A 144,179-nucleotide genomic window follows, 5' to 3' on the forward strand; every position below is an offset into this window, starting at 1 on the left:
TCCCAACTCTACCTTACAAAGCCAGCTGGACCGGAGAATGTACACTGGTACAGATAGGAGCTGGAAACACACGGAATCCAGGACAAATGAATCCCTCAGGACCAGTGGTGAGAGTGGCGATATCGGGAGGGTGGAGGGAAGTTGAGGGAGAAAGGGGCAACAGATTACAAGGATCTATGTATAACCTCCTCCCAGGGGAACGGACAGCAGAGAAGTGGGTGAATGGAGACATTGGATGGTGTAAAATATGACAAAATAATAATAACTTATAAATTATCAAGGGCTCATGGGGGAGGGGGAAGCGGGGAGGAAGGGGAAAATGAGGAGCTGATACCAAGAGCTCAAGTAGAAAGCAAATGTTTTGAGAATGATCATGGCAACATATGTACAAATGTGCTTGATACAATGGATGGATGTATGGATTGTGATAAGAGATGTACGAGCTCCCAATAAAATGATTTAAAAAAAAGATTGTTCGATACATGAAATCCAAGGTAGATATGGCCTTCAGAGACAGTGGTGGGAGTGGTGATTCCTTGAGGGTGTGGGAAGGGAGGTGGGGCTGGGGAGAGCTGATAGAAATAGTGGCTGTGGCCCCACTCAGCGGGAGTGAATAGCAGAGTTGTGGGTGGACGGGTACGTGAGATGTTGTAAGATATGGAAAATAATAATAAGAATATAATACTGGGGGTTCCTATGGTGGGGAGAGAGGGAGGAGATACGAGTGCTGGTGTCAGGGGTTCAGGAGGAGGGGAGATGTTTTGAGGCTGTCGGTGGCGGTAACTGTACTGTTGTGCTTGATCTAATTGAATTGTGGATTGTTGTAATGCCTGTGGAAGCTCCCAATAAAATGATTTTTAAAAGAGAGACCATTAACATAAAAGAACAAAATCAAGATAGAGATTTTCCATGCCCAAAAAAGAAAGAACTTTGATGGTTATGGTGTTGGCAGGGAGCAAAATGGACGGAAAGAGAAGCAATAGACTAGATCAAGGGTAGCAAACTTTTGAGATGAAAGAGCCGACCCTGGACATCATAGTTTAAAATAATTTTTAAATTATTTGAAAATGTAAAAATTATTCAAGAGCCCTAAATATATATTTTTATAAATAGATCAAATCACCATTATCTGAATAATATCCTTTGAAAATTTTCAATTGTACTTCAGAGTCACATGTGCATACCGAAGGGGCTCCCAAGCTACAGTTTACTGACCCCTGAGCTAGAGGGTAGTCAGGTGCTAACTTGGGTGAATGTGTGTCAGTAACTTCTATTGGGTCTAAACGTCAGTACTCATTAAGTAATAATAGGATGGGATCATCTCAAGTGACTCCACTTGTCAACAGGCACCCAGAGCGATGGCCCTCTTGGGGTCACAACGGGGAATCCATGACCTGGCGCCCCCTGACTTGGTGATAGTGGTGGCTGGTTTGGTTCATTTTCATAAAGTCAATTTTGTTTCTGCAGAATCAGCTGTTACCTTAAGGAGAACATGTCTACTCAGCATCTATCACCATGGAGACAGTCAACAGCAGGGAATCCATGATCACAGTCCCTCTCCTTGGAGGCCCAAAGTGCACTCTGGGAGTCCTTTGTCCTCAGAGTTAGCAAGGCGTCTTCTACCACTCAGGAGAGCAGCTGAAAGAAGAAGGAGCCACACGTCACAACCCTAGAAACCTGAAAGGGACCCAAGTCAAAGGCACCTGTCATGTTTGCCACAGCAGTGAGTCCCCAGACGCTCTCCACCCCCAGCTGGTACATCGAGCCCAAGTACTCCACCCACGTGCTCACTGGGAACTGGGTGGAAGAAAGGAGGAAGGTAAGGGGAGAGGGCTGGGGAGAGAGGCTGCAGAGAGAGCTCCGGCAGGGAGAGGCAGGGCTCTTGTTTGCGCCATGGAGTTCAAACCAAGGGCCCCAGATGCCTGTGCACGGACGGCTCTTGTGTGTAGCTCTAGGTGGTTCTCAACCTTCCTCATGCTGCGACCCGTTCATACGGTTCCTCATGTTGTCGTGACTCCCGACCATAAAATTATTTTCGTTGCTACTTTGTCACTGTCATTTTGTTACTGTTATGAATCGGGTGACCCCTGTGAGAGAGGTGGTGACCCACAAGTTGAGAGCCGCTGCTCTAGGGTCTCCAGCTCCACTCAAGGGGTCAAGTACAAGCCGTCAGCCAGCGTCTAGACAATCGTGAACATACCGTCGCTGATGTGTCAAGGATTGGCTCAACGGCAGTGAGTCGCTTTTGTGTTGTGTTGGGGGAGCTATGAAGAGTGAGCCTCAGTGGAGTGTCTGGACATTCTTTGTGCCCAGTTCCCCTGCCCCTTGACTTGAAGAACCCCCACTCCCCTGCTCTGGCCCTTCCCAAACAAAGCATCCACTGAGGCAGGCTTGGCTCCTCCCCATCTTGATGCTCCGGGTGGGCTGCTGCCCTCTGACGTGGGGTCCAAAATCCTGCCTCCCTCATGTATTTCAGCTTTTCTTTTCAAATGGAACAAGTAAGACCCTTGGCATTCATTCCTCTGTGCTTGAAAGTTCATTGAAACAAACGTTTTCTGATCTGACCCACTTCAAGTTAAACATCCTCACTGTGTCCAGTAGGATTGAGCCACACCTGGGTGGCATCTCATGTTCCTGGGAGGTGGATAGGAAAAGAGGGTGCCCGAGACTGGGTGTGGAAAGTCTGGAAACACAAAAGGCTCTTTTGTGGCACGATCAGCGTTGACCCATTGCCTGGTCAGGTCTGGACTGTGGGTATTGTTCTCCCTCCCCACACCTGTTGAAAGGTTGTGTAAGGAAGTTCCCATTGCAAGAAAGACAAAGGGAGACAAAGGGTGGCTGAGCAGTTCCTGGAGGCTCCTGGGGGAGACCCAGTCTCCCGGGATAACATGAGCTGGTCTCCTATGGGTGTAAAGAGTTTGCAAAGTGAAACAGGGAGACAAGCAGGAGAAGGGGTGGTAGAGAGAAGATGAGGAAGCAAACAGATGCCAACGCTGAGATGTGGTAAAATGGTGCCAGCCTTGGCTCATCTGAGAAGTCCTGAGGGCAGAGTTCAGAGCATCCAAGAGAAGGTCTCTGAACTATCTGCTCTTTTCCAGTTCTCCAGAGCCACCGAGAAAACACCCCAGAGCATTTACAGAAAGGAGTATGTCCCCTTTCCAGACCACAGACCAAATGTAATCTCCAGGTGGTACCCGAAACGGAAAATCGAGGTAAGAGGGAGCAGTGGCCCTGAAATCCATTGGCCTCACCTAACCCATAGGACACCTGCCCACTTCTCACAGGCTCCATCTCTTGGGGCAGCAGGACTCGCTCCTCTCACACCTTCTCCAGCTCAGGGGCTGCCTGTAGGATTCACCTTTCCTCATGCCTGTGATTGCTGATCCATCCGGGCTGTTACTGTTGTTGGCTGCCCCCTCTTCCCGGCGACCCCATACATGATGGCACACAATGCCCCCTTGTTCTGTACCATCTTCCTGGTGGGTCACAGATCAGGTTTTTGTACTTCGTAGGTTTTTTTCGTGAGCTGATGTGGGGAAATGGATTACCAGGCCTTTCTTCCTAGTCTGGAAGCTCTGAAAGCTACTCAACCTGTTCAGTATCAGAGCAACAAGAAAGCTTCCACTGACCGATGGGTGGTGGCTACTCGGGCACGTGCCCTGGCTGGGAGGGGAACCCAGGTCTCTCCAATGGACTTTGAGAATTCTCCTGCCGAGCCACGATGGTGTCTCCCAAACCAAGAGAAGGGATTAGAGAGTCCCTAAAGGTATCGCTCCTCTCCCCACTGAGCCCTGGGCTGAACCACTATACCTCCTGAGCCTTGCCCTCGTTGGTGGGAAACCTTCCCACTCACTGTCCTTGGCACTGCCAAGATCCCGAGGGCTACCTGGTGATGTACAACTTTGGAACCTCTGTTCCAGTGTCTGCGTCCACCCCACTGTCTCCCTCAGGCATTGTGATCTGACTGATTTATGGAACTGCCGCCTGAAATACGGGGTCCAGCTGACATCCCCTGCTCCAGAAAAGGGGACAGCATGGAAATCAGCATCAGCCTCCCTTGTAAATCAACCCGGTTCCCCAGGACCCCCTTCCAGGGCCAAAGGATTTTCTTAAGTCACTGATTCAGGCCAACGTCCCACAGCAAGGCAGACCCTAGCTTTCTTCTCCCTGTAAATAAGGCCCCACCAAAAAAAATTCCTCCCCCAGTTAGTTCCCAGCTGAAGGAGCTGTAAATCCATCGCCAGAGAAGACAATTTATGGGGCGCTCTCTGATTCATCCCATAGTAACCGACAGAGATGTAAGGTGTAAATGCCAGGCCTGGTATTCAATGTCTTTCTCTCCCCTTGGAAGTCTGCTCTCAGATGGAATGAGAATTGGGGCAAATCAAAGGGCACATTGCAGATCACAGGGGCCCCGTGGAGCCATGGCAGTGACTCCCCATCAGGCTGGGTGTTCTGATTTCCCTTTCAATGTGTCGCCAGACCCCTTGTTGTTAGGTGCCACTGAGTTGGTTCCAACTCACAGCGGTTCATGAGCAACAGAATGAATGGCTGGCCGCTCCTCACCACTGTTCTTATGTTTGAGGCCCTTGTTCTGGCCACTGGGTCAGTCCATCTTGCCGATGATATTCTTTTCCGCTATCTCTCTACTAACCATGATGTCCTGCTTCAGGGCCTGGTTTCTCCTGACAATATGTCCCAAATATGGAAGATGAAATCTTGCCATCCTTGCCTCTAAGGAGACAAGCATCCTGTACATATTTCTTCTAAATCAGAGCTCTTGGGAGGGATTAACTCAGCATTATGAGTGGGATCTTACAGAAAACTACTGGGACAAGAATTCCTGTCGGAGTGGGATGAGCAAGTGTGCCCCATCGATAGGCCCAAGAACTCAGGGAGCCACTCTGCCCAGCGTCACCACCGCCACCACCACATACCACCCCTCCCGTCCCCTCCCTACCCCCAAGCCCCCACTGTCCAGCACAGCTGGCAGCTTCCACTGCTGGTGGGCTTCCTTGCTTTAATCAGCGATGTACCCAATGTGTCTGTTCTTCCAGGGTCTCCCGTACAAACACTTGATCACCCACCACCAGGAGCCAACGGACCACTATCTTATCAGCACCTATGACGACCATTACAACAGGCCTAGCTACAACCCGAGTCTGTCCCCGCAGCGCACCTGGAATCGGCACAAGATGCTGTGGCTGCCAGAGAAGGCAGACGCTCCCCTTCTGGGTACGTTTTGATGAGGCTTTTCTCCTGCGATGGGCTAGGCAGGGCCCAGAATGCTCAGGGCTGGAGGACCAGAGATGGACCCCCTTGGGCCAACTCCTCCTTGACCACCCCTGGGTGGCCCTGGGCTCCGAGCGAGCACCGGAGTGGGATTCTAGGGGAAGGCATCCTGCAGGTCTGCCCCCTGCGCTTTCCCCACACCACCAGGGACACGCGTGGCAGCCTAAGGTGCCAGCGGCAGCCCGTTTAGCTGGTGTTCAGGTGGTAGGAAACCACAGCACGGCCCACCCCAGAACCATCCGTTCCACAAATGTCAACGTGGCACCGTTTTCAGTGGAGCTTCCTGACAAAGACGTTCGAGAGGAAAATCTAGCGATGCACTTCTGAAAAAGCCGTGAGCGACAACCTATGGATCCCAGGTCTGATCTGCAACCAATTCTAGTGACCCTGCATGGCAGGAAGGAGCCCTGGCGGCATCGTGGCTATGCATGGGGCTGCTAATAATAAGCAGTTTGAAACCACCAGCCGCTGTGAAAGCAAGAGATACGCTGCATGCTCCCCTAAAGACTTACAGTCTTAGAAACTCCCAGGAGCAGTTCTGCCCTGTTCTAGAGGGTCACTCTGAGTCAGAATTGAGTATTGATGGCAGTGAGAGTCTTTAGGATTTTAGGACAGAGTTCAACGGCCCCCATTGGGTTTCCTGGGCTATCATCTCTATGGGAGCCAATTGCTAGCTCTTTCTTCTGTTGAATGGCTAGGTGGGTTTGAACCACCAACCTTTGGATTAGCAGCTGAGCACTTAACCACTGCACTGCCAGGGCACAAATGAGAGCAGAATGATTCTCACGTGCCCCACCTTACTGTTAGGACCAGAGACACAACACGGCGCATGGTGAGACCATGAAGAGACCACTAAAGCATAAGAGAACTTACGATCCAATAACCCAGGAGAGCTAGGGTAGGGGATCTGCTTTATGCAGAGAATGGGATAGTGGGTAGGAAGGGAGGCAGGGTCTCTGTGTCCCTCCTTTTCATGGTATGTTACGGGAAGGCCTTAGTTGACTGAGACCTGACTAAAGAGGAAGAGGAAACCACGCAGAGATTAGGGGAAGAATATTCTGGGAGAGAGAGAGCAAGCACAGAGGCAGGACTGGGCAGGATCAGGCTGGGGCTCACCAGCCCTAAGAAGGGGCATGGGACTGTGTGGCACACCCAGGTGTGTGAGGCTAGGGAGGGACTTGTGAAAGAGGGGGCCTTGAAATGCTTTACATTCCAGCTACCCCCACCATGCCAGGGACACAGAGCAATACCATGTTTTTGCAGTCTCTTGATGCAAAGGGATATGCAAAGGGCCAGGAAGTGAGCTGATTGTCACTTCGATGCCTTTGCATGGGCTTCTCATCAGCATCCTGGTCATAAGCTAACCCTGATCCCGTTCCCAGTGTGGTGAGATCGCTCCACAAGAGCCATCCCCCAGCCAGGTTACTAGACTGACTTTCTGAGACCTCTGTAGCAGCATGCTTTGGTCCTTCCCCAGGGTCTTTTGGGGGCTGGCTGTGCCAGGACTCTCCAGGAAGAGCCATTTGGGAGCCTGATATGACAGCCTGGGTATCTCAGTCTGGGCGCATTAGAGAAACAAATCCACAGAAACTCATATGGATAAGAGAGAGTTGTATATAATGGGTAAGTGCACATCAAGAAAACATGCCAACCCAGTGCTGCCCAAGCCCACAAGTCTAACGTCAGCCCATTTGTCCAACACCAATCCACAAAGTCATCCTCCATCTCACAAAACACACAATGATGTCGACTTCAGGAGGAAAGCCAAATCAATAAACATGTAAGCATCTCAGTGCGGGCAGGGATCTCTACACAGCCGCTCCAGCACCCAGGGCTGCATCGGGGTAGGTCCATGCAGCTTCTCCTCAGGGATGTCTTGCAGGAAGTGGGCCTTGCCAGCTGAAGCAGGGAACTGGTTAAGGCAGCTGTGCCCTGGTCTCACTATCAGGAAGCAAGAGACCCCAAAACTAGAAAGGTGAGGTTCACTGAACCATTTATCCCTCTGCCCTTGTGTTTATCAGCCAGGTTGGCACATGTATTTATCGGCCAGGTTGGCACAATAAACTAACTACTTCACTGGGAAAGCCCCCAGGGTCTCGGGTCACCCTTGTCTTTGCCTGCCAGCATAGCACTCTTCTTCTCTGACCTGGTTTCCCTGCTTTCCCTTGCAGCTCCCCCTACCAACTATGGACTTTATGAGCAGCTGAAGCAGAGGTGTCAAGAACCCAAGGCTGGCCCCAGGGAGAGCACCTACACTTCCTCCTACCCCAGACCCCCGGTGTCTGCCATGTCCTGCCGGGAGCATGCCATCCCAGTCCCTCCTCCTCGCCTACATCCTCTCCCACACTTCTGAGAGCCATTGCCCAACTCAGGCAGCACCAACTGGAGACCCAGCTCATCAGACTTGAAAAACCGTGCAAGTGATTGCAGATGTACTAGCTGTATGAAATTAGTTCATGTTTTAACGCAATCCTCCTCCGCCTTTCCCAACTCATAGAAAGTTTTTTTTGTTCCTGTCTTGAAATTAAACTCCTTTGACACCCTTGGAACATTGTGTGTGTACAGTGACTAGATGTCCAAAACTTGGGTGGGGGGGCGGGGGCGGGAACGGGACCTGGAAGGACTGTTCCACACACTCATTTCATGAAACCTGCCCTCAGGTGTGTCTAGTCTAATGGTTGAGATGTAGCTGACTTTTCAGAGGCATCTTGGAAACTCAATGGGTGGCTCACAATGGTCTAACCAAGGTCAGCCCCTCTAGGAGCTGGCCCCGCCTGTCTGTAATTACTGAGGTGGGAAGGAGACCCTGAGAAGAAGGGTCTCTGTTTCTCTCTCCACCTATGAGCTTTAGAATCCACTTTATGAGTTTGGTGAGGTGGGGGGGGGTATTTGAGCAATAGGCTGGGAAAGAAGATACAAGAACTTGGGCACAGGCCTCAGCCAGACCAGGAGTCTCACGTTCTCAATCCAGACAAAGGAGAACACACTCCTAGTTCAAAATCGGTAGTTCTTTCAGTCAGAAGCCCTGGTGGCCCTGAGGCTTAGGCATCAGGCTGCCAACATCTAGGTCAGTGATTTAAATCCACCAGCTGCCCCTTGGGAGAAAAAAACGAGGCTGGCTGATTCCCCAAAAACTCTCGATAGGGTCCCTACGAGTCAGAATCCACTTGATGGCAATAGGCTTGCTTTTCTGTTTGCTTGTTTTCTCTCAATCAACTCAATGGAAACTGGTATTTCTTTGAATGGCTTTTCTCTGCCATATGCCCCCATTCCAATGGTTTGTATTCCTGGTTTTAGGCCTCCCTGGTGTTGAGAACAGTGGCCAATCAAGTCCATTCTGATCCATGGAAGTGCTCTGTGTGTCACAATTAGACTGTACTCCAGAGGGATTTCCCCGAAGAAGATCGCCAGGTCTTTCTTCGAACGCTCCTCTATGTAGACTCCAACCTCCAACCTTTAGGTCCACAGTCAGGTGTATTATCGGTTTTACCACACAAGGACACCTCTGCCAGCCATATAGTTGATGCTTACTGATTGCTTTTCTCAATTAGCAATAATTGTGTCTTAGACCTTGTTTGCTATGATAGGCTATTCATAGGTTTTCAGGGGTGAATTCCTCAGAAGTCAACAGCCTCTTCCTTCTTCATCACCTCTTGTTAGTCTGGAAGCTTCTCTGAAACCTGTTCCCTCTGGGAGACTCTGCTGGTTTTTGAAATACCAGTGACATTGCTTCCAGCAGCACAGCCACACAAACCACCACAGTCTGACAAGCTGACCGACAAGTGATTGGAAAATATGCCTTTGGTGACAGAAACAAAGCTGCACATCACAGGATATAACTTTGTAGGACCAACGACTTCTTCATCACAAATGCCTTTTTTCCAACAACACAATGTCTATATATGCGGTCTTCTCCAGATGGAGTACACAGAAACTAAATTGGCCACATCTGTGGGAAGAGATGATAGACAAATTCAATATCAGCCACTAACACAAGGTCAGAAGCTGACTACTGTGGAACAGACCATCGATCGATTATATGTCAATTCAGGTTGAAGATGAAGAAAACGAGCACATGTCAAGTAGAGCTAAAATATGGCCTGAGTCTGCCTCATCTCAATATGCAGAACAGATGTGATTCATTGAACACTAATACCAGAAGACCCGATGAGCTTTAGGATGGCTTCAGGAACATCCCACCTGAAGAAAACAAGAGGCCACTCCAAAGACAAGAAAGAAGAAAAGATCCAAGTGGATGTCAGAAGAGACTCTGAACCTTGCTCTTAATCAGAATAGATAAGGCAGATGCAAGAAATGATGTCAAAGAGCTGAACAGAACATTTCAAACGGAAGCTCAAGAAGATAAAGTCAGAGAATGCCAGAAAGATGTTTACTTGATTTTATTGATTATTCAATGGCATTCAGCTGTGTAGACCAGGGGACCAGGGGTGCTCACGCTTTTTCAGTATGTGAGCTACTTAAAAAAGGATCAGGCCAAAATGATCTACCAACTGCAAAACATATATTTTATTTATTTATTACATTCATTCATAAATGCATTGAGAATTCTTTACATGCACAATGTATGTTTGTGTACCTTGCATAACCGCATGAGTCTATATCACACAACACAACACAAGTAACTGTGTACACTTTTTATCATGACCTGAGTTTACTCTGATGACTTGCGCTGAATGGAAAGAGCCAGGGATGCATAGTCGGAACAGTAGCTGCTGACAGCCAGCCTCAAGCTCACTTCCAAACGATCATCAGTTGTGGTGGAATAGTACTTGGACTTAATGATCTTTATGTGGGACAAGGCTGACTCACATGAATAAGTAGAGCCAAATAGTACAGTCAAGGAGGTAGCACATCTTCTTATGTTTGGATACTTTCCCTCTGGGAGTAAGTTCCAGAACTTTTCATGCGCTCTGGACTTCAGCTGAATGTCAGCTTGTAGTGTCAAAATCTCCCATACCGTATGAAAGTGATATGTTTTTGTTTTCTTACTTGGTCCATCTCCCCCACTAATTTTAATACCCTTTCTTTAGTTTAAGAGAAAAAAAACCAAAATCTAAAAATTGGCAATAACTTAACATGTCGGTTTTGCTGCACTCAGCGCAGTTGTTTGCACATGTGTTTGACACCTAAGACTGCATCTGATTGGCTGCGCAGTATATCAATTAAGTGACGGGATTGATGATAGGTTTACGTCTATTTTTTTTTAATGCCATGCGATCTACCCACACTACATTTGCGATAGACTAGTAGATCAAGATCGACGTATTGAGCACCCCGGTGTAGACCATAACAAAGCATGGAAAATATGCTAGCTACATAATTTTATGTCAAATTGATGTATGGAATCTAACCTGTCAATCAGGTCACAGCCCAATGTAGCCTCCTCCCTCCCTCTCTCTCTGCCTTCACCTTCATGCCTTAGGGCCACACTGAGACCTGCTCCAGCCCTGGAGCTGTGTCCACCACCACTGGATCCACAAGACTTTGTACCCACCAGCCTGCGATCTTCCTGCATCATTGCATGTGACTTCATGAGTCCGAAGAGGATTGATGGACTAAAATTGGACTTATGGACTAGTATCAGACTTGACTTGATCTAGACTGGAGTGGGCTGTTTTCCTGGTATACAATTGCTGCTTCTTTTTAACTCTTATTCCTTTTTAAAATTAATTGGAAGTAATACCTATATCAAATCATCCCATAGTTCAATCACGTCTAGCAGAATTGTACAATTGCTACCACAAAAAGAATGTTTCCAAACATTCTTCACCCCTTCACTCCACCACTGCCTCTGTGTGCCCCTCCTCCCAAAGCCCTGACTCCACTTGCTGACTCTATAGGTTCATCAGTCCTGATTTTCGTACCTCCAAACACAAACAAACAAAAAACATATACCGCAGCTTCAAGAGGGTGACCCCCAATGACATAACACTCCCGAGACACCCCCGACTATGTCCAATTAAAAAACAAATAAAAAAATACAACCCCCAATACATAAGATTTTTGAAAACTACATCAGGTCCAGCATGCATCCTACAGGGAATCTGCTAACGAGTTTTAACTGTTGAAGTCAGGCTTCTGCCTTTGACCTTCTATACTCAATTCACCAATGCACTCCGTTTAGTGACCATTTTCCTCCTGTCCCTCCGTTGTGGGTAGAGGTTCACTGGAGCTTATTTCCTGTGTAGTTCCACCAGTGAATCTTGGGTTCCCACTGTCGTCCATTGCCTTCAAACCAGATTCTCAGACTTCAGGCTCTGATACTCATGTCTCCCTTCAACTTCAGATTATATGCTTCAAAATCCTTTGGTGACTAATTATTGTATGCTTGTTTTATGTGGACTTAGTTGACATCTTATTTATATAGTTGCTTGTTCAGAGGCAAGCTTTTAAGACCAGGACACTATATTATCTGGACACCAGGCACCATCTAATTTCTTCACCACATTGTGCTATTGCACCTCCGTGTTCCCTTCCTGGAGGTGAGTAAGAAGCAAGGGCATGGTGTAAGAACGAATTGTTCTTAAATTGGAGCTGGGATTCCTTGATCTGTGTGTTTATGTTTTGGTCTTTCAATTTATGCTTACTTGGGAATTAACCCAAATGTCATTGCAACGTTCAATCTTGTGAAGCAGAATTGCACCCTTACTTCCACAGTCAGTTCCCAAACATCCCATTTCTTCTTCCTGGGTACCTTGACATTGCCTCCCTTGTATCGCCACCTCCCCCTCCACAACCCCCTTGTTGCACTTGCTCTCCATTTAGGTTCATCAGTCCTGGGTTTCATTTTCCAAAAAAACCCAAAAAAAACCAGAACACTTATTTCACAACTTCAGGAGAGTAATCCTCCACTTCATTGCACCTCAGATATACTCTGATATGAACAAACAAAAGCCAAATACATCAGAATGGTCGTCACAGGTTTGCCAGAATAATACATATCTTAATACAGCACATAAGGCATTGATGTAGCAAGACCTTACTTGTCGCCTACCAACACCTCTCCAAAGCTGCCACAGCTGTCTTCCCATCCTCAGACACCTTATAAATTTCCAGCTTAAGCCCGTAAGTCCTAGGTGAGTCTAAGGTAGAGCTCAATTCACCTGGTGGAATTCCCACATAGGAGCTCCTTGGGGCAGCCTCCAGACACGCTGTGTGACTTGGAGAGCCAGGACTCTGTCCCAGTGCATCGTGTCACCTGGCCTGGGTTCTGAGGACGCAATCCGAAGTCGGGGTCAATGTGGTCCATCTGGTGCATGTCCCCAAAACATTTTCAGTCATTCTTTCCCAGACCTGGAAGTCAGTCCCCGCTCTTTTCCTACCAACGAACATGCCATTGTGTTCCCCAGAGAGGTTTGCTCCATTTCCCCTCTCCTGTGTTACTCTTCCTCTCCATAGCATTCTCCCCTCTGATAGGACTGTCTACCTGTCTGGGGTGGGGTGGGGGGTGTGGGCTCATCACAAATATACATGTCAGCCTCATGGTATAGACAACCCCCACTTCCCTCCCTTGACCATTTGATTCCTGCTGACGTGAGGCTCCCTCTGACCAAGTGTGTTTCTAAATACTTCCATGTTCAAAATGCTTACCTGGAGCGAATGGTTTATGGATCCTTGGGACCAGTCTGGCTCTGATAGGCTGTCTGACCCCACAGTCAATGGCCTGGATGCCCTACAAGCCTGGGCATGTACTCATTTTTCAGCTTAATTCTATGGCAGTGGACTCACACAGAATTTGTTCTTTTGTGCTTGACTAATTTCAATCGGCAGGATGACTTCCAACTCTCTGTGTATTGAGGTGTTTCTTGGATTCATTGTTATTTTTTTATGATTTAAAGGCTTTTAATAAAAGTTAGTATCTATTTTTAGCAAAATACTGATGAAAATACTACTTTAATGATAGCATTGTTAAAATGCTATTTTTTATGAAATAAATTTAATACTAACCACAATTCTGTAGATTTTGGGGGAAACTTGATAAATGGCTCTCAAGTTCATTTAGAGAAATGTGAATCAGCTTTTAAACACAAAGTGAATGACCAAACCATAAGGGAATAGATAAAAATGATTAATAAACACAAAAATACCTTAAATCATATGTGTAATTAAAAAGTGTAAACTACAGCTGGATATCATTTTATCCCAACATAGTGGCATAGAAAGGAAAGATTGGTGATCACTGGTTTACTTTGTGTGTATTAGGAACAAGTAAAGCTTGCTAATTGATACTTTTCTTAAAACACACTTTAAGTGTCTCAAAAGCAGGAAAAAATGTGTACCTAGTTCCCCTTGAAGGTGAATTTTAAGGTATATTCAGCTTACTACTTCTTTATAATAGGGAAAAAAGTGGAAATAACCAGGTCACCAAGATGCTACTACAAACCATATTATAAAACTATGTAATAAATTAACCTGATAATTTAAAAAATGTTTTATATCTATATTTATTGAAAAGGAAATATGGTTATCATATACTTAAACAATTTGTCTCATGTATATATAATTTTATTAAGTTATCCAACTACAACGAAAAATAACTGTAGGAAAAAAGCTGGGAAAGCTGAGCATAGTCTGGATAGTCATCTGTTGGTTGACATTTAATTTTGGTTTTTATATACTGTTAATATTATGATCTATAAAATGGCTTTAGGAATACATAAATAAAAACACAATAAAAGTATCAACGAGAAAGTGGAGAGGATGAATATAATTTAATCAGTTTTCTTCTTCAGGACCCTTCACCATGTGGGGAAAAGGGGACCTGGGGAGGAGGGAGCAGCTCACGGTGGAAAGTGCTGCAGGAGGACTGTCACCATGGCAGGGTCCAGCTGCGGTTGTGGGGGACTCATATGGTTGCTGGCTAGTTCCCGGTGTGGCGATAAGGCTGGTGGGGGGGGGGGGGAGCCAATCGGTGGGTGGGTGGCCGTGGTGGGGTCAGAAGTAGTGTGACTATCGTGGACCGAGTAGTCCCAGGGACCAGCTGGCTGATCCCCACGAGGCTAGATGTGGGGGGACCCAGGATATACTCTGGGTTGTCGCGGGAGTCCTTTGTCCCTACACTTGTCCTCCTGGACTCTAGGTACATAGATTGCCACGGAGCTCCCAATGTGGGCTGCTCAGGGGTCCTCTTGCCAGAACCAGACTCACAGCTATTTTTAGGGATGTGTAACATTCCATTGTGTGTATGTACCAGAATTTCTTTATCCAATCATCTACTGATAGAAATGTAGGTTGTTTCCAGTTTCTTGCTATTGTGAACCATGCTGTAATGAACATGGGGTGCACATGTCTGTTCATGATCTTCTTCGTATTTCCTTTGGTTATATTCCTACTAATCATATTGCTGGATCATATGGTATTTCAATTATCAGCTGTTTCAGATATTGCCATATCGGCTTCCACAGTGGTTGTACATATCTACAAGACCACCCGCAGTGGATAAGAGTTCCAATCTCACCACACCCTCTCCAACATTTATTGTCCTTGGTTTTTTTAAAACTTGGCTATAGTTATGGGCATTAGGTGACAGCTCATGGCTATTTTGACTTGCATTTCCCAGATGACTAATGAACAGGGGCATTTCCTCAAGTGCTTCAAAGCCATTTGCACGTCATTTTTTGTGGAATGTCTGATCTGGTCCTTTGACCACCTTGTCAGGGGATTATTAGTTTTTTGTTTGTTTGTTTTTCTTGTTGTAGACTTCTAATGTACTGTAGATGTTAGTAACTAGTCCTTTGTCTGTTGTGTCATGCCTATCTTTCCCAGTCTGTGGGCTCTCTCGTTGCTTAATGAGGTCTTTCAATGCACATAGTGCTTTACTTTTAATCGGTCCCACTCATCTATTTTGTCTTCCATGGAGTGTATTTCCTTTCTTAACTCTATTAGCCCAAGTATTCCCTGCACTAGGGTGCTTAGATTTGTCCCTATTTTCTCATCAATGATCTCGATAGCTTTGGGTTTTACATTCAAGTCTTTAATCCACCCTGAGTTTGTTTTTGTGCCTGGTGTGAGATGTGGGTCTTGTTTCATTCTTCTGCAGGTGGATATCCAATTCTTCCAGCACCATTTATTGAAGAGGGCATCTGCTTTCCATTTAATGCTTTTTGTGCCTTTGTCAAAACATAGTTGTCTGTATGCAGATGTTTTTATTTCTGAGTTTTCTGTCCCGATTCATTGGACTGTGTTCCTGTCATTATACCAGTACTAGGCTGTTTTGACAACTGTAGCTGTGTGGTAGGTTTTGAGGTCAAGTAGTGCAAGACCACCTATTTTGTTCTTCTTTTTGAACATTCTGGGCTTCTTACCTCTTTGCTTATTCTGGGCTTCTTACCACTCCACACGAAGATGGTAATCATGCTTTCAGTTTCTTTGAAGACTGATGCTAGGATTTGGATCAGGATTTCATTAAATCTGTACATGACTTTAGGTAATATTGACATTTTCACAATATTGAGTCTTCCGATCCATGAACATGGGATGCTCTTCCATTTGTGTAGATCCACTCTGGTTTCTTTTTTCATTTCCTTCTTTCTTTTCTTTTCTATTCTTTTCTTTCTACCTCGTTCCACAAAGTGGTGAATGTAATTAATGTCATTAAATTGCACAATCAAAGATAGCTAAAATGGCAAACTTTTGTAATGGTAAATGTGGATCTTCATGGAACTTGCTTGCTTTGCTGTATCGATTGCAAGAATTAAGGCCATTCTCAGCAACCAGACACTCAACATTCGAGAAAGTGTGGACATCTCCCTGGAGGGATGCACAGTTCTTGTGGGACTTCAATCACATCAGTGCAGAACTGACTTTTCTTGACAAGTCAAAGAAGAGACTTGACGTTGACCAATGGTGACGGAAGAGAAAGGACTGCCTTCAGACTGCACCATCTGTAGTCATGCAGAAAACATGACCCAGGGTGTTATGGGGGCAGAAGGGGGAGGGGGCGGCATCTGACACAAGATGAGGTCTGTATGCTCACCTCCACATCAATGTCATTATTCAGGAGAATGGATTTCTTGTTGAAATCTATAGCATTCTCGTGAAAAATACATCTGAAAGGATTCACATGAGGACTGGTGTTGCTTAATTCCTGAAGGAAATGACATTGAATTTGGTTCAAATTCAGCTACTTTAGCTCAGCAAACCAGGACAGTTAAAAGCAAGGATATCCAAAATTTTGGCTGATTCCAGAGGAAGATTCCAAGGTGTCTAGCCAGCTACAGACCCAATGAATCCTAAGATCTGCTTGCGATGTTTTGGTGCAATAAAATTCTTCCAATAATACTTCTTTAAGAGTTTACAGAAGTGCGTATTATAGAAAAGCTATGCATGGATTTCACTTTCTTTCCCCCAAAATAAAGATGTTCAAACTTGTTGTTTAAGGAGCAAGCTTAACAGTTCAAACCCATCAAACACTGGAGAATCAAAACTATCGATATTCACCAATTTTACTGAAAACAGAACACAAAACAGACACTGAATTGCACCTGTAGAAGTTGTTGAACTGGAGAATGTTTTGTCATGTATATTTTTGCCACAATTAAAAAAATTTCATGAATAACAGTGAGTACAAGGAAGAAGAAAATGTTCTAGAATTAATTGTGGAGATGATTGTACAACTCTTTATTTTTTTCTATAATCTCTTTTTTCCCCCTTTGTCCATTCTTTTTTAAAAAAATAATTTTATTGGGGACTATTATAACATTCTGTATACTAATTGTATCAAGCATATTTGTACATATGTTGCCATCATCATTTTCTAAACATTCACTTTCAATTTGAGCCCTTGGAATCAGCTCCTTTTCCCCCCTCCCTCTACCCCCTTCCATTCTCATGACCCTTGATATATAAAGTATATATAAATTATTATTATTTTTATATTTTACACTGACCGCTGTCTCCTTTCCCCCATGGTTTCTGTTGTTTGCCCCCCTTGGAGGGGGTATATATCAATCATTGCGATCAGCTCCCCCTTCCTCCCCGCCTCATCCCACCTTCCCCCCTACTCTCCTGGTATTACTACTCCCATTTTTGTTCCTGAGGGTTTTATCTGACCTGGATTCCGTGTGCCATGAACTCTTATCTCTACCTGTATACATGCTCCGGTCTAGCCAGAACTGAAAGGCAGGACTGGGGTGAGGAAGCCTCAAAGAACCAGAGGAATATTGTGTGCTTCATTGGTGCAATACTACACCCTGGTTGACTCATCCCTTCCTTGTGACCCTTCTGTGAGGGGATGTCCTATTGTCTGCTGATGGGTTTGGGGTCTCTACTCCAACCCCCCTTGTTCTCAACAATATGCTTTTTGTTAATAAGTTTATTTGGTTTGTTTTGTGTCTTCGGATGCCTGCTACCTGATCCCATTGACACCTCATGATCACACAGGCTGGTGTGCTTCTTCCATGTGGGCTTGTTGTTTCTCAGCTACATGGCCGCTTGTTTACCTTCAAGCCTTTAAGACCCCAGACTCTGTATCTTTTGATAGTGAGGCACCATCCGCTTTCTTCACAACATTTGCTTATGCACCCATTTCGTCTTCAGCGATCATGCTGGGAGGGTGAGCATCACAGAATGCCAGGTTGTTAGAACAAAGTGTTCTTGCATTGAGGGAGGGCTTGAGCAGATCCCCAAAGTCCATCCACTTCCTCAATGTATTGTCACATAAATAAATATATGTACATAAGCCAATACCTCTATTTTTATGAATTAATAAATTTAAATAGGGGCACACCTGTGTTTATACCTCTATCCATAGCTTTGCTTCCTAGATCTTTCCTCTGTTTCCTTTGACCTTCCTCCTGCCCACCATCACTTGCCCTTCTTCTTCCTCTTAATAATTCCTCTCAGCTAGGTGGCTGTTGCTCCAACACCACTGGAATCTCTGCGTCCTCCTCATTGTTGCTTTTAACTCCCTAGTTGTTCCCCTGTTTATGGCATTGTTTGCTGACCGCTCCTTCCTCCCCGCCCCCCACCCCCGCCACCTGCCTTCTCTCCACCCCACCCCTACTCTGGTTTCCTGTAGTAATGTTCTGTAGTTTCCTTCATACAGGTCTTTAGTTTTTGTTGGTTAGATTTATTCCCAAGTATTTCAGCTTCGGTGTGACTATTGTGAATGGTACTTTTTCCTTGATGTCTTTTTCAGTGTTCCCATCACTGGTATATAGGAATCCAAGTGATTTCTGTTTGTTAATCTTGTATACTGCTACTCTATTTGTATCCTTCTCTATTACGTCCAGTAATCCTATGGTGGACACCTTGGAGTTCTCAATATATAAAATCATATATCTTCTACAAATAGCGAAAGTTGAACTTCTTTACCCAATTGCACGCCCTTGATTTCTTGCCATTGTCTTATGCTACTGGCTAGGACTTCCAGCACAATGTTGAATAAAAGCTGGGATAAGGGACATCTTTGATAGGGTCCCTTATTCCGGGGAAATGTTTTCAGTTTTTCTCCATGGAGTGTAATATTGGCTAGTGGTTTTTTGTATATGGTCTTTATTGTATTGAGATTTTTCCCTTCTTCTTGAGAGTTTTTGTTAGGAATGGGTGCTGGATATTATCAAATGCTTTTTCTGTATCAATTGATAGAATCATATATTTTTGTCCCTTTTCTTGTTAACATGGTGGATTAAATTAATTTTTTTTTCAAATGTTGAACCATCCCTGCATCCCTGGAATGAATTCCACTTTGCCATGATGTATTTTTTTTATATGTTGTGGGATTCTATTGGCCAAGATTTTGTTGAGTTTTTCATCTAGGTTCACGAGACATTTAAGTGTAGTTCTCTATCCCTGTAGGGTCTTTGCCCAGTGTGGGTACTGCTGTCCCTTCCTATATTCTGTGAGAGTTTGCCTAGAATTGGTGGCAGCTCTTCTCTGAATACTTGGTAGAATTCTATAAAGCCATCTGGACCAGGGCTTTTTTTAGTTGGGACTTTCTTGATGACCTCATCTATCTCCTCTTTTGTTACGGGTCTGTTCAAGTTCAGAATATCTTTACGTGTTAATTTAGGGAGGGGATGTTTTTCTAGGTATTCATCCATGTCCTCCTACTTATTGAAGTTGTTAGCATACAGTTTTTTTAAGTACTGCATTTTTAATATTTTTATTTTGTTAGGTCTGTTGTGATTGCCCCTTTTCATACCTAATTCTTTTTTTTGTGAGTAAAACTTTAATAAATTTATTATTCTAAGTAAATATAATGAGTTTTCAGTTATAAGAAAAAATACTCATTCCTGGGTCAATTGTATTTCCTTTCCAATTTCTCCAAATTAGAAAATATCGTTTTAACAATTCATTCTTTTTTTTCTTTTCCGTACTTTTATTGGGAGCTCTTACAGTTCTTATCACAGTCCATACCTTCATCCAGGGTGTCAAGCACATTTGCACACATGCCGCCATCATCATTTTCAAAGCAATCTCTTCCCACTTGAACACCTAGTATCAGCTCCCCATTTCTTCCTCTACCCTCCCCTGCCTGCCCACCCTCACAAACCCTTGATAAGTTATAGATCATTTTTCCATATCTTACATCATCCTCCATTGCCCCTCACCCACTTTTCCATTATTCATCCCTCTGGGAGGGGGTTTCTAGGTTGATCTTTATGATCAATTCCTCCTTTCTCCCCCCCCCCCATCCCCCGCCAATCCTCCTGGTATCTCTACTCCCATTGTTGGCCCTGAAGGATTTATCTATCCTGGATTCCCTGTGGTGTGGGCCCTTATCTGTAGCGGTGTGCATGCTTTGGTCTAATCTGATTTGTAAGGTAGAATTGAGGTCATGATAATGGGGGGAAGGAAACACCAAAGAGGAAAAACCTGAGGGATGGACAACAGAAAAGTGGGTGAAGAGAGATGTTGGACAGTGTAAGATAGAGTAAAAATAATAATTTATAAATTATCAAGGGTTCATGAGGGAGGTGGGAACGGAGAGGGAGGGGGGAAAATGAAGAGCTGATGCCAGGGGCTTACGTGGAGAGTAAATGTTTTGAGAATGATGAGGGTAACGAATGTACAAATGTGCTTTATAAAACTGATGTATGTATGGATTATGATAAGAGTTGTATGAGCCCCCAATAAAATGATTTAAAAAAAAGAACCAGAGGAAAGTTTTGTGTTTCATCAATGCTATACTGCACCTTGACTGGCTCATCAATTCCTTTTAACCCATCTGTGAGGGGATGTCTAATTGTCTATAGATGGGCATTAGGTCTCTACTCCACACCACCCCCCACCCTCCATTCACATTGGGTATGACTTTATTCTGGGTCTTAGATGCCTGATACCTGATCCCATCGACATCTCATGATCACACATACTGGTGTGCTTCTTCCATGTGGCTTGTTGTTTCTGAGCTAGATAGCCGTTTATTTATCTTCAAGCCTTTAAGATCCCAGATGCTATATCTTTTGATTGCCGGGTACCATCAGCTTTCTTCACCACATTTACTTATGCACACGTTTTGTCTTCAGCAATTGTGTAGGGAAGGTGAACATCATAGAATGCCAGTTTAATAGAACAAAGTGTTCTGTGTGGAGGAAGTACTTGAGTCAAGGCCCAATGTCCATCTGCAACCTTAATTCTTAACATACAGATATGAGTACACAGTTCTATTCCTCTCTTGGTTATATATATGTACATGCCTGTATTTAGACCTCTATGAATATCCTTTGCTTACTGGTTCTTTCCTCTATTTCCTTTTACTTTCCTCTTGTCCCACCATTATGTCTGGCTTTCATTCATTTTTAGTAATTCCTCGCTGCTACATTGCCCTTGATTAAGCCCCACTAGGCATCCTATGACTTTCTTTCCATTGATTTTAATTCATTTGTTGTTCCCTTGTCCCTGGGTTGGTTCCCTGTCCCATTCCTTTCTTCCACCTCCCCTTCTCCCATATCCCGTTTCCCACTGGAACCATTCTTTTATCTCTGAATTATTTATCCCAGCTATCTTATCTGAATAGACATGCAGATGCATTAATAAATGCAAAAAACCCAACAACAACAGGCAAAGCCAAATAAAACAGCAAAGGAAGTCAAAAGCAACAAAACAATAACAACCCAAAAAATGAACAAAATAACAATAACAAAAAGAAAGCCACTGACAAAAATGGAAAAGTCTATAAATAGTTCAAGGTCTGTTTGTTGTACGAGTGTTTTCCAGCAAGTCTGATGGGGTGCCACACTCTGCCTCCAAAGTCTATTTTAGGTGTTCCCCAGATATTTCATCACTTTGCTCCCCTTGCTGCTCTGCTGCACGCCCTTAGTGTTTCGCCCCAGTGTGATGGGGTCAGATTGTGCACTATTCCCGCACTGTGTCTCCACTGCTGTCCCCTGCAGTGCTAAGGTTTAGTGAGGGATGTTGTGTCTCCTCTCTGTGTGTTCTCTGGTCTTAGCACGAACATTGTCCTTGGAGCTTGGTGGGCCAGTATGTCCTCTCCTCCCTCTTCAACCCTTTGTGTTTCTCTCTGTGCTCTAATCAGACTGTATCCCTAGTGCTGTCCTCTAAAGTACATTCTTCTGAGGGGGAAGGTGGGTGTTCACATAGTTGGGATTGGGGCCGGCCCCACAGACCTCTCTATTGGTTCCCTGGTACATATCAGTGTATTGTATTCACGGCTTGGTGCATTGGTTTGAAGCCTGGCCTCTCTCTCCCTCTCCTGTGGAGATATAAACAATATCCTCCCCTTGGGTGGGTTAGTGTCCTGCTCCCCCCACCCATGTCTTTTCCCCCCTCTTTCTTTCCCCCTCTTATTTAGTTGGCTGCCATATGTATCCCTGTATTGGGTTTGGCCCCTGCCATAGTGGCTGCACCTCACCGCAGCATCCCTAATTCTTGATATTGATGTTTGCTGCTTCTTTTCCTTTATTATGTTTGCTAGCATTTTGTCAACTTGTTAATCCTCTCAAAGAACCAACTTCTTGTTTTGTTAGTTTTTTCCATTGTTCTTCTGCTTTTCAGTCATTTATTTCTGCTCTCATTTTTAGGATTTCTCTTCTTTTGCTCTTGGAAATATTATGCTGTTGCCTCTGTTCTAATTGTTGGAGATACTGTCTTAAGGAGCTGACCATGATTCTCTGCTTTCCTTTTCATGTGTGTGCTTACCTCAATAAAGTGACCTCTGATAACCACTTTTGCTGTGTCCATGGGTTTTGGTGTATTATCATGCTCTTTAGTTTCTAGGAACTTCCTAACTTCCTCTCTTATTTGGACTATTAGCTATACCTTTTTGAGAAATGAGTCATTGTGTCTCCAAGTTATTGTCTTTATTTTCCTATTCTTTCCATTGCTGACTTCCAGTTTAAGGGTGCAGTGGTTAGAGAAGCTGCATAGAATGATCTTGATGTGTTTGAATTTTCTTAAGTTTGCTTTATGTCCCAGCATGTGGCCTATTCTAGAACTTGAGCCATGTGCATTGGAGAAGAATATGTATTTTTTTTTGCTGATGGATGGAGAGCTCTATAAATATCTATGAGGTCAAGTGGATCAATTGTCTTGTTCAGTTCTTCCATTCCTTTATTGAGTTTCTTATCTGTTGATCTATCTTTCTTAGAGACTGGTGTATTAAAATCACCTACTATAATTGTTGATCTAGCGATTTCTCCTTTCATATCTTTGAGGAGTTGGTTTATGAAGCTCGAGGGTCTTTCATTGAGTGTATATAAGTTTATTATTGTTGTGTGTTCCTGGTCTGTTGACCCCTTGAGCCCATTGTTGTGTGCCACGAGGTCTGTTTTGTCTGTGACTTTGAGATGGGTCTCTTGAAGGCAGCAGATTGATGGATCTTGCTGTCTCATCCAGTCTGCTACTCTTTGTCTTTTTATGGGCGCATTTAGTCTGCGTATAAGCACGCATAAATGTGTTCAACAAAACTTGTCCCTTTGTGACTTATTTCATGCAGCATAATGTGGACCCTTTTTCTTTCATGACAAAGAAATTAAATCATTTAATTCTCCATGTTTAAATTATATGGTACGGAATAAGTATTGTTGCTACTGGATTGCTGTTGACTTGATTTTCAACCTCATGTAACTGAGTAGAAGGACCCTGTAGGGTTTCCTAGGCTGCACTCTCTGTGCACGCAGATGACCCACCCTATCTCCTATGTGTGGGTCTCAACTGCTGACCTTCGTGTTCCCATCCCCGTGTTGGACCATTGTCCTATCAAACCAGTTGGGGTTGATGTAGTTGGGCATCTTTTGTGTGGGCCCCGGGAGCACGCTTGGCCACGGAATCCAAGCCCACAGTGCCCCCTGGTGGTCTCAGCCTCAAATGAGCTACTCTTGCTTCTCTCCCTGGTTCCCTTCTGAGGAATGGAAAAACAGGGCCCTGCCTCAACTCCAGCCCACCTCCCAGGCCTGGAAGGGCACATTCCTGGGGATTTATTGCCAAGACCCAGGAGCTACTAACGGAAAGATGAGTTGTTCAAATCTACCCAGCCTCTCCTTGAAAGAATAAATATCTGGGGGTTTGCTTCTAAAAGGTCATCCAAAACCAAACCCGTTGTCATAGAGCTCATTCTGGGTTTCCCAGACCATTCATCTTTACGGGAATAGGCAGCCTCATCATCCCCACCTTGAAGTAGCTGGTGGGTTTCAATCATGGGTCTTGGGGTTAGCAGCTCAATGTCCAATCCACAGCAACACCAGCAGTCCTTTCCAAAACATTTTTTTAAAAAAGAAATCACTGTCATCAAGTAGATGCCGACTCACAGTGACAGAAATAGAACGGGGCTTGGAGTTTCCGAAAGTGCAACTGTCTGGAGCAGAAAGCCCACCTTTCTCCCTCAGAGTGGCTGGTGATCTTGAAGATTAAACCAAACCAAACCCATTGCCTTCGAGTCAATTCTGAGTCGTGGCTGCCTGACAGGACAGGGTACACAGAACTGCCCCTGTGGGTTTCCAAGACTGTAACTCTTTACAGGAATAGAAAGCCTCATCATTCTCCCTTGAACCGGCTGATGGATTAGAACTGCAAACCCTGTGGTTGACAGCCCAACACATAAGTGGCCACTTCAACACCAGAGCTGCTTATTACGTTATCAAGTTCATGGAGGAGCCTTGATATTCCTTAAGAAGTTATTACCATATGATCCCCAAATTCAAGTCCTAACAATATACCGGAAATAATTGATAGTAGGAACCCAAACAGATACTTGTACATCAAGGTTCATTGCGAGACACTTTTCACAAAACCCCAAAGCTGGAAACAACTTAAAAGATCAATGAATAAACAAACATGGTATATCTGTACAAAAGGACCACCTGTACTCCAGGACAGGGGCTTAGGAAAGAAAGAGGAGTAGAAACAGGAAGCATTGGAAGAAGTGGAATACATGGTGGTACATGGAGAGTATTGAAATGGACGAGTTGAAACCAAACGTGTGTGGATTGGAGGATGTAAAACTGATGATCTGCCCTCTTAACTTTCACCCAAATCACAATTAAAAAAATTATATCTAAATATTTTAGGAAAAAATCCAGCTCCACATTCCCAATTGTTCTAGAGCCTGGAAATATCCTAAGAAAATTAATAAATTTGGGGCATTAAAAAAGTCACTTCCCAATCAATTGAGGACACAAAATGATGTGGGAAATCCACAAGCATTACAAAGCCTAGTTTCTGCAGTATTTTCCGAATGCTGCCATAGAAAAATGTTACAAATTGAGGGGGAACTAAGTACATGGAAAATTCACACAGGCAAATTAAGAAATCTTATGTGATATAACAAAACCACTTAAAACACAATGAAGCTTCAGCACAATCATTCCAATGGCCCTCACTCACTAAGGCAAACCTATTCACATGCCCGCACCACAAAAGCGAAGAATAGGAAAATAGATAGTAAACATATAATAAGCTTAAGATGCCAATAACAGGCAACATAAAAAGCAATAATGATTTTGATGGAGTGAAAGAGTTAGTATGCTGGTAACCAAAGTATTAGAAATACAACATAATTTAAAACTTAGTTTTAAAGGTAACAGTTCCCCCCCACCCCACCCCACGCCCACACACCACCACTAACACCACTCTGCGTAAACATTTCTTTTCAGCAGGGATGTCCTGACTCAGGAAGGAGTAAACGAGGGTGCATGAAACTTCAGGGGATGGTAGTTTAATGGCCCCTGGAGAAAATTAAGTATAGATCATTTCATAATGATCATCACAAAATCTACTTTCTTAGGTACCAATTACATCATGTGATCATTGTAAAAACCTACTAACCTCTTCCTGTAATCATGGTAAAACATTTTAAGTCTGTTTCTTGGCACATAGTTTAAGTTATATGAACCTGCTAGGTCAAAACTGAACTCTGAAACAGCTCAGAGGAGAAACCTGTCCGACTTCCCTCTGCAGGCACTTGCGGGACTAAACAGAATCTCTTCCATCAGCTTGGTCTCTGTGTTTGGCTAATACAGTTGCAGGCTTCCTGGACCCCTTGCAGCCAGCAACAATGTAATCAGAACACGAGACCATAGGGCGGCTGTCTAGGCTTCGAGATCTAAAAGGCCTTCAGGTCCAATCTTGCTTAAACTCAAACACAGTAAAGTTCCATCCAAATAGGAGTCCAGTTGAGTTCTTCCAATGCCTCCTCCAAGTACAAATTTTTACATCAGGCAGGGATGGGGGTCAGCCCTCTCTGACATGTGAAAAATGCCAGCCACTCTGCAAACTTAAATGTAAAAATCCATGTGGCCAGAGGCATGAGGCTGGGAGCTCCAAAGGCAGAAGACGGAAACTGCCTTAAAAATACTTCGCAAGATAAGACAGAACGGACCTACCTCTTGGAGATGTAGGACATGTTCATGTTTTCCTCAAAGACAAACTACCCTTTCCTGCTTCACTCACCCAAAGCTGTATGTCACCTTATTGTAGACAACAAAATGAGTGGGTGCTGACTTTGCTTATGGATGCAGACTTCACAAGGTTCCAACTGGAATGAAGATTCTCCATATCAGAAAATGATTGGCTCCTCAGAGCACTGGGTTGTTGTAAGTGGGCAGTATAGAAATTGGATACCCCAAATTGGGGGGAGAATGGCATGAAGTGGTTGACTTACAAACTTTCATAGGTGGGGGAACATATTCACAGGATTAAGTTGTAGGTGTTACTAAATTGCAATTGTGAGGCTAAAGAATGATGTACAGGTGCCAAGTTGGCAAGGGGTGGATTGAGTTAGTTTATTGTGCTAACCTGGCGGATAAACACATGTGGGGTTAATTGAAGGGCACAGAGATAAATGGCTCAGTGAGCCTCACCTTTTGAATTCTCGGGTCTCTTGCTTTCTGAGGGCCGCACCTGCTTTAGCTGGGAAGGCTCACTTCCTGCAAGACGTCCCTGAGGAGAAGCCACATGGACCTACCCTGAGGCATCCCTGGGTGCTGGAGCACCTGTGTGGAGACCCCTGCCATCGCTGACATGTTCACACACTCACTGACTCGAGTTTCCTTCTGCAGTCGCCATCATAGTGTGTGTTTTGTGAGATGGAGGAAGACTTTGTGGATTGGTGTTGGACATATGGGTTAATGTTGGACTTGTGGGCTTGGGAAACACCAGGTTGGGATGTTTTCTTGATGCGCACTTAATCTTTATATAAAACTCTCTCTTATACATGAGTTTCTGAGGATTTGTTTCTCTAAAGTACCCAGACTAACGCAGGTGCCCTCATATCTCTTTCCCTCCTCTAATCATGAATTTCTGTGGACAGTTTTTATCAGCATCATAAGGGTGTCCTCTAAATGTTGCTTCTGAAATATTGAATTAGGCTGAGTGCAGGGCAATGCTGTATTGGAGGCTTAACCCACAATTACCAATAGAGTTTAAGCTTTCCTTGTCCTCCATAGCCCCCTGGAAACCCAGTACTCAGCATTGAAACTCTCATATCATTCTTTCCTCCAGTCTAGGGTTTTATTATTTACAATCCTTGGATCACACAGGGTGGTGTGCTTCTTCCCTGTGGACTTAGCTGACACCTCACTTAGATGGCTGTTTGTTTTAAGACAAACCTTTAAGATCCCAAATGCTATCTTTCTGCTAACCAGACACTACCTGATTCCTTCACCATACTTTGCTATAGCACCCATATCTTCAGTGATCTCTTCATGGTGGCAAGTAACAAATAGGGCCATGTCATAAGAAAGAATTTTTCTTAGATTAGGGTTTTACCCCCCCCCCAAAAAAAAAAAAACACACAACAGAATTGCACTGGGTGAGCTGAGCTTTCTTCTTCTTTTTTTTCTTTTTCTAACCCTGACCCTAACCGTAACCCTAGGTCTAACGCTAACCCTAACCCTAACCCCTAACTCTAACCCTAACCCTAACCAAGCTGAGCTTTCGTAGTATGCATTTTTCCTACTAGGAGAGCATAGAGCAACTCACTCTGAGTTAGTGCACCCAGTGACATCACTCGGGAAGAGCCCCTCTGGTCACGGTGAATTTTTGGTAAAAGCAGTTTAGCTCAAACCTCAGCCATACTTCCATGGGTCAGCAAATCCAATTTCCCCAATAAAGTGCCCAGGGCACAGCACTCCACAAACTAGACTCCTGAACAGAAGCACTCCTCTCGCCTTGCTCTGTGGTTTGACAAGTCCAGCACTCTGTTTGATGCTCTGGATCCTGCTTCTGCTCCTGCTCTTCTGATGGTACAGTCATCAGATGGATCCTGGAGGCTCAATGGGCAGGAATCTAAGGTCCAAAAGAGATACTCCACTCCTGGCTCTTGCTGGTAATGAGATTCCCTCCTCCTGCTTCTCAGAGGGTGCATTTTATGCACAGCAGGATGCACCCTAGGGAATCCTAGTCATAATTACTCACTGATGAATCCTACCAGTAATTCTCCCAACGTTCTAACCAGATCTAAGCAGGGAAAAGTCATTTGGTGGGAGCTTGAGGTGGAACTTCCCCTGCAGTGCTTGTACCACATCCTTTGGACATGTTGCCAGGAGAGACTGGTCCCTGGAGAAGGACGTCATGCTTGGTAAAGTAGAGGGGCAGCTCAAAAGAGAAAGGCCCTCAAGGACATGGAGTGACACAGTGGCCGTAGCAATGGGCTCAACCAACAGCTGGGAGGATGGCACAGGACCAGGAAATGTTTCCTTCTGTTGTATAAGAGGTCACTGTGAGTAGGAACCGACTGTACAAGAAGAAGAAGCAGTCCTTATTAATTCTCTTTTAAGCTATAAGCGATTAAAATCAAGCAAGACAAGGGAAAGAAAGATGCTAAAACACATGAAGTTTGCCCAGGAGCAGAATTTCAGAGACAAAGGCCTTCCTCCAAAGTTGATGGAGAGGATGCCTGTCCTTGGAGCGGGAACACTTGAGGTGGAAGTTGAGCTTCCATAACAGAGGCCAAGACTGTCTGTCCGCTGTAGCCACCCCCTTGTGAGCCTGCTCTCATAGCAGCACGAGAGAACATCAGCTGCTTTCTTCCGGACATGTGCAACCGGGGCCCAAGATGGGCGTGCATCTTGAAGGAGCCCAGCTTATTTCAGAAAACTGCCCAATGTTAATGGGCAAACAGAAGGTGTCCCAGGAAGGACAGGATGGAGGCAGGAGAATGCTGACCCTGGGCGTTGAGGGGAGATGCGTCCCATATTTGGAAATGGAAAACTGGAATGTCCAGAAGGGGGAGTGTACTTGAGAAGGACACATGGGGGTCCTTCCTACATGGATGATTGTAAAGAAATGGGCAGAAGTAAAGAGGGGGGTTCATGGAAACCAGCCAGTGGTCTCTGTTATTAGGTCCCCTGTCTCTTTCATCTCAACGATGCCCTCGTGGTGTCGGCATTGACCTGCGAACCTGCCAGTTGCTCCAAGCGAGAAGGACGAGGCTGAGCGCTCCTGCCAAGACCGGCATCCACGGACACCTTAGGGAGCAGATCAAGTCTGCACCATAGGGTCGCCTGAAGTCAGCATTGGCTCCAGGGAAGTGGGTTAGCGGTCTCAGTTTGAACCTGTGATTACTGATTCAATAGAAAAGGCACTGCGCACCTAGATGATTTCAAAGCTCTAGGTATAATGTGGAAGCCCAGCACGACTTCTCATGCTCCCCAGGTTGCTTGAGTCGGCTCAAACACAACTCATGGTGACCCCATGCTCAATGGAATGTGATAGTGCCTGGTCCTGCACCATCCTTATGCTTGGCTGTGGACCCAATTACTTTCGTCTATAGGGTGCTCACTGGCTGGTTTTCAGACACCGATAGCCAGGGCTTTCCTCCCCTAGCCTATCTTGGTCTGTTACTTCCTTGCTTATTGCAGTGACCGTTCAGTGGGTCTTGGGTGATTAGGGCTCTGGTTGGAGTTACTGAAGGCGTCTATGCCTGAGTGCCTTAAGCACTGTGCTCAGAAAGAACGATCTGCAGGGCTTCATAGCACTAAGGAGCTTAGAGGGAGGGTGAGAATGGTTGGTTGCACACCTCAAAGAGCGTGATCCATGTCCCTGGGTTGGACAGGTGCACACGGTTAACTGTGCTTGTCAAGAAAGAACGACAAAAAGAACTCAAAATCCCAGTGCATTGGGTCATTTCTGATTCACAGCCAGCCGGTAAGACAGAGTAGGACGCCCCCTGGGGGCTTCTGAGGCTGTAAGTCATGACTGGAGCAGCAAGCCTCCTCCCTCTCCCAAATAGCGCTGGTAGCTTCGGACTGCTGACTTGGTGGCTAGCAGCCCAACCATACCACCGGGGCTCCTTATGATGAAGAGAAGAGCTGTATTTAAGTTTCTTTTGTCAAAATGCAAGAATCATACAAAGATAGCATCTATAATATGTTTTAGTATTTCCAGTCCACACTTTTAAAATGGCATCTTTGGTGAGGCTAGGTGCTATCAGTGAGACTCTACCTTTTTCCTGTAAGATCGCCCTCTCCGCCTTTCCAAAAGGTGGTGGGAGGTGGAGGGGCTGACTCTGAGCCCATGTGATACCCTGAACTTTGGATCCCAATATAGGCAAACCCAGGCGGGATCCTAAAGAGCATCTAGGATGTCAGCTTGGGGAGTTAGGGATGGAGGGGGGCCATTCCAGAGTGTAATTCTTCCAAACAAAAGGGAAATGCCATCCTATGGGGTCAGACCCCTTTTGAACGGTTGGAAATCTCCTCCCAGTATGTGAAACCGGAGAGGAGAAAGCCCCACATCTGCTTCCTGCAGGAAGCACTTGACACCTTCCAGCACTCTCATATAACCTCTCCCTCGTAGACAAGTGCTCCTGTGGTAGCTTGAGTGTTGCTATAATTCTTTAAGTTGTGACTTTGGTAGTTCAAATAGCAGCAGGGCTTCCTATAGTGGACAGGTCTCAGAAGAGCTTCAAGGGGAAGACTAGAAAGAAAGACCTGGTGATCTTACAATAATTACCCAATGAAAACCTAGATCACAGTAGGGCACTGTCAACCTTACTTGCTTTGAACCTGTCACTAGCGGGGTCAATTGTGGAGAGAGCATCATGTTTTGAGAAAAAGAGGGCCAGTGAGGGCAAGAGAGACTCTCAGAGAGATAGATGGACACCATCGCCTTAACAATGGCCTTAAAGATGCTGGCTGTCCTGAGGGTGATAGAAGGCTAGGCGATGTTTTGTTCTGTTGTATACCAGGGCTTCAGGAGGCTGGGCGGACTCGACAGCAGCTAACAACAGCGTGGACACAGGAGTGGATGGCCAGGCATGACCCCTCCCCAGGGGAATACTGATTGGCTGAAAATGCCCCCCAAGAGTCATGCCCACCCAGAACCTCAGAATATATCTTTATTTGGGGGGAAGGGGTCTTTGGAGATGTGAGGAAGAAAAAAGTTTCCAAGTCACAGGATTTGTCTGCCATCTGCTGGTAGATCGGATCATTTTTTAAGTCTGTGTTACCAACAGGGCAGCAATACAAAGGTACTTCCAAAATCTACAATTATTTAAGTCTATATCCTGAAAATACTTGTAAATAGAAGTCCTTTGGGGCAAACAGTTATATACTGGATGTCTAGACAGAAGGCTGGAGGCTTAAGCCCAGCCAGAGGCACCTTCCAAGACAGGTCTGGTGATCTGCATCCGGAAGATTACAGATGTGAAAATCCTGTGGATCAGCTCTCTCCTTCACATGTGGGGCTGCCACGAGTCAGAATCCACAGCCACGGACACTTCTGTGATAGTTAGTTTTGTAAAAGTATCGACATAGCAGTTTACAGGAATATTAAAGATTGCACTGCCTTGTAAAAGTAAGATTTGCCTCTGTGGGTTCATGCAGCCCTGGAGTCAAGGGTAAGACACAATTGTGAGCGTGGTATAGGGTTGGGCCTTATTTGCTTCAGTTGTATCTTGGGTCCCTGTGGGTGGGAACCAGCTCAGCGGCCCCCTCACCACAATGTGGGTTCCATTTGAGCACAGCGACTTGAAAGATTAGATGGGAAACTTAGGGGGGTGGGAGTTCATAGCAATTGGAAAGGAACAACTCAGCCAAGAAGGGCTGTGATGGCTGCCCAGCTCAAAGAACGTACTCAACGTCCTTGAAGTGCATAGGCAGAAACCGCTGTTTCAATGTGTTCTGTAGTGGACAATCTCAACAATGGCAAAACAAAAGAGTAAGTTATTACAAAGAAAATAATGCCGAGAGAAGTTTAGCACTATCACAAAATAAATGCCACTATGTTTCAGAGTTTAACTTGGTTTAGAATTTTGAGACAAACAAGGGTTAAAAACAGAATACTAAGTAGAACCAGGAAAAGACAATCATGAAGGAAAATCTGTACATTTCAGAGACCTTTATACTTCTAGGCTCCAGTTTCGTACATTTGCTAGGTGGTTTTCCCTAGTCTTTCAATAACAGCTAATTCCCATTTTACAGAAGTTGTTCCAGAAAAAATAAGTAAAAAGACAACCAGGGAAAGTTGCCCAGTTCATTTTATGAGACTGATGGTTATAAATTGAATTGTGTTCCCCACAAAAAGATGTTCATAGGTTTTCAGTAGCTAATCTTTCAGAAGTGGACCACCTCTTCTCCCTCTTAGTCTGGGAGACCCTTGTGTGTTAGGCTAGGTCTTTTAGAGAAGCAAATCCAGTGATGCTTACATATATCTATAAAGAGAGAAATTCCATCAAGTAAAGGGCTCAAACAATTGTAGAAGCAGGTAACTTCAGTCAGATTCCATTCCATAGGTCAGATGTTAAAATGTCTCCTGACTTACGAAGCTGTAGGGGCTGATGAACCAGAAAGCAAGAAGACCAATCAGGGAGCAGGAAGATGAACCGGGAAGATGGCAGGCATGGAGATGAACCGGGAAGATAGCAGGCATGAAGGATGCAGAGGCAGATGAATGCAAGGCCTGAAGGTTAGGCTGGTGGCTGCAGAGTCCAGTGAATCCAGGTCCGGGGTAGGGTCAGATGGCAGATTGCTGATGGCTCCCAGGGTGGTCCAGCAATATGGTAGGCCATTGGCTCAGGTCCAAAGAACCAGAAGTTAATGAGCCAGATGTCCTATCCAGATCCAGAAAGAACCAAACAAGTTCTTCACCAAGTCTATTTATAAGACTATACCCCCAAGGAAACTTCCTTTCAATGGCATCAGGACTGTGACCTGAATAAGGGGGGGTTGCACTCCACCCTAATCCTCTTACAACTGCTTGGCTGCTCACAGCCGACCCCATTATGGAGTTGATTACATTGTGTTATATAACATCATGGGGGTTAATAGGCCATAACTTCCAAACCACTAAGAATGCTGGTCCATTCAAGTTGACACAAAACCTAACTACCACCAGGGTGATCATCCTGGCATTTGAATGACCAGTGCATTTCTCCCAGCATCACAGCAACACACAAGCCACACCACACAACAAACTGACAGACAATTTTCTGGGTGACGTGAAGAACAGCAAACACAAAGACAGCAAAAGGTGGTTATAAAGGAAAGAAAGAAGACCAAAATGGATATCAGAAGAGAGTCTGAAGTTTCATAAAGTGACAATAAGAAATGGTAAAAGAACTGAAAGGGAAATTTCGAAGGACAGATCAAAAAGGCAAAGTGAAATGAACAAACACTTGGTGTTAGAAGAATTAAAGTGGCAGATGGACATTGGCCCTCAACTCAAGTACTCCCTTAACACAAGAACATTTTGTTCTAACAATCTGGCATTCTGTGATGCTCACCTTCCTGACATGATCACTGAAGACAAAATGGGTGTACAAGCAAATGTGGTGAAGAAAGCTGATAGTGCCCAGCTAGCAAAAGACATAGTATCTGGGGTCTTAAAGACCTGAAGATAAACAAGCAGCCATCTAGCTGAGAAGCAACAAAGCCCACATGGAAGAAGCACACCAGCCTGTGTGATCATGAGGTATCTATGATATCAGGTATCAAGCATCTAAGACCCAGAATAAAACCATACCCAATGTAAATGAGGGGATTCATGGAGTGGAGACCCAATGCTCATCTGTAGACAGTTGGACATCTCCTCACAGAGGGGTCACAGGGAAGAGATGAGCCAGTCAGGATGCAGTACAGCACCAATGAAGCACACAACTTTCCTTCATCCCACTATTATGACCTAAATTCTACCTTACAAATTGGATTCGACCAGAGCATGCACATTGCTACAGATAAGAGCCCACAACACAGGGAATCCAGGATAGACAAACCCCTCAGAGCCAATAATGACAGTAGAAATATCAGGAGGATTAGTGGAGGGTTGGGGGAGAAAGAGGAAATTGATCACAAGGATCAATCTAGAACCTTCTCCCAGGGGGAGGAATAACAGAAAAGTGGGTGAGGGGCAATGGAGGTTGATGTAAGATATGGAAAACATAATCTATAACTTATTGGGGGTTCATGAGGGAGGGCGGATGGGGGAGGGAGGGGGAAGAAATAGGGAGCTGATATCATCAGGGGCTCAAGTGGGAAGAGGATGCTTGTTGAAAGCAAAGGAGACTTGAAGCACTTACTGATGAAGATGAATGACTAAAGTCTTCAGTGCAGACTCCATCACAACAGGAAGGAAATAAAAAATTAAAATCCTCACAACTGTATCAATAGACAACATCATGATAAAGAAACCCTAAAGGTGTCAAAAATTTCACTTTTACTTGGATCTGTAATCAACACGCATGGAAGGCATAGTCAGTAAGTCAAAGGATGTATTGTAATATTGCAAATCTGTGTTAAAGGCTCTGTATAGTGTTAAATAACAAAGATGGCGCTTTGAGAACTAAGGTACACCAAGATATTTCAAACAGCCACACATGCATGAGAAGAGTGGGCAGTAAGTATGGAAGATGGGAAAAGAAATAATACATTTGAATTATGGTCTTGGCTAAAAAACACTGAAAGCACCATGAACTGTCAGCAGAAAGAACAGACCTGTCTTGGAGCAGGATAGCCAGAATGCTTCTTAAATAATGAGGATGGGGAAATATCATTTTACATCCTTTGGCCAGGTTATCAGAAGGGATCAGTCTCTGGAGAAGGACATCATGCTTGGTAGAGTGGAGGGTCGGGGGGAAGAGGAAGGCCCTTCACAAGATGGACTGACACAGTGGCTGCAACAATGGGTTCAAGCATAAGAATGGTGAAGATGGTGCCGGACCAGGCAGTGTTTTTGTTCTGTTCACTATGAGTAGGAATTAGATGGCTCTGAACAAGAACAGAGAAATGAGGAAGTCCTAATCCCTGAACCTGTGGCTATGACTGTTTGAAAATAGGGATTTTCTTTTGCTGTGCTAATGAGTTTACACTGTAATAGGGAGGGTCTTAAAACATCACTTCAAAGAAGTGTCATAAGAAAAGCAGAATGCACACACACACACACACACATCTGTCCACAGGCAAAGAAATCCGTGGCAAACACAAGAAAGTAGGGGAGTGGCCCACAGAAGGAATTAACAAGGCTAAAATCCAGATTTGGACTCTAGCCAAAACAGAAACAATGAACTTCTGTTCTTAAATGCTACACACTGCAGTATTTTAAAAACATTATTTTGACATCACTAGGAAATTAAGGCACTCACTGGAATCTATGTTTAAAACTGAATGAGGCCATTAGAAGGAAAATTTATTATAGGACCACTTGGCAAAGTTCTTCTTTAAATATTAGCTAGCTGAATCCAGGAGTACATTAAAAGGTAATAATATATCATGCTGAAGTAGAGTTCATTCAAGGAAGACAAGACAACTTTGGGGAAATTTATCAGTGTCATTCACCACAGTGACAGACTAAAGAGGCACTGCCACCTCAATTGGTCAGAGAATACTCTTATCAAAGGAGGGACTGTTATATCAAAATTCCAGAAAATATTTTGCAAAACTCTGAATAATCTTATTTCTAGTTTTAAAGTATTGGAACATATGTCATATATTGAAAACTCATATTGAATATCAGATGTGATAGGGAAATTTTAGCTACATACCCATTGAAACATGAAGTAAGATAAAGACTCCTAGCATCTTTAACTCAGAGGCAGCTGTGGGAGTCTGTTCTTAGTAGCAGAGAAGCCAGAGCCAAAGTACCTAGTTTATGTTCAAAACTGACTCAATCCTCACTGACTGTGCAGTCTTATACAATTTACTTAACTTCTCTGTGATATGGGGACAATAACAGTATCTACCTCATAGAGTTGGACATGTTTGGTAAAGCAGAGAGGGTCAGGGAAAATGCCATGCTTGCTTTTAAGGAGCAACCTGGCGTTACTTCTTCTCATAGAGACTTTGTTTGTTCTTTTAGCAGTCCATGATACTTTCAATATTCTTTGCTAGCACCACGGTTCAAATGCATTGATCTTCTTGTCTTCCTTATTCATTGTCCAATCTACACATGCGTATGAGGCAATTGAAAATACCATGGCTTGGATCAGGCTCACCTATTCCTCAAAGTAGCATTCGAGCTTTTCCACACTTTAAAGAGGTGTTGTGCAGCAGATTTATCCAATGCAATGCATCCTTTGATCTCTACACTGCTGCTTCCATGAGCATTGATTATGGATCCAAGTAAGATGAAATCATGACAGCTTCAATCTCTTGTCCATTTATCATGATGCTACCTATTGATCCAGTTGTAAGGATTTTGGTTTTCTTTAAATTGAGTTGTTAACCATGTTGAAGGCTACAATCCTTGGTCTTCATCAGCAAGTGCTTCAAGTCCTCCTCCTTTTCAGCAAGCAAGGTTGTGTCATCTGCATATTGAAGTTGTTAATAAGCCTTCCTTCAATCCTGAGACTGAGTTCTTCTTCATATAATCCAGCTTCTTGGATGATTTGCTTAGTACACAGGTTGAGTAAGTATGGTGAGAGGATGCAACCCTGATGTGTACCTTTCTTGAGTTAATCATGCAGCATTCCCTTGCTTTGCTCAAATGACTACTTCCTGATCTGTGTACAGGTTCTTCACATAATTGTCCACAGTTGTTATGATCCACCCAGTCTAACACCTTTGTACAGTTGATAAAACACAAGAACACATCTTTCTGGTGTTCTCTGTTTTCAGCCAAAATCCATCTGACAACAGCAAGGATATCCCTTGTTTCATGTATTTTTCTGAATTTGGCTTGAATTTATGGAAGCCCCCTGTCAATATATTTCTGTAACCGTTGATGAACAATCTTCAGCCAAATTTTACTTGCATGTGAGATCAATAATATTGTTCGATGATTTGCACATTCTGTTGGGTCACTATTGTTTGGAAGGGGGACAGATATGAATCTCTTTCAATCAGTTGGCCAGGTAGCTGTCTTCCAAATTTTGTAGCATAGACAAGGGAGTGCTTCCAGTGCTTCATTAGCTTGTTCAAACATATCAATTGGTATTCCATCAGTTACTGGAGTCTTGTTTTGGGCTATTTCGCTAAGTTCAGCTTGGATTTCTCTTTCAGTACTCTTGGTTCTGGATCAGATGCCACCACTTGAAGTGGCTGAATGTCAATGAGATTTTTGGGTGTGGGGGCTAGTGATTCTGTATTTCTTTTCCATCTCCTTTAGATACTTCTTGTATCACTTAATATTTTGCCTATAGACTCTTTCAATATTGCAACCCAAGGCATGGATTTTTGCTTGAGCTTTTTAAAATTTTAGATATGATGAGTGTGCTCTTCCTCTTTGTTTTTCTAACTCCAGGATATTGCACATTTCATTAGAATGCATTGCTTTATCTTCTTGAGCCATCCTTTGAAACCAACTTTGTCATCAAGAGCTAGTTTGCATCTGTGCTGACATCACTTGGATCTTTTCTTTCTTTCCTGTCTTTTTAATGACCTTTGGCTTTCTTCATGTATGATGTTCTTGGTGTCCTCCCACAGCTCACCAGATCATCTGTTATTAGTGTTCAATGTGTGAAACCTGTTGTTGAAAATCAGATAGGACATATTCAAGTTCTCGTGAACTTGCTTTAATTTTCTTCAGCTTCAATCTGAACTTACATATGAGTAATTGGTGGTCTGTTCTACCGGTGGCTCCTGGCCTCATTTTGGTTGATGATATTGAGCTGCTCTATCATCTCTTTCTTAGATGTAGTCCATTTTATTTTTGTGTGTTCCTTCTGGAGAAGTCCACATGTATATTCACAATTTGTGTTGTTGAAAAAAGGTATTTGTGCTAAATAAATCATTAATCTTGCAAAATTCTATCATATGATCTCTAGTTTAGTTTCTATCACCAACATCATATTTTTCCATTGCTGTTTCTTCCTCTTTGTTTCCAATTTTTGCATTCCAATCACCAGTAATTACCAATGCATCTTGATTGCATGTTTGATCTATTTCAGACTGAAGTCAATAAAATTCTTTAATTTCTTCATTACTAGCTGTGTTAGTCTGAGTAGACTGGAGAAACAAAGTCATAAACATGCATAGGGGTATAAGAGAGAGTTTAATATAAAAAGTAATTGTATTACGAAAACTTCCCAGCCCAATCCAGATAAAGCCCATAAGTCCAATATTAGCCCATATGTCCGGTACCAACATATGAAGTCCTCTTCAGACTCATGAAACACATGCAATGATGCCGAGGAAGGAAGATCACAGGCCAGTGGGTGCAAGTCTTGTGGATCCAGTGGTGGTAAAAGCATCTCAGCCCTGGCAGGGATCTCCAGTAGCTCCTCCAGTTCTCAGGGCATGGGGTCTATCAGCATAGTGCCACGTGTCTTGTCAGTAGAGCGTCTCTTGGGGAGTGAGCAAAGAGAGAGAGTCTCTCCTGCTTCCAAGGGGGAAATTCAGGAATTCCCATAATTCTCAGAAAGCCATGCCTACACAGAGGCCTCATTGGCTATGATCCGATGGACAGCCTAGACTCCAGCCCTTCACTCTTCATCCTCTCAAGTCCCAAATGACACCAGGTGATGTAACTCCCACACTAGCCTTCATGGTCGGTGTATACATTTGAATAAGGTTTGTATTGACAGGATTTCCTTGACTGCAAACATACCATCCTATCACAGACAGCATTGTACTTCAAGAGAGGTTTTGAAATGTCCTTCTTGATGATGAATGCAATGCTATTTTTCTTGAATTTGTCATTTCTGCCACAGTAAACTATATGCTTTTCTGATTCAACATGACCAATACCAGTCCATTTCAGCTCACTAATGCCTAGGAAATCATTGTGCAGTCTATTTCATTTTCGATAACTTCTAATTTTCTGAGATCCGTATGTAGTACAATCTAAGGTCTACCTTGTAATAGATGTTTGCAGCTATTCCTCCTCATTGTGCGTCATGTCCATCGGTAGATGGAGGTCCCGTTCATATCTCTTTACTCTCTTCACATCACTGTGGTAAACCCTACTTTGAGAAGGCAGCTGTTCCCCAGTCATATTTTGAGCGCCTTCCCACCTGAGCGGCTCATCTTCTGGCAATGCTCTATATCTGACCGTGCACTTCTGCTCTTCACAAGGTGCTTCAGCAGCTGACAATGATCACTTCTACTCATAAGGTTTTCAGCGGCTAATCCCTCCAAAGCAAACAGCCTAGTCCCTCGTCTTAGTCTAGAGACTCAGTTGAAACCCGCTCACTTTGGGTGACCCTGCTGATATTTGAAAGACCCCAGCATCACTGCCACATGCACACCTTCACAGTACAACAAACTGACAGATACGTGTCCGGTAGTGAATCACAAATCGTTTGTGTCACCCAGAAAGCACCTCTAAATTGAGCTGTGTCCTTTCAAAGTGTGTGTTGGTGTCCTCGCTTTTATAACTGTGGGTGCAGTGGGGTGTCGTAACCTTCCACAATGAGATCTAACGTTATGGGACCCCTCCGCTGAGTTCATACGAGTAAAGGAGAGACATGAAAGGCAATCACTGCAGGGCTACATAGAGCGCAGCACAGACACCTGGACCTGCAGACCTGGGAAGGCAGCTGCGAGGGGAGGATCACTAAGGACCAAGGAACACTCAGGGGCTACCAGCAAGGAAGCTATCACCGGGGCCGAGACCCTGCTTTGGACTTTGAGCCTCTAGGACTCGAGAAGATAAATTTACGTTTTTAGATCCATGCACGCATTGTATTTGTGTTACAGCAGTACTAGCAGACCACGACATCAACTGTGGGGCAAGGGGCTGCCTGCCGTACTCCTTGTCAGTGAGTTGTTGGCTGGAGACTGCCTGGATGGGGCTGGGCCACCTCCCTGACGAGTGCACTCCACTTCTGCTGAGAGTCACTCTCCAGAAGAAGGAAGGGACTAGGAGCCAATGCAACCAACCTTCACAGCCACTGGGAGATGGGTGTGCACAGTCTAAGGGATCGGAATGAGAGATTCACAGATCATAAATGCAAGGCCGCTGAGCCAGCTCTCACTCAGAGTGGTCCTAGATTACTGAGTGCAACTGCCTATGTCGTTTCCACGATTATAATCTTCCTGGGAGCATGCTATCACATCTTTCTCCCACAGCGCGGCTGGCAGGTTCGAACCTATAACCTTTCTATTTGCAGCTGGATGCTTAACCACTGAGCCATCAGTGCGCCTTCAACAGTGTACTACATGTGCTCTGAACAGTCCCCACCTGAAGAGAAGGTATTATGGGCACTCCTCAATGGCTGAGAGTGGCTGTCAAATTCGATGGATAAAGGACTATCACTAATCCAAACCAAACCAAACCAAACTCACGGCCATCATGTTGATGCCGCCTACTCATAGCGACCCTTTAGGACAAGGTAGACCTGGCCCCCGTGAATTTCTGAGACTGTAACTTTTTATGGGAGTAGAAAGCTACGTCTGTCTCCTGCAGAGAAACTAGTGGTTTCGAACTGCCGACCTTGCATGAATGATCCAACATGTAACCACTCTGCCACCAGCTCCTGGGAGGACTCTGACCGGGATGCAATGGTCAATGCTTCCACCAGGATGTAGGCCCTGGGCCCCCAGCCCTTTGGCTAAAGCTGTGCTGTGCAAAAGGGAGCAGGCTTCCCGGGGGCGCATTTAAAGAGAGGAGCAAGTTGCAGGAGGTCATCGCTCTGCACCCACCAGCTCCCAGAACACAGACATGTTCATGGGGGGGGCGGGGGGGGACGCTGGGAGAGGTTGTCTGAAAGTTAACTCGCTCTGCGCCCACCAGCTCCCGGAACACAGGAAAGTTAACTCATCATCAAAACATGGTATTTTTTATCCCCTTTCGCTTCACATTGTGGTCTGACTCCACGTCCCCAATACCTGCAAGCCATCTGAAAACTCCAAGATGAGGAATATTCTATTAACTTTCTGTCATGGGGCTGGGCTTGGCGCCAGCTTCCTAGTTGACAGTGAAGTCTGTTCAAGCAGATACGTGACCTACTTTGATGTGGTTACAGACGGAGGGCTCAGCCTTCTCCAACATTCAAATCCCACTTTCGTCCCTGGAGGGAGAAAGTTCCGTAGCTCCTCTGCTTGACTTCCTACTGAAATTTTCTGAAAGGCTTGTCAGCTTTGTAAGACCCCCTTCTTCAGGAAAAGGGAAATTACAGCCAAAGGAGAGGACGGATTGTAGGTGGACTATTTGGTATCCTTGTTCTATCTTGAACAAAGTGCTCTCGATGCTGTGGTTGGCACAGCGCGTGACCCACCTCCCCACCTCCGCTGCTGGAACCCTGGGTTTTTCCATCACAGTTTCTGTTTCAGACAAAGAAACAAACCTGAGATGCCAAGAAGGACAGAAAAGTAAAAAAGGAGGCACAAAAGGCTTTGGTTGGGCAGAGAAATGGAAAAAACCGGACAGGTATGGGCAGGGAAATGGAAAGAGGAAGCGAGTGCTGGGTTAAACTACCAACCCTTGGAATTCTATATAAGGAGGCTTTTAAAAATAGTATATATATATATATATATATATATATCCCACAAACGTCGTTTATTTTCATTCAGTTAATAGGCTACATCCTGACATAATCAAAAGACATTGTCTTTTTAAAAAAAAAACAAACAAACTCATCTTTATCATTTTTGGTTGGGGAGGAGCCACCCTCAGTTTAGTTTCCATGTTGTCATTGAAGATCTGGTGTGATAAATAAGTCAATTAAGATGGCAGTTCCGCCACCACCCAATCCTCTGTACACAGGTTTGGCCAAACGCTTTCAGTTCTGAAAGAAATGAAATTCTTTTTGCTCTCAAATCGCTCCCTTCCATTATTGCAGGCCGTTCCTGTCCCCTGAATAAATATGTATGCAAGCGGGCTTGTCCGTATGCACATCAGGTCTACTTAAGGTGCTGCCTCATCAGGGGGAATGTCAGCCATCAAAGCCGTCACCTTCCATAGCAACACTTCGCCCGGGACACCGACTGACCTCTAAGCAAGACAGGCAGGGCCGTTCTCTCTCTAGGGTAATGAGCGGCTATAAAGGAGGCTGCGGTTGACTGTGTCAGCCATAGCTGGAGTGTAAGGAGACGAGGGGACAGGACGGGGACCTTTCTCTCTGCCTGAAAGGCTCTCCCTACCCAACCCTACTGGACGTACGTCACCTTGCTCTTCATCCTCCACATCGTGGTTTCGGTGTCCCTCCTCCACCCCAGAGATGGCCCTCCCTGACCACGTCCTTGGAGTCATAGTTAGCTCCAACATTCTTCTGTTCCTTCCTCGCTGACAGTTGGCTTTCTCTGTTGGAAACAGATCACAATGTGTAATGGGCGCATTCTTGATTACGCTGGGTGCCCAGCTCCTTGAAGGTAGGGGTGGTATCTCTGCTTGATGAATGTACGCAGTAGGGATTCCTCTCTTGCCCAGGTAGGGGCCGGTTACATATTTTTGATATTGTTGTTATGACTTGTAAGTCCATGACTGATCATTCCTCTTCCCCCTGCCTCCATACCCAGAACCAAAGGGGAAGAAGGTCTGGCATGTCCGATGAAAATGGCAGCCTCACGGTAATTGATGCTAGCACCAGGGAAGGCATGTGCTGGGCATGTATGGCTGTCAAAGGGTTTTCTAAGGCTTCCCCAATCCCCCCACCATTAAGCTTCTCCACCTGGTCCCAGGTTGCTCTGCGGGTTTGGGGGGTTTAAAGACAGAGGAGGAGGGGAGAAAGTGAGGGAGTGCGGGCAGGAGGAGCAATGAGAAAATGGTCCCCTCTCTCCCCTGCCTGTCCCGAAACAGTGGGCAAACACACGAGGGCTTGTTGATTTTTTAATTAGGAAAATTTCATATTGAGTTCCACGCCATGAGCTCTGGGATCCAGAACCTTTGGTCTGTCCAACTGACACATGCGCTTCCCTCCGTATAGAGAGGTGGGAATTGGAGAGTCAGAGGACATCAAAGGGGGGAGGAAGGGGTATGAGAGGAAAGGAGGCTGGAAGAGGAGAAAGGAGAGCAGGGACTGGCCAACCTTGCCAACAAACGATACCCTTTGTCCTTTTCCCACGCACTCTGCTCCTTGTTTGCCAGGTGCTCGGGTGGCACCATTTGTGAGAGCCATGTTGCTTTGCTCGCACAATGCCAGCAGCGCCTCCTACCTTGTCAGGCAGCTACGATGCCCGTGCTCTGTAGCCTGATCTCATTGGATCCTGAAAATAACCTGGTTTCACCTGAGGACACTCACCTCACCTAAGGGGCAAGGAGCCCTGGCGGCCCAGTGGCTCTGCATTGGGCTGCAATCTGCAAGGTCAGCAGTTCAAAAGCACCAGATGCTCCAGGGCTAAGGATGGCTTTCTACTCCCGTAGACAGTTATAGTCTCAGCAACTCACTGTCGTACCCTGTTCTATAAGGTTGCTGGGGGGCAGTGGGTTTGGGTTTCTTTGGTTTTCAGAAGAGGCAAAGGAGGCCTGGAGAGGGTATGTCACTTGGCCACAGTTACATGAGGAGAGTGGAGTTGCTGATCCTCACAGAGGATACCAAGCAGAGAGACCAGCTTAGGGGGTCTCCTCATCCTCCATCCATTCTTTCACTTACTCACTCACTGACTCATTCATTCATTCCTCTGCATCGCACTGCAGGGGTTCGGTGGGCGGGGAACTGATTCTTTCAGAGCGCTCTTCTCTTAACTGGGCGCTCCTAACAAAGAGAGCGTGTGGTGTCTACTCAGGTTTTACCAAGGAGTAGGAAGATGAGTCCCGTCTCCTCGGCTTCAATACCCACCATAATCCAGATTAGAGCGTCACCACCTTTGTTCACTAGGGTGTTTGCTAAGAGGCAGGCAACACGAAGCCCTAGGGATTTCAGAGATGAATCCAGCAGGAAGCAGTCTCTGAGGAGTTTCATTCATTCATTTATTCATTCATTCACTGGCGGTCCTGATAAACACTGCCCCTTGACTCAGAATTTATAATCTAGTCTTGGAGAGAGACTGAAAAGTGAGAAAAACTTAAAGTGATGGTACCTTGTGGGCAAAGGGAGAAGCGACGAGGAAAAAGGCCACGTGGGAATGGCTCCAAACGTGGCTCAAAGGGAAGACCACAGGAGGCCCTGAAGGCCAGGCTCAGCGCACCTTCCTTTCTCAATCCCAGGACTCCGGGAGCCAGGACTGCCGAACTGTTTTAAGCATGGTTAGTACATGGCCCAATGGCGGCAACCACAAAAAGGGGCTTTAGGGTGGCCCCCATGATAGGCCCACAACTACTAACCAAAAGGTCGGAGGTTCAAACCCACCCAGGGACGCCTCAAAGAAAGGCCTGGAGCTCTCCTTCCAAAGACCCAGTGGGGCGCAGTTTGACTCTGAGACACATAGGGGCGCCAGAAGTTAGAACTGACTGCAGGGCAACTAGTTTGGTTAAGAATAAGAACATCAAGAGAAGCCCTTACCCCAGAGATGGTGTGTACAGCCGAAAAGATCGACCCTCTGAGCCTTTGCAGGGCGAGGAGTGGGTGTGGGGGTTGCTGGCATGTCGGGACCGACCATTGCTCTGCTTCACAGGGAGACAGGGGTGAGAGGAGGCCAGGAGGCCAGGTAAGGTGTTCTGCCTGCCATCCTGCTTCCTGGCAGTGAGAACTTGAGTGGGAGTCATGTCAGTGCAAGGGGACTAAGGAACCCCTGAAGGCCCATGTGCGGACAGTATTGTTGATTTGTTACTCTGTCTCCTGGGAAGGGAGACCCCGGGCCCCACCCGGGAAAATGAGAGGAGTGTTAGGTCAGCAAGAGAGGCGGATGGAGACAGATTTCCAGGCCGGTCCATGAGCTGTTGGGTCACTTCTTGTCTGTTATGAATCAGAGGTCCTGAATCAGGTTCTCTGTGAGGTTAAGAATTTTTTTCTAAAAATATAGATAATTAGCCATCATTGCTGGGATTGAGTTGGTTCCCCTATCCATCTCAGGAAGCACGAGCAATACTTTCTAACAAAGAGCTTGCTGTTATCAAGGACTTTGGTGGTCATGCCCACCTCGCCCAGAGCTATGGGCTTCAGGAGGATTGCGGAGGTTGATGCCAGGTCAGGGTGACATAATGGGAAGGATGTCAGCTATGCTGGGTTGTCTCACTGGGCACAGGACGCTCCCATCTGAGTCCTGGTGCTCTCAGAGGGGAAAATGGGATAATAGGCTTGGACTCCAGATCCCCGGTGGTGCTGTGCACTAGGCATTGAACTGTTAAGTACACGGTCAGCTGTTCAAACCCACCAGCCGCTCTGCAGGAGAAAGCAAGCTCTGTGTCCCCATAAAGATTTACAGTCTCAGCAACCCTGTCTAGGGTGACTGCGTCGGAATCAACTCCATGACAGTGGGTGCGGTTTGGGGTTGGGTGCTCTGTCTAGCATGAAAACACAGCAGGTGTGAGGTAGCTACCCTGTCACCAAGCACTGGATTTTATGTCAACTTGAGCTTGTGTGAAAGTCGAGTGGGAAGTCCAATCTATCAATCAGGTCATAGCCTGATGGAGGGGTGGCCTTTTTTAAATAAGAAAGACACTGGGGCCCTCCTCTCTTTCTCTGCCCTGTCTCTTTTTTGCCCTCTCCCCTCCTTGTTTGCTGGGACTCTGTTCCTGTCCCAGGTGGGCCGCCTGACCCTGAGAGCTGTCGGTACCCTGCCCTGTGTTCACTGACCTTGGATCCCAGTGACTCTGCCCCCACCAGCCTGTGATCTTCCTGCTTCCCACGTCACCTTTCTGCACCATCAGCCCACATCTACCTGAGTCTGAAGGGGGCTCTGGCTAGCATTATGGACTTGAGTTGAACTGGGATGGGACACCTTCTTGATATAAAATTACTTTGGGATATAAAACTCTCTTATACATAGAAGAGTGTCACTGACTTTGTTTCTCTAGAAACAGCCCAACAAAACTTTTTTTTCTGGGTGTTTTGGTTTTTAAGCCTGCTCCTGGGACTCTGTGGGGCACTGGCTCAGAAGACTGCATTGTCTAAATGGTGTCAGCCCGTTTCTTTGCTATGGTGTTCCACTAGATTTTCAGCTACTGCATTATGCCAATTTACTAATTTATCCTTTAGTTTAAATATGAGAAGAATTCAGACCCACAAATCCCATGGTAAGACAAAAAAGGTAAGAAATACTTGAATAAGAATTAGGTATTAAGGAACGTCCCAAGGCAGCTGTAGATGGGCCCATGGTGGCTAGTTGGTTATGTATTGAGTTGCCAATCTGAAGACGAGTAGTGGGACCCACCAGACACTCTGTAGCCTTTAAAGGATTCAAGGTTTGGAAACCCAAAGGGGCAGCTCTTCTCTGTCCAATAGGGTCGCTATTGACTGCACCAAGCTCACTCCCAGTCAGTCGATTACCACTCATAGAGACCCTATGGGACAGAGTGGAACTTCCGTGGGTTTCTGAGGCTGTACCTCTTTATGGGGGCAGAAAGTCTCATCTTTCTCTTACAGAGCGGCTGGTGGGCTTGAATAGCTGACCTTGTGATCAGCAGTCAAACACATAACCCACGACACCATCGAGGCCCCTTACTTTGTGCACAGCAACTCTTATTTCTGCCCCCCTTTTAAGAAACAAATTGGAACTGCAGGCTAATAGAGGTGAAGTGACACTTGGGGAAAATCCCAAGTTCATGTAATTTGCACCATTCCAATATTTCTTTGGATCAAAAGATACCATGTGAACTATAACCTGTCCTAAATATTTAGTACAACACAAACTAAATAAAGCCAATGTGTACTTCCTCTATCTCAACCCAGTGGGATATATCTTAAAATATCCTGATTTTTTATTTCCCACTGGATGAGCAGAGTGAAGTGCTGGAGGAGGCACATAGTCTGTGTCTGAAACACCAGAGCTCAGAGGGGGAAACTGGAGCCATTCTGGCAATCAGCAGGTCATATCTACCCAGAAAGAAGTCTAACAGTTGAGGCACCAAAGTGTGTGTTGGCCAATGAGATTATTGTTGTTAGCTGCCATCCTGTCGGCTTGGAGTCCACGCTCCATGTCCATGGTCACGGGTGTGCTCTAGTCCGTTGTTACAGATGCTGCGTGTTTTCAGCGTCTCCTAACCTCGCGGGCACTGCCTCCGACAAGATTCTATAGCAACCCGTTGGGTTTTCAACAGGCCACCTTTCAGAAGCCGGTTTCCAGGCCCTTCTTCCTCATCCATCCTAGTTCGCAAGCTCTGCTGAAACCTGTCCACGATGGCATTTGGAAAACCTGCTGGTATTTGAAATGGTGCTGGCATCCCTTCCGGCATCCTAGCGGCTCGCCAGCTGCCACCACACAGCAAACTGACAAACGGTAGATACACAGTTACCGTAGATAATTGTGACCCGTGTCTGTCTGTTTCAGGCTGGCATCCCCCTAAGACATGTTTTATAGTCACTTTGCTTTACGAATCCCAGAGCAGGAAGGCCCTGAGCGAGATGAGTCCCCAGAGAATGGTCTACCCCTCCTATCTCCATGGTGATTCTTTTTGTAAATACTTTTACTAGGGGCTCTTACATCTCATCACAATCCATACATTCGTCCAGTGTGTCAAGCACATTTGCACACATGCTGCCATCATCATTTTCAAAGCATTCTCTTCCCACTTGAGCCCCTGATACCATGAAATATGAAATATATGTGTATATATATTTACATATGTGCATGCCTGTATTTAGACCTCTACAAATGTTCTTTGCCTCCTGGTTCTTTCCTCTATTTCCTTTTACTTTCCTCTTGTCCCGCCATTTCTTCCCCATCCCTCTCCTGTTTGCCCTCCCTCACAAACCCTTGATAAGTTATGGATTATGTTTTCCATATCTTACATCATCCTCCGTCACCCACACCTACTTTTTCATTATTTGTACCCCTAAGAGAGGGTTATAGATTGATCCTTGTGATTGATACCCCCTTCCCCCACCCCACCCCCCCACCCTTTCTTAATCCTCCGGGTATCTCTACTCTCCTTGTTGGCCCTGAGGGAAATCCTGTGTTGTGGACTCTTATCTGTAGCAGTGTGCATGTTCTGGTCTAATCTGATTTGTAAGGCAGAACTGAGATCATGATAGTGGGGGGGGGGGCAGGGGCGGGAAGGAAGCACCAATGAACTCGAGGAAAACTGTGTGTTTCATCGGTGCTATACTGTGCTCTGGCTGGCTCATCTCTTCCCTGTGACCCATCAGTAAGGTGATGTCCAATTGTCTACAGATGGGCATTAGATCTCCACTCCATGCTCCCCCCACCCCACTCACATTAGGTATGATTTTATTCTGGGTCTTAGATGCCTGATACCTGATCCCATCGACACCTCATGATCACAAAGGTTGGTGTGCTTCTTCCATGTGGGCTTTGTTGCTTCTGAGCTAGATGGCCTCTTGTTTATCTTCAAGTCTTTAGAGACCCCAGATGCGATATCTTTTGATAGCCTGGCACCATCAGCTTTCTTCACCACATTTGCTTATGCACCCATTTTATCTTAGGCAATTGTGTAGAGGTGAGCATCACAGAATGCCAGTTTAATAGAACAAAGTGTTCTTGTTTGGAGGAAGAACTTGAGTCGTGGCCCAATGTCCATCTGCAACTTTAATTCTTAATATATAGATATGAGTACATAGTTCTATTCCTCTCTCATTATGCATATATTTCCATATGTACCTGACTGTATTTAGACCTCTATAAATATTCTTTGCCTCCTGGTTCTTTCCTCTATTTCCTTTTACTTTCCTCTTGTCCCACCATCATGTTTTGCCTTCATTCAGGTTTAGTAATTCTTTGCTATTACATTGCCCTTGATTAAGCCCCACTAGGTATCCTATGACCTTCCTTCCATTGATTTTAGTTCATTTGTTGTACCCTTGTCCCTGGGTTGGTTCCCCACCCACTTCCTTTCTCCCACCTCCCCTTCTCCTGTACCCCCCAGAACCATCGGTCCCGTTCTTTTCATCTCTGAATTATTTATCCCGCCTGTCTTATCTAGATAGACATGCAGATACCTAATAAGTGCAAAACCAGACAAAGCCAAATAAAGCAACAAAGGAAGTCAAAATCAACAAAACAACAACAAAAACCAAATAGCAATGACAAAAAGAGAGCCACTGACAATATGCAAAAGTTTATAAATAGTTCAAAGGCTGTTTGTTGGGGTGCCACACTCTGTCTCCACAGTCTATTTTTGGTATTCCCGGGGGGGGGGTTCATCACTCTGCTCCCCGGCTGCTCTGCCGCGTGCCCTCAGAGCCTCGCACCTGCGTGGTGGGGCAGACCACGCACTCTTCCCGCACTGTGTCTCCAGTGCTGTCCCCGCAGCTCCATGGTTCAGTGAGGGACACTGTGTCCTATGGTGGAGCCGGCCCTTAGGTCCTCCCCGAGTGTTGTCTGCTCCGAGCAGGAACATCGTCCTCGGGCTTGGTGGGCCAGGATGTCCTCTCCTCCCTCTCCATCCCTTTTCGTTTCTCCCGTGTGCTCTAATCTGCCTCGCCCCTCTCCCCAAGCTGTAGCCCCAGTGCTGTCCTCTGAAGTGCATTCTTCTGAGGCGGGGAGACAGGGGGTTGAGGGTGGGGTGGGGTGGGGTGGGGGGGTGTCCACATAGTTTGATTGCAGGCCGGCCCTGCAGACCTCTCTATTGGTTCCCTAGTACTTGCCGGTATGTTGTATTCATGTCTTGGTCCATCAGATTGAAGCCTGGTCTTTGTGTCCCTCTCTTGTGGAGATACAAGCAATACCCTCCCCTTGGGTGGGTTAGTGCCCTGCTCCCCACACCCCCCAGGTCTTTTTTCTCTCTCTTTCTTTCCCCCTCTTATTTACTTGGCTGCTGTATGTGTCCCTGGATTGGGTTTGGGCCGTGCCCTAGTTGCTGGACCTCACCCCAGGGATGTGGTGATTCCTAACAAAGAGGCTGAGTCCCAACTGGAATGGCTGCCTTGCAAAATGCAGGGGTGGTGCGGTTACCACATCTCTGACCGTTGGTGGTCAAATCCTGCAGCATCCCCAATGGGCAAGGCGGCTTTTCCTTAGGCAACATCGTGAAGAGCCCCCTTGACCTCCCTGGCCACACCCTGGACTGACCTACCCCTGAGTGGGGGCAGCACTGCACTGAGAACCCTGGGACCAGTGGACCCCCAATAAACCTTCAGCTCTTAGAAGTACCCTCCTGTCACCGTCAGGTGAGGGGATCCGCCTGCTCCCCAACGTCCACATGGGCCTTTCCATATGGAAATGTAAACTTCTTGTCACTAGAAATATTACCAATCACTTAGAGTCATCAATTTCTACCCTGTGGCTTTGGGGCTTCGCACGCCACCCCATGTTCTTTCCGTCTCTGTGTTTTCTCTCCGTTGTCTTCTTTCTATATTTGCGGTCTGCTGTTTGTCGGTTTTTAAAAGATCTGCTTGTCACTGGCTAGCTCCTGGGGCCAAGACTAGGTTGCTGGCTGCCTATCTTGTGACCAGATGAAGGATGGCAGGCCTTCTGTGTGGTGGTTTAAGGAGGGAGGGAGAGACAGCAGCAATCAATCCTTGGTTATATATAACTGTCCACCCCCAGGGGAGCCTGCCACACACTGTCTGCCTCTTCAGCTCAGCCCTGGTGGCCCCAGGCAGCTCAGCAAAGGGTGAGGTGGGGAAGGTGGGAGAGGGGCTCTGGGTCCCTCTGCTCAGTCCTTGGAAGCTCCACTTTTCTGAGCAAAATTCTCTCCCTTGGCACCTCTATCCTGCTCTTGAAGGCCCCACCTGTCTCTGCTCGGCCCGGATAGGGACAAGAGAGGGTCTGAGTTGGAGAGAACCGAGTTCTAACCCACTTGCTGGCTGTGTGACTTGGTGACAGCCACTTAACCGTTCTGAGATGCGTTTCCTATCTAACAAATGAGTTCAAGATTTCACGTCAGCGGTTCTCAACCTCTGGGTCGTGACCCCTTGGGGGTTGAAAGACCCTTTTGCAGGGGTCTCCTGATTCATAACAGTAGCAAAATGACAGTTATGAAGTAGCAACGAAGATAGTGTTATGGCTGGGAGGTCACCACCACATATGAGGAACTGTATAAAAGGGCCGCAGCATTAGGAAGGTTGAGAGCTACCGGTCCCTGCGACTTAAGACTCCTCAGGGGACAGTTGGGATTAAACAGCCACACACTGAGGGAACATATCAAAGCTTTGGAGGTCAAGAGAGTGAGCAATAGGCCGGGCTCATTTTTCTCCCATCGGACAACATAGTGAGAGAAAATGTTCTAAATCTAGTGTTGTGGCCCAAGCCCTGCTATTGAAAATTGATTGCCAGAAGGAAGGACATTCTGAGTCATGGGAGCTCAAGTGGGGAAGGTGAGACCTCCCATTCATTCCATCATTTGTCTATTCTATTTTTCCAGGAACTTCTGGGAGCCTGTGCCTATATGGCACCCTGATGACTCGTGGTTGAGTGCTCTCTGTATGTTACGTGTGGCCCCAGAGGCTGCCATCCCAACATCTGATAGCTACGTCTGTCGCCACAGGCACCTGCACTGAATCCATGCTATTTCTGTAGGTCCTGTCCTATTGCTTTCTACCACACTCCATTCGCTTGTTCATCAGGATCACCCCCCAGCTGCCCCTGGCTAAAGTGGAACTCTGTTTGGGGCAACTGCCAGGTTTCCACCCCATTCATCTTTCCATGAACAGGACTCTGGATCTCCTTTAAGTTCACCTGACCCCAAGCCAAGTTCACACCTCTGGATCTAGGTGGGTTTAACCCACCTCTGGTTGTAAGGGTGGGCTCAGGACACCAGCCTAGCCATGGAAAAGCCTCTCTCCAGATGCTTGCTCATGGAGATTGAGTCAGGACTGAGACTGACTCGCAAGCTGGATTAACAAAGCGAGTAGGCATCATCTCTGTGACCTTGGATGGATCTACTGGGAAGAAGGATGGAAACTGGGACTGCCAGGGTCCACCACACAAGAAGCCCCTCTAGGAATGCAGTCAGCTGAGAGGAAAGCAAAGGTCAGAAGTGCAGGCATAGAAAATGAATCTTCGTGATGTTGTCTGAGTGCCTGGATCCTACCATGCCCACAGTCCACATTTAGAATTGTCACATACTATCTTTCTTTTCCTCGCAGGCCAGTGGAATTTGGGATTCTGTTCCTGATGGCTAAAATAGTTTCAAGTTCAGGGGGATTCTAAGAGGTTTCCAGAGGTTGGGACTTGTCAAAGTGCTGAAACCATGAGCAGACCCAGCTCGGCTCAGCCCCTGATCCAATTCGAGCTAAGGCTGTTGGGACATCAGGAGACTGTAATCTGGGAAGTGTACTGGCCCTGCCAGTGTGTGTGCACATCCACACCGGGCAGCTTCATCAGCTGGCTGCTCTGCCCAGGTCCCTAGAAATCACCAGGGAGCAGCTGAGAACTGGCACCTCCTTGTCATGGGCCCTAAGAGGGGATAGGGGGCAAGCGGACTCTGGCCCAGTAAGGACTGTATTAATTGACTGAAGCTGCTATAGTAAATGACCAGCAACGGGTGGCTTATGCCAGCAGAAATCTATTCTTGAACTTGAAAACAAGCTGTTGTCAGAGTTGGTTGTTGACAGTGGTGGGAGGTACTGCCCTGTGCCTGTCTCTGAGCCCCGGAAACTATGGCATTCCTTGACGTGGGCCTCTGTCTTCATGTGGTTGTCCTTGTGTCCAACTCCCCTGCTCTTCTCTTACAAGAACACTTGAAAACAGAATTCTCGGGTCTCTTGTTTGTGATGGTTGGACCAGGGTGCAGCTGCCTTAGCCAGTTCCATGCTTCAGCTGGCAAGGCTCACTTCCTGCAAGACATCCCTGAGGAGAAGCCACATGGACCTACCCTGATGCAGCCCTGGGTGCTGAAGCAGATGTGTGGAGACCCCTGCCAGTGCTGAGATAACTTACACATTCACTGACTCAGCTTTCCTCCTGCAGTCGACATCATGACGTGTGTTTTGTGAGATGGAGGAGGATTTTGTGGATTGGTGTTGGACATATGGATTAATGTTGGACTTGTGCGTTTGGGCAGCACTGGGTCGGGATGTTTTCTTGATGTGCACTTACCCTTTATATAAAAACTCTCTCTGATACATATGAGCTTCTGTGGATTTGTTTCTCTAATGTATCTAGACTAACACAGGCACTGACTGGTTTGTTGGGATATATGTGGCCACTAGGAGTCCCTAGGGGCCCCTAACCTTGCTAGAAAGAAGTCAACCATGTGTGAGAAGAGGGTACAGTTACTTTGGGGTAATGGAGATGGGGTTCTCAGTGGATTCAGGACTACTGTGGGCACTGACTTGACCAATCAGCTCCAGCTCATGGCAGCAGCATGTACAACAGCCCAGAGTATTATCCGGGACTGTGTCATCTTCATAAGCACGGGTCTATTCCAGTCCCTGGTTGCCACCGCTGTGTGTTCTCGGTGGCTTCCGATGTGATGCAGTGAGCTCATCTCCCATCAGGGCATCAGACACTACTCTGTCGTGATCCACAGGGATTTCCTTGGCTAGGTTTTCAGAAGTGCTGCCCAGGTCCTTCTTTCTAGTCTTAGCCTGGAAGCTCCTCTAAAGCCTGTCCACCCCGGATGACTCTGATGGTCTTTGAAACACCGATGGCATCGCTTCTATCCTAAGAGCTACAACACACCAGCCACCACAGTGCAACACACTGGCAGGTGAAAGTCGCCCAAGGGGTGAGTCATTTTTCTTTGCTAGTTGGAAGTTATCTTCTTCTAAGGTCTTCGTTTTTCCTTCATCGTGTATTTTGTGGAGTGCCTGCTGGATGCCGGGCACTGCACTAATGGCAGCAGACAGGGCCGTGACCAGGGTGAACGTGGTCCTGCCTTCAATAAGCCAGTGTCCAGGAGGGAAGAGAGATAGTCAACAGATGGTGACCTATGGATTGACGACAGTAGTGAGAGGAGACACAGGTCTGTGAAAGGCATGCAGTAACTCTACTCTGAGTGTCTGCATCGCTGGGGACAAACTTCTAGGCTTTTAGAAAATTGCATAGAGAATGCGGTGTCCACGGGTGACACAAAAGGTGAGCGCACTCAGCAGCTAACTGAAAGATGGAAAGCTGATGTCCACCCAGAGGTATCTTGGAAGAAAGGCCTGAAAGATTCAGCCCTTGGAAACCCCTGTGGAGCAAGGTCTACCCTGACACACGTGGGGTTCATTAGGAGTTGGAGTTGACATAATAGTCACAAGTTTTATTTTGTTTTGTTTTTCTTGGCAGTGAGTAAACACATGAGCTTTGAAGCTAGTAGCTCTGGTTCAAGTCTTAGCTCTGGCCCTCAGTGACTAAATGACTTCAGATTGGGTCCTTTATGCTGAATGGATTTATCTGATCATTTGTGACGGCTGAGAAAATTGCTGTCAATAAAATTTTCCAAAAATGAAAGAAAATTTTACATTCAACGGAGTATGTTCTGATTCTTGTTACCAGATGGACTAACCTTAAAAATATGATGCTGAGTGAAAGAAGTGAGGCCCCAAAGGGAAAACACTGGAAGTCACCACGTACGGTGCGTGATGTCTTCAAGCGTATGTCTTGGAATCAATGCTTAGTGTTCTGTGTAACCTTTGCAAAGAAGTGCATCAAGGTATGTTTCTACTTCCGGAGGGTCTGTTGGCATCTTTTATCTTGACTGTCTGGAACCCAAAGCACTGAGGGATTTCAGTGGCTTCCTGATCACCAGCCTAGTAAGGCCAGCTTTCAGGACATGCTCCCAGCTATGAACAAGAATATCCTACCAGCTGTTTTGTTTTGTGTTTCTTTATGAGAACGATTGCAACACGTGTTGTTTCCACTAACAACAGAAACAACATTTGGAGCCTCCAGGTTACAGGTCATCATCCTTGCATCTATCCAAACAAGCCTCCAGGGATACTGGGGTAGGGGCCTCCCTTCCCAGGGAACAGGTTTGACATGTCCCTGCTCATTGGCATGCACAAACGTGCTAATGTTTTTGTGTCATCTCAGCGGAAGCAAATGGCCGATCCAATGTCTTGCATCCATATGAGTTCTTGTGCTCTCTCCAGTCTCTTGACATGGAAATTTGTGACCTTACATCTTAAGTTCTATGAAGCCCACATTAAAAGTTACATGGGGCTGTGTTTGTGTTCATGAAGTTGGGCCCATGACTACTTCCAGGCAACCTACCCAGTGCCTGGTCTGTGTTAGACGTTTGGGCACAACCCCTTAAAGAAGAAGCCATGGTCTTTGCAGTTGCCTCTGATGCTTCTGAAGGCAGGACAATGAGAAAGGAAGATTGAAGAAACCCCGAGGCACGTGAGTGGTGTACTGGTGAAGAGGATTGAATACATTGCCGGAAGAAGGCACAAATCCGTCTCGGAAAAAGTACAGCCAGAAGGCTCCTTCATCCCTTGTCCATTGGACATGTTTTCTCCAAGGACCCATTAATCCTTGGAGAAGGACATCGCCCTTGGTCAAGCAGAGGACAGCAGAAAAAGAGGAAGACCTTCAATCCGATGGACCAACACCTGTAACAATGGGCTCAACGCTTTCTTCGATGGTGAGGTTGGCACTGGACTGGTCAGTGTTCCTTCTGTACATGGGGCGGCTGTGAATTGTCACTGACAGGGCAGCCTCAAGCACCAACAAGAAAGAAGAAGCCATGTAGAAAGGTCCAGTACAGAGCTCAGAGCCACAGCAACAAAAGTCACTGGTCAACCAATGCCCCTGGTCCTTTCAGGGGATTGAAGACTTTAAAGACTCCCCTGAAGACCCTCTAATCCTGAAGGTGGGGAAGTTGTAGATAAGATTATAACACTAATATTTAGGATCTGCACAGTCAAATCCTAGCCATCTTACCTTGGGAAAGTTGCTCAACCTCTGCCTGCCTCGGTGAAATATGGACAATAGCCTGAGTAGAACTGTACGGGGTCGGAGGTTCGGAACCACCAGCTGCTCCGAGGGAGAAAGATAAGGTGGTGTGCTTCTGTAGAGATGGACATTCTCTGAGACCATGAGAATCACTATGCATGGGAATCCACTCAAGGCAGTGGGGTTTTGCTTTGGTTTTAAGAACTTTTTAGGTATTCTCTGACCCAAGCCCACCTTGCTAAAAGCACCCCAGCCCACCCCTGCCTCCGACCCCCTCCCCTCCCCCAGTTAGCTCCAAGCAGGAATTCTGAGAACTTCTCCTCCTTTCCCTGTGCCATAGGCATCCTTCTCAGGACAGGACTTCATGTCCGATGTACGCAGCTGGACAGCTCTTTAGCTGAGCCTCGGTGGAGTACGTTTTGGATGAAAGACCCTGGCTTGTAGCTTCACATGTGGCGCCCCGAGCAGCTCTGGTCATCTGTTCTGGGGAGGAGTTTCTCTATGGTGATGCAGGAAAAATCAGGGGTCCCTGGACTTGAGGTGTTCTTGCCAACAGCTGAGATGTTCTCATAAATCCCCAAGCAGGATGAGAAAGGAGTTGGTGGATTCGGAGATTGAGGAGAGAGGAGAGGAATGATTGAAAGGAGGGGCTAAGACGCTATGAGCCACACCCACAAATAAGGTTGTAATTAAAAAAAGGTGACAGCCCCCAAAGTTGATAAGGATATGGAGTAATTGCAACATTTTATACACTGCTGCTAGGAATGTGAGGCTGTCCTGCTATTTGGGAAAATAGTTTTGTCGTTTCCCAAACAGCAAAACAGAGTTTCCATGTGGCCCAGCAATTCTGCTCCTAAAGGGCACCCCCAAGAGGAACGAAGCCATCTGCTCACACACACAGGTGCACATGTAGGTTCATAGCAGTGTTCCTAAGAGACTTCAAGTGGAAACAACCCACGTGCCCATCAGCGGTGCGTGGATAACAGAATATGGAAGATTCGTGCAATGGAATGTTATTCAGCCAGGAAAAGGAGCGACGTATTGATGCATGCTGCAGCATCAGCAACATGACTGACCTAGACAACGTCCGGCCGAGTGAAAGAAAAGCAAAAGCAGTGGCCACAGAGTCTGTCCCGGCTCCCGGTAAGCAAATGCACTACAGAGTAGAACTGCTATGTGGCTTTCTTCTTCTTCTTCTTTTTTGTTAAAACATTTTATTAGAGAGTCATACAACTCTTACCACAATCCACGCATACATCAATTGTGTAAAGCACATCTGTGCATTCTTTGCCCTAATTATTTCAAAGCATTTGCTCTCCACTTAAGCCCTTTGCATCAGGTCCTCTCCCCCCCCCCCTCATGAGCCCTTGATAATTTATAAATTATTATTCTGTCATATCTTGCCCTGTCCGGCGTCTCCCTTCACCCCCTTTTCTGTTGTCCATCCCCCAGGGAGGAGGTCACATGTAGATCCTTGTAATCGGTTCTCTCTTTCCAACCCACTCACCCTCTACCCTCCCAGTATCGCCACTCACACCCCTGGTCCTGAAGGTATCATCCGCCCTGGATTCCCTGTGCCTCCAGCTCCTATCTGCACCAGTGTACCTCCTCTGGTCTATCCAGACTTGCAAGGTAGAATTCGGATCATGATATCTGGTGGGGGCGGGTGGGGGGAGGAAGCATTTAGGAACTGGAGGAAGCTATATGGGTTTCTTAAGGAGCCCCGGAAGCCAACGTTCAGTCTGTGGCTGCTAACCAAAAGGTTCACGGTTTGAACCTACTCAATGACTCCATCGGAGAAAGACCTGGTACTTTGCACCCATTTGGGTGCCAGGATGGACCAAAGACCTCCCTCACTTCCAGTCCAGCCCCAATAAGGTTTCTCCCTTTGCTCTGTGTACAGCAGTTCTCAACCTGTGGGTTGCGACCCCTTTGGGGGTCAAACGACCAATTCATAACAGTAGCAAAATTACAGTTATGAAGTAGCAACGAAAATAATTTTATGGTTGGGGGGGTTACCACAATATGAAGAACTGTATTAAAAGGTCGCGGCATCAGGAAGGTTGAGAACCAGAACATTCTCCTCATATCTCTGTGCTCCATGTCTGCCCACTCAGCCTGGCTAACTCTTGCCCCACTCCCCAGCTTCAGATGAACCGTCCCTCCTTCCCTCCCTCAGGGGCCTTTTCCTGGCTCCTGATCCCAACGCGGCCCCCATTCTGTGCTCCTGCACACCTATCACGCCCGTGGGCACATCACATGTGCTGGAATTCTTGGTTTACATATCATCATTGAGTTAAAAAAAATAAAAAGCTGTTTCTGTTAAGAGGTCATGTGTGTCTTGCTCACTGCTGTATGACAGACCAGGGGTCTACCACACGACACACATGGAGTTCGCACTAACAGGGTGAGTGTATGAATTATGAGTCCCGAGTAAGAAGCATCCATGGTAAGGAGGATGAAGATGGAACAAACAGGAGAGTTGATGGGAAAGGGGGGTGTCCAAATCCCCTGAGAACCTGCTGCAGCCTCATTAAAGAAAACAAACCGCACCACTGGGAGAACTTCACTCTTTGGGTTTCCTTGGCTTTGGCCTTGTTGAAGATTACCAGGCCTTTCTTCTGAGGTGCATTACTGACCTTCCACCAAGGCCTTAATCACTAGTGCCACCTAGTGACTCCTGGACTCTCCCTAAAAGAACAAAAACAAAACCCCAGGTGTTCCAACTAGTGGAGACCTCACTTGTTGTAGAGTAGAGCTGAGCTTCACCAGGGAGGGGGAGGGGGGGAATTCCTTGGCTAATGGAAGCAGATCTCCAGGCCTTTCTTCTGTGTTCCACTGGGCAAGTTTAAACCACCAAACATTTAGTACAGCAGTTGAGGGCAAACCATCCGTACCACCTAGGGACCTTTACCCTCACAGGTAAAGAGAGGGAAGGGTGTAACAGAGGGGTGTGGTAGTTACACAATCTGTTGTCAATTTGAGTATTAAGAGTGAAGGGGTGGAGTTTAGCCTGTCAATCAGGTCACAGTTTGATGACCTCATTTGGAGGCGCTAAGGAGATAAATAGCTCACTGGAGGTGGGACACTGGCTGACTCCCAGTGAGACATGCTTGTGGACAAGACACATGAAGCCACGCTAGAGCCCTGGAGCTGAAGGAACCACGGGGGATACCCCTGCCATCACTGAGATGCCTCTACTGCCACTGGATCCACAAGACTTTCCAGCCACTGGGCTGTGATCTTCCTGCATTCGGCGTCACTGCATGTGTTTCGTGAGTCTGAAAACTTTATAGACTGGTATTGGACATATAGGCTAATATCAGACTTATGGACTTGATCTGGCCTGGGCTGGGATGTTTTCTCAATATTTAATTGCTCTTGTATATACAGCTCTTTCTTATACACGTATGAGTGTCCGTGAATTTTTTTTTCTCCAGTCAACCCAGACTAACACAAGGGGTAACAGGGCTGTAGGCTTTTATCTCGCATGTGGACTCTACCCTGTGGCTGGGCACTGGGGAGTCCACCATAATAGAAGTGGTTAACCCCATGTTGCACACATGAAGATGCCACAGTCCCACAGCTCCCTTCCTCTCCTGTCTCCCTGACGTCATACTCTTGTTTCCCCCAACAAGAAATCAAGTCACTTTAGGAGAATCAGGACTAGTGAGAGAATAAGCTCGTTGACGGAACTGACCAAAGCCCTGACTCTGCCTCCATGGCCAAGAGTCCCTGAGAGAGCACTTCTTGGGGAAATGGAATCGTTCATGTGGGACGGCACCGCCTCCTCTGCAGAGGCAGGTGGTAAACAAGGGCAGATGAAGAGCATCGCCTTCCCACTGCCCATGGATTCTAAGAAAAAACACACCAGCCCTTTTGGCAGGGGAAGCCTGTCCAAGTAATTAACTGAAGTAATTAGGGGTCAGATGGTCACAAATGGAAAACACTCAGTGCCCAGCTACTAATGCCAAGGAGAGGAGGACAAGCGGGGGAGGGTGGCTCAGAGAGGCGAAGAAGCAACTCCCTAACGGGGCATCACTATCTGGGCCAAGGGCCCTATTCTCCCGGGTTTCCAGAGGAAAGGCCACCTTTAATAGAAAGGCTTTCACACTTTAACAGAGAGGGGCATGACCCGTTCCTGACATCACCGTATATTTGGACTAGAACCCCTACCCTCTGCAAGGGGGAGTGGATTTCTTAAAAAAACACTTTCCAATTAAATCCTATAAATCCTTCTCTGCGATGTTCCTCACATGTTATGTATAGCTTGGAAAGGGTAAAAGATTTACCATCTATCCTTCCATCCCTCCCTCCACTCATCCATCCATCCATCCACACACCCATCTATCCACCCATCTTCCTATCTGTCCGCTCATCCACCCACCCATCCACCCATCCATCCATCCATCCATCCATCCATCCATCCATCCATCCATCCATCCATCCACCCACTTATACATCTATCTACCCTTCCTTCCTTCCTTCCTTCCTTCCTTCCTTCCTTCCTTCCTTCCTTCCTTCCTTCCTTCCTTCCATTATTGATCCTCTCCCTGCATCCATGCATCTATCTACCTCTCCATCTACCCATACATCCACCCATCTATGTATGCATTAATTTATCCATCCATCCACCCTTCAATCCCTTCACCCATCCAGCATCCATGCATATACCCACCTCTTCATCCATCCATGTGCCTCAACCTACCTCTGAACTTTCTCATTCACTTTGGGAATATTTACTGGGTTCCTGCCAAGTGCTAGTAGTTCTGACTCTGGGATACAGAGCAAACTAGACAAACACCGGTGATACCTTTAGGGTGGCAGGGATGCTTGCAGTGGCTGTGGCATCCTGAGAATGCCCCTAGCCTGGTCTCGACCTGCTCACTCTTTGGACTTCTTTCAGGGAAGCCATGGTGTGATCCTCTGCACTTGGAACTGCATGTGTTTCTCACCTGTGAGGGAGGAATTGTCTGCTGGCCTGAGCCAAAGTTCAGGGATTTGGTGGATGACTCTGACTAGCCCTGACCTCCTGAAACTTATAGTCTAGAAGGTACCATGTGGGAGAGGATTAGACGGAACACAGGTGTTATGTCAGTTTAAGGAGAAGTTTTGTCTCTTATCTCTTGATGGGAATGGAGTCCAGCATACCTCCCAGCTGCCAGCAGAACTCCAGTGTACCCTGCCACCAGGAAGACAGGGCTGAGTCCATTGTCTGGGGTTCAGATGCTGGCTGGTTGCCATGATAGTAGGCAATGGCAGCCCCATCCTAGGAGTCAACTTGTCATGCTGAAATGCCAGGATGGAGGCCCAAGTTCATGGCCCTCCAGTCAACTGTGCCTCATAAGGCAGATACCCGATAAGTCGAGTGGAACTGCCCTGTAGAGTTTCCAGGACAGTCATCCTTTTGACCCGGGTGGGGAGGGGACTCTCTAGGAGAGATAAAGAAGGAGGGGAGGGAGAGAGGGAAGTGGGAAGGAGGGAGAATTAGGAAGGAGGCAGATGAAGAACAGGGTAGGAATGAGGCCGGTGAGGAGAGGAAAAGGAAGAAGAGGAGGAAAAAGATGAAGTGAAGAAAGAAAGAAAGAAAGAAAGAAAGAAAGAAAGAAAGAAAGAAAGAAAGAAAGAAAGAGGGAGCAGCTGTTCAAACCCTTCCTCCCCACAGAGGAGCCAGGTGGAAAGTGGGTTGTTGCATATTTCTTCCTGTGTAAAGGCCTGTATGGACCAGCTCCTTGCCACCCCCCCCACCTCTTCCCCACCCCGGGCAGAAGCAGTATTCAATCGTGGGGCCAAGGCTCCCCTTTGGCCCCTGCTGTGGTACTCAGACCACCTGTGCCATCAGTATATGGGTGAAGTACAAGAGTGCACACCTCCTCTGCCCATCTATAACTAAACTTTCTCAAAATATTCAAGAAAATGCTCGGCCTAGCTCTCTGGGTTATCACTTCCATGGCTGGAAGGCCAGCTTGAAGCTTTAAATTATTACGCTCTTGGAGTGGTGCATCATTCTTGGACAATGGTCGTGTGGGAGAGCCGGGCCGGTTTTGAACTGGCCCCCTCTGTTGTACTCTCCGTCCAGCCTGCACCCCTAGGAGTCCTGTGCACGCCCGTGTGGACCCAGCAGCCTCACAGCCCCTGCCAGCTTCTGCACTGCGGATACATGCGGAGGCGGCCCCACAGTTCTGGAAGGGAGCTAGGGATGGTTTGTGTATGGGGCTTGGGAGACAGGGGTGACCAAATTTCCAGCTGATGCTAGAGTGAGCCCATGCCTTTGGCCCCAAAGATTCTTTGCCACCTGGGCAGAGCATGGCTGGACCCAAGAGAGGGGTCCTTTTTGCCTAGGTCCGAGGACTGTCCTAGTGGCTCATGATGTCTTCTCAAGAGAGCAGGGTCATTGAGGCTGTGGGGTCTCTGGGTGGGGCAAACTGGGATTGTGTTTGGCTACTAACCAAGACACGGGTGGCTCTAGTCTAGTTAGCGGGGCCTTAAAAGGCAGGCCTGGTGATTTGCTTATAAAACCCCAGCCATTGAAAACCTTAACGGCATAGTGCTACTGGGGTGGGGCTCACTGAGTCTGAGCCCACTCGATGACAACCTGATGTCGTGTGTGTGTAGTGTAATGATGTTACAAGTATCTGATCCTCAAATGGTACCTGTTGCCATTGCGTTGGCTCCACCTCCTAGACCCTAGAAGTCAGAGAAGGACTGGTCCAAGGCGGTTATCTTTACGGAAACTGACCGCCCCATCTTTCTCCTGAGGAACAGCCAGTGGGTTTGGACTGCTGATTTTTCCCTTCGCCATCGAGTGCCTAACCACTGTGCCACCAGGGCGTCTGGAACCCAAGGAGAGCAAAACGAGGCCAGCTATTCTGATGGATGTGGAACTCTGGAAGGGCCTCTGAGGTCGGCTGCTAAGCCTTGAAATGAACTCATCCGGGTTGCCGGCAGCGACACTGGCCCAGGAAGCAGTTGTGACCTGTGCTTGGAGCTTGAGGACCATGCAGTTGAATAATTTGTCCACCTGTACTGAGAGACTTGCCCAAACGTTAGCCTGCCTTCTTCTGGATCGGGCCATAGCTCTCAAGAGGACTCAAGCCTGGTTTGTTTTGGGGTTTTTTCTCAAAGAAACACAAAGTGCTGCCCCATCACAAAATGCACTGGTCCAAGTGGCTGTCAGTAACCATTCACCCTCTACCAGAACTTCTCATGGCCCCTTCCTCACGGGGTAGAAGAAACACAGCAAGAACGCTCCTTAGATGGGAAGATGTAAGGCTTCGTGTGGCTTACTTTAGACACATCCTCAGGAAAGAACTGCTGGTGAAGGACATTCCTTTTGATACGTGGAACAGGCAATTCTTCAAGTAGCAAAATGGACTGTCCGGTCTCCTGAAGCTAGACAGCCAGCTAATGCAGGCCCCTCTAGGCTCTACTAATGGTGAATATATCTCGGGCGTTAGGGCTAGTGTGACAGGGGGGGGGGTTAAAGGAGGGGCCCTGCTGTTGTTTGTCACCATCCAGTTGAGTCCAGATCCCAGCGACTGATGGGACGCTGCTTGAGCCTGTGTCATCTCCACGATCTGAGCCCACTCTTGAAGCTATCCTGTCAACCCCTCTCACGGAGGACTTCCCTGAATCTCAGGCCCAAAGGGGAGGCCAGGGAACCAGAAGGGAAGGGGCCACCTTCCAGGGTGGGTGTTGGGGAAATGGCAAGTCTGAGGAGTAGCCCCTAACCCTCGTCTGGACTGCCTGCTCATAGTCTGGAAACCTAACCTCTCTCGCTCATCCAGTTTCTTATGAGGACAACTCCCTCCCTGCTCTGGACACGCAGTAAACTTCCTGTCTGCTCTGTGCATGGTGTGCCGCAATCTCGTTTCTATCGGTCTTGGGAGGGGTGGCCTCTCACCTGCAGCATGTGACCAGTGCGTACAACACCAGCCGTGCGCCTGTATGGAAAGCCACCAGTGGCCATGGGGGACCAGTGCGACCAGTGAAGCTGACCTAGCTTGGTCTGCTTCCCGGGTGAGGGAAGTGCTGTGTGAGTCCTGGTGGCATAGTGGGTTAACCGTTTGGGCTGCTTACCAAAAGATCAGCAGTTCAAAACTGCCAGCCGCTCCACAGGAGACAGACAAGACTTTCTACTCCCTTAAAGAGTTACAGTCTTGGAAACCCACAGGGGAAGTTATGACCTATCCTACAGGGCTGCTGCAAGTCAGAATTGACTCAATGCCAGTGAGGTTTCCTGTTCGGTTTTAATTTTTATTAACCATTGTGGATCAGCCTGTGTGGATAAGTCATGCCTTTTGTTGGTAACCCCGGACCGTGCCTCAACAATTGGTAAGTGGCTTACCTGACAGGGCTGACCCAGTGCCTCCCAAGGAGTGAGCATTCCGTGTGCATGAGCGAGTCTCATGGCCAAGAGCACGGGCTTGGGAGTCCACTAGCCCTGAATCTGTCCTGGCTCTGCTGCAGCCTGCAGCCTGCCTGCCTCCTCCAGGACCAACCTGGGACGAGGGTAGCCCTTGCTTGCTGTTGTGAGGCGACTGAAAGAGCGTGCCTGTCTGTAGAGTGCCTTGTTCTGTGCCCGGAATGTATGCCCTTCCAGTTACTGTGCACCAGACACCTCCTCGGAGTCAGGCACCGCTCAAAAGCCTGGGGTCGCCGAAGACTCCAACATTCACAGTCTAGCCCATGGTGAGAGGGTAGATTTTACAATTGAGAATGCCATGAATTGGGGGGGGGAAGGGTGGAACAGTGTAGATTAATTTGAGTCCCTTCCCACCAGCATCCCCACCCCCTCCCCACCAAAATAGGTGTTGCCATCCTAACCCCATACCTGCGGATGCCATCCTATTTGGCAAAACAGTTTTCTAGGTTACGTTCATTAGAACATACCCAGGAAGGGTGGGCTCTAAATTTGAGCAGTTCTGAGCTATATAAAGAGTGGATGAGACACAGGCGCACGCTGGAGGGGAGAGGAGACAGGATGCACATAAGGAAGAGCTACAAACGCAGGCCCTGGGGCTGCCTACAAGGAAGCGTGGACCCAGCCTCGTCTCTGATTCATACTTTCAGCCTCCAGAAACAGGAGAAAATAAACGGCTGTCCTTCAAAGCCACCCCTTGTGGTAGGCGTGTGACAGCAACTCTACAAAACGAGGGTGTCCAGCGGGGAGGCGAGTGGACCGTCAACAAGCAAGCAGGGGCCTTCCAGCTCTCGTGTGCGCTCTGGCAAAAACAATGCCGGGTGGTGTGCGGAGTGAGGCTCTGAGGACCTGAGACGCACAGGACACCCATGCGATGGTGGGGCCTGCCTGGCAGTGGGGGTCTCTCAGGGGTCCCTAGGACGAGGCTCATGGGTGTGGGGGAGGGACAGGCAGCAGTTCCAATCCCACACATGTCTCACCTGGTGCAGCGCACTGCTGCTGCTGCTGGGGCTACTAATCATGAGCCTCAAAGGTGAGTCGGGAGCAAAGAACCATTGTCTACTGGCTGGGCATGGTCCCCCTTCAGAGGGCATTTTCCCTCCTTCAGTGTCAGTGTATTTTCTTGGGGAAGCCAACAGTCACCATGCTCAGCTGCTAAATTAAAAGTTGCTGGTTCAAGGACACCCAGAGGCACCTCAGAAGGCAGGTGCGGTGACCTACTCCCCACAAAACTGGCTACCGGCAAGCATGTGGAGCACAGTTCTCCTCTGGCACCCTGGGGTGGCCCTGAGTGCAAGACGAGATGCCTGTGTAACTGGCTTGGTTTGGACGCTTACCACAAGCTCACAGTACACTCCCCGTACATTGTCTGCTTCCTGTTCTGCCCAGCAGAACACGAGGGGAAGGTAACTGCGCCAGGCCTCTCTGCGGTGCCTACAACAGTACCTAGCACTTAGCCGGCATCCGGGAAATATTGTGGAAGCAAAGATGTCAGGGAGCAAAAAGAAGTGATGCCCAAAGTCACCCCAGGAGCTTCCCAGAGGCCCCTTGTTTATGTGTCAGTCCCCAGCATGGCCCCAAAGTTGCTGCAAGTCATCTTGTGTTAACCCTTGGTTCACATTGTCTCTGAACTATAGGGCCATGCTCCCCACCCTGAAAACACTGCCTGTTGCCGCCTATACTCCAAAGAAACGTCACACACACGCGAAAGCCACTGATGGGGTGATCTGAAGCCACGTCCTGGGGTCCAGCATTGTTCATCCAGCATAGCATGGACCAACTGGAGGCCTGGCCCTGGGTCAAGTGCCCTGCTAGTTCTGGAGCTGTAGCGGCACGGAGACGGCGAGGCATCGTTTGGCTGAGGCGGGACTCGACTCGACTGGGGGCAGTAAAGGGAAATGACGAGCTCATATGGCTGAGGAATGAGTGACTCTGAGCCAAGGGACTATCACCATTGTACAAGGCAATTCCCCTCACCTCGCTGCATTGCGGCTTCTTAGGATAAAAATAGGGGATTGAGTTACCTCCGGGGAAGTTTCCCCAACCCACCCACAAATGTATAACTACAGAAGACTCTTGGCTTTTCATGGAAGCCACGATTTCCAGAGCTCTGGAGGCTGGAGGAATGCCTAGGCTGCCACCTTTAAACCTTAAACCAAAGATTTCAGGTCACCTTTACCCTGAGCTCTTCTTTAAACCTTAAATCAAAAAGGGCTCCTGATGTCATCTCAAAACCAAATAGGAGTTTAGTTCCACTCGGACAGCACGTCTGCCACGAGCTCTGTGCTCACTTGAGGTCGGTCTCAATCTAGTGGACAACCGCACCCCAAAAGATTCAACTGGGACCCATGGGAGACAGTGACCTTCTGTTGGTGGGGCCAGGGACAGCTCAGGAAAGGAGAGTGAGAAAGATCTGCATGTAGAAACGGTTGGACTTGAGTAGGTTCTATGTATCTTCTCAACAACAACTACCAATAATCAAATCAAACCAAATCAACCTCTGGCCAGGACTGATTTCTCCTTTGGCCCAACATGATTTTATTTGCTCTCTGCATAACGCCCCAAGGTTTCTGAGGCCTCTTATAGAAGGACCAAAATCCTCATCCCCAGAACTAGCAGAGAATGAGAGCCGGAATCCCCGCTGGGCAAGATTCTGTGTCTTAGGAGCAAGGTGACATGTTGATCTCCCAGCGCAGGTCAGAGAAACGAATGGCCCCCAAACCGTCTTTTCACGCCAAAGGTGCAAGTCTTTCCATCTCCTCAGAAGCTTCTCAGCCAACATCAGCTTTGAAGCTCAGCTTGGTCATCTTCTGTCCCACACACCCGCATGGGAGAAGGCTCTCCTGTAGGAATGGCTCCCCCGATCGCTCCTGGAATTCTCTACTCTGTGGAAGCTAAACTCTGAGACCGGAGGTCCCGCCGGAAGCTCCCAGGCTCCAGGACACTACAAGAAGGAGGACGCTACTCGGGTCATGGACGCTGGTCAATTCCGTTCTGGGCTCAGCATTTCCCTCTCAGGTGTGAGAGGACCCGCCGGCAGGGAGCCTGGACAGCGGAGAACAGGAGCGCTGGCTCACTCATCCTCATCCTCATCTTCATCCTCCGTGTCTTTGCTGGGGGCACACCGTTGGAAGCACTGCACCACCGTGGCTAGGAAGAAGCTGGAAATGATGGCGACGATGGATACTGCCACCCCCGAGAAGATGATGATGAACAGGTCTGTGAGCGAGAGGCTGAACTTGCACTCGCTGAAGCTGGCCTCCGACAGCTCACGCAGGGATATCCTCCTGTTCTCCACGGGCAGCGAGCACTGAATTTCATCCAGGCCTGTGAGGAAGGCGGGCAGAATGAGAGAGAGGTTTAAGCCGCAGTATCAACACCGAAGAAAACCAAACTCACTGCCAGTGAGTCATTGCCGACTCATAGCAACTCTACAGGGCAGGGTAGAACTGCGCCTGTGAGTTTCCAAGACCGTAACTCTTGATAGGAGTAGAAAGCACCATCTTTCTCCCTCAGAGCGGCTGGTGGTTTTGAACTGCTGACCTATGGTTAGCAGCCCCACGTGACACCACTATGCCACCAGGGTTCCTACAGCTGTAGCACAGGAGTGCCAGAAAGTCCACCAAGAGTGTGCTTACAAAGCCAGCAAAGCAGGAGTGCGCTTCCCACCCCGTAACAGTTGAGTGAAAGGAATTTAAGCTTTCTGTAAGAGTCACCATGGGACCCATCAGAAGGCATTGTTCTCCCTTGTCCTGCTTCAACGTTCACTACCGTTCTGTTTGGAGTCTTCCTGTCGTGCCAACAGCTAACGAGCTTGGCAATGAACCAAAAGGTTGGAGATTCCAGTCTACCCAATGGTGCTTTGGAAGAAGACGTGGCGATGTAATTCTGAAAGACCCGTCCTTGTAAACCCCCTGCAGCTGGCTCTACTCTGAAGCTCGTGGGGGTCACTGCGTGTCTGTATCAGTGGGAGGGTTACTGTTCGGATTTCCAGTGCCTCAAGGTGGCGATGGAAGCACGCCATGATTGTCTTAGGGTAGAAGATGCCTGTCAGCCTTCGTCCAGATCTGGGTCACGGGGGTGGGACAGAGGGTAGAGGTGGATGCAGTGGATGGAGCAGTGCTAACTACGGCTGGGCCCTCCAGTTTGTGGCAGTCATTCACCAAGTTGGAGGCCACCACCTTTTTCACGGTCTTGGCAGCAAAAACGAACAGAGGGACTGTGGAAACTGCGCCACCCTGAGAGGAGTCAGTGGAAGAGAAGGGTATGATTGAAGGGGACTATTAACAGCCCTCCTGGAGCTGGCTCTCACACTTCCACATTCTCAAGAATCACCTGAAAGCCTGCTAAAAGTCAGGTTCTTGGGCACTGCCCGGGATGACCTGATATCCCCCGGTGATTCTGTGACTGCTGGTCCAGGGGCACACTTGGTGTTGTTGAAGGAGGCTATGGGGGTGTTGCCACGTCTAGGAAGACCCTTGTACTCTGTCTTGTATCTTGGGGTTCTTTTTCAGATTTCATTTGAAGACCATTGGCTTTAAGCTTCCAATCCTGTCGTCGAGAAAAACATCACAGTGGAGTGTGCTGAGTAAGTGCTTTCTCACAACCACCTGAGAGAACTCACCAGCGTCCCTCCAGAGCTCGAAACACTTCATAGATGTAAAGTCAGGCAATTCTCCCAATAAGCCCACGGAGAAGGCCTTGGACACTGTGCCCATTTTACAGATGAGACTAGTAATGCTCAGGGAGATGAGCCCCCTTTCCCCAAGCCACACAGTTGTCAGTGACCGAGTCTAGACTCCAATCAAGATAACTGGCTCCTGAGACAAAGGAAGGCCCTGCCCAGCTGGGTGAGACAGGAGAGGAGAAAGAAGCAGAAAGATAGCAAATGCTTTCCTGCCATGGGGACTTCTGCATGGAACATGGAGGAAGCTAGAGGCGCGGCAGGCCACCTGGTGGTGAGGAGCGTGGCTCCTAGGGAATGAGGATCGTAACTCATGACAATCCTGAATTAGCTTCAATAACTGTTCTTGGACAGCTAAGTGCTGCTCTTGGAGTATTCCATTCTGTCTGCCATCAAGTGAGGTATTGGGAAGCTCGGAGGATGGCAGGCGGGGGAACTGTGCACTCTCCGGTCTACAGGTGAGCCTGGCCATGAGCAGGGATTCATTCCCTGGCCATTCCTTTATGCCTTCAACCAATGTGTATTGAAGACTTAGCCGATGGCAAGAGAATAATGAGAAACAGACAAATATAGCCCCTATCCTCAGAGAGTACAAGGTCAAGTGGGAAGAGGTAGACATTCATTTATGTACCAAATGCTTACTGAGTATTTACTATGTTCTCAACCCTAAGATGTTAAAGGGCAAAGACATCAACAAAAGAAATGAGCTGTATTGCATTAAGACACCATTGACTGCTTGTTCCCAAGCTTGATCTACCCATCCTGTTATGCAATATAAATGCCACATAATTTCAAGCACTAACCCACCAAGGGGGAGAGTATTGGTGATGTCTCCGCAGAATTGGGAGTGTGCGTGCAGACCCCACCACGACACACCAAACCTTGAGGGCAATGTAACAACATGGAACAGCTCGTGAACAGAGTGGGGTGCAGGGTCGGTCCTAATTGGAGCCAAACTGACCCCCTCCCTGGAAGTATGTGCTACAGAGGACAATACTAAACCTACAGACTGGGGGGAAGAGTCAGCCTGCCAAGCCCACACAGTTGCAAACCAAAAAAGAAAAAGAGAGATTGAGGCACGAGACTCCATACTGGCACACCAAGCCCTGAGGACGATGTCCCTGCATGGAGCTGCTATGGCGCAGAGAAGACTGGAGGGCCAACAACCAGCTTGTGACATGATGTCCCCTTGCTGGAACATACTGTAACAGAGGACAGGACTGGGCACACGGCGGGGAATGAGTCCAGTCTGAACTCCCCACATCAGGACAGACCCAAAAGGAAATATAACAGATCAGCAGCGGGAGCAAAGGAAAGCCCCTGAGGAGTCCCCAAAACAGACCTCAGGCTAGGAGGGGGCAGATCCTGGAACACCCCAGGACCAGTGGGGAGATCGTCATAAAGGTCAGAGGACAGACCTGGAATTACCTATGTTTTTTCAGGTTTTTTGTTTGGGGGGTTTTTGCTAGTTATTAATATTTTTTTCTTTTTGTCGAGTTTTTGTTTTCTTTTTGTATTGTCTACATTATTGTTGGTTTGCCTACCTATATACGATAGGCATGGAAAGCAAGCCTAAGGAGAAAGCAACCAGACCGAAGGTTCTGGAGGGACTTAGGGGGAGGAAGTGGCAGGGGAAAGGAGCAGTGAGCAAACAATGCCATAAGCAGGGGAACAACTACTAGAGAAGTAAAAGCTACAACGAGGAGGATGTAGAGATCCTGGTGGTGTTAGAGTAACAGCAATCTAGCTGCGAAGAATCACTAAGAGGCAGAAGAAGGGCGAGCATGATCGTGGGAAAGGACGATGAAGGTTAAAGGAAAGAGAAAAGATCTAAGCAGCAAAGCTATGGATAGAGGTCTAAACATAGGTGTGCACTTATGTAAGTACATTCATTTATAAAAGTAGAGATATATGGCAATACATTGAGGAAGTGGATGGACTTTGCTCTCTTCCCAAGCCCTCCCTCAACGCAAGAACACTTTGTTCTAACAACCTGGTATTCTGTGATGCTCACCCTCCCAGCGTGATCGCCAAAGATAAAATGGGTGCATAAGCAAATGTGGTGAAGAAAGCTGATGGTGCCTGGCTATCAAAAGATATAGCATCTGGGGTCTTAAAGGCTTGGAGGTAAACAAACAGCCATCTAGCTGAGAAGGAACATGTCCACATGGAAGAAGCACACCAACCTGTGTGATCACGTGGTGTCGATGGGATCAGGTAACAGGTATCAGAAGACCCAAAACAAACATATTGTTGAGAATAATGGGGGTTGGGGCAGAGGCCCAAAATCCATCTGTAAACAATGGGACATCCCCTCACAGTAGGGTTGCAAATAAGGGATGAGTCAACCAGGGTGAAGTATAGCACTGATGAAACACACAATATTCCTCTGGATCCTTGAGGCTTCCTCACTAAACCCCACCCACCCACTATCATGACCCCAATCCTGCCTTTCACTATGGACTAGGGCAGAGCATGTGCACAGGTACAGATAAGAGCTTAGGAAACACAGAATCCGCGTCAGATCAACTCCTCAGGAACAGAAATGGGAGTAGCAATACCAGGAGGGTAGGGGGAAGTTGGGTAGAGGAGGTGGGAAGAAACCGAAGGGGAAGGGAAACAGCAGTCGGTGTAAGAGATTAAAATAATAATACGACTTTTCCAAGCCTCCCATAGAAGAAAATGGGTGCATGAATGCAGAAAGAGCTCAAACCTTCTGTTTCTGATCTGAAAGTGCAAAGCCAAACAGCAACTACCCCTTCGGTTGCACTTAGGATGGGTCAGGCATTTTTCTAAGTGTTATGCTCCTTGGTGTACCTTAGGGGACCACTTACAAGCTTTGTTTTTTTCTTTTTGGGGTCAATCTTTAAGGTTTTCTTTTTTAATTTTACTGGGGGTTCTTACAACTTTTGTTACAAACCAACCATACACCAATTGCATCCGACATTCGTATATATATTCCATCGTTCTTTTCTAGACATTTACTTTCCATTGAGCCCTTGGGATCAGCTCCTCCTTTTTTCCATTGCCCCCCCCTCAACCCTTGTGGCCCTCGGATAAATTGTAGATTTTTAATTATTTTCAAATCTCACTCCGACCGCCATCTCCCTTTCTCTCTGGTTTCTGTTTTTCTTCCCCCTGTATGGGGTGTGTGTTTATGTACCATTCATTGATATTGGTAACCCCCCTCCCTACTTCTCCCCACCTTCTTCCTACCCTTTTGGTATCTCTATTCCTATTCCTGGTCCTGGGTTACATGTATTGTGGGTTTTATCTCTTGCCTATACCTATGTACATGCTCCTGTCTAGTCTAGATTGGAGGGCAGCACTGAGGTCGTGATAGCTGGGGGTGAGGGGGCCTCCAGGAAACAGAGGTATATTGTGTGACCCATTAGTGCTCTACTGCATCCTGATTGACTCACCCCCTCCCTGTGACCTCTCTGTGTGGGGATGTTACATTGTCCATTCATGGGCTTTGGGTCTCCGCTCCAATTGGGTCCATTCTCACCAATGCATTTTTGTTTGTTTGCTTACTGTTTGTTGGTACTCTTCTGATGCCCATTGCTCAGTCTCAATGACACCTCACCTCACGATCGCACCAGCTGGTGTGCTTCTTCCATGTGGGTTTGTTGCTTCTCTGTTGGCTATTTTTAATAGCCAGACACCATCCACTGTCTTCATCATGTCTGCTTATGCACCCATTTTGTCTTCAGCAATCTTGTAGAGGTGGGTAAGCATCACAGCATGCCAATTTGTTAGAACAATGTGTTCTTGTATTGAGGGGAGGTATGAGCCGAGGCCCAAGGCCCATCTGCAGCTTCAGTGTATGCCTTATAAATATATGTACATAGACCCATACCACTTAATTTAGTTTATTGTGCCAATCTGGCCGATAAACACATGTGGGGTTAATTGAAGGGCACAGAGATAAATGACTCTGTGAGCCTCACCTTTCAAGTTCTTGGGTCTCTTGCTTTGTGATGGTCGGACCAGGGTGCAGCTGCCTTAACCAGTTCCCTGCTTCAGCTTGCAAGGCTCACATCCTGCAAGACATCCCTGAGGAGAAGCCGCATGGACCTACCCTGATGCAGCCCTGAGTGCTGGAGCAGCTGTGTGGAGATCCCTGCCAGTGCTGACATGCTTACACATTCACTGATTCTGCTTTCCTCTTGCAGTCGGCATCACAGTGTGTGTTTTGTAAGATGGAGGAGGACTTTGTGGATTGGTGTCAGACAAATGTGTTAGTGTTGGACTTGTGGGCTTGGGCAGCACTGGGTTGGGATGTGTTCTTGATGCACACTTACCCTTTATATAAAACTCTTTCTTATACATGAGTTTCTATGGATTTGTTTCTCTAAAGCACCCAGGCTAATACACCCCTATTGTTATGGATTGATGTATTTGCATAAGTATAGAACTCTGTTAATCTCCCTACCTGTGCCTTTGCTTCCTAGAGCTTGCCTCCGTTTCCATTTGCCTCCTCCTGGCCCACCATCACTATGCCCCTTCTTCGACCTCTTAGTTCCTCCTCTGCACTGCTTGGTGCTGCTCTAATACTCTAATACCCTCCTAGATGCTGGTTTCGCTTCTCTACTTGTTCCCGGTCCAGGACGCTGTCCGCTCACCACCCCCTTCTGCCCACCTCCTTCTGCACCCTCTACCTTCTGGGGGAGGGGGGTGCATTGGTCCCATTGCCTTCTCCCCAGGCTTCCCTCCCATGGTCCAACCCATCCATGTCCTAGTCCAAACAATAAGAAAACCTACAGTTGAAGAGAGAAAAAGATGAGAGAAAATGAAAAAAAGAAAACAGACCCCAGATAGGTCTAGGTCTGACAAGCTTTTAAGATCCTGAATCCGACTACTCACCAAAGTAGAAGTAGACCATGACATGATGCTGGTGGACCTTGGTGAGCATTGAGCTATTGACTTAGTTCTCACAGCCACCTGATGAGGTAAATGCTAGTAGGACCATTTTAGGGATGAGAAAAACAAAGTACAGAGAGCTTACAAAAAGTTTGCCTTGCCACACTGCCAGCGTGTGGGAAAGCTACATGAACCTAGGCAGTTGGCGCCAGGTGCTTACCCTGACCCTGTAAGTAGTAAGGCCCCCGCTCCCCTGTGGAGTTAACCAGAGATGTGACAACATGCTATTGTCATTAAACTCCATGGCCTTCAATCTCTGTGCTTCTCTGGCTTCCCTTCAGCTACTCCGGAAAGCCTTCTCTTGCTCTCTTTTTCTGAATTTCCAAGTTTAAAAAACTTCCTCTCAGCCCGTCTCCATTATTAGCCTAAACATCAGAATGATTTCTTCACACCTCACTAATTAGCTGTTTTTTTCCTGCAAAGAACAGCCCTACTAATTGGCCCTAAAAGCCCCCTTCATCTGCGTCTTTGTGTCTCTTTCCCTCTTCAGCTCAGTGAGCTTCCTGCTCCCTTCTCTCTGGGCCCATCTTTTGCATCATCTCTAACCAACCCACAGATGCTTTCCTCCCCTTGGGAACTAGTTGCCTAGCAACCAGACTCTCACTCCCTCCTCTCCAGGAGTCAGTACTTACTTGACCTAGCCAGGGAAGAAGCGGGACCAGACTTCCCCTGGTTATCCCTAACTACTGACTCTTTCTTAAAGAGGCCACATGGTTTTCTGTTTTGAAGTGCTAGCTTTTAAAATTTAAACAAGCAAAGCAGTCAGTGTAAGATATGAAAATAATAATTTATAATTTATCGAGGGGTCATAAGGGTGGAAGGGGGAGGGAAGATCAAAAGAGGAGCTGATACCAAGGGCTCAAATAGAATGCAAATGTTTAGAAAATAATGATGGTGACATATGTTCAAATATGCTAGATACAATGGATGTATGGATTGGTATAAGAGCTATAAGACCCCCAGTAAAATTATCTTTAAAAAAAAGAAAAAAAACAGGGGAGGAGGAGAAAAGATGGCGACCTGATAGAACTCACACATCTGGTGCTCCTGCTGCCAGACCAGAAAATTGGGAGGTAAGGTGAAGGAAACGGGAGGTAGAGTCCTGAAATTAGAACTAGGGTACCCGGGTTTCTCCTGAACCCCTTTTTGTGTGGGATTTCCACTCACAAAGCAAAACAAGAACACCCTAAAGCGCTCTGGCTTTGGCGAGCCCGCGGGCACAGGCTGTGCCCTAGCCTGGAGCAGCGATTTCTCCAGGCTGACACCTGAGAGGGGACAGAATTCCAGACACGACGACGTGAACCCCACGCTGGAGCTTTCCACACTGTTGGCTGCCTTGAGCTCACAGCCTGGGGAGTGGTGGTGGGTAGGCATAATTTAGAGTAGAAGAAAAGTAGATTTTTACCTCAGGTAGATCGCGGTGTGAGAGAAAATAGGTGGAAAGTCGGAAGTCCAGGGAGCGAATTTACTTCCAATTGGCCGAGAAGGAAACAACCCCCCTGATAAGGTGGATCTCCCCATCTGGGGGTTAGCCTGACAGTCCCCAAATCGGGGCACATCACAAGCATAATAATAATTTTTAAATGATGAAATATGTATTATTGGTTTAAAACTCAAACCCAAGTCTGGTTGCTCAGCTCCAAGGAGCACATAGGCGGGAGGCTTAACATAAATCAGCATAAGAAGAAACCTAGTTAAGGAATGCCAGAACTCAGCTACAGGGCCTGGCAACCTTTTGCATAACGAAGATCTGCTGTTGCAAGTGTCAGCTTCAAACAGTACAGAGCAACTGCCCAAAGACTGTGGGAGACAATTTTATTTGATTTTATCATAGCTAGCCAGGGGGATAAAAAAAAAATCCTCTGATCTAGTAAGCACCAGCAGACTAGACAGGATAATAAGCCCAGCTTCCATCTCAGTGATTCTTCACATAGCTGGGGAGGCCCTGCCTGTCCTGCGGCCCTAGACAAGGCTGTGGGAACACCCCAGCCCCACCCCAGCCCCTGCTGCAGTGCTACATACAGCACAAGGCAGGCACACCAGCAAACTCCAGCGCTCAACTGACGCCTGGCCACGGGTATGATCTTGCCTTTGAAGTAATCCCACACAGCATCTGTGGAACCCTACATCAAGCGGGAACACCACCCCACTACCTTGAAGAAGAGTTGGAACTCCTCCAGCCTCATGGACAGGTGATCAAGTCTCAGTTATCTCCTTACCGACTACTCTATTTCTTCTCACTCTATTCACTAGCCCTTCTATCTTTCCCACCACACTCAGTCTCAATGAACTCAGGTTTGTGTAGGGGAGTTATTTTCTCTCTTTCTTCTTTTTCCCTCTTTTTTTCTTTTCTTTCCCCCTCTTTCTCCTCTTCTCTCCCATTCTCTCCTAGCATATGCCACTACTGGCTTCCAGCTCACTACCCTCCACTTAGGACAAATCAACCCAAATAGCAGGAGGAATTCCAGCCTGCCCTCCGTGGGAGTGTTGTACACCACACAAGGCAGCTGGACAAACATCTACACCGTGCTGTGCTGCTGAGGAAAGCTCTGTCAAACCTCTAAGGTGATCTCGTCAGTTAGGACAACTAGGGAAATTCTGCCTACACCACTGGGTCTCAGCATTAAAAGGGCACACCAACCTGCCATTGTGGGGCAGGGTCTAGACCCCTCTGGCCCCAATTCAATTAATCAGGGATCAACTATCTCTTTATTCTTTATTCCCTCCTTCTCTCTCTCCTCCCTCTTTACCATCACAGCCAATCTTAGTGAACTCAGTTGGGGTTTCCCCCTCTTCTTTCTCTTTATTCTTTTTCTTTCTTTCCTCTTTCTGTCTTTATTCACTTCTCTCTCTGCTTGGGTGATTCCCTCTTCTTCCTCTCAGTCCTTTCACATGCCAGCCCAGGGCAACCTTGTCCTCCCAGTGGGCAGCCTGACTCCTAAGACAGCGCTGTACACAGGACGAGACAGTGCTACACACAGAACAGCACGGGGTCAGCTATTTCTTTAACTATTTTAAAAATTCTCTCTCATTCTCCTTCCTTTTCTCTTCTTTTTTCTTTCTTTGTGTTCTTCTTTCATGTTTTCTTCTTTTCTCCTCTTCAGCTAGCGCTTCTCTATTTCCTGCTACAGATTTAGTTCTCCTTTTTAGTTGTTTTCTTTCTTACCTACTTTCTTTTTAATTTTTTTTTTTTTTACAATTTTCACTTTTGTTTACTCTGTGCATTTTAGTTGTGTGTGTGGGAGTGGATGACAGTTTGCTGGCATTATTTCTCCAGTCTGTCTCTTCCTCTTTCTCTTTTTCCTCTCCTTTCATTTTCTTTCCTGTCACAAGCCACTAGTGGCCTCCAGGCCACTCCCCTCTGCCTAAGGCAACTCTGAAGGCCCAACTGGGGGAGCTCCTAACAGCATTTATTGGCTTGGCAAACAGCTGGGGAGTCCACGCTGGTCCTCTCCCACACAACAAGCAGCAGGGGGTTCTCCCCTACAAAAAGTGAGGGCATCCCCAGCCTAAATCCTGAGGCCCTACAAATGACTGGGGGAAACACCTGACCACCACTTGTGGGGTTCCACACTACTGCGGGAACATCTACCCAACCTCCAAGGTGATCTCTCTGTCTACGGTAATTGTCTTGCCAGCTACAGAGCTCTACACCAAGGAGGGTATGCCAGCACAGTCAATTAAGACAATCAAAGACTCTGAAGAAAACTTGAGAGCCATGTCTGATGCTATGAAAATGAACAATATTAGAATAATTTGACTACCAGAACAAAACACAACAAAGAAGTCAACAGCAAAAACAGCAGGGAATTCTTAGAGGAAATTTCCCCAGCTTAATAAATGAAAATCAGGAAACCATTCAAGAGGCTGAAAGAACACCAGCCAGACAGAATCCGAAGAAATCACGAAGACACATAATTATCAAATTATCCAACTATGAGGAAAAGCAGAAGATCATAAAAGCAGCTAGGGAAAAGCAAACAGTCACGTATAAAGGTACCCCAATAAGAGTATGTTCAGATCTATCAGCAGAAACGATGAAGAAGAGGAGGGAATGGTGTAACATAATCCAAAAATTGAAGGAAAAAAGCACAAACCCAAGAATACATTACCCAGTCAAATTATCTATTTAGATAGATGGAGGAGTAAGGTTCTTCCCAGACAGGGACAACCTCAAAGAATATATAAAAATAAACCCAGCCCTACAAACAAAAAGTCCTTGCCGATCCAGTATGGGCAGATCAACACTCACTGAGGGCAAATAAGAGACCATCACATAGAAGAACTCCACCCATAGGGCGACAAACAGGAAACAGCCCCCAGGACAGCATCAGTTCAATAGTGGAAAGAAGGCAAATATAAACCACATCTAAAGAATTCACCAAGAGAGTCCACCGACTGGGAAAACATCTTTAGCAATGACACATCAGACAAAGGCCTTATTACTAAACTCTACAATACTTTGCAAGCTTACAATAAGAGAAAATCTAATTGCCCACTAAAGAGGTGGGCAAAGGACCTGAACAGAAGTTTCACAGAATCTTAAATCCGAATGGTCAATAAACATGAGAAAATGTTCCCGATCATTAGCCATAAGAGAAATGCAAATAAAAACAACTGTGAGATACTACCTAACACCCTCAAAGATAGCCCAATTCAAAAAAATCAGAAAGCAACAAGTGTTGGAGTGGGCTCTCATCCACTGCTGGTGGACCTGTAGGTGTGTACAGCCACTATGGAAATCGATTTGGCGATTTCTCAAACAGATGGAAATTGAGTTACCATACGACCCAGCAATCCCCCTACTAGGCATATACCCAGAAGAGGCAACAAACAAACCATGGCCAGACATCTGTGCTCCAATGTTCATTGCTGCACAATTCACAATTGCAAGGAGTTGGAAACAACCCAAATTTCCATCAACAGACAAATGGATTTAAAAAATGAGGTACATATATACAATGGAGTACTATGCATCGCTAAAAAACAGTAATGAATGCATGAAGCATATCGCCGCATGGGAAGAACTGGAGGAAATTATGCTAAGTGAAGTAAGCCAAGCACAAAAGGACAAGTATAATATGAGTCCACTGAGGTAAATATATATATATATATATATATATATATATATATAGAGAGAGAGAGAGAGAGAGAGAGAGAGAGAGAGAGAGAGAGAGAACAGAAAAGTAAATGCAAATGTGGCACAGGGAAAAAGTTACTGTATACAAACACTCCAGGGGTGAGGTCCAGGTAGTATGGCAGGGGCCAGACCAAATCCAGGGGTACAAAACGTAGCCAACTAAAATGGGGTATAGGGAGGAAAGGGGCAAGAAAAAAATATGTGGGATAGGGGAATAGGGCACTGACCCACCCAAGGGGAGGGTATTGCTTGTGCCTCCACAGGGAAAGAGGGACCAGATATAAAGCCAGTGCCAGACAAATGCAGTGTGTTGGCAAGGAGTGGAGAGCCAGTGGAGAGGCTTGAGGGCTTGGCCCCCATACCAGCTACATGGACAACTGTCCCTCACCCCAGAAGAATTTACTTGAGAGGACGGCACTGAAGCTGCAGCTAGGGGAGAGGGGCATGTCTGATCAGAGCAAATGGGAGAAAATGAAGGGGAGGAAGAGAGAGTGGAGCACATCCTAGTCCATCAGGCCTGGAGGACAATATCCCCGCTCTGAACAGTGAGTGGAAAGAGTGGACAATATGGCTGATCCCACTAGGAGACACGCTGTCCCTTGATGGCCCATGGCCCTAAGAGGAACAACACTGGAGACTCAGTGTTGGGACTGGCCCGGACTGACCCCACAACACTGAGGCAAACCACTAAAAGCGTGCAACAGAACAACCGTGGGAGCAGAGCAGGAGCCCCCAAGGGAGTACAAAGGACAGGCTCTGGGGCCAAAGCATGGTACCCCATTGGACCTGACTGAAGGACACACCTAGAGATAAAAAAATCAGACCTTGATCTATTTTCAGGAGTTTCTTTCTTTTAAAATTATTTTCTTTTAATTAATTTATTCTTCTATGGGTAATTGGTTTCCTTTTCTGTTGTCATCGCTATGTTCTCCCTCATTGCCTATCTTGCTATGGCTTGTTTTTTGGTGCATATTATTATCTCTACAGATATATCTAGATAAGACAGACTGGATGAATAGTCGGGAGGAGAAAACAATGGGACCAATGGTTGGGGGGTGCACAGGAGAGGGAGAGGAGGGGTTAAGGTGGTGGTGCTGACCAACCCAGGGGCAGGGGAGCAACAAATGATCCAAAATCAGTGGCAAGGAGGGTGTCAGAGGCCTGTTAGGGATTCAGCAATGGCAAGGTAACCAAGAGAAATTACTGAAACCCAAATGAAGGCTGAGCATGATAGTGGGACAAGAGGAAAGTAAAAGGAAATAGAGGAAAGAACTAGGTGATAAAGGGTATGTATAGAGGTCTAAAGACTGGAATGTACATATGTAAATATATTTATATAAGAGTGTGGGGAAACAATCTATGTGTATATATTTATAGGTTTAGTATTAAGGCAGCAGATGGACATTGGGCCTCCACTCAAGCACTTACTTAATGTAAGAACACATTGTTCTATTAAATTGGCATTCCATGATGAACACCTTCCCAACACGATGGTTGAAGAAAAATGTGTGCATAAGCAAATGTGGTGAAGAAAGCTGACGGTGCCTATCTATCAAAAGATATAGCAGCTGGGGTCTTAAAGCCTTGAAGATAAACAAGTGGCCATCTCGCTGAGAAGCATCAAAGCCCACATGGAAGCAGCACATCAGCCTGTCTGACCACGAGATGTAGAAGGGACCAGTTATCAGACATCAAAAAATTAAAAATCATATCAAGGGGTGCCCACCTTCCTGATATGATCACTGAAGACAAATGTGTGAATAAGAAAATGTGGTGAAGAAATCTGATGGTGCCTGGCTATCAAAAGATATAGCGTCTGGGGTCTTAAAGGCTCAAAGATAAACAAGCAGCCATCTAGTTCATAAGCAACAAAGCCCAGATGGAAGAAACACACCTGCCTGTGTGACCATTAACTGTCAAAGGGATCAGGTATCAAGCATCAAGGAACAAAAAATCATATCATTGTAAATATGGGTCAGTGCAGAGTGGAGACTCAATGTCCATCGGTAGTCAACTGGACAAGCCCTTACTGAAGGGTTGTGGGGAGGAGATGAGCCAGTAAGGGTGCAGGGTAGCAATGATGAAACATATAACTTCCCTTTAGTTCTTAACTGCTTCTCCCCCCCCCCCTCACTAGCATGATCCCAATGCTATCTTACAAATCTGGCTAGACCAGAGGATGTATATTGGTACAGATAGCAACTGGAAGCATGGGGAATCCAGGACAGATGACTCCTTCAGGACCAGAGATGAGAGTGGCAATGCTTGGAGGGTGGAGGGAATGTGGGGTAGAAAGGGGGAACTGATTACAAGAATCTTCTTATGGCCTCCTCCCTGGGGAGTGGACAGCAGACAGGAGGGCAGGGTGGGGGGGAGACATTGGACAGTGTAACATGACAAAATAATAATAATTCGTGAATTGTGAAGGGTTTGTGGGAAAGTGAGCAACTGATATTAAGGGCTCAGGTGGAAAGCAAATGTTTTGAGAATGATGATGGCAACAAATGTACAAATGTGCTTGACACAATGGATGGATGTATGGATTGCGATGGTTGTTTTTGCCAGCCCCCAATAAAAAGATTTTTTTTAAAACACAGTAATTTTTAACAACAACAACAAAAGAAAAACCATTACTCTGTTGACTAAGGGGTGTCTGACCCAATCTATGGTGTGACCCCAGCCATGGGCTCCAGGAAGAAGAGACAAATCAGTCTTTGAAGAAATGACAAGGCCCTTCAGAGAGCTTGCAGGACATTTCCATGATCTTCTCCTTCCACTTTTAGGAACTCTGAAAACGCCCTCCCACTGTTTGCATGGTCCTCGGCAGCACAGATGGTGAGGCGTTGAGCCTCTTACTTTGGGTGTGCAATTAGGAAAGACCCACTGCTGGAAAAGGTCAAGCAGAAGGTGAGGGAAACCCTCCACGAGATGGAACTGACCCTGCTCCCACCTTGGTGGACGAGGCCACCAGGTCTTTCTCCCCATGTTCTATCTGGTGGGTTTGAACCACCAACCTTTAGACTAGCAGTTTGTCTGGAAACCGTCTGTGCCCCGACAAGGGACCCAAACACACCAGCGATCATGAAGATGGTGTGGGATCAGGAACGTTTCACTCTGTTGCAGGCAAGATGGGCATGGTGGACGACAACAGCTAGCGTCTAGTCCGGCCAGTTAATGTACCCACTGGCGCCTCACAAGAAAGGCCTGGAGAACTATGTCCCCAAACCAGCCACTGAAAACCTAGTGGAGGCCAGGTCCATTCTGCTGTGGTTGGGGTAGCCGGTGGTGAAGCTTCAGTGTGGGGTCCTGGTTTACAACTGCCAGCACCAGTGTCATGACAGGCTGTATAAAACCAAAGTCTGGGGCAGGCCTAAGTTTCAGTTTCAGATTCCTGGTCACTGAGGTAATTCTGTCAGATGAGACATCGCCGGTCCCAGACTGACCAGTAGGGTGCAGCGCCTGAGTTCAACCTAACCAGTGAAATTCAAGCAACAACCCACCACCGATTGACCAGTCGAGGAGGTACGCACAAACTGCTCACCAACCACCACTGGACAACGCTGGTGCCGTAAGTTTTCTCCAATAAGTTTAAAGAACAGCAGCACTGGACTGCCCCGGTTCCTGGCCCCATAAAAGTCCAGGGAACAAAGAACTCGGGCTGATTCCCTTTTGGACGCTGGGTCCCTGCTGCACTGGGCAGTGGAGAGAGGGAAGCCCTAGCTCGAGCTAGCGAATAAACTCCTTTTGCCGCTTGTGCATCTCAACTGGCCGTGATTATTTGATTATTCCGTGCGCCCAAGATGAGCTCGCGTTCCCTTCCCAAATCTAACACCAGCAAGTTGTCTCAATTTTGTTTTTGTTTTTTCCTTACTGTGATTTGAGTGAAAGTTTACGGAGCAAATTAACTTTCCCTGTCAGTAGTTCCTTCATAAATTGCTCTGTGAGACTGATTTCCCCCTCTCTCCCCCACCTCCGCCTCCGCCACATGTGTCAGCACTCCCCAATTTCCTCTCTGCGTCCCCGTTTCCCTGTCCCTCCCTGTCTTCTCCTCTTTGGTTTCAGGCCATGCTGCCCTTTTGGCCCCTTGAAGATAATGGTCCCAAGGGGCCCAGTCTGCACAGGCGATGTCTGCGTCCTCCTCCCGAGGACAATGTGACCAGACGCTGGCCTCGGGGAGCGCCCTCAGCTTCCAGTTGAAAGGGATTCTGTGGGGTTCTTCTTGTCCCTTGCCGACCAGGAAGTTGCCTGGTTGGTTATTTTCAGACAGCGATCCCGCGGCTCCCTTGCAGACACTATTTGCAATGGGCAAGTGGAAATAAATGACCCTGCCACCTCTTCACACCTCAACCCCCCCCTCCCCGCTGAGATGGTACCAAAATAAACAAGACAGACAGCAGCAGGTCGCTTCTCAGGCCAGCAGCTTACTTGCAATCTCCGGGCCGCACAAGTCATGACTTAGGGAGAGACTCTGCCGAAATCCTTACTTCAGCAATGAGGATTAACTGGGAAACAAGCCCAACAGGAGGTACCAAAGTCCCCCGTTCAAAGGCAGCCTTCCCTGGCTTCCCGTGGACTCTCCTTGCTAAAGGGTGTTGTCGCGGTGTGATTAGGGCCGGCATTTTTATAAAGGGATCTTTCCAGAAGAGGTCGCCTCCTGTTTCTCCGGGCCTAGGAGAAATGGGATCATCTGAAGATGGGCAGATGGACAGGACGGAGCGCTTGCGAGGGCTCTCGGGGACGCCCTCGGGACCAGGCGCACTGGTTTAATGGGCTTCTCAGCTCACGGAGGCCAGGGGAGTAAGAGGAGATGGACAGAGGGAAGGGGGGGGGGGGGCAGAAGGGCCTGTCAGAAGGAAGTAGGGACCAATTGCAGAACTCTACCAGGATGGTGGTGGGGTGTCTGACTTTGGGGTAGCCTCTCCTAGCCTTCGAGGTCCCTGGGTGGCACAGTTTCCATACAGACTACTAACCAAAAGGTGGCTGGTTCAAGCCGCCCCGGCGGCACTTGGGGAGCAAGGCCCAGCAGCGTGTATCCTCAAGGACGCCAGCCAAGACCGCTTGGGGCAGCTTGGCTCCAAAGCACGTGGGTCACCCTGAGTCTGAATCAACTTGGCCGCAGCAGGTTGTTTGGGTTTCTGGTGGTGTTTCTTCTCTTCTGCAGGCTCTGATTTGAGACCAGGCTTTCTTAAAGCTCCGCACCATCGATAAGTAGAGCCAGATAATTCCCTGATGGGGGTCGTCGAAGTACAAGAGGGCAAGGGTGATCACAGAGGTCCACAGACACTGCCTAATGTGCCCTGTGGGGCAAAACCACCCCATCAAGAGCCCCTGTTTCAGGCTGAACTGCCGTGGAAGCAGACCCACCCTTAACCAAATGCAGGCACTTATTATGAACCAGCAAATGAAACCTAGTTGGTCAGGCTTGAAGGTGGGTGCTAATACATAGCCCTCGAGGAGCACAGGGCTAAGAGAAGGGGCATGAGGACAGGTGCACCAACTGGACAGTTGAGGGCACCATAGGTGAGGCCCACAGAGGGGTTCAGCACAGTGTGTGGGGGTCCTGGAGGCAGAGTCGGGAGCATGGGCTGGCATCTGGGCAGGTGCAGATGACACGGAGGAGGCCCTGTGATACCCCCACTTGACTTATGCTCATCCTCCTTTACCTGACCCCAACTCTTCAGCTGTCTGAGTTAAAAATAGCCCTCGAAAGCTAAGCCACACCCAGCACTGCTCTGGGAGCCTGGCACTGCGCTTAGCATGGCTCAGCCCATGTACTCCCCATGTCGACCCCACGAAGAGGGGACTGTAATCATCCCCATTCTACAGATGATCAATCGGAGGCACAGAGAGGTCACAAAGCTTGCTCCAGACCACACAGCAAGGAAATAAAAGAGCTGGAGCTGAGCCAGCCAGTCTGGATCCTGAGCTCATGACCTTGGCCACCACATGCACCATTCACAGCAAGGTCTTGTGAAAATGTTCAAGAATGCTCCAGCAACTCTCCTTGTCCCCAGGCCTAACCCGCACAAGTGGACCAGTCAAGCTAATAGCATAGCCCCTGCACACCCTGTCAGGAGAAGGGTGACATGATAGCACTGAAGCATTGACACGGAGAGACTGTCCCATGGGCCATCAGACAGACCTGCAGCCGGTGACCCGTCTCCACAACCTGGTGCAATCAAACCAAGCCGGAGTTCAGTTCCACTCTTGTTCACATGGGGTCGCCAGGAGTCAGGTGGCAATGGATTTTGAGCCAAAATTCAAGACAAAATTTCCTTTTTCCATCTGCTGACTTTGGGTGGCGGTGGGATGCGGGGCGAGGAGTCCAAGATATGAAGGTGGAAAGTACAAAAGGTTGTTACGGTCCACACAGTTGAAGGCCTTGGCATAGTCCCTGACACACAGGTAGGCATCTTCCTGGTCGTCCCTGCTTTCAGCCAAGACCCAGCTGACATCAGCAACGATAGTCCTCACGCCACATCCTCTTCTAAACCCAGCTTGAGCTTCTGACCGCTCCTGTCCAGGTACTGCTGCAGCGGTTGTCGAATGAACTTCAGCAAAGTTCTATTGCATGTGACATTAAGAATCTTGTTCTATAATGGCTACATCCTCCCGGGCCATCTTTCTTTGGAATGGGCTCGCATATGGATCTCTTTCAGTCGGTTGGCCAGAGAGCCATCTTCTAATTCTGTTGGCACAGAGGACTGAGTGTTTTAAACTCTGCATCCGTGTGTTGAAACCGTTTGATTGGGATTCCCTCCGTTCCTGGAGCCTTGTTTTTGGCTAATGCCGTCAGTGCAGCCTGGGTTTCTTCCTTCGATACCACTGGCTCTTGGTCATATGCCACCTCTTGAACTAGTGGAGCATCGGCCAATTCTTTTTGAGACAGTGGCTCTGTATATTCTTGTCGTCCTCTTTGAATGCTTCCTGCGTGATTCAATAGGCTGTTCAAGGTTGTTCAGTGCCATTGAGCTGGTCCTGGGTCATAGCATCCTTGTGCACAACAGAGGAAGCACGCCCGAGTCCCGGGCCATCCTCACAGCTGTTTTTATGTTTGAGCCCATTGTTGCCTCCACAAGGACCTTCCTCCTTTCCTTTAATGTTGCAACTCAAGGCTTGAAGTAGTTCTTCAGCCTGAGAAGTGGGGGGCGTGTTCCCCTTTTGGATTTCTAACTCCGGGTCTTCTCAGTATTTTATTCTGGTTCTTTGCTTTGTCTTCTTGAGCTGCCCTTTGACATTTTCTGTTCAGCTTCATTCTTTCTTCTACTCCCTTTAGCTACTCTGTGTTCAAGAGCAAGTTTCAGAGTCTCTTCTGACATCCACTTTGACCTGTTCTTTCTTTCCTGTCTGTTAATGATAGAGAGAATATATGTGTTTCTCAGTTCAGTATAATTCAGCTAAAGTCAGGGAATGGATTCAAGCTCAGAAAGTCCTAGTTGAAGTATGTTGGGAAATACGTATCTTATCTCTACCATTGAACAGAATGTATGAATTTGAGACTGTGTGTGAGTGTATGTGTATAAGTGTGTGTTTGAGTTTGTGTGTGTGTTGACCACATTGATTGAGACCCTCCTATGTTCTGATGTCCATGCATGACCCTTACTTAACACACCGCTCCTTACTTACCTCCCTCTGTGGGGAGAGTGGCATTGCCGTGGTTCCCAGACAAAGGAATGAGGGTCAGAACCCTGGCAGTACACACACTGTTAGGTGGTGAAGTCAGAATTCAAACCACCCTCTCTGTTTTAGTCCAAAGGCTGCCCTCTCGCCACGCTCAGCAGTAATATGAGTGAAACCGTTGGTCTTAGCACATTCATATTCCAACAACCCACACCACTGCCCATGTCTTCAAGTCAGTTCTGACTCATAGCAATCCTAGGCTACAAATGTTCCTTAGCATCTTTAAAACTGTAATTCTCTCTGGGAGCATGCAGCCTCATCTTCCTCCCAAGCAGCGACTAGTGAGTTGGAGTCTCAGATGTTGTGGTTACCAGTCCAAAGCACAACCCACGACATCACCCGGGATCTTAATAATCCAACAGAGGAGTCAAAACTAAGCTATATCGAGCAATGAGGATGACAATAAATGAGGGATCATCATCAGTAGTAGTTGATAGAGAATGCGGAGACCAGCTCTCCACGCGGTCTGTTGTTAGGTGCCACTGGGCAGACTCTGGCCCACAGCGGCTCTCGGTATAGTAGAGGGAAACAGTGCCCGGTAAAAAAGTGTGGCAAGTGTTAAATCAATATTGATGGAAGAATGAGTGTGCGTGCGTGCGGAGGGATGGCTGGGGAAGAATGCAGCAGGCATGGTACACACGTGGCATAGATGGAAAAACTCTCAAATCTGCACAGGTGGATGAGAGACCAAGTTAGATGCCTTCTCCTGACTTAGAACAACCATGTCCAAATCACCATTGCTAGTGGATGCTCAATGGGTGGAGTGCAAGTCTCTGGGGATTAAGTACCAGGAACTGAGAATTTGGTCGAGGCGGCTAAAAACCGTGGGAGCCATAAATCACACTCAGGCTCAACCCTGTTTTTATTAGTCAACACAATGCTACTGTTGTTGTTTTCAAAGAGTTAGTAAAATGTTTAAATTAGGAACTAGGTTACAGCGATAGTGGTCTGGGCTGTCTTTACTGGGAAGGGGCACATGCGGGCCTGGTCGCTTAGTCATGATGTCACTGGCCCATATACAAGCACTTGAGTTTGCAAGCCCCTGAGCAGTGTGTTTCCCTCTGCCTGTTCCCTGGTGTAGTGGTTACAAGTGGGGCTGCAATCTGCAGGGTTGGCAGTTCAAAACCACCAGCTCAGGAGAAAGACTGGGTTTTCTACTCCCATAAACAGTCTTGGAAACCTACAGTGGGTCACTATGCATCAGCATTGACTCAATGGCAGTGAGTTGTGAGTTTGATTTTTTTATCAAGAAGCAGGGAGGACTGAGAGGCATGAACAGACGTTGAGGCTCTGAGGTTGCTAAGGAGCCTGGAATCTGGAGCCGTGGTCGCCAGGCTTGTGGACGTCAAAAACTCATACGAAAAGAATGTAAGATATAAAGGAGATTGTCCTGGGGCTACACGTTGTAATTCGACAAAAACATTGAACATACATACCACCACCACCCCAAGACAATCAACAACAACATAAAAAAAGATTAGTGTATCAATGAAGTTAAGAAGAGAGCCTTATCATTCAAAAACAAACAAAAAATCAAGTCAATTCTGACTCATGTGGCTCCCTCATGGGTCAGAGTAGAAATAAGCTCCACAGGGCATTAACGGGTATTGCCTTACAGAAGCAAATTCCCGGGCCGTTTCTCCAGTGTGCCTCCTCGGGGCTTACCTGCTAGCTTGCTGTGTGTGGTCCCATCAAGTCCACTCTGACTCATGGCCACAAGAGAACGGACACTGCGCAGTCTTGCTCGGTTCTCCTAATCACTGCCATGCCAGGGCCCTCAGCTGCAGTCATTAAGGACTTGTAATAGGCAGAGAGGGGACTTGAAGCACTTACTGATGAGAAGGTGAATACAGGCCCATGGCGTGTGCCTTGTCTCATGGTGACAGCCAGGATGTCGTCTCCATGTAACAATACTGCCCTATCTCCTAGTTTAAATGTTGCATTGCTTCCTTTTAAAACAACATTGTCTGGATGAATAAAAGACCAGACATTGGCTAAGGGGAGCCTTTGGGCCAAATCCACTTTTGAGCTTCCTCTCTCCCCTCTGGTTTCAGAAATAAAGTTTTATTGGAGCCAAGCTATGTTCATTCAGTTATGTCTCACCGGGGTTGCATTTAAGCTACGATGGTAGAGTGGAGTTGTGGCCGCAAAGACGGCAGGCTGCAAAGCCTGATGGAGTTAACATTTGGTCCTTCACAAAAAAAGAAAAAAATAGTGCTGACTGACTCACCCCAGGGATCGCCCTACCCTGGGAGGCTGCCCTGAGTGCTTCCTGTGTCCCCAATTCCTGGCCCAGACCTCCCCTTGCTGGTTCCACACACCTCCGCCCATTGCCCCAGCCCAGCCCCACTGCAGGGCCTGGCACACAGCAAGGGCACAGCAAACATACGCTGTCTTCCAGCACACAAGCCGAGGGATGGGCTGGGAGCCCTATTTCTTACACAGCCGCCAGGAAGCACTCGTTCATTTGTGATTGAGCCACGTAGCTAGGGCTCAAAATGCAATTGATTCAGTAGGCAAAACCCTTCAAACCCAGAGTCTGGAAACGAGAATACCATTGGCTTTTAGTGGCAAAAATGTGAGGAATTCCATTCTTTATGATCCCTCTGCCTTCTTCGTTCCACCTCCACCACCACCACCACCACCACCACCACCACCAACAAAACCTCCTCCACCACCACCACCACCACCACCACCACCACCACCACCACCACCACCACCATCACCACCTCCACCACCACCACCACCACCACCACCTCCACCACCACCTCCACCACCACCACCACCACCACCTCCACCACCTCCACCACCACCTCCACCTCCACCACCTCCACCACCACCACCACCTCCACCAACACCTCCACCACCACCACCACCACCACCACCACCACCACCACCACCTCCACCACCACCTCCACCACCACAACCTCCACCACCACGACCACCACCTCCACCACCTCCACCACCTCCACCACCACCACCACCACCACCACCACCTCCACCACCTCCACCACCACCACATCCATCACCACCACCTCCACCACCACCTCCACCACCACCACCTCCACCACCTCCACTACCACCACCACCACCTCCACCACATTGCTGTAGAACGCATTGTGGCTCACAGCGACCCTCTGGGGCAGAGGCAGGAGCGCTGCTCCCACAGGTTTCAAGGTTGTCATCTTGCCGGGCGCAGACGGCCAGGCCTTCCTCCCATGGAGCAGCCGGTGGGTTCAAACCACCAATCTTGGTTAGCAGCTGAGCGTCTTAACCACTGTGTCATTAGCGCTCCTTTTGACAAGATGTCACAATTGTCCAGAAAGCCAAACAAGTCTTTTTAATGAGACAATGACAGCCTATCATATTTTGGCTCACCGCCCCCCCCCCCCAACACACACACTTTACACAGTTCCTCCACCTCCATCTAAGTGAGATCCAGGGTCCTCACCTCGGTCCCAAGCCTGTCCATTCTGCCCCGCTTCTTCCTCAGCCCCTCCCTGCTGCTAAGGCTGACCATGGGGTCTGTGCCCTGTGTAGAGGGTGGCTAAGGGCTCTCCCTACCAGCCACCACCCTTCCAAGTTCCTTCTCTGTGACTGATGACTCCTGACACCTCTCCAACACCTGAGCTGGAGAGGGTAAGGAGTCACCATCTCCCAAAATAGATGGTGACACCGTGATGGTAGATTGAGATGAATCTCCGGCAGCCTGGGCCTCTGGCCAGCCAACAAGCCTCAGGCGGCTTCCGAGCCAGGGGCTCTCTCAGGTCCTTCCCCTGGCCTGGCCTGTGCAGAGCCGACGCGGGCTCTGGGGAGTGTGTTCCGGCGTTAGAAACAGCATCGGCTTTCCTAATTCTATTGACTTCCCAAACTGCGGGTACACAGTTCAGACCACAGGGATAAACAAATGAAAGTAGAATAAAACAACCCATAAATCCACAGTCACCACGTTGGCTTATGCTTTTGTAGATGTTTTTTTCTTCTTTTGTGTGTTATTTGCTCTCAAGTCCATTCCAAGTCCTGGCACCCTGTGTGTGAAGAGTCCCTGAAGCGGCACTCGGTGGGTTTGAACTGCCAACCTTTGGGCTAGTTCTGGAGCACTTAACTGCTCGCCCCACCCCATCCTCAGGTGTTACTGTGGTGAGATGCCATCAAGTGGACTCTGACTCACAGTGGCCTCACGTGACAGAGGAGAACTGCCCCACAGGGGTTTCTAGACTGGGACCTGTTTCAAGACAAATGGCCACGTCTTGATCCCTTGGAGCCACGTGGTGGGATTGAACTTCCCACCTTCCGGTAAGCAGCCTATGTAGGCGGCAATCCTCCCAGGAGAAATACACTCTGCTGCTCTGCTGGAGCAGGGCCATTCAACACATTTAAAAATTCAACATCACTCTTAGTCGCTACCGGATATTTTTTGTGTGTAGATCAGTCACAAATTCATCTATTCCATCCTGAGTGTTTCCAGTGTTTGTGGTACCAGGAGCACCTGCAGAGGGACCCTGTCAGCACAGTTGGTAGAACTCCATGGTTTGAGCCCACTTTTTTCTCCGTGGGAGAAAACTGTGACCCTCGGCTTCTGCAAAAACACGTGTAGCCCCGGGAAACCGATGAGGCCGTTCCACTCTGCCCACGGTTGACGTGAGTTTTAAGTGCAATGTTGTTTGTTGTTGGTGGTGGTGGTGGTGGTCATGGTGGTCATGGTGGTGGTGGTAGTGGAGGTGGTGGTGGAGGTGGAGGTAGTGGTAGAGGTGGTGGTGGTGGTGGTCATGTTGGTGGAGGAGGTGGTGGAGGTGGTGGTGGTAGTGGTGGTGGTGGTCATGGTGGTGGTGGTGGAGGTGGTAATGATGTTGGAAGTGGTAGTGGTGATGATGGTGGTGGTGGTGGTGGTGATGGTGGTGGAGGTGGTGATGGTGGTGGAGGTGGAGGTGTTGGTTGTGGTGGTGGTGGTGGAGGTGGAGGTGGTAATGATGTTGGAAGTGGTAGTGGTGATGGTGGTGGTGGTGGTGATGGTGGTGGAGGTGTTGGTTGTGGTAGAGGTGTTGGTGGTGGAGGTGGTGGTGGTGGTGGAGGTGGTGGAGGTGGTGGAGGTGGTGGAGGTGGAGGTGTTGTTGGTGGTGGTGGAGGTGGTGGAGGTGGTGGTGGTGATGATGGAGGTGGTGGTAGTGGAGGTGGTGGTGGTGGTGGAGGTGGAGGTAGTGGTGGTGGTGGTGGAGGTGGTGGTGGTGGTGGAGGTGGTGGAGGTGGTGGTGGAGGTGGTGGAGGTGGTGGTGGAGGTGGTGGTGGAGGTGGTGGTGGAGGTGGAGGTGGTGGTGGTGGTGGTGGTGGTGGAGGTGGTGGTGGAGGTGGTGGTGGTGGTGATGGTGGTGGTGGAGGTGGTGGTGGTGGAGGTGATGGTGGAAGTGATGGTGGATGTGGTGGTGGTGGAGATGGTGGTGGAGGTGGTAATGATAGTTTTGGAAGTGGTGGTGGTGGTGGTGGTGGTGGTGGTGGTGGTGGTGGTGGTGGTGGTGGAGGTGGTGGTGGTGGTGGTGGTGGTGGTCATAGTGGTGGTGGTGGTGGTGGAGGTGGTGGAGGTGATGGTGGAGCTGGTGGTGGAGGTGGTGGTGGTGGTGGTGGAGGTGGTGGTGGAGGTGGTGGTGGTGGAGGTGGTGGTGGAGGTGGTGGTGGATGTGGTGGTGGTGGAGGTGGTGGTGGAGGTGGTGGTGGATGTGGTGGTGGTGGAGGTGGTGGTGGATGTGGTGGTGGTGGTGGTGGTGGATGTGGTGGTGGTGGTGGTGGTGGTGGTGGTGGTGGAGGTGATGGTGGTGGTGGTGGTGGTGGAGGTGGTGGTGGTGGTGGACCACTCCTACAAGTTGAAGATTGGGAAAGCATAGGGCTGATTTCCTTTGCATGTCTCTGTGGACCTTTGTTCATAGGCCATTTGGATATGTCTTTTGGTGGATACCAGCCAAGACCTTTGATAAGGCCTTGACCCATCTTATCTCAGTGTGAGAAGTTCTCGGTAACAGAAGGGCTTGGGGAGGGAGTAGTTCATTCAGTTCCACCACCCCTCCCCCAACTGTGGGAACCACAACTCACAGGCAAGGTAGTGGCTTCCTCCCCACCCTGACCAAAGGGCCAATATGGAAACTTCTCCAGGGATGCTGAGTAACACTGCTCTGGAGAAGAGCTCACCTTTCCCATCAGCCTCCTCTTCTGCCACCTAATCTGTACCTGGAAAACCCAGGTTCTCTCTGGCAGCCTCTCCAGACTGCAAACCCAAAGGACCAGGAGGTAGAAGCAGCTTTGCCCCTTCACACCCACTGGGTCATTGTCTGTTGGCAGCACAGCCTGACTACATTGTCAGAGAAAGCCAGGTGTGAAGTCTGTTCTTAGCTATTGTCTAATGTGCTCCTGATACATGGTCACCCCCCCACCCCCACACAATGGAGCCAAACCCTGGTCAGCACTGCACCATCACCATGACTGACTGTGGGTCAAACCCTTGCAATCCAGAGGACTTGGTGGGGGGGCGGGGGGGGGGACTGTGTTTTGGAAGGAGATGCCTAGGTTTCTCTCCTAGCCATTTTAGTCTACCAGCTCAGCTGCCAATCATTCCACACCTCAGCAACGTGTGAGCCTCCACTGGACCACAGGTGGTGGCTGTGCCGTGAGGTGCACTGCCTGGGAATCGAACTCAGGTCTCCTGCACGGAAGGTGAGAATCCCACCACTGAACCACTTCTTCCCAGAGACTGGAAGGTGCCTGTGTAGTGAAGAAGTTGGCTTTACCGAAAGAGAAATTCTAGCCCTTCCTCTTTGCTTTGGGGAGGCAATTTTGGGTCATTGGAATGTTACCTCTGATCTATCGGTGAGTTGGTGTGCGTGGGGACCTTAGTTGCCAACAGTGTGATTTAAGAGAGGGGTTGGTCACAGCTGTATAGCCTTAGGCTTTGGGTCATGCAGTATCAATCAACCTGGACACTGAGAAAAACCACATGGATGATCAGTCCTTCAACCCAATGGAGCCCCAGTAAAAACTGTGGACACGGGGGTTGGGCCTGCTTCCTTGGCTGGTGATACTCTGTGTGAGGGTCACGCATTCTGACTCCACAGGGAGAGAAGACTGGAAGCTTCGTGTCTGGACCTTCCTTGGACTCTGCCCTTTGCACTTCTTCCTTGGGCTAGATTTAAGTTTTCCCCGGAAGGAATTGCAGCCATGCATTTAGTGAGTTTTAGCAAATGCTTGCAATTGAGTGGTTTGAGGAAGCCCTGAAACTTGCCGTCGATGTCAAAAGTAAGGGTCGTCGTCTTATGAGGACTGTGCCCTGTAACTTTGTAGGTCATCTTAAACTCTAGGTAGCTCTTTTGACATCTGTTAGCCACCTTTCTGCCCTCCCGACCTCTCCTCATTCTTTTACAAAAGAAGTTAGGTGCTTTGTCTAAGGAGTCTGGGCCTGAAGCCAGGTCTCCTGACTCCCTAGTTACAGCTCTTTGTAGACACCAAGGTCGTAATTCACTAGGAACATTGGGAGACGTTGCATGGGCTGTGGCCAATGCTGCAGCTGCATCCTGCTCAGAACACTGCCTGCGGAGACTCACTCTGGCTCTGGGGTCAGGGGTTTCAGGAAAGATAGCTCAAATTCCTTTCTTTAAAAAAAAAAGATTTTATTGGGGGCTCTTATAGCTCTTATAACATTCCACTCATCAATTGCATCAAGCATATTTGTACACATGTTGCCATCGTTATTTTCTAAACATTTACTTTCTATTTGAGCCCTTGGTATCAGCTCCTCTTTTTCCCTCCCTCCCCATTCTCACCCTCATGACTCCTTGATAAATTATAAATTGTTATTGGTGTCATATCTTACACTGACTGCTGTTTCCCTTCACCCATGTTTCTGTTGTTCATCCCCCATTATGCATTGATCATTCTGATCGGTTCCTCCTTCCTCCCCTCCTCCCCTCCCCTTCCCCATACCCTCCTTGAATCAATTCTCCCATTTCTGTTCCTGAGGGGTTTATCTGAGCTGGATTCTGGGTGCCATGAACTCTTATCTGTACCAGTGTGCATCCTCTGGTCTAGCCAGAACTGACAGGCAGGATTGGGGTCATGATAGTGGGGGAGGGGTGGGGGGTGAGGAAGCCTCAAAAAACCAAAGGAGTATTGTATGTTTCATTGGTGCTATATAGCAACCTGGTTGACTCATCCCTTCCTTGTGACCCTTCTGTGAGCAATGTCCTATTGTCCACAGAGGGGTTTGGGGTCTCTGCTCCAACCCCCTCATTTTCAACAATATGCTTGTTTTTTGTGTGTTTTGGGTCTTCCAGTGCCTGTTATCTGATTCCATCGACACCTCATGATCACACAGGCTGGTGTGCTTCTTCTGTGTGGGTTTGTTGCTTCTCTGCTAGATGACCATTTGTTTAACTTCAAGCCTGTAAGACCCCAGGCACTATATCTTTTGATAGCCATGCACCATCAGTTTTCTTCGCAACATTTGCTTATGCACCCATTTTGTCTTCAGTAATTATGTTGGGAGGGTGAGCATAGCCGAATGCCAGTCTGTTACAACAAAGTGTTCTTGCGTTGAGGAGGGCTTGAGCAGAGGCCCAAAGTCTGTCCACTTCCTCAAAGTTTTGCCATTTAAATATATATATGCATAGGTCAATACATCTACTTTTATGAATTAATATATTTACATAAGTGCACACCTATGTTTATACTTTCATCCATACCTTTGTTTCCTAGATCTTTCCTCTGTTTCCTTTTACCTTCCTCCTACCCCACCATCACACTCACCCTACTTCTGCCTCTTGGTAATTCCCCTCAGCTAGATTGCTGTTGCTCCAGCACCCCCAGGATCTCTACGTCCTCCTCATTGTTGCTTTTAATTTCCTAGTTGTTCCCTTCTCTATGGTGTAGTTGTCTCACTGCTCTGGTCCTCCACCTCCTCCTCCCCACAGGTCCCCCAAGAACTGTTGGTCCCATTACTTTCTCCACAGGCTTGCTCCCCATGCCTATCTTAGATTGGTAGGCAAAACAACAACAACAAAGACAAAACCAGAAGAAAACTAAAGGTTGAATAAAAAGAGAATGAAAAGAAACTAGAAAAAAACAAACAAAACCCAAACCAAACAAACCTGAAAAAGCATAGATAATCTCAGGTCTGTCCGCTAACCTTTACGACTACCTTCCCACTGGTCCTGGGGGGATTTGCGGTGGGGTACAGTAGGGAACTGCCCCTCCTTGCCTGAAGTCTGCTTTTGGGGCTCCTCAATGGTTTTGTGTCTTTGTTTTGCTGCTGTTGCTGGTTTATGTTCCCTTCTTGGTTTGCCCCAGTGTGGGGGTGGCCAGACCGGACTCACTACCCGCCGCGTGTCCTCAGTATTGTCCTCTGTTGTGGTTTGCTCCACCAAGGGGACATCATGTCTGAGCTCTTGTTGGCCCGACGGTCCTCTCTGTGCTTTAGCAGCTCCATGCGGGGACGTTGTCCTCCGGACCTGGTGTGTTGATGTGGGGTTTAGAGCATCCCTTTCTCTTTTTCCTTCATGGGTTGCTTCCATGTGGGCATGGCATGTCGGCCCCTCTCCCCAACCTGTTTAGTGTTGTCCTCTGTAACACACATTTGGGAGGGGTTTCCCGGGGGGGGGGTGTCAGTTTGGCTCTGATTGGGGCTGACCCTGTAGACTTCTCTGTTCATGAGTTGTTCCATGTGGTTCTGTTACCCAGGTTGGCTAGAGAAACAAATCCAGTGAGACTCATATATGTGCAAGAGAGAGCTTTATATCAGGAAGTAATTCTATATCAAGCAAACATCCAGCCCAGTCCAGAGCATGTCCATAGTCTGATACTGGTCCATAAGTCCCTCCTCAGACTCATGCAGCCACATGCTATAAGGCAGAATACAAGAATATCACACACCGGTGTGCAAAGATCTGTGGATCCAATGGCAGTAGATGCATCTCCAGGGCTCTGGCAGTTCTCCAGCAGGCCTCCGAGTGGCTGGCCAGTTGGAAGGTGAAAGCAGAGGGGGATGGGAAGGCGGGAGGTTCCTAGGACCCTCCTTATGAGAAGGTCACATCCACAAGGCTGTGATCTGATTGACAGGCTAGACTCCACCTCTACATTTTATTTATCAAGTTGACATGAAATTCTATTACTACCTCACCTCTGTTCTCCACCATTGTTGTTAGGTGCCATTAAGTCAGTGATTCCAATTCATAGTGACCCCGTGAACAATGGACCAATCCATGACCCCACTGCCTGGTCCTACATGGTGCTCAAAACTCTCCTTATGTTTGAACCCATTGGGGCCACCACTATGTCAATCCATCTCATTCAGGGTCTTCCTCTTTGCGGTGGCTCCTGTTCCACCCATGATGTCCTCCAGGGATCGATCTCTCTTGATCCCATGTCCAAGGTGGCTGAGGTGAAACCTCGCCATCCTCACTTCTAAGATTTGTTCATTCTCTTGGCAGTCTATGGGATGTTTAATAATCTTCACCAACACCACAATTCAAAGGCATCTGTCTTTTTCCAGTGCTCCTTACTCATTGTCCGGTAGCTTTTACTAAACACCAACAGTCACACAAGGGGAAAATTCCCAATTATTATTTTTTCTTATCTCAGCCTGCAGACACTTCATCAGCTTAAGGATGAAGCTGATTCCTTCTAAGAGGAAAACGCATCTGCAACATCGGGTCAAGGGTTCATCCTTGGTCTGGCTTCACAGATCCTGTTCTGTAGATGCGACAGGAGAGTTGAGTGGGTCCCGCAGCAGAGTCATAACCTGTGCCTGGTATCCTACACTCCACACCTAACCCTCAGACACCACTAGCAGATGCACACACAGTGTGGAAAACCAAGTGACTCACAATCTTTCTTCCAGCTGAAAAATGAACTTAGCAGAGAATGTCAATGGAGGATTGAACATTTTATCCACGGAAGGTATGGCTGGGTTCCGACCACCACCAGTAATGCCACCACAGTCACCGTCTCAACCACCACTTTACTGTCTCTCCTGGATTTGTTATCAGAATTCCTGCCACCATCATCTTGGTCACCTTCTCCATGTCCTTCGCTACCACCACCATGCCCACCTCTACAATGTCAATGACCATCCCCACGTCCACGTCCACCACATCTATCACCGCCATAATGTCCATGTAGAGCATATCGGTGACTGTCACCACTGTGTCCATCTCCATCATGTCATCACTGTGTCCACCTGCACCATTTATACCATCACCACTACCATGTTCTCCTCGGCCACATCCAGCACTATTGCCACGCATCCATCATCACCACTGCCAAGTGCACCCCCCACCCCCTCCTCCTCTCGAGGCTGAGGAGAAAGTGTGTGTGTTGGTGAGTCCCCTCCAGTTACACTGTCAGGTGACGTGCTTATTGAAATGCCCACTATCTTTCAGGCACAGTGAACAATACCTTACTTTTACCACTTAGTTGAATCCTCTTTCTCATCAACCCTTTAGACCAGTAGTTCTTAGCTGAAACAGGGGAGGGGGTGATTTTGACCTTCAGGTGACCTTGAGCACTATCTAGAAACCTTTTGGTCATCATAATTTGGGTGGGGGTGCTATTAACATTTAGTAGGTAGAGGACAGGAATGGTCCTAAGCAGCCTACAAGGCACAGGGCAGCCCCTGGACAAAGAATCAATCTTCTCATATAAAATAGCAAGAGCAGGCAAATGTATAGAGACTAAAGTTATCAGGGCTAACCGGGTGGGAGGAGGCGGGGAGGGAAGTCGTTGCTGAGGAAGCTACAAGCTTCTGTGTATGGGGACTGGCAGCAGCGGCTGGCCTGACTTTGAAGAGGAAGAGAGATCAGCATGAAGCAGGGAAAGGAGTAGAGGGGAAAGAGAAGCCAGAGAAACAGAGAGCCCCCACCCCTACCCACCCAGAGACCTGATGAGCCCAAAGTACCACAAGTAGCAACAACAATAATCCGTATTGTGGGAGATGAGTACTGGGGCTGTTTTCATGGGAAAGGCAGACCAGTGCCCTGTATCTCCTTACTGCCGCCAGCTCTGTGGCCCAGCCCCGTGGGGACTGCTGCCTCTGGGGTCAGCGTTACACTCCCTTCTAGAAACAGAGGTTGGGAAGAGCTGGCTTCTCCAGGACCGAATGGAGGCCCTTCAGAGTGTTTTCTGGAGTCCAACTGACATGATGGCAGTGAGCTGAGCCTTCTGTAGCCGACAGTTTGGGCTGCCACCCTGAAGGCTCCCTTGGGAGTCGCCAGGGCTGTGTCTTGAGAGAACAGGGCAAATAGGTGGAGAGGGAGGTATAGAGACCTGAGGAGGAAGAGGAAAGGCTGGGCTCTCCTGAACCCCATGGTCTGGGAGTGCCCAGGAGATGCCTGGCAGGTGATCAGGGAGAAGGATGCCGCCAGGGACATGTGGGTAGACCTGGGCACTATGTTGGACTAGAGACCTGGTTTTCACAGGGTGTGAGCTCACTCCTCTGAGGTGAGCCTCCACCCACCACTGGCTTCATAGGAGGGCAATCTGGCCCAGCAGACACCTCTGCCAGGTCTGAGTGTCCACTTCCAGCTCTGCCATAGCTCAGTCACCCTGCCTGCAGGTGACCTCAGGACCACCGCAAGACCATGCGGACCACTGGCCCCAGAGTTCAAGTGGACACTCCTACAACAGCAGTGACAATAATGATTCAAGTTCACACCAAGCCAGGAGCTCGAGTGGACCTTGACTGATGGTGACTCCCCGGGTGTCAGACTAGAACTGTGCTCTCTAGGGGGTTAGGGGGGAGGCAATTTCCAGGCTTTTCTTGCAGCATGCCTTTAGGTAGACTTGAACCTCCAGCCTGCTGGTTAGCAGCCATTTGCACCACCACCATCATCAACACCCCAAGGGACTTCAATGAGATCAGCAACTGACATTTCTCCATGTTTCCTGGGTGCCTGACTCTGCACTAAGTTATTTACCAGGGTTTATCTCTTTGGCCCTCACAGTGGGCTTATAAAGGTAGGATTATCATTGTTCCCATTTTACACAGAGAAAACTGATGCCCAGAGAAGTCAAGCAATCGTCCTACGGCCACAGCTCTACGGTGAAAACCCTGGTAGGTTTAACACCCAGGCCAATGTTCAGGGCTGTGTTAGGCAGGGTTCTCTAGAGAAACCAAACCAGGGGATATATATATCTCACAAGGAAATGAGATAGCACACACAGCAGCACAGAGGGCTCAGTTCAACATACTTCTGTGGAACAGTTAATATGCTGGAAGTCCTTCAACTCGAAAGGACTGCAGTGTCCAAGGTCAAGGAAGCAGACAGCCGAGTCTTCCCTCGGGCAATGTAAGCAGTCTGCCAAAAGGCAGGAAACAGCAGGGCGGGTCACCAACAGTCAGCCACTCAGGAGCTTAGTGAAGCTGGCCCTGATGGGATATCGAATTCAAGCAATGCAAGACGACAGGATCCAAGGCAGGTCTTGAAGGAACCTCAAGCTCTAGTGACACAATCCATGGGGAGGCTTGTCCCACAGGTAGTGTAGCTCACAAGGTGAGGCAGAGAACTAGCTAAAGCAGTCACACACTAGTCTGATCACCAGAGAGCAAGAGAGAGAGGGGGGTGGAGCTTGCCAAAGCATTTATCTCTTTGCCCTCCAATCAAACTGCAACATTATTAATCCCACATGTTCTGATTGGCCAAGTTGGCACAGTAAACCTACCTTTCACAGGGGCTACTTTGAGACCTTTAAAACAACAACAACAAAACGAATTCACTGACATCAAGTCAATTCCAACTCGTAAAGACTCTATAGGACAGGGTAGAACTGTCTCTATGGGTTTCTGAGACTATAACTCTGAATGGGAGTAAAAAGTCCCATCTCTCACCTGCAGAACAGCTGGTGGCTTTGAACTTCTAACCTCACAATTAGCAGCCCAATGCATAACCTACTCCACCACCATGGCTCCATGAGAGCTTAGATGTGACGAAATCTAATCCTGCTCTAGAGACTGCCCAGCAACATGAGGAAATGATGCCTGTGGCAGTTACATAATCTATTGTCAACTTGAGAAGGGGTGGAGTCTAGCCTGTCAATTGGGTCACAGCTTGATGACCTCATTTGGAGGCACTATGGAGATAAATAGCTCGCTGGAGACCAGATACGCACTCGCTGCCAGACATTCCGGTTGACAAGCCACATGGAGCTAAGCTGATTGCAGCCAGAGCCCTGGAGCTGGAGAAGCCATATGGAGACCTCTACCAGCGCTGAGATGCTTCCACCACCACTGGATCCACAAGACTTTCCACCCACTGGCCTGTGATCTTCCTGCACTCAGCCTTATTTCATGGCTGCGTGAGTCAAAAGAGGACTTTATGGACTAGTTTTGACATATAGACTAATATCGGACTTACGGACTTGATCTAGACTGGGATGGAGTGTTTTCTTAATATACAATAGCTCTTTTACATAAAGCTCTTTCTTATTCACATGAGTCTCTATGGATTTGCTTCTCTAGTCAGCCTAGACTAAAACAGTGCCAAATAAAAAATCAGGCAACCTGCCTCTGGCCTTGGCTCTCTCACTCCACTCGTTAGTAGTATGGCTTTGACCAAGCCCCTTGGTCTCTCTGGGCTGTGGTTTCCTATGTGGAAATGTGTAATAATAAGCTAGGTTGGCTCTTCTGAGCCGTCCGGAACGTTCAATCTGAGAGGGCCAAGCCAACTGGGCTCCCTCCTGTGTGGTTCCTGGCACAGAGCAGAAGCATGACAAGCATTTGTGAATGGATGAGTGAGACTGCTGGCAAGACTAAGGGGGTCCCAGTGTGTCTAGGCGCCTGAGCCCTGGTCTTGGATACCTAGTGGGTGACCTGCCCAGTTGCCTTTCCTGTGCCCCTCCCTAAACCCACCCAGGTCCATAGTAAGGAGAAAAGCTCCTGGCAATTCCCAATGTCCCTGGTCCAATGTCATTCCATCTGTCTCCAGCTGACCACACCAAGACAGGGACACCTCTGTTCCAGGAACTGGAAGTTGGGACCAAGAGAATGCAGTGGTGCCCAGTGTGGCCTAGCGGGTCTTCGCTGCAGCAGTTGGGAAGGCTACCTTCTTTCATCATGTGGGAGAAGAGGCACAGAAAGCCCTTGGGTATCAACCACAGGCAGCATGCCAAACAGCCAGAAAGCCAGAAAGAGAGCAGCCCACGTCCTCGCTGCAGTGTCCAGGGGCCTAACTGTACTCAAGGGTCTGAATGGACCCCTCAGAATGCCCCTGCATCCTTATTTCAGCCTCTTGCTTGCTTGCCCTCATGGGAACCCCATGTGTGTCAGAGCAGAACCATGCTCTCTAGAGATGTCAATGATTGGCTTTTTAGGAGACCACCAGCCCTTTCTTCTGAGGCACTTCTAGATGAACTTGAATTGCCAACCTCTCAACAGCTGAATGCATTAACCACTTGAACCATACAGGTCTCTACAAGTTGGTGGCCACATTTAAACCGGAAACTCACTGTCATCGAGTCAATGAACAGTCATAATGACCCTATAGGATGGGGTAGAGCTGCCTCTGTGGGTTTCCAAGACTGTAACTCTTTATAGACCAAGAACACTTGTCTTTCTTCCATGAGCGGCTGGTGGTTTTGAACTGCTGACTTTGCAGCCCGGTGTGTCACCACGATGCCACCAGAGCCCCTGCACGCAGGTCAAAGTTATCAGTTACCCAATGACAGCTTCCAAAGAGGGCAGCAAAAAGAGAAGACCCTGGATAAGACGGATTGACACAGTGGGCTCACGCCGAACGATTGTGAGGCTGGTGGAGGACCGAGTCGGCCGTGCTTCGTCGTGTTGTAACAGGGTCGCTGTGAGTTACCAGGACTCGACAGCACCCCACAACAACCAAGATTCTGTCTGATCTGATCTGGGAGGACGTCAACAGGAGCTGGGGGTAGGGGGTGACACCACCATAAGTTACTGTTCTGAGTGACCGCCACCACGGCGATGCCACTGTCTGTAGCCCGGCAGTCTTCCTTGGTTCCTGATTGATACACACACACACACACACACACACACACACACACACACTGGCTTGTCTGTGCTTCTCGGTGCCTTGTCCGCTCTTGTTAATGTCTCCAATACAGGGATTCGGTTCAGGTCACAGTCTACAGTGACACCGACTCCTCAACATAACAAAGAGGGCCGTATTGCCAAATGAGCAGAGCCACAGATCTAGTGGACAGGAAGGCCACTGATATGTTTGTGGGGGATGCCACTCAACCCACAGTAGACAGTCCTTCCCCCTGCCCCCACCCCCTCTCTACCCCAGCCAGTCACTCTTTCCAGGGGTGCTTGCACCAAGGTCTGGAGTCCATCACTGTCCCCTTGGGGGCGCACTGTTCCACGCTGCCTTGGGACCCTTCTCTCGAGGGGGGGAAATGTCTGAGCAAGTGCAGAATCTGGGGCAGGAAGAACCGACCAAGGTCCAGCTGTCACTTGGGAGACTCAAGTGACAGGAGCGGGGTGGGAGCCAGGGAGCGCCAGGACTCAACTCACATTCCCTTTCTACTCTGAAAGCGCCTACCAAGCGCAGTTTGGGTCTTGGCGTGAATATTCTTGGGTTCCAATTCACCTCAGCCACCGACGACATGAGCAGGCACTCGCCATTTCCATTCTTCAGTCCTCTGTGTTTCCTGTTGGATAAACTGTGGATGAAAGTACCCAGCAGCCACATTAAGGGAGCTGGTACTTGCTAACTACACAGAGCCTCAAACTCATAGAGGAGGGGTGCTGGATAAATTCCAATCAACTCTGAGTTGCAGACAAAACAACCAAGAACCTTTGATAAAAGTATGTCCTAAGTGTGAAATGGAGTCTTTCAGAGATGCAAACAGTTAATGAATTTGGCTGCTAACCGAAAGGTTGGCATTTTGACCCCACCCAGAGGAACCCCAGAAGAAAGGCATGGCCATCTACTTCCGAGAAAAGCAGCCATTGAAACCCCCATAAAGTTCAAGTCGCCTTTGATACACATGGGGTCCCCGTGAGGCTAAGTTGGCTCAATGGTAATTGGCAGGTGTGTCAGTCCGGGTGGACTAGAGAAACAAATCTAGGGAAACTCATATGTATGGTAAGAGCTTTATAAACAAGAGAAAATGAATACTGAGAAACCATCCGAGCCTGGTCCAGATCAAGTCCATAAGTCTGATATTAGCCCATATGTCTGATACAAATCTATAAAGTCCTCTTCAGACTCACACAACACATTCAATGACACCGAATGCAGGAAGAACACAGGCCAGTGGGTGAGAAGTCTTGTGAATCCCGTGGTGACGTAAGCATCTAAGTGCTGGCAGGGGTCTCCACGTGGCTGCTCCAGTTCAGGGCATTAAGGTAGTACCATGTGTCTTATCAGCTGCAACGTCTCGCTTGGAGTGAGCAGAGAGAGAGAGAAAGAGTGTGTCTCCCGCCTCCACGGAGGAATTCCAGAGTTCCCAGAATCCTCAGGAGAAGGTCATGCCCACACAGAGGCCTCCTTGCCTATGAGCTGATTAACAGCCTAGACTCCACCCCTTCACTCTGAATCCTCAAACTGACACCAGGTTATATAACTACCACAGCAGGTTGGTCAAGAAATCAACATAATGCACAGGTTTGAAAAGACCTCTTTCAGCGGAGATGCCAGTTGGAGGACAAAGGTGCACCTGGCCCAAGCCCTGGTCTGTTCAAGCACCCTAAAGGCATGTGAAATGTTTCCGGTGCATAAGGAAGACGACGGACAGTGATGAATTGGGGTTACAGTGTTGGCGAAGAGTATTCCCCACACTCTGGTCTGCCAGAAGCATGACCAAAACTGCCTGGGAAGAAGGACAGCCAGAGGGCTCCTTAGAAGCAAGGGAGGTGACACTTGGTCTCACATACTTCAAACATGTGCTCAGGAGGGACCAGTCCCTGGAGAAGGGCATCCTGCACGGTTGAGTAGAGGGGCAGCGCCTGAGAGGTAGACCCCTGATGCGATGGGCTGACACAGTGGCTGCAACAGAGAATCAGACTTGGGAAGGATGCGAGGACGCTGCAGGACTGGGAGTGTTTTCTTTTGCTGCACACTGGGTCACTAGGAATCAGAACCAACTTGTTGGCACTTGGGCAACAAAGCGTGGGATGCGTTTGTGGTTGTTGGATGCCTTCAGATTGATTCAGACCGACGGCAATGCGTGTGAGAAAGCCGAAGTGCCCCATGGGATCTCTAGGCTGTATTGTTTACAGGAGCAGATAGGCTCTCTCCCTTGGGGCTTCGTTGGGGGGGAAAGGGGAGCTCAAACAGTTAAAATCTGTGGATGGTTAAGCACTTAACGGTTTGTTCCCAGGGCTCCTTCTGCTGCTACTACTTGCTGTTTATCTGAAATCCGGTGTTCACTGGACATCCTGAGTAGTTTGGCTGGTTGGATTTTGTCTCTTCCGAATCAGCTGGTGAGCATCCGGGCATCCTTGCCGTCTGCCTTTTGGTCAGCAGCAGCCAGTCCAGACCTCCTGAGTGCTCAGACCCCGCGCTCTCGACCCCTGCAGAGCTTGGCTAGAGGGGTGGCTGTTTCTCCCCACCCACCAGTGCTGTGGCTCACCAGGCCAATGAACGGATTTTTGAGACTGCGAGAGCAAGTCAAGGTCACAGGGAAAGCTGTGGCTCCAGCTCGTCCTCCTCTGGGGAGCAGGGGCAGGAGGTGGGGGCAGGGCAGCAGGGACAGGATCTTGCTGGTTCCTTCCTTTGAATTCCCTTCCCTGGATGAGGCAGCACACCTGCCTGCAAAACCCTAGAGTCTGGGCACCCCAAGGACACCCAATCTTCTTTGGCAGAAAGTGGGTGATCACTGTGATGGGGGCTTGGATTTGGGAAGTCCTGGTATAGCCACCAGCTCTGGCTATAACCCTTGCTGTGACCTTGGCCAAACCACATCACCTCTCTGGGTTTCCTGGTTAAAGCCAGAGAATAATTATGCTAGCTTACTCTCACAGAGTAGTTAGGGAGTCCCTAGGGGATGCGAATGGTTTCTGTCTGACTACTAATGTCAGGGTCAGTGCTTCCAACCCACCCAGCTGCACCGCAGAAGAAAGACCTGGCGACCCTTATCAAATGGTGTTCCAAAAGGCCACACAGCCAGTAAGAAACAGAGCCAGGATTTGAAGTCAAGCAGCGTGGTGCCAGCACCGGTCCTTCCTTAGCCACTCTGCCCTGCTGTCCCTGGGAAAGTACGTGGAGCAGCGAAGGTTCTGGCGTGGGGGGGGGGGGGGGCAGAGTTGGGGGGGCGTGTCAGCATCTCCAGAGGCCCTGTGCTGTGCTAAGGAGCCCTGGTGGTGCACTAGTGAAGCACTGAGCTGCTAGGCAAAGCCTGGTGGTTCTAGCCCACTTGTTGAGACAGCCATCTGTTCCGTGTGGATTCCAGCCCAGGAACCCGACGGGGCAGCTCGGCTCTGCCACATGATGCTGTCAGGAGTCAGCATCCCGCTCACCGGCAGCCAATCACCCTGAGCCCAGACCTGAACAGCGGGTCTCACGTCCAGGCCGTGCCGGTTACTCCACCCCATTCTACACCCGGTGACACTGTGTGCCACATTATGGGCAGTGGGCATTGAGGGCTGAGTTCCTTTTCAACACCCACTTCATAAGGTCCAGGAAGCCTTCTTGCTCTCCCCCAGTGATTTTGATCCCAGCCTGATCGAGTGGCCACCCTGGTCCTGGGCCGGGCACTGTTCCTTTATCCTTCTCCTAGCCTGTGCACCCTCTCGGGTGCCCCTTTTCTTCTCTCCACTACAGAGTAGTGGCGGTGGTGTCAGGCAAAGCCCTAAACTGCTAACTGCGAAGTTGGTGGTTCGTGTCCACCAGCTTCTCTGATGGAGAAAGATGAGGCTGTCTGCAGCCTCAGCAACCTTAATAGGTTACTATGCATTGGAATCGACTTGGCAGTAGGTTTGGTTGTTCGTTTAAGAGGAAGAATACATTTGTACTGCATTTTTACCTGGGGTCATAGTTGGGCTGCTAACCCCAAGATCTACAGTTCAAATCCATTATCCACTCACGTGAGAAATAAGAGGCTTTCTATCCTGTAAAGATTGACAGCTTTAGAAACCCATAGGAAGAGTTCTGCTCTACCCTATAGGGCCACTATGGGTCTGAAGTGACTTACTAGCTGTGAGTTTGTTTGGGTTTTTGATTCTGATTTTTGTTTTAGGCCTACTCAAAAGTCCCTGAGCGGCCCCCTTGGCTGCGCGTTCAAATATCAATGTACGCACTGGTGGTTCAAACCAACCCACAGGGACTCGAGTGGGAAAGGCCTGGCAGTCACCTTCTGCAAGGTCACAACCTGAAAGCTCTCTGCAGCAGTTCTCTGCACACATGGAAACGACTCAATGGCTCCTGGGTTCACTTTCACCCACACGCACAACCCCGCGGAGCTGTGCAGGAGTACCTGTGCCCCAGTCCCACAGAGGAGGGTAAAGAGTCAACCCAGCGGGACTCAAACCCATGCCTTCAGGCTCCAAAGCCAGGACTCCCTAGTGCTCAGAGGGCAACACAAGTTTCTAAGAGAAGAAGAAAGTGAGTCCAGCCAGGGAAGTGCTCTGCTCACGACCCACAGCCATCTGGACAGATCTGGGAGTCCCCAAAGCTTCACCTTCAACCCCAGACAGTGACAGCCAATGCTGTCAACAAAATAAACAATGGGGCCTTAATGAGACCAAGCCCAACATAAAGGAAAGGGGTCTTTTAATCCTAAGGCTCACCCCATTCCACAACAAGGCCTGAATCCCACGTCCCAAGTGGGCAGGTCTGGGCAGCTGGGCAGGTGAGCTTGGAGTTGGGACAATCTCTACACCATAAGGGTCAGATCTTTGCAGGGAACTTCCCATGCAATAGAGCCAGCACAGGCTGAAAGTGCCAGCTGAGGGCCTTTGGGGGGATGGGTGCCCTGATGCCGGAAGTATGTGAGTGGTACCAGCACTGGAAGAATAAGTGAATTGAGGACATAGGAGAGCAAGGGGCAAGTTCTCAGTAAAGGGAAAACAAGATATGTGAATGCCAAACACTCACTTGTGATATCTTTTATCATGTGTGCCTACAGCTCAAGTTCCTATGACCCTGTGTCTTATGGGGGAGGGGTAGCGCTGGGTGGGAAGACTGGGACTAACAGAGGGACAATCTAATGTCCCCACCTTGGCACTCCCCCGCTCACACCAAAGGATCTCAGTCCCTTCCTTCTCAGCTCTGCCTTTGCTCCCCACTCTCTACTTCACAGGGGCCCAATAACCCCAGAACCCATGTGCAATCTTGCAGGTAGAGGGGCTATGCAGGTCACCATCCTCATTTCTGACCCCTCCGTGCCAAGAGGGAAGATACCAAAGGTGCACCAGCCTCAACACTGGTGGGCAGCGATTTCACACCTGGCCTGAAAAGCTAGAGCCATAGATCTCCCCTGCCCCTCTGACTGCCCTCCCTCGGCTGCCATGCTGTCTGCCAGTCACATTCGAAGATCCCAACCACCTTCGACAGTGGGAGCTGAGACCATACCGACCAGTCCAGGCTCTGAGGCTGCACTGAGTCAGTGGACCGAGGCCGACAGAAGCTGAGCAGCAGCCCACACCCCGGGGTGCCTTCCAGAAATAACCTGGACCCTCCTTCCAAGCCCTAGGACCAGGGAGATGGGGGGGGGTGTAACTAGGAACCCGTGGGGCCAAACTTCCGAAAGTGAATTGTTGTAGAAGGGGGAGAACCTTTACATCAGAATCCAGAAATTCCCCCAAATCCTGATGTGTGTTCCTCCACTCCACTCCTGTAGAGACCTAGGAAATTTCCTGCGGGGGCCCTGGGAGGGTTTGGAAAGCAGAGGTGGTGGGGTGCTCCTACCCGGCGCCCAAGCCTCCGTCTGTCGTGGACCAGAGCCAGCCAAGGCTCCACCCAGGCCCCCTGTTCCTTATACCCCGACTGGAGCGGCGGCCGCCTGGCTCCACTCGCCTGAGCGCGGCTCACCTTTGGGCAGCTTGGAGGCGTTCTCCTGGATCCAGGAGAAGAGGTGGGCGAAGTCGCAGTCGCAGAGCCACGGGTTCCCGTCCAGGCGCAGCGTGCGGAGCGCGGGCAGCGCGGCCAGGGCGGCCACGTTGAGGCTGCCGAGGTGATTGTCATTGAGCTCCAGCACCTGCAGCGACTCCAGCGTCTCGAAGGCGGCCTGGTCCACGCCGGCCAGGCGGTTGTTGGCCAGGCTCAGCTTGACCAGCCTGGCGGCCGAGCGGAAGGCCCCGGCGTCCAGCTGGGTCAGGTTGTTGTAGCTGAGGTCCAGGAAGGCCAGCTTGGCGGAGCCCCGGAACGTGCCCTCCTGCAGCGAGCGCAGCGAGTTGTTCCTGAAGTCCAGGTAGACCAGGTCACCGTAGAAGATGAAGAAGTCTTCGGGGATCTCCTGGATGTGGTTGCCGGCCACCAGCAGCTTGCGCACGTCCAGAGGGAAGAGGTCGGGCACGCGGGGCAGCCCGCGGTCGCGGCAGTCCACCGTGTGCGGGTCGCTGCAGGCACAGCCCGCGGGGCACGCCAGCCCGCGCCCCGGCAGCAGCAGGACGCTGCACAGCGCCAGCGCGGTGGCCGCAGAGGCGGCGGCGGGGGCGCAGGGGCGCTCCGCCGGGGGGCGCATGGCCAGGGGGTGCACCGGCGGGGAGCGCAGGTCAGGCTCGTGGGGAAGACGGGCGCACGACCAGGGGCGCCGCGGAGGTAGCCCTGCGTTGGGCGCTGGGCGCTGGGCGCACACAGCCGGAGAGGGAGAGCGGCCCTGGCCAGGAGGGGACAGGAGCGCGGACCTAGAAGGCAGGGCTGGGGGGAGAGCCGGAGGGAGGGGCGAGGGACTTCAGAAGGGATTTACGGGCCAGGCAGTTCACCCTCTGGAAAATCCCAGCTGGTGGGGTGGGGGTGGGGGTGCGCGGGAGGAGCGTCTGGGGCGGGAGGGGGGCAGAGTGGCGGATGCCCAGGCTAGCCCCACTGGGCTGCTTCTCTCCCAGCCCTGCAAATTAGACCTGTCGCGCACGCTTGGCCAGGGACACTTGCCGACTAAGTGAAGTTATGGAGCCACCGCCACCCAGAAGTTCCTTAGGGCGCATGAGGGCAATGGGGCGGGAGGGAGGGGGAATGGGGGACACAGGGGGGAGGACAGTGCGCCCTGCGCCCCGAGGCGACCTGGAGGAGGAGAACACTCTCTGCATGCTAGCCACCTGCACTCTACTCTGGTTGAGCGAACTAGGAGCTGATGACCATGGGGGAGCTGGGCTGGTGTGTGTGTCTGTGTGTGTGTAAAGGTGACTGGCCTCCCCCTACCCTTTCACACTTGACCCTACTTAGGAGAGAAGAGGGGTCAGCCAGGCAGAAGCTAGATCCCTGCTGCCAGCCCCTCCTCTACACTGCCCTCTGAAGGAGAAACGGGGCAAGTCAGTGCACTGCCAACTGGCTGGGACCTCTTAGAGCAGTTCTCAACCTGTTCATCGCTACCCTTTGGGGGGTCGAAGGACCCTTTCACAGGGGTCGCCCGATTCAAAACAGTAGCAAAATGACAGTGATGAAGTAGCAACGACAATAATTTTATGGTTGGGGGTTCACCACCACAGGAGGACCTGTATGAAAGGTTGAGAACCACTGCTCTATCTGTCAAGTGGGAAAGGGGAAAACTGCATCTCACCTTCCAGAGAGGACCACTAGGTCAAGAAACCATATCATAAAATAGCCGCTCCCTCTCCTCCCCCACCCAATCCTCAGCCTTGGTCCCCAAGAGACCCATCCTGGCTCTTGCAAGGCCACCAAGAGCAGCAAAAACTCAAACCAAACTCATAGCCAACGAGTCGATGCCAACTCAAAGTGACTCTGCGGCCCTATAAGGCAGAGCAGAACTGCCCGCTGGACGTTTCTGAGACTAACTGCTTACGGAAGTAAACCCCATGTCTTCCCACTGAGTGGCTAGTGGTTTCGAACTGCACACCTTGAAGATTACAACCCAACTCATAAGAACTATGGTGCCAACAAGGAGGTGGAAATTCAGGCAAAGCCTCTGGTGGGTTTCCTCTTTGCCAACCCCCAAGCCAAACTCCTTTCCTAAACTCCTTTCCTCAGGGTTGGGGGGGGGGGGGCGGGTCCCAACAGGGCTGCCAGGAGATGGTTACTGCTCCTGGCTATGTTGGTCCAAATACTCTGGAATTGACAAGGTCTTACTGGACCAAAATAACCCAGGGAACAGGTGTTGGGCAACAGGCCCCCAGGGACCCTCCCGTGACCTTGTCTCTGATGGGGATTGGTGGAGCCTTGGAATCTGAAGCCACAGAATTAAGCCTCCGGCCTTTTTCCAAAGGTACAGGCAGTCTTGATTCCTTCCGATGCTTCTGAGCCTCAGGATCAGAAACTGAGCCCCTGGGACGGAGCCAAGGGCTCGGCAGAGGATGAGTGTTTGCAGGAGCGCTCTGCCTGGCTCAGAGACACATGTAGGGGCCTGAATCTTTCTCGGCTGGCCCCAGGCCACCAGCCCAGCCCTTCTGAGTCCCCTGGCTGTGCCCCACTCTCTCTAGGGCCCCAGTTTGAGTTCTCTAACCTCCCTCTAGTCTCATCCTTTTGAAAATCTAGATGCTCCCAGAGTGGGTGAAAAGTGCCCACCCGGCAGAAATGGTGCTTTCTTGAAGAATCCACCAATGTACCATATGAAATGTAGCCTTGGTGGAGAGGGTTACACGTTGGGCTGTAATCCACAAGGTCCGCCGTTCAAGACCACCAGCTGCTCCAAGGGAGAAAGATGAGGCTTTCTGTTCCCATAAAGGGTAATGCTTCTTAAAAGCAAATGGTGGGTCACTTGATGCCCTTGGGGAAGCCCTTCCCAGCCGTTGGTCCCTGAGCCTCTACTAGTCCTGGCCTCCTTGGACCATTGCGCTCAGGGTAGCAGTAGCTCTTGTGCTGAAGAGACATGTAACCCGATGCTCACTGGAGACCCTGATGAATGAAGACAGAGTGGTGTTTCCAGTGAAGAAGTGCAGTGTGTTTGGCCAGAAAACCAGAAGGGGGGAGTGTGTGGGGGGGGCGTGGTGGGGAAGCTGCTCTGTGGGAGGAAGATGAGGTTCCCTGCTCCTGTAAAGATGGACAGTCCCGGAACCCCTACTTGGGTTGGCTAGGATTTGGATTTAACTCGATGGCAGTGGGTTTGGTTTTGGGCGGGAGGTGGGGGGGATTGGTAATGAAACCATACTCCTGACCTTGGTTTTTCTCATCTTTAAACTAGAAAACACCCTTCCTCCCACCCCACTCCTCCCCTCCCCTCCCCACCCCTCTGCCCTTGCAGAGACGATGTGATGTGAGCGCCACAGGAAGAGAAGTATGGGGACATGGTTGGAAAGGTGTCCCAAGAAACACTGGACATTCAAGTAGTCCGAAGTCTGTGTTCCTGCCTGCTGCCCCTCCTCGCTGCTACCGCTAGAGGGCACCGTCTGCTGCCTGTGCTGGAGAATGAGGATCCCCCACTCTCTCCAAAAGGACTGGCTTCTTGCTTCGAGTGGCCCCAAAGCCCCTAGGATCCAAATCTAAGCCTTGCCTCGACAGTACCAGCAGGACCAGACATGACCCGGGCTTGTGAGGAGCAGGGAGGCCCCCCACCCCCATTCAGGCAAATCCTTCTGAGTTTTCCCCAGCAAGAAAAACACACGTGTGACCTCAGCAAGGTCACACGGTGAGTCAGTGGCAGCAGCTGGAAATAGAACTCAGGCATCTTGGGTCCCAGTTGCTCCGTTCCCTCTTGTCCCTCCCCAGGAAGGGTGCCCCTGAGGACCCGAGAAAGGCACGACAGGGACCATGGAGAGGCCAGCCTGGCCACTCTCTTCCTGTCTTTTTGCTCAGAGTCAACACACTTCGGGGACTCTCTTCAAGAGGCAGTGCGGGCTGATGTCTTCCAAACCACACAGAAGTTGTCCCTGCACCCAGCTGTGAGCACTTCTGGCCTTGTATGACACATGGGCACCCTCTGACTTCTCATGGAAGTGAGAATCCTCCATGTGTACAGCCTGGTATCTTAACCAAGCACCATCACATCAGGTGCTCCACCAGCCCCCCGTCCCCCACCGGATGCTTCCAGACTGACCTCTAATTGAGCCCAAGTCCTAGGGCCTGGCATGTAAACAAGATGATGGCAGCATGGTAAACAGGCTGATGTGTAGGAACCGAAGTGCCAACAGCAGGTTTGAATTGCCTGTGACTGGTGTGTGGTGACGTCATTTGAATTATTGGTGTGTGCACCTCTGACGAGTGACTGGCTGACCGGGACAGAAGGTATCAGGATACACTGCGAGCTCTGGTGGGGAGACAAGCCCCTGCCCTCTGCCTGGGCAGCCTGATCCAACAGAGCCTGCGCACAGTTTCGCCACCTCTGCTGTGCCTGGAATTGGCCAAGCCAAAGGGCTCTTGGCACCAGCTGCCCCTTCTCACCACCACCTCTAGGCAGCGCCATCTGCCGCCTGCCCAGGTGAGAGTGGCCCTGTGCTCTCTCAGGTAGGGCGCGGTCTTCTGCCCTCTGCCTCTAGGACTGGGGGCAGCAGCTGTGAGCAAGGCTTCCCATTCTCTCCACTCTGGTGGCAAATCGTGCCACCCACCAACCTGTGGTGGTCCGACCAACAATAAAACCAAGTTCAGCCATGTCTGGTGCCACCTCATAATCCATTGCAGACGAGCCGTCATGATCCTAGGGGGTTCACTGGCTGGGTTTCAGAAGCAGCTCGCCAGGCCTTTCTTCCTAGTCCGTCTTAACTTAGAAGCTCCGTTGAAATCTGTTCTGCATCATTGCCACACACAAGCCTCCCCGGACACACACGGGTTGCAGCTAGCTGCTCATGGGGTGTTAACAGCCGGGAATGAAAGCTGGGTCTCTCAAATCCAAGGTGAGAATTCTACCTATGCACCAAACTAAGCCTCCCGGGGCTCGCTGGGTACGAGGAAGTGCCCACTCTTAGTTTCACCTCTGAACCAGGAAGTGAATCTTCAAACAGCCCCAAGGCAATGCTGGTGGTGGCAGTGGTTATGAGCAGGGGCTTAGAGCCAGCTAGACCTAGGGTGGCTCCTGGCTCTCTCTCTCGTTGTCAGTGTGTGTCACCTTGAGCACGTTGCTTGACTTCTCTATGCCTCTGTTTTCCCAATCCCTGAAATGGGACGGCGTGAGTGCCAACGCCAGTGGATTGTTAGGAGCTGTCTATCGCGTGCCGAGCAGGGAGACGAACCCTTGGACAGGCCATAGTAGCTGCGTGATACCCATGTCTCTGTCCTTTCCCCCACAGCAGGCACAAAACGCCATCGAGGCGAACCTCCTTCAGTATAGGAAGTAGCAGGGCAGTGGGGGTCCAGTGGTGGAATTCTTGCCCAACCAATGACCAATGTCGCCTATCAGTGCAGTTTCTTGGGTGATGATGATGTTGATGTTGATGATGATGATGATGATGATGATGATGAACAGGCTGCAGTGGGGCTCACAGGGGGTTGGGAGGGAGCCTAGTGATCTACTTTCATAAATCTGCCAAGGGAAAGCCAGGATCACCATGGTCCAATCTCTAAGCAAGCCTGGGAAGGGCACAGGACCAGGCAGCACTTCCCTGTGTTGTGTGTACGTTGCCATGAGTCGGTCGGGAGCAGGGGTGGGGGTGGGGGGCTGACTTTCTGACCACTAACGGTCACGGCCAAAGAAGCTCAGTGTTTCTCTGAAATGTAAGAGTTTGTGACACGCTGACCTTCCAGGATCTGTTTTGGGGACCATCTCTGCTCTGAACCGTTCTCAACTCCTGTCCCCAACCAGACGTAGACACACAAATGCCCCCTTGCCCCAGCTCAGCCTGGCTGGGTGAGCCCGAGTATACGCAAGAGGCGTCCCTTCTCTGCGGGGCTGCTCTGAGCGTGGACAGACTAAGGAGGACATGGGTCGGTCCTTCCATCCAGCACTGGAGACGTCCGTGCTCAGCTCGCCGCTGGTGCTCCTCATGCTGACCCGCCATCCAGCAGATGTGTCACCTTGGACAGGGGTGGGAAAATTGTGCCACCTGTGGGTACCAGGAGGGAGATCACCAGAGCACAAAGGAATACAAGCACAGGAGGCACCCTCTGCTCACGCTCACAAGTCACCCTGGAGTCCTCTCCTGCCCACCCTCCTCCTGTCCCGTCCACGTGCAAGGTAAGGCAGTGGCTCTCCTCTCTGCCTCGCCACCAGCATCCCTGTCTCAGGGGCCCAGTGGTCTTCCTGCCTTCACGCCTGCCAGGCCTCCTGTGCTGGCTCCACCCAGGAAAGCAAAGAGCTTCCACGACAGAATGTGGACACGGAAAATGCCTGCAGCAGAAATGAACTGTCTCCCAGCTCTGGAGGCAAGGAGTCCCGATCAGGGTCTTGGCTACGTCAGCTTCTCCCATGAGCCTCTCTCCCAGCTGCCGGTGTCTGCTGACCATCCTGGTGTTCCTTTGCTTGCAGACAGAGCTTCATGTGGCCTCTGTCCTCCCCCATGTATCTCTGTGACAGTGATTCTGCTCTTTTTCTCAGATACCTCTCAGAAGTGATTAGACTCCCGTAACAAGAAAAGCCTTAATCCCACACAACGTCAAGTGCATAAGTTAAGGCTTCAACCCCAATGCTTAGGGGTACAGTTTAGTCTCTCGCACCCAGTCTCCTGTACTCTCCATCCTGGGGAACAGGTGCTGGGCTACACATGGGGCTATAAAGATGGGTCACTAAGCTCACACTCACATTCTTGGGAGGATTAATGTGCAAATTAGCATCCAATGTAGCATCTGAGCAAGGGCTAAGTCAATAGTTGGTGTGAGTTGCTATCAGATTGGCTAGCCATTCTTAGTGACCCTATGCAAAAGGAGCAGATGCAGCTTGGCTCTGCACCATCCCCCTGAAGGGCTTCCAATTAGACCAGTGCAATCTGTGAAGCTTGCGTGGAACTAGAACACCAGGGCTTTCTTTCTAGTCTTAATCTGGAGGTTCTGCTGAAACCTGCTCTGTCTCATAGCAACACACAAGCCTCCACTGACAGATAGGTGGTAGCTGCTCCTGAGGGAGATTGAATGGGAATTGAACCCAGGTCTCCTGCCTGGAAGGAGAGAGATCTACCTTTGGAAAAGCTATGATTGCTAATGTCCCTGTGGAGTTACCTGGGTCAGCAGCATCCTGAGCATGGGGACACTGGGACACTGTTATCTGTCGGTTGCCTGCTTATTATGCCGAAGCAAGACACTGCGCTGGCTTCTAGGGAGAGAGGGACAGAGGAGCTCAGTTCTCACTGTTGGACACTCAAAGCACCAGTCGGTCAACAATTCAAAGACCTGCTACTTACAGTAACTGTCTACCTAGCACCACAGGCCAACAATGTCACAGGCATTTGGAGGTGGCGGCCATGCCTGGGCTGGGGTGACCTGGGAAGGTTCATTGTTACAATGTCAAACACACTTTCCAAATCAATTCTTGGGAGTCGTGCCCATGTGACTTCATGCTTCCCTGCTCTGGCACCAATGTCCCCTCTGCTATGCACCTGGCAGTCTCCTGTTCCCTTCACAATGGGTGTGGCCTTGACCTTCTGGGTGCAGCCAAGTATTTCCTCCTTAGCCCCCCTTGTGGCCCAGGCTTCTAGCGTTGCCCCTTCCAGCTGGTGTCACGTTGGTTTGGTTCCATGCTTATTTCTCCTACTGGCTAGCTTCCCACTGGGATGAGAAGAAGAGCGAGATTGTCAGGAAGAAAAATGGCAGGAAATGGTCCTTATGCGCAAAGATGGTGTTTTTCCTACTTTGTCAGCTGACACCCAGCACAGGACCCTGCCTCCATGTATCTCGGCTGAATGAAGGATTGACTGGTTGGTTGGTTGGTTGGTTGACTGGTTCTTCCATAAAAACAAACTCATTCCCGTCCAATCAATTTCAACTCATAGCGACCCTAGGCATCCTCAAACACATGCGACACCAAGGACATTTATCAAGCCCACCTGGTGTTTTTGCCCTGTTTGTTTTTTACTTCAAAGTAAGATATGTGCAGTGTGCATAAGAATTTGTTCATATATTTGTTTTAACTATAGTCCGCCCCTCCAACGGGTCTGCGGGACAGTGAGCTGGCCCCTGTTTAAAAAGTTTGAGGACCTGATAGGACATAATGGAACTGCCCCTTTGGGTCTCTGAGGCGGTCACCATTTCTAGAGCAGACACCCTGGTCTTTTTCTCGAGAGTGACTGGTGGACACCAGGCACAAGGTCAGCAGTCTAATGCGCAAACCACGCCCCCACCATATGGAGTGATAACTGGACATCATCTCTGATGCTGAATGGCTTTGGAAAGCTCAGCCCCAACCCATGGCGATGTAATGGGTTACAAAGCGGAACCGAGATCCGCAGGGTTTAATCCTTCTGGAAGCAGGTCGCTGGGACTTTGGGTGGGTTGGGACCACCGACCTTTCGGTTAATAGCTGACAAGACGTTGGCAACGCCCAGGGGCCAGAGCTGAGAGGTCAGCTATGCTACTTAGCCCATACCTTTAGCCTGCACACTCCCCACCCTGCTCGGGGGTGTCTCCACGTGCTCACTGACACCGTATTGATGACAGACGGCACTCACAGGCACCTTCGGGGACGGTTTACAGCATTGCTAAGCCCCTTTAGACCCCGAGCCCCCTGGCCTCAAAGCAGTTCCCAGATGGACAGGCCCCCTGTGGCTGTGTCCACTCTGTGGAAGCCAGACTCAGTATGACTCACCTTGATCCAGTCAGGGAGCCCCGAGAACCCATGACGTTTCAGACCCGGGGCTGCATGTCCTGTGCACGTTCTGTAGTTCGCACACCGGCAGTGCAGAATGGCGCTTCAGTGAAAGTGGTCAGAGGGCGGACCTGGGTGGTGAAACCGTGACCACACTTGGCTGCTTATCAAAAGGTTGGCATTCTAGTTCAACCGGAAGTACCTCCGAAGAAAGGTCTGGAGAGCTACTTTCTGCAAACCCGAGGGAGCATCATTGGAGGCCAGTGGATGGCAACTGGCTTACTGCTTGTTCTCTCATTGATTACATGGGCTAGATGTTCACGTTTTATTTGGGACCAGGCAAAGATCTATTACCGGGCGTTTCCAGCTGTCATTAATCCCTCTCTGCCACGCTGCCAACAGCAGCCGCGTGTGCCCGCCCACATGCACACACACCGCCCTTGGCTCCAGGTGTGAGCCGTTCTGAGGGGGCTGATGAGGACCTGACACAACCCGAAGGTGGAACTGTACAAAGCCAGCAGAATTCTTTCTAGTAAATGCGGAGGCACGCAGGATGCTATTTTTGTGCGAATTTGTATGTGATTTGCATCTATTTGCATACATTTCCCCAAAACCATCACACTGAATTCACGAAACAAATGATTAACAGGTGGGGGTGTTGATCCATCTCTTCCAGCCAATGGCATATTCACTACCCAAACGCCTTCACCGTTCTTCTACCTTAACATGGGGTCATGTTCAGTCACACCAGAGACCTCAAAGGCTGCAGATAGCACGACGTTCATGCCGTCAATTTCACCAGCATCGTCATCCACACATTAGAGTGTACTTACTGTGTGTCAGGCACCAACCGACAAGCTTCCAATGTGCGCAGTAATTCTTGTGAACCCAGGAGATTGTGTAAAGCAGATACCTGTCAGAGAAGGGAAACAAGAGCGGGGAAACTGCCCACTGTCAAAGGGGACAGCTAGGAGACCCCGGAAAATGCAGCCGTCCCTGTCTGCCTCTCACACACTTTGTTGTATCTTCTTCTCCTGCTCCTCCTCCTCCTCCTCCTCCTCCTCCTCCTCCTTCTGCAATGCCCAGATCATGACTACTTTTGTTAGGGGTTACAACCGTGACTCATGACAATTTCTTGATGGCAGAACTAAACACCGCCCGTCCTGCACCATCCTTGTGCCTGTCGGAATGTCTGTCGCATTGCTGCAGATGATTTGTCAATCAGTCTCGCTGGAAGTTTCCCTCATATCTGTGTCATGTCACCCCGGTACTAATAGCAAAGGTGACAGTGAGTGCTGGCACGGGTGGGGCTAAAGCAACGTAACCACCGTGGAGAACAGAATGCGCTGCTGCCTCCAAGTATTGGTGTGAAGATTTGTATCAACTTGGCTAGACCAGGATCCTCAGTGGTGAAGCAGCAATAAGTTCTCTCCCATAAGGTGCAGGTCACATCTGCGTGATGTCTCTTGGGGATGTGGCCTATTTCACACCTATACGGAGATGCTATGGAGAAGGCGCTCTCTCTTCCCCCTGCTGGCCTGGATCCTGCATCCTGCTCCTTGTGACTTGGACCAGCAGCCTGTTATGTTGCCTGCTGATTCTGGGAGCTGCTAGCCACCTATCATTTTGCCTGCAGATATTAGATCCACTGGACTTTGCCTACACTGACCTGTGGTCTTCCCACCCTCTGCTTCATCCTTGAGCTTCGTAATTCATCATCCAGATTCCTAGTTCCCCAGCGCCTGTAGCTGTGAGTTGGAACAGGCCTCCAGCATGGCATCTGCCCATGCAGTGGTGTGACCCGCTCTCTAAATATATAATCTTTATTCTACATGTGTGAGTGTCATTGGCTTGTATATCTAGAAAATTCAGCCTGACACGATTGGGAATAGAAATATGACCCAGTAATCGCTCTGCTGTGGTTGCTGTTGGTGGGTCCTGTTGGGCTAATTCCAGCCTGGAGTGACGCGCTGCTCCACAGAGGGAAACACTGGTCCCCACTGTCTGAGCGATTTCAGACTGAAGGACCTAGCAGAATGCTTTCACTTTCTCCTCCCTGACTTTAGAGGTCGGCGCAGATATTCGAACAACAGTTTCATTAGCTGAATCTCCTTGATTCTGTACAGCTGTTATCCCACCGCGGGCAGCGTTGTACTCTATCGCAGATCTTGAAATGCCCTTTTGACAAGGAAAGCAATGCCGTTCGCCTTCAATTTGTCGGTCCATATGATTGTCTGATCCAGACTGACCGACACGACTCCACTCCAGCTCACTCACGCCGAGGGTATCGATCTTTACGTGTTCCATTTTAGTTGTGGCCATTTTCCGTTTCCTTAGATTTAAACGTCACACCTTGCAGGTTCTGATTAATAACAGAGCCTTCATTTGTCCGTTTGGTACCCTGTGGTGGCTTGCATGTTGCTTTGGTGCCAGAAGCTCTGTCGCCAGTGTTCCAAACACCAACAGGGTCAGCCAGGGTGCATGCATGTCCGCAGAGCTCCCAGATGAAGGATAGATAACAAGGAAGGGATAGGCTGTCCACCTCTGAGGAACGAACCACTGAAGGCCTTATGGAAAGCAGTGAAACATTGTCAGATGCGGAGATGGAAGATGAGCCCCTCAGATCGGAAGGCACGCACAATACGACGGAGGGAGAGTTGCCTTCTCAAAGCAGGGTCGGCCATAATGGTGTGGATAGTGTCAGGTTTGGGGAGCTTCACTTGCTGTTTAGTAAGGGGAACATGGAATGTCAAAGCAAGCTCTATGCTTTGTATATATATCCTAAAAATCACTAATTGATATACACATACCCATGTTCCTGGCGGCTTTATTCAAAATAGCAAAAAGAGAGGAACAGCCCAAATGCCCAGCAGTGAAAGAATGGAGAAAGATGCACACAATGGAATACTATGCAAGGTTAAAGAACAAAGATGAAGATGTGAAATCGCCCAGCATGGATGAACCTGAAGGACATTAGGCTGCCTGAAAGTAGTTAACCACAAAAGGACAAGTATAGTATCAGATCAATATCACAAACAGTCAGTGAGAGGTTTTCATACTAAAAGAAACATTTTTTATAAGGGAGAGAGGGGAAGTCACGGGGTAGAGGATTGGTAAGTGTTAACATTGGGCGGGGGGGGGGGCAATATGTAATAAGAAGGAGGGGTTTTCAATTGCCTCTTATGCATGTGAACGCTGAAAATGAATAAGGAAGACCGCAGAATTGAGACCTTTGAATTATGGTGTTGCTGGGCATTTGTTCTCCTTGTTGTTGTTGTTGTTAGGTGCCATCAAATCTTAACATGCAGCAGAACGAGACACTGCCCCGTCGGGTGCCATTCGCACAATTGTTGCGGCCGCGGGGTCCATCCATGTCCTTGAGGACCTTCCTCTTTTGAGCTGCCCTGCACTTACCAAGCAGGACGTCCGTCTCCAGACGTTAGTCTCTCCTGACAGCATGTCCAAAGTAGGTAAGACAAAGTCTTACCATCCTCGCCTCGAAGGGACATCCGGTCCTGCTTCTTCCAAGACAGATCAGGTTTCCCTTTTAGCAGTCCGTGGTACTTACAATATTCTTCTCCAGCAGCACCATTCAAATGCATCGATTCTTCTCTGGTCTTTCTTAGTCAATGTCCCACTTTCATATGCATATGAGGCGATGGAAAATACCCTGGTTTGGGTCAGGCACACTTCAGTCCTCAGAGTAACATCTTGCTGTTTAATAATTTAAAGAGGCCTTGTGCAGCAGACTTGCCCACTGCAACTTCTCTTTTGATCTCTCGACTGCTGCTTCCATGAGCACTGAGTGTGGATCCAAGCACGACAACATCCTAGACAGCGTCCACCGCGTCTGCATTTATCATTAGGAGATGATTACTGTAAGGATGATAACAAGGCACAGAGCAGCACACCAAAGGGAACAGACATGGGAGGTCCCCAAGGGAGGGCGGGCAGGGTGGGAAGATGGAACAATGGACTAGAAGGTTGGCAGGTGTTGATTTGGGTAAAAGGGAGGATGGAGGTCCCGAGAGGAAGAAGAGAAATGGGGGCATGTATTTGGACACTAGAGAAGAAGAGAAAGGAGAAAGAGAGTTGGGCAGAGATGGAGTGGCCAGTGCCAGGCAAGCATGCTCTGTCGGATCCTCGTTTTGAAAATACATTTTTTCATTCACGTAGAACATACAATAAACATCAACTGGGGTGACCAGTTGTATAGGTTTATAAAGTAAACACACCATTTAACCTACCACTCAAATCAAGATATGAGACATTACCTGCACCCTTATGCCCCTTTCCAGTGATCCTTCCCGAAGGTTCACCACTAGTCTGATGTCCATCATCATAGAGCAATAGACTAGTTCATTTGCTTGCTTGTTTGTTTTTATTATTTATTTTTTGGGTGTGTGAATTAGGTTCGGGGGTGAGATTTACATTTCAGACTATCAACTGTGCGTTCAACAATTCAAACCAGTTATCAATTCTCCTCCTATATTCTATTCTGCCCTGCTACCTCCATTTCCATCTCTACCTCCGCTCCCCTGCCCTTCCCCCTCCCTCCCTCCCCCCTCTCCATCTCCAGGGCTGCCCCGAAAGGCCAACAGGTCTATTGAACCACAGTTAGGAGATGAACGGTTGGACATCGCCACACACTCAACTTCATCCTGCTCCTTGCCGACACAGGAGCTGAAGGAGCCCTTGCTTCATGGATGGCTCATCTGCCACTCAGCAATGGTCTTGATGTTCTGGAAGGCAGCCTCACAGGCACCTGTACACAGCAGCCAGATGGCCTGGTTGACACGGTGCAGTAGGGACACATCCTCGGCCTGCTGCCTCCCTGTCCCAGCTCGTCCAGCACAGCACAGCAGAGCCCTCTCGGAGACCACTGGTAAGGATGGCATTCACCAGCACCTGCAGGGCGTTCTCACCAGTGAGCAGGTGGATGATCTCAAAAGTGTGCTTGACGATGCGCAGAGACATGAGCTTCTGGCCATTGTTGGAGCAGCCGCTCATCATCACGGAGTTGGTACGGCGCTCCACAATGGGGCACCTGGCTGCACAGCGCCCTGCACCGTGAGGCAGGTACTAGACATATTTTTCCTTCACTACAATGTAGTCCTGCAGGGCAATGTCGTTGATCTGCACATCATCTGGGCTCCACTTCCCAAAGACCTTGACGTCAGGGGTCTCTGGCACAGCGGTGTGGCTGTCTCCCACTCAGTGGTCCTGGGAACTGTGGGTTCAGCCGAGGAGCCTTAGAGGCTCAGGGAGCACCACGCGCCTCCCTGGCCCAGGCGGGAAGGGTCTCTTCTTTCTCTTGCGGACTTCCATCCTCTCTCCCTTTCATCAGAGTCAACACCTGCCAACCTTCTGATCTATTGCCTCATCTTCTCACACTTGCCCTACCTCCCTTGGGAACCTCCAATATCTGCTCTCTTTGGTATGCAAGGCTTTGTCTTGGTTTTTACACTTAGAGTAATCATTCCATAAAACATCTGTTCTTTTGTGATCGACTAACTTCACTGAGCATTATGTTCTTGAGGTCCACCTATGTCTTGAGGCGCTTTATGGTGTCATCATTGGGCTTGTTTGTTTGTTTTTCTAGCAGTGCACAGTATTCCATTGTATGTGTGTGTTCCGTTGTGTAAAGAAATCAAAGTTTCTTCACTTGATCTTAGGCGAAAGGCTGAGAAGAGATCACATTTCTTCATCCATTCTTCTACTGCTGGGCCTTCGGGCTGTGTCCAAGGTCTTGCTGTGGTGAACGGTGCTTCCGTGACCGCAGGAGTGTCTCCTGCTTCTTTAGGGCATATACCCAGCAGAGGGATTCCTGGATGGGGTAGTATTTCTGCTTCCCAGTTGTTTGCGGGGGCACCAGATTGCTTTCCACAATAGTTGAGTAAATTTGCCCGTTTTGAAACTTTACATAAAAGTACTGTGGCGTATTTATTATTGTGTCTAGAATCTTTCACCCAATATATGATCATGAGCTTCATCTATGTTGTAGCAATAGTTTGTTTTGTTGTTGTTGTTGTTGATGCTTCCATTTAAGTTATTCCTTTACTGGCCTGATAAAAACAGGTGAGAAGCCTCAAGTGAGCATGAAAGCTTTGAGAAGCTTAAGGGAATTGATGGTTAGGAATTCATCAAATTGTAGGCATTGTTTTGGATGCCCAAGGGTCTTGAAATAAAAGTTCACTCTCCAGGGAAAAATCTGGGTTATCCTGACTCTATGCATTTTGCTAAATGTTTTGCATTCCTTATTTCATTTAATCCTTCCACTGCTCAAAGGGTTACAGCCCCGTTTTGATGATGAAGTTGAGGTCCAAAGAAGTTAATGGATATGCAATGGATATGTAGGTATATAGGGAAATATCATTAGAAGTGAAAAAAGTCGAATAAATTGGTAGATATACTTGATAATTACAATAAAAAGACTAGAGGGGATGGATAAATAACAATTTTGTAAATTCTGTTAGAATTTGTCAAATTATAGAGGTTTAGGGGCAAAATTCCTTCACTATTATATTAATTTTTTAATTAAAAAAACAAGATGGCCAATCATTCTGAACATGCTGACTGAGAACTGGAGCATGATGGCAACACAAGCAGGTGCACTTTCTGTCCTCCCCCCGCCTCCCCCCCCCCCCGCCACAATAGCCAATCACTCTCGTCTCTCACATGAGGTCATCGCGTTCAGGGCACTTTTGCAGGGATAATAGCTTCTTAGTCCATCAGTAAAGAATTGAGGGTCCTGAGAGTTTCACCTTGACAATGCAGCCTTCTTTGTATGATTAACAAAAGACAATTGAGAAGAATGCAAAAGACATTTTGAGATTAGGAAATAAAAAGAAATGAGAAGGAGCCTAATCAGGACTGGGTGCTGGGTGCCTAATGATTTCCCATCTAAATTCTCACAACATTGTCCTTGTTTGATGAGAGGAAGGAGCAGGAGCATTGTCAGGTGGAGAACTCTCTGGTGAAGCTTTCCTGGGTGTTTTTCTGCCAAAATTCTTGGCTACCTTTCTCAAAACATTCTCATAATAAACCTATGTTTTGGATTTTTTTTTCTTTCAGAAAGTCAACCAGCAAAATGCCTGAGCATCCTAAAAACTATTGTGAGAACCTTTGCTCTTCACTTGCCTGGTCTTTTGACCGGAACTTCCACCTGTTGGTAGCCATTGCTGTGATTGTTTTGGGGCCCTAGGATCCTACTAATAATCCCATGTTTCATCCCCTGCTACAGTATCGTGATCCCATTGGTCAAAGCCATTTTTGTTGAGAGCGCTGCTCTTGTTTGCTGCTGACCTGAGAACAACACTTTTGGCCTCCATTGAGCAGAAAGTTTGCTCAACTTTAATTTTTCAGTCAGAATTGTTGAAGCTGAATCGGTTGCAATAGCTGTGGTGTTGGCTATTGTTTCTGCTGTAACTCATCAGTCCTTTTCAATTAGAGCATGAATAAGAGCAACCTTTCCCTAGCAGATTGATGTGGAACATCTGAAGTCGTGGGCTTTATCTTCAACATGATCTCATCTTAAAATGAGCTTATCCATTTGTAAATTCCTGGTAGAATGTGGTAATCATAGTAATTGTCACTGAATAAAAATGGTAAAATTGTTGAAATGGTTAAAATAGCAAATGTTTTTGTTTTATAAATATAGTTGTACATTTTTTCTTTTTTTTTTTAGTTGTGCATTTTTATATATCCACAATAAAATCGAAAAGCATGTCTGTCAGCAAACTTCCTTAAGTACCTCGTGTGGGTTAAGCATTTGGGCTCCTAACCAAACAGTTGATGGTTCAAGTTTCCTGACCACCCCAAGGGAGAGAGATGAAGACTTGCAGTCTTAGAAACCCTGCAATTATTGCTATGAGTCGGAATTGACTCAATGGCAGTGCGTGTTGGGCCAAGTATGCATAAGAGCCCTGAATCAGCAGCTCTGGCCCAGGTTCCTGGGAGAAATGAAGGTACCCTTCTGGCCACAGCCATGCGTCCCTGGTTCTCAACAGACTGTAAGTTCTCGAGTAACCTGGCCACCCGTCGCAGCAATGCTCTGTCATCTCATGGCCACTGGGTTCTGGGGGAGCACTTCAAAGAGCCACTCACATCAGACTGGAGGAGCAGGATTTGGAGGCTCTCCAAGGTCTAACAGGAGACTGGCTGTCTGCTTTGCTGGGGAGCAAATGAGCTCAGAGCGGGTGGATGTCATCACCTTGAAGGTTGGGTGATGTGAGTGAGGAGGTGCCTCATAGGAAGGGACAGCTAATTACCCACTTCTCGGCCTGTTTCCAGGCTCAGCAGACACAGACTTCCTCTGGGTACCCAGCCAGTCTGTCCTCCACTGTGTGTGTCAGACACACAGATAGACATGCATATACCCCTATAGACACCCACAAAGGCACAAGTACAGAGACAGATAGACAGACACACTTACACACACACACACACACACACGGTAAGTCAAGGTGCTCTTCTCGGGCGAAGCAGGAGCCCTGGGAGTACTGCGGATGGGCTCTGCATGGCAATGTCCCTGCTCCACTCCTGATTCATTATTGCAGAGCCGTAGACGGGTGACACCGACCTTGGAGCTGCAGTGACTTTCAATATCTTGAGGTGAACTCGGGGAGGAGTCCTCTGCACAGAATGACAAGGCATCCTTGTTTTTAAAAATTGAAATTGTTGCCTTGAAAATAGGGAGGTATGTTTGAGGAGAGAGACCTGGCAAATAAGACTTTGGTTGGGCCAGGGGTCGAGGAGGTGGGGGAGGGGACAAGAGTGGTGGAAGATTCAAGTGGTTGCTTCTGAGAAATCAGGTCTGTAGACTGGAAGGTCGCCAGAAGAGATGTGGTGCCGGGTCATGAAGGAGCCAGTGAACAGGCAGGGCACGGAGGCTTCTCATCGCATCTGGGACACGCACGGCCTTCCCTTTGGGAAGAGACATGTTCCTGAAACGTTCCCTCAAATCAGAACTTTTACCACCTGAATCAATTTTCCCATGACTTCCCTTACAAAGATGGTTCTTCGAAATCCCCTTAGGCACGACGACATCATCAGACCGCAATTAAGTCTGCAGTGCACCTTTTACCAGGTGATCGGTCGCTTTATAGCTAGAGTTGATCAATTTCTTAGATTAAAAATGTGATATTCTGGAAAAGCTGAAAGGCATGAAGTCTCATAGCTAGGTGGATCTCTCTATTGGGTACAACAGTTTCAAGGGCAACACCATTTAGGAGTCAGTTTCTAAGTACCGGGCACCAGGTTAGGTCATTTCACACGGCACCCAATGTAAGCCCCACAACAGTCCTATGCACTAGGTATACTTAGCTCCATTTTTGGAGAGGAGGTGAGATGCAACAATAACGTTGAGGGAAATTGAGTAACTCGCCTGTGCTCCAAACGTGGAAGTGGCAGAGTTGGACTTCAAACCCAGGTACATGACCTTGGGTTCAGTTTACCTTCTACTCTTCCTTGGCAGCCTGGTTTAACAGCTCTAACATTAAAAGCAAAATAAATAACTTCAACTAAAACTCCAGCTGCTTAATGACACAGAAGGCAGTTCTGGTTTCTAGAAGATTCCATCCTCAAGCATCCTTGGTTGTTGTTTGACTTTGAGTTGACTCGGTTGCATAATGATCCCAGGAACAACAGTAGGGGTGTACTGTTGTCTGACCTTGCCCATCTTCAGGTTCATTGGCATCCCCAAGCCCATTACCACCGCCATTGTGTATTTTGAGTGACTTCCAATCTCAGTGGTTGTCTTTCAGCACTATATTGGACAAAATTCTTCCAAGAAACGCATCAGGATCTTTCCCCTACTGGTTAAAAATATTTGTAGAAAGTTCTGCTCTCACCTGCTGCTGATCTGGGCATGACAGTTTTGGCACCCAGGAAATAGAAAGCTTGCTCAACTTTAATTTTTAAGTCAGGATTGAAGAAGCTGAACCAATGGCAATGCCTATAGTGCTGGTTATTGTTTCCATGGTTAATTACCCATCCTCTTCCATTAGAACTTGAACAATATTAAATTTTTTCCTAGAAAATTGACATGGATTCTCTGCTGCAGTGAGCTTTATCTTCAACAGTGTCTCATCTTAAAATGAGGATTCATTTGTACACTACTGTTTTTTGATACATTATCCATATAAACTTTTCATAAAGCATCCATGATTTCTTCATTCATCCACCCAGGCTTCACCATAATTTGATATTTTTTCTTGCTTCAATTTTAGCAGAACCTTTTATCTGAGAGTGGCTCTTTGCAGTGGTGTCTCATTCTTTCAGTACACCAAACCAGATCCTGTTCAGACATTTAAAACAAGTTGTTGTTGTTATTGTTGTTAGATGTCATCCTACTGGTTTCTATTTATAACAAAGCCATGCCCAACACAACAAACCACTGCTTGTTCCTGTACGGCTCTCACAATTTTTGCTAGATTTGAGCCCACTGTTGTAGTCACTGCATCAATGCAGCTTCCCTGCCCTCCACTTTACCAAGCATGGCGTCTTTTTCCAGGAACTAGTCTCCTGTCCAAAGTACGTGAGAGAAAGTCTCTCCAGCCTCACGTCTAAGGAACGCTCTGATCCTGCTTCTTGTTCTGGCAGCCACGGTGCTTTCGCCATCCTCCACCAACACTGGGGTTCAAGTGCATTAGAATGTATAACACACCAGTACAAATGCATTGGGTGGAAACACATAGTGAAATCTATGTATAATTTTTCCCCATAATAACCATTTCCCAGGAAATTTTTGGAGGCTCCTCCTCATTGTGTGTTCTGTGAAGTGAGTATGTTGGGACAGTTTCCTATGCAGTGACAGCTACTTAAAACAGGTTGCTTTTCTATATAGCAACCCCTCCGTGCTGGGGGAGCATCTGGCCAAGACGTTCCCCTCCTGGTTCATTTCTCACCTCCATCTTCCAGCCCACTTTACCTTCTCCGCCACTTCATTTAGAGCAAGCACATTGAGACCAAACCACGCTCACTGGCAGCCAGTCAGTTCTGACTCATAGAAACCCTGTGGCACAGGGAAGAACTGCCCCTGTGAGTTCCAGAGACTAAGTCTTTATGGAAGCAGAAAGCCTTCTCTTTCACCCTTGGAGTTGGCTGGTGGTTTTGAACTGCGGACCTTTTGGTTAGCAGCCCAACTCATAACCGTGATACCACCAGGGCTCCTCACTTTAAGACTATGACTGTCAACTAAGGGTTGCATGAAAACAAACAAAAGTGCTGCCATCCAGTCTTATTTCAAGTCATGGAGAGTTCACATCTCTCACAGCACATCTGTGATCCCGAGGGTTTTCAGTGGTTGGCTTTTCAGAAATAGATCACCAGGCCTTTCTTCTGAGGCACCTCTGAGTGGATTTAACCCTCCAACCTATTGTCTAGCAGCTGAGCATTTCGAGTGCACCACCCCCGGGTCCCACTAGAGTCCCAAAGCAAGGTGCCAATAGTCATCACACGAGTCTAGGGGACAGCAGTGGAAGGTGGTCCCTGGAGGTGTGGACCACACGATGTGCACAGCTCTAGGTGGCAGCTAGATGACAACAATGTTTTTCTGCTTGAGGGAGCAGGTGGATCAAACCCACTAGAGGTTCCAGACAAGACAGGGTAACATGGTAGGGCTCTGGGGCTGCTGCTCACCTTGAGGCTGCTCAAAAAGCCCCGGGGTTAAAGTCACTTGGCTTATCTTCCTGAGTCAGGAAGGGACATCTAAGGCTTGACTGGTAGTGATTCCAGAGAGATAGACAGAGCTATGGCGCCAGCCGTCCATCCACGGCGACTAGGCAAAGGCCCGATGGCCCTTTAGAACTCAGATTCCTCAGCTGCAAAAAGAGAATAATAAAAATATATCCTCTTGATGATATGTCCAGGGTGCAGGAGAGCACTGATGAAATGCACAACTGTCCTCTAGTTCTTTAACATTCCCTCCTCACTACTATGACTAGTTTTACCTCTCTGAGCTTGCTAGACCTGCATAGGTTCATTGGTACAATTAAGCTCTTTCAGTGCACGAAAGTCAAGATAGATAAGCCCCTCAGAAGCAGTAAGGGGAGTAATGACTCCCTGAGGATATGGGAAGAGGTGGGGCCGGGGAGAGGGAAAGGAGGAACTGATAGCAACGATGACTGTGTAACCCCACTCAAAGTGAACGACCATCAGAATTTTAGGTGATTGGATACATGAGATGGTGGAAGTTATGGAGGGAAAACAATAACAATAATAATATATAATAAATTAAGTGTTCAGGGGGGGTAGGGAGGGGGAAGAGGGGATAAAAGGTAGTTGATATCAAGGAGTTCAAGAAAGAAAGAAAATGTATGGAAAATGATGATGGCAGCAATTGTCCAATTATGCTTGAGGAACTATGGATAGTAATAATATCTGAAAGAGCTCCTCATAAAATGTTTTCAAAAAATAAAAATAAATTAAAGTAAACACAAAATATAAAACATTAGATATCCCTCCTGTTGTCAGTTGAATTGTGTCCCCCCAAACAAGATTTGTTAAAGCCCTAACCCTTGGCACCTGTGACGCTGAGCTGTTTGGAACTAGGGCCTCTGAAGGTGTCATGAATTGTTAGCAAGAGGTCATATCGGAGTAGGGTGGGACCTAGGCCAGTCTGAATGGCTTTCTTATAAAAGAGCAGAGGAAACTGAGAAAGATGGAGATGGAAGACAAGCCAGGGATGTGAAGGAACCCCCCTACAGTTTCAAGCCAAGGCTGCCTCAGGGCATCAGATGTTGAAAGAGGAGCCCTCTTCAAAAGTCTGGCTCAGAATCCAGCCTCTGGGCTGGGGAGACCATACATGTCCATCCTTTTAAGCCGCCTACTTCATGGTACAAAATTACCTAGGGAACTGAGACGCCGCCTATGGCGTGCTGGGGAAGCAGGGAGTATATGCATGCATTACATGCAATTGGTTTCACGGGACAGCAATGCTTACCACTTCTTTTCCATCTTGTTCAAACGAGCCTCACACCTGCTTTACAGGTGTTCAATAAGGATTTCTTTCTTTCTGTCTTTTTAAAGACTTCTTATGATGTGAGTGAACATTTACACTGTGGCGGTTAAGGGTCATAGTCTCCAAGGTTCTCCCAGTCTCTATCGCCTCAGTCGGGATTTCTTGAATTAACTGAGGGAAAGGCTGCATTTTTCCAAGAGGAGGCCAGTTCTCCCCGCTGCTCCTGAGTCAGCCAACGATAACCCAAAGGAAACAAAGAAGCAAAGGCAACTTTCAAGCCGAACAACACAAATACCATGCACATCCAAGAAACAACAGTTGGTCTCTGGTCACCTGGAACAGTACAAAGGAGATCCAACATTCAGAGCGGGAACAGGCTGCACGCTTAATTGCCTCCATGGACTACTACCCCCATTAGCATGAGATCAGAAGAAGTGGATGGTGCTTAATGCTTTGATCAAGGGCCTTGATTAAGGGGCTTGATGGATCTTGATCAAAAGGAGGAAAGTCACGGAACAGAATTTCAAACTCATATGGAAACCAGTCTTACTGGATCCAGTGAGACTGGGGAACTCTCTCAAGCTAATACCTGGAAATTATCTTTAAACCTTGATCCCAAACTATCTAATGAAGCCATCATTGAGCTGAGCAACAGTCTAGTCCAACGAATAAAATATTGTTTCTACAAAGCATACAGCACAATGCAACACATGGCCTCAGAAACCTTAAGTCCATCATTCTTCCACTTTGGGGAGACAGGAGAGGAACCCTCATCGATCAGCAGAACACAGACTCTGCCGTGACCTTGAGATGCCCTTCAAGGGGCTTGCTGCGGGCTCTCGCTAATGTGGAGACACACATGAAAACACTCCATCATTAATGTAAGCCTGGCTGAACTTGCATAAAGCTGTCATGCACACTCACAGCTATAAAAAGCCCTGCCTGGCAGGGACGTCCTCCCTCTGTCTCTGGATCTGGTTACCAATGCTTCCTGAGGAAGAGAAACTGTGAGACCTTCCATTCGTTCTCCAGCTTCAGACACACGTCGACCAGTGGATGATGTATGGTCTCCGGTTTCAGAATTCATCGGGGTTATGTAATGAGACGCCTAGACCTGGCTGCGCTGGCCTTTCCTGGGCCTGATTAGGGAAGACTGAAAAAGAACACCACCCAGCACATTTAAAACCAAACACCAATTGCCAGAGGGCCCATTCTCACGCACAGACACTCCATGTATGTCAGAGTGCAACAGTGCTCCACAGAATTTCCAAAACTGTGATTTTTTTCAGAAGCAGATCACCAGGCCTTTCTTCTGAGGCACCTATTTGATTCCAGGAGTAGTTGAGCCCTTAACGGACTGTGCCACTCAGGGGCAATCTGTGGCCCATTAAGCATACTGCTATAGATTCCATCTCACTGGTAAGTGCTTGGTTGCTCACTAACTGCTTGGTGGTTTGAAGCCACCTAAAGGCTCCTGGGAGGAGCCCTGGTGGCATAGCTGTTGCCCATTGGGTTGCTAGCCTCAAGGTCAGCAGTTTGAAACCACTAGTTAAGTCCTTGGAAGAAAGATGAGGCTTTCTGCTCCTTTCAAGGGTTACTGTATCAGAAACCCTAAGGGGCAGTTTGACCCTGTCCTGTGGGGTCACCCTCAGTCAGAATCGACTCAATGGCAGTGAGAGAGAGAGGGTCCTGGAAGAATGGCCTGAAGATTTGCTTACAAAAGGCCACACCTTTAAAACCCTACGGAGTCAAAAGTGGGGAAGCCTTGAACCAATTGCTGATGAGGCTGAACTTGCTGAAAGTGAGGAGGCCTTGAAGCACTTGCTGATGGTCAAGGAGTGCAGCCTTCAGTGTGGATTACAACTCAGTGTAAAGAAAACCAAAATCCTCACAACTGGGCCAACAGGCAACATCATGACTAAGTGCTGGACTGTGCAGTATGCTTTGTAAAAATATTATTTTATATGCAAAATATTTATTCCAAGTTAGTTATTTTATGGGTTTCCCCATCATAACAGACTTGTGGTAGCCACACCTTTTAAGTCTGTAAATAATGTTATCAAAGCTCAATGATGGCTTCATTAGATAGTTTGGGATCAAGGTTTAAAGATAATTTCCAGATATTAGCTTGAGAGAGTTCCCCAGTTTCCATAGATCCACGAAGTCTGGTGTCCATATGAGTTTGAAGTTCTGTTCCGTGCTTTTCCTCTTTTATGTCAAGAACCGCCTATTGGGCCCTTGGTTAAAGCATTTAGCAACAGTGGCCCGGCACCATCCATTTCTTCTGGTCTCATGCTAATGGGGGTAGTAGTCTATGGAGGCGATTAAACGTGCAGCCTGTTCCCGCTCTGAATGTTGGATCTCCTTTGTACTGTTCCAGGTGACCAGAGACCAACTGGTGTTTCTTGGATGTGCATGGTACTTGTGTTGTTCGGCTTGATAGTCGACTTGGCTTGTCTGTTTGTTGTATGCAGGGCTGCTATGTGCTGGAACAGACTAGATGGCACCTAACAACAACAATGAATGAATGAACAGGTAGCAGAGGATCTGACTATCACCACGCAAGAAGAGCCAGGATCAGAGCACATTCTTGGGGCCCAGAGTCCCTGTTCTGAGAAGCTCCTAGACCCAGGGGACAGAGGAGGCCAAGAAGTGTGGAAATCTTCAAGGGACATCAAGGTCACAGATGTTGCAAGGAGGCCAGGACCTTCTCCCAGGGCTGACACAGACAGAAAGTTTCCCCTAAATGTGGGCCTCTAGACTCACAAACTGGAGCAAATGAGGTCTGTTTATGAAAGCATCCACATGTGGGCGTTCTGTCGTGGCAGCACTAGCCCACTCACAGATGTGACACCAAGGGCCACATCTGCTACAAACATCCTTCTGGTGTCAGAGTGGGTTTTCAGTTAGCTGTGCGGTTGCTGGGTTTTGTCTTTGGTTTTCTGTACTTCTTTTCCCTGTGTTAATGGGGAAACTCATGTAGCCGCCCTGCCCACGTATGCAGAACGCAACTGTTCCATAAGGCTTTTGTTTTGTTTCGTTCTCCCTTTTCATTGTGAATTCAGTGAATGTTTATGGAGTAAATCAGCTTTCCAGTCAACCACTCATCCCACTTCCTCCCTGGGTTTCCCCGTGTCCATTGCTCTTCCTCTCACTTGCAGCAAGCGAGGTTCTTATCTACATATCACAAGTTGCTCATAATCCTTCCTCCCACCCCTGATGGCCACATTCTTCTTCGTAGAATCCAGCTTCTCTGATGATTTGTTCAGCACACAGATTGAATAATTATGGAGAGAGGATACAGCCCTGATGCTCACTGCTCCTGATTTTCAACCATACAACATTTCTTTGTTCTGATCACACCGCTAACTTTTGATCCATGTAAAAGTTCCACAGGAGCACAACGAAGTCTTCTGGAATTCCCATTCTTCTCAAGCTTATCCATAGTTTGTTGTGATCCACACAGTCTTAATACCTTTGCACAGTCAATAAAGCACAAGCACAAAAGATGTTTCTGTTATTCTCTGCTTTGAGTAACGATCCATCTGACATCAGCAATGATATTCTCTATTCCACATTTTCTTCTGAATCTTTGGCCGTTTCCTGTCAATGCACTGCTGCAACCATTCATTGTTGGATGATCTTCAGCAAAATTTGCCTTGTATGTGATATCAATGATAATCTTGTATAATTTGAGCATTCTGTTGGGTCACCTCTCTTTGGAATAGGTAAAAATATGGATCTCTTCCAGTCAGTTGGCCAAAAAATTGTCTTTCAAATCTCCTGACATAGAAGCATAAGTGCTTCATTGGTTTGTTGAACCATTTCAATTGGTAGTCCATCAATTCCTGAAGCCTTAGTTGGGGCTAATGATTTTGGTGAAGCTTGAACTTCTTCATTCAGTATCACTGGTTCTTGCTCATAGGTTACCTCCCGAAATGGTGGAATGTTGACTAGTTCTTTTTGGTACAGTGACTCTGTATTCTTTCGAACTTCTTTGGTTGCTTCCTGTATTATTCAACAGATTTCCCATATAATCTTTCAATATTGCAATTCAAGTTTTGAAAATTTTTTTGAGTTCTTTAAGGTATGATGAGCATGTTCTTTTCTCTTGACCTCTCTGCACATTTTATTATAATGTTTTACTTTGTCTTATAAATCTGCCTTTTGAAATTTTCCATCGAGCTCTTTGACTTCATCATTTCTTTCATTTGCTACTCTACAACGAAGACCAAGTTGCAGAATCTCTTCTGCCATCCACTTTGATCTTACCTTTGATCTTATCTTTCTAGTGTTTTTAATGACCTTTGATTTCTTCATGAATGATGCTCTTGATGTCCCCGCCCCTCCCCACTGCTCATCTGGTCTTCTGTGCTTAGTGTTCAATACACCAAACCTGTCCTTGAGATGTTCTCAAAGTCTGGAGGGGTAGACTAAAGGTTGTATTTTGGATCTCTAAGACTCATTTTAATTTTCTTTCATATCTCAAAAGAGATTGCCTCAATATGCGATCTAATCCTACATACAGGCTGCATCTGCCTCATGAGCTTAATTACTGCTAACCCCGCCTCATTAACATCACAGAGGTTGAGGTTTGCAACACAGAGAGTGATTACATTCGGTCACAATGTGGAGGATAACCATACTGAGAATCATGACCTGGACAAACTGACTCATGAGATTCAATCCATAACAACATCTTACTGAGGCTGATACTAACCTGTCTCAAAGTGGGTCCTGGGCGTTTTTCCAGCGTCGACCACAAAAACCCTCCAGGTGACCCCACACAGGAAATAGAAGGAACTCAGCCAAGAGTGAGTTTGCCCCACCAAGAACTAACCTAGCAGCTGCTGCTTCTACTTGGGAAGCCCTGGGTGGTGAAAATTGTGAACACACACAGTTGCTAACTCAAAGATTGGAAGTTCAAGTTCACCCAGAGACTACTTGGAAGAAAGATTTGGCGATCTACTTAGAAACAAAAATGAAAGAAAACTTAATGGAGCATAGTTCTGCTCTGACACCTATCGAGTCACCCTCATTGGGAGACAACTCAATGGTAAAGGGCTTTGTTGTTGTTTGCATTTCATTTCAACTCAGAGTGAAATCCTTTGGTGGAGGGCAAGTGGGAAGCACAGAGGTCTCATGCATGACTCCATAGCTCAGCGCACAAGACCCTCACACAGGGCCCTTGACTCCCATGTCCCATCAGGCTCACCTCACTCACTCCACTCCCGACTCTTGCCACAGGTTCAACCATCTCCAGGCTAGTTCTGTGAGCACAGCAAGGCCACTGCCAGGAGCAGACAAGCACAAATGAGAGGAGATAGATGGCCCATGAGGTCAGATTTCAATGGCAAGGTCATTTCAGACAGCAATGGGGATTTGGGGGGAAGTACAAGGGAGCCTGCATGCCTTTGCTCTCTAGTGCTGCTATAACAGAGAATTCAGGAGTGGGTGACACTCGGGGTAAAATAAGAATAACTTTAGTTTCTCACAATTTACCCTTTGTCTTTGAATCTGTTCCAAGTCATAGCCACCCTCTAGGGCAGAGTAGAACTGCCCCCACAGGGTTCCAAGGATGTGTCATCTTGATGGAAGCAGACTGTCAAGTCTGCATCCCTTCGATGAGCAGGTGAGCGCTGACCTACTGCACCACCAGGCTTCCTTTCAGTACAGAGTACAGCTTTGGACTCCTGGGCAGTTGGACTCTGTTCTATGGGCCACTATGAGCCAGAATCAAATCAATGCCAGTGGCTTGAGGCTCAGATTGATGACTGACTGGTAGAATTCTCATCTGCCATGCTAAAGACCAGCCAACACAATGCCATGCATAGACACCACCTGCCAGTCTGTCAGGGAGACTTGCTAGCTGCTATGTATATTATGCGTATTTCAGATGAATTAGGTTGAAAGAACTGATAATCTGCTTCCCCAAATCAGCCCATGTTAACCTTATGAATCAAAAAAATAGAAACAAGTAAAAGAAAAAAAAGGATTTTTAAGAAACCTATGCTTATGAACTACAAAGAATTATACATAAATTAAGGAAGAAGTTTAATAAATTTAAACTCACTCTAACTAATATATCTTTTTTTTTTTTCATGAAAATGGATCAGTAGAGTTCTACGCCTCAGTCAGAAACTTCCTGTCTCACTGAAACTCAAACTCACATTCATCCCTCAAAACACAACTTCAACTCCTTTTGGAAGCCTTGCCCGTTTTACCATCAGAGCTGCTTCCTTTTCCCCTGGCCAGGAAACACCGAGTCCTCTCTCGGTTGTTGTTGTTAAATTCCATACAGTCAGGTCCCACTCATGATGACCCTACGGACAGCTTAAGCCCACACTGCCAGTCCTGCAACATGTCTACGTGTGAGCCCATTGTCGTGGCCACTGTGTCACGGTGTCAATCCCGCTCACTAGGGTGTTCTTCTTTACAAAGCATGATGTCCTTCTCCTTGGACTGGTTCCTCCAGAAATAACATCCGAAGTACAGGATAACGTCTCTCCATCCTCATTTTAAGGAGCAGTCTAGCTGCACTGCTTCTAAGACAGATCTGTTTGCTCTTCTGACACCCCACTATATCCAATACTCTTCTCCAACACCATAATCCAAAGGCATCGATTCTTCAATTCTTAATCATTCTTGCACATGCATAGGAAGCCATTCAGCAGGCCATGACTTGAGCCGAGGTCACCTTCGTCCTCAAAGTGACATCTTTGCTCTTTAACACTTTACAGAAATCCAACGAAACCCATCACTTGACATCTTGACTGCTGCCTGCATGACAGGTGGTTTCAGATTCCAGGAAACGGAATCCTTGACAACTTCAACATTTCTTCTGTGTGTCATGATATTGCTTATTGGCCCAGGCATGAGTATCTTTGTTTACTTTTTGTTGACGTGTCATCATTTGGAAGCCGTCGCCTTTGATCTTCATGAGCAAGTACTTCAAGGGGATCATTGTGTCACCCACATAATGCGGGCTGATAAGGAATCTTCCTCTTGTCCTGATTCAGGTTCTTCATCCTATGGCCCAGGGTCTTGAGTCATACATACAGATTGATTCAGCTTGAGGAAAGCAGACAACCTTTCCTGCTTTTAACCCATGCGGAACTCCCTTGTTTGGATCCACAGGCTCTCTCTTGTTCTATGTACCGGTTCTGCATGAACACAATGGAGTAGTTTGTAATGCCCATATTGGGAAATGTTACCCATCATTTGTTATGATCCACACAAGCACATGTCTTTGCCTAGTCAATAGAACACAAGTAACCGTCTTTCTGGTATTCCTTGCTTTTAACCAAGTTCCATCTGGCACTCGCAGTCCCGTTCCTCGTTGCATGCCCTGTTCTAGGTCAGCTTTGAATTTCTGGCAGTACTGTATATGTACTCCTGCAATCGGGTTTGCTTAGCCTCATAAAATTTTACTTGTATGTGGTGTTCACAGTATTTTTTTTATATAATTGCCACATTCTGTTGAGTCACCTTTCTTTGAAATGAGTACAAATCTCTTCCATCGTTGGCCAGGTAGCATTCTTCTAAATTTCTTGGCCCAGACCCATGAGCTCTTACAGTGCTGCCACGGTTTGTGGAAACAACTCAGTTGATAGCCCATCAGTTCCTGGAGTCTGGTTTTAGACAAATACGTTCAATGCAGCTTGACTTCCTCCTTTGATACCATTGATTCTTAATCACATACTACTTCTGAAATGGTGGATTGCCAACACCAAATTTTGGGGGTCTGGCGGCTCTGTACTCCTTCCATCTTCTTTGGAAGCATCATCCACCATTTGGCTCAGAATTCTTCAATGTTGCAACGCAAGCCTTGAACTTTCCCTGCAGTTCTCGTACTTGAGATATGCTGAGTGCTCTCCCCGTTTGGTGTTCTAACTGTAAGTCCTCGTACACTTCATTATACTGTTTTGCCTTTTCCAGCTGCCCTTTTGGAATCTTCCTATCAGGTCCTTTACGATCTGGACGCCTTACTGCTGGGATTCAGCTCTTCAAGCCATTCGAACTAAGTGACAGAGACAGTATTGCCCAAAAGACCTCAGGACACATCAGACTCCCCGAAGTGCCTGGGCAACAGTGGGGGGGGGGGGCGGAGTCCCCGCCGCCAACAGGCCCAGCCTCCCTCTCATCATCTTCAAAATAAGGCCGCAATTAGTTCCACAGAACTCTGTGCCACGCAAGCACTACCTCAAGTCTGTGCGTACATTCGGCTGGGTTGTCTAAAGAAACCAACCCAGGGACACTTTGATGTGTATAAGAAAGATCTTTATATCCAGAAGGCATCCCAGCCCAGGCCAGGTCAAGTTCATGAGACCAATGATAGCTGGGGCCCTCTCTAGACTCATGTAGTTGCAGGCTGATTGAGCAGAAGTAGGGAGCAGGGAGATCACATACCAGTGAGCACAGAGTCCTGTGGATCCAAGGTCAATGGGTACATGGCAGGATACTAAGAGATAGCAGGCCCGGCAGCCCACAGAACTCTACCTGGTCCCGTGCCGCCCTCATGGTGGACCGTGGGGGGCCCACTGGAACCCAGGAGCGCGTCGCTTTGCTCTTACACTGCTGTACAGCACTATTCTTATGGACTGAGAAGCAGAGAACACACTGGTCGGAGGGAAAGAATTTGTTTCATCTTGGGGGGCTTTTGGAATGAAATGATACAGATTTTCTTTCTTTTTTGTAATTTCGCATTTAGGGCTTCGTTTTTTTAAAGCCAAGGAAACATCCCTGTACACTGAAAACTCTGTCCTCATACTGAGACTCCCCGCATCTCTCACCTCACTGTTCTTTCTTTCTTCTTTTGTGGTAAATATAGTTTTATTTGAACAAAATTACACCCACTTGTTTATCCATAACGAATGGCTGCCTTCATCAGGCAGGGCTGAGACAGAGATGGCCTGGCCTGCATATCCTGAGGGATAGCTCTCGTCAACTCACGGCTGTTGAGTTGATCTCACCCCTTAGCAGTCCTCTAGGAGAAGTCACTCCATGCCATAGGGTTTCTGAGCCTGTAAATCCTTATAGGAGCAGGCAGCCTCATCTTTCCCTGGGGAGGCAGCTAGTGGGCTTGAACTTCCAACCTTGTAGTTAGCACCTCAATGCTTAGTCCACTACACAACTTCCTTTAAAAAAAAAGTATGTCAAGTCTTCCAGTAAACACATCTGGTGTATCCCTGAGTGGGCCATGCTGAGACACTCATTGGTAAGTCCTGGGACAGCACGCAGAGGGCCCTGACTAGCCCTGGAGATGGGCTTTGAGATGCCACCCTTGTTGTTTATCCTAGGTCATCTTGTTATGATTACAAACGTACCCTGGCCATTTTGAAGTGCTTTAGAAATAACCTCCATTTCACCCCGTTGCAACCCTGTGAGGCATGTCCACGACTTCATTTTGCAGATGAGTGAAGTGAGGTCTGCCTGTGATCCTGCAGCCAGTCAGCAGGACCTGTGCTCTACCCACTGGGGGGCACCATCACCTTCTCCAAAGGAAATACAGCTCCGCCCCAACCTCCTTCCTGAAGGGACCATGGGGCACTGTGCGTCATGGCTGGTCTCATCACTTGGTCAGCAGTCACTTAGCAGGCTGTCAGCCCATGCCAGGCGCTGATGTGTAAATATAATTGCTGTTGTTAGGTGCCGTTGGGTTGGTTCTGACCCATAGCGACCTTATGTGCAACAGAACAAACCCAGCCTGGGTCTCCGCCATCTTCACAATTGTTCCTGTGTTTAAGCCCATTGCTGCATCCGCTATGTCAATCCATCTCAGTCAGGAGCTTCCTCTTTTTCACTGCCCTTCCCCGTCACCAAACATTATGTCCTTTTCCAGGGACTGGTCCCTCCTGATAGATGTCAACGTATATGAGATGAAGGTCTCACAATTTTTGCTTCCAAGAAGCATCCTGGCTGTACTTCTTCCAAGAAGAGAATGCCTTTGGGCAAATCAGTTTAGCCCTGGAGACCCTGATTGCCTCACGCTCAATGTTAGAATGATGGCCCCTGTGTGGAGGGAAGGGTGGTCCCACCTGCCAATCAGGTGGTAGTCTGGTGATGCCTCCTTGGCTGCATGGCTTTTGATGGGAGACACTGAGAACGTCTCTCTCCCCCACCGTTCACCTGCCTCCTGGTTTGGACTCTGTGTCTACCCCATGGCTCTGCCTGACTCAGCAGCAGATCACCGCACAGCTTGGGGGGACTCAGAAATTTCCAGAATGAGGTGGTAGGCCAGTGTGCGCAGGGCACAGACGACAGGAGCGGTAATAGAAGGGTCTGTGTGTATGAGGGGGGACAGATCAGCGCCATGGGTAGCCACTGGGGGGCTTTGAAAGCAGAAGGGGCTGGATGGGTCCACTTGATTTTTGTTTTTTTAAATCCAACCATCTCTGGGGAGAGGCGGGCATGTAGTGCCCCTCCAGGAGACGCAGGGAGGTAGGCTAGAAGCAGTGGAATCCAGGCAGGGGTGATGGGGGTTGGGTCCTAGGGAGGTTGGTGGATATGGGGGGCTGAGGAGTCCTGACAAGCCCTCCCCAGCCCCCTAACCCTCTGATTCTCTCTACCTGAAATTCTAATGCACGCACACCCTGCCTGCCTTGGTCTCTTCATTCGCCCCCACATCGAAGTCCATGCCTCAGTGAAGCTGAGCCTGGCAGGCTGGCCCCTCCTCTGCTTTCTCTGTGCTGCTCCTGTTAGGTCCTCACGGCAGTGCCATGAGCCGCAGAAGGGAACACCGCCTGGTCCTGGGCCATCCTCACAATGGTCCTCATGCTTGGGCCCATTGCCGCAGACACTGTGCCAGCTATCTTGTCAAGGGTCTTCCCTTGTTTTGCTACCTTCTACGGTACCAAATGCCCCTTAGAATGGAGGACGGGGAAACTTCATCTCCCGTGCTCCATTCCAAGGGACGTTCAGGCTGTACACCTTCCAAGGGAGATCTGTTTGTTCCGTCGGCAGTCCACGGTATTTTCCATATCCGTCTCCAGCACCATAATGCAAATGCAGGGCTTCTTCTTTGGACGTGCTTATTCAATATCCAGCTTCCACACGAGCAGGAGTCGGTTGAAAACACCATGGCTAGGTTTAGGCACACCTTAGTCCTGAAAGTCACATCCGTGCTTTCCAACACTTTAAAAGAGGTCGTGTGCAGCAGATTTACCTAATAGAGTGCCTCTTTTGACTGCTGCTTCCATAACCCTTGAATACGGGCAAAGCCAAGGCACCTCTGCTGTGTACTCAGCACCACCACCACCACCACCCCGTCCCCACCAGCTGCCCCGCGAAGGGAAGTACTCTGGGGGTCCCACGAAGTTCCTGGCACTGGGCACGGCCGGGTGATTTGCTGAACGAGGAAATGATTTCTTCATGGATCTCAGAGGAAACGGGGCCTGCTCCAGTTGAGCACGTGCGAGCTTAGACCTTGAACTGGAAAAGGAGACGTTCCTTTCGAAACCCAGTATATCGCCCTCTCATTAAATGTTTTTTTTAAACAAGGTCAAAAAAGGAAAACGAAGAAGCTGACATCCAAGGCCGTGGCACCCAAATTGCAGCCTGTGGATGATTGTTTACGCTATATTTGTCCTGTCTCTGAGCGTCATGGGGGCGTGGAGGAGGGAGCGGGACAGGAAGGAAAAAACACCAACCTGGTCCCCATCCCCACCCCACTCGCAGCACCCCTTGGCGGAATGTGGCCCTGCTTCGCCCTCTCGTGTCCGGGACTGGCATTACATCTGCTCCAAACGGGGTTCCCAAAGACTGAACCAAGGTGGTTGGGGAGTTGCATCTTCTAGCCAGAAGGAGGATTAGCTGCCCTGAGCTGGGGAGGGAGGGCCTCTCGGGCTGGTGCCCGCCGTTAACCGGGGCTGTGGTGTAGGCGTGGTCTTCCCGTGCTCCTAACAGATGCCAAATCACAGGAGCTGGATGGCAGCCGCCCTGGGCGAGCGTCTTGCAGCCCTGGTCCAAGGAAGCGGGCAACACGGAGCCTCTGCGTGGCTCTTTAAGGGCCCTCACAGAGCAAAGAGGCAGCCTAAGAAAAACCCAGAGGCAACCTGTAATTTCCAGCTAAGTACATGATGGAAGGTCCAGGGCGGGTAAAATTAGCCAAGTAAATTTAACACTGAGCCTTTCTATGCTTGCTCTGGCCTGGGTGTCTGTCACTTGGGAAGGCAGGGCCCTTGATAAAATAATCAGACTCTCTCCTCTTTCCCTGAGGGCAGGCAGGAGGGAGAGCCTGTTCTGAAGGACACCAGCTGTCCCGCATGGCCTCCAATCACATCTTGGAAGGGAGCCGGTTGTCCCGGTGTGTTCTTGTACCCCCCTTACCTCAGATGGCTCTGCGGTTTGCACAAACTAAAGTGAGCTCTGGGGTGGGTTCCAAAAGGTGAATGTCTGATTTGCTATCCCACTTCGCTCTCAAACCAGATCCGGACCTCCACTCCACCCAACCCCTGTCCTAGGGGCGGGCAGGAGGCGAGCAGTGCAGAGGCGAGCTCCCCAGCATCCCTTTGGTAGGAGAAGGCATGCATTGACGTCCCTAGAGGCCACGTGGGGGGGCGTGTAGTCTTGAGCTCTTGCTGCTGTTAGCTGCCATTGAGTTGACCCCAATTCCAGATGACCCCATCCACGCACCACAAAACAAAATGTCTCCCCATCCCGCACCATCTTCCTAATCATCGGAAGGCCAGAGTCCATTGCAGTAGCCCCTATGTATTTCTAGAATCTTCCTCTCTAAGGGTATCATCCCCCTGCCCTGTGTCAGGCAATAGGCTATTGGAATTCATAGAGTTTTCCCTATGACATTTTTAATTTTTGAAAGCAGAAGGCTAGGTCTTTCTTCCCAGTTTATCTTAGTCTGGAGGATCTACTGAAGCTTGTCCACCATGGGCGACCCTACTGGTCTCTCAAATGCCAGTAGTACAGCTTTCAGACCGTGCCAAGACACCTCACTAACGCTCTGGGATGGGTGGTGGCTTATTCTCCCCCGATTGTTATTGGATGCCCTTGAGTGTGTTCAGACTGAGCAGGACCCTGTGCACAACAGAGTGAGACACTGCTCAGCCCTGTGCATCCTTAATAGGCATTCTTTCATTGAATCCTTCATTGACAATATTACCTTCATTTACTACATGAAGAGGCTGAGCCACAAAGTGGCTAGAGGCCTTGCCCAAGGTTCTGTGGGAGGATTAAACTCAGGTCTGCCTGACTCCAGAGCCAGGAGCTCCTTCACTCTCTACTCTTTTCTCCCAGAGTAGAGTGGCATCTCTCAGGTGTTACAGCTCACCACCTATGAAATTGTACGTCACCAATAAATAACGCCCTTGACTTCCCTTCGGAGCTTAGAAACCATTGAGCAATGGACGGTATCAACAACCTATTGTTGCATAACAAGTTATCCCCAAATTTGGCCACTCAAAAAACAGTAAGGATTTACTGGCTTGCTGTTTCTGATGGTCAAGAATCTGGGGCCGGGTTAGCTGGTTAGTTGTGATTGGGTCTCTTAGGAGGTGGCAGCAAAGAGCTTCTCCAGGATCATTTCAGAGCTCAATTACCAAACCAAACTCATTGCCATTGAGTGGATTCCAAGTCCGAGTGACCTGATAGGACAAGGCCGAACTGCCAGGGACAGGGGGGAGGGGGGCTGTTTCTGAGCCTGTAATTCTTTACGGGAGTAGACAGCCTTGTCTTTCTCCCATGGAGCAGCTGGTGGTTTTGAACGGCTGACCTTGCAGTTAGCGGCCTAATTCATAGCTACTATGCCACCAGGGCTCCTGGAAGGTTCAATGGGTGCTGGAGAATTCATC

The 144,179-nt window shown here is 48.3% G+C and overlaps 2 protein-coding genes and 1 pseudogene across 3 annotated transcripts; 1 reads left to right on the forward strand and 2 right to left on the reverse strand.

The window, feature by feature from the left end:
- The first annotated feature begins 1,708 nt into the window (after window positions 1-1,708).
- CFAP107 (cilia and flagella associated protein 107) lies at window positions 1,709-7,645 on the forward strand. 2 transcript variants are annotated; one of them, XM_075538326.1, is made up of 4 exons: window positions 1,709-1,819; window positions 3,099-3,212; window positions 5,058-5,235; window positions 7,464-7,645. In XM_075538326.1, exons 1-4 carry the CDS (start codon window positions 1,709-1,711, stop codon window positions 7,643-7,645), a joined length of 585 nt encoding a protein of 194 aa, XP_075394441.1. The 2 variants fall into 2 exon arrangements, with proteins under 2 accessions (XP_075394441.1, XP_075394445.1); XM_075538330.1 differs by lacking the exon at window positions 3,099-3,212.
- A 59,697-nt stretch (window positions 7,646-67,342) lies between these two features.
- LRRC38 (leucine rich repeat containing 38) lies at window positions 67,343-110,161 on the reverse strand. The gene is made up of 3 exons (XM_075560881.1): window positions 110,154-110,161; window positions 108,671-109,485; window positions 67,343-67,596 (listed from the first exon to the last, which is right to left on the reverse strand). The coding sequence occupies exons 1-3, from the start codon at window positions 110,159-110,161 to the stop codon at window positions 67,343-67,345; spliced, it is 1,077 nt and encodes a 358-aa protein (XP_075416996.1).
- A 3,841-nt stretch (window positions 110,162-114,002) lies between these two features.
- Window positions 114,003-124,101, reverse strand: LOC142459418 (small ribosomal subunit protein uS7 pseudogene; annotated as a pseudogene).
- Between the last annotated feature and the right edge of the window lie 20,078 nt (window positions 124,102-144,179).

The sequence above is a fragment of the Tenrec ecaudatus genome, chromosome 1 (assembly GCF_050624435.1).
Source record: "Tenrec ecaudatus isolate mTenEca1 chromosome 1, mTenEca1.hap1, whole genome shotgun sequence".
In the NCBI taxonomy this organism is placed as follows: domain Eukaryota; kingdom Metazoa; phylum Chordata; class Mammalia; order Afrosoricida; family Tenrecidae; genus Tenrec; species Tenrec ecaudatus.

Excerpts from the sequence above, each read along its gene's own strand:
- CFAP107 (XM_075538326.1), top strand. The coding sequence starts at position 1,709 with ATGTTTGCCACAGCAGTGAGTCCCCAGACGCTCTCCACCCCCAGCTGG. Across the intron at positions 1,820-3,098 it reads GGGTGGAAGAAAGGAGGAAG|TTCTCCAGAGCCACCGAGAA; the intron begins GTAAGGGGAGAG and ends GCTCTTTTCCAG. Across the intron at positions 5,236-7,463 it reads GGCAGACGCTCCCCTTCTGG|CTCCCCCTACCAACTATGGA; the intron begins GTACGTTTTGAT and ends TTTCCCTTGCAG.
- LRRC38 (XM_075560881.1), bottom strand. Across the intron at positions 67,597-108,670 it reads CGCCTCCAAGCTGCCCAAAG|GCCTGGATGAAATTCAGTGC; the intron begins GTGAGCCGCGCT and ends CCTTCCTCACAG.